Source organism: Magnolia sinica, chromosome 13, assembly GCF_029962835.1.
Source record: "Magnolia sinica isolate HGM2019 chromosome 13, MsV1, whole genome shotgun sequence".
Lineage (NCBI taxonomy): Eukaryota > Viridiplantae > Streptophyta > Magnoliopsida > Magnoliales > Magnoliaceae > Magnolia > Magnolia sinica.
The window spans coordinates 9321344-9465522 of NC_080585.1; the positions used below are offsets into that span (position 1 = coordinate 9321344).

General features: G+C 38.8%; 6 protein-coding genes across 9 annotated transcripts; 3 read left to right on the plus strand and 3 right to left on the minus strand.

Moving 5' to 3' along the window:
• Positions 1–1764: 1764 nt before the first annotated feature.
• Positions 1765–2540, minus strand: LOC131224033 (thioredoxin H2-like). The gene is made up of 3 exons (XM_058219613.1): positions 2344–2540; positions 2135–2257; positions 1765–2038 (listed from the first exon to the last, which is right to left on the minus strand). The coding sequence occupies exons 1-3, from the start codon at positions 2470–2472 to the stop codon at positions 1901–1903; spliced, it is 390 nt and encodes a 129-aa protein (XP_058075596.1). The 5' UTR covers positions 2473–2540; the 3' UTR covers positions 1765–1900.
• A 22594-nt stretch (positions 2541–25134) lies between these two features.
• Positions 25135–25882, minus strand: LOC131222722 (thioredoxin H2-like). The gene is made up of 3 exons (XM_058217886.1): positions 25702–25882; positions 25502–25624; positions 25135–25405 (listed from the first exon to the last, which is right to left on the minus strand). The coding sequence occupies exons 1-3, from the start codon at positions 25828–25830 to the stop codon at positions 25268–25270; spliced, it is 390 nt and encodes a 129-aa protein (XP_058073869.1). The 5' UTR covers positions 25831–25882; the 3' UTR covers positions 25135–25267.
• A 5209-nt stretch (positions 25883–31091) lies between these two features.
• LOC131222723 (AMP deaminase-like) lies at positions 31092–58319 on the minus strand. Of its 3 annotated transcripts, none has more exons than XR_009160168.1 (20): positions 57790–58318; positions 54898–55097; positions 53310–53517; positions 46717–46895; positions 46523–46574; positions 46225–46352; positions 45948–46127; positions 45696–45763; positions 45467–45609; positions 43690–43751; positions 43141–43254; positions 37584–37724; positions 34461–34613; positions 32918–32971; positions 32669–32779; positions 32383–32556; positions 32226–32306; positions 31819–31917; positions 31531–31732; positions 31092–31351 (listed from the first exon to the last, which is right to left on the minus strand). XR_009160168.1 is itself a non-coding variant. In XM_058217888.1 (20 exons), exons 1-19 carry the CDS (start codon positions 58256–58258, stop codon positions 31664–31666), a joined length of 2685 nt encoding a protein of 894 aa, XP_058073871.1. In that variant the 5' UTR covers positions 58259–58319; the 3' UTR covers positions 31092–31351; positions 31640–31663. The 3 variants fall into 3 exon arrangements, 2 of the variants coding, with proteins under 2 accessions (XP_058073871.1, XP_058073870.1); XM_058217888.1 differs by having other exon boundaries at positions 31640–31732; positions 57790–58319; XM_058217887.1 differs by having other exon boundaries at positions 31092–31732.
• Positions 58320–77164: 18845 nt separating this feature from the next.
• LOC131222724 (uncharacterized) lies at positions 77165–81719 on the plus strand. Of its 2 annotated transcripts, none has more exons than XM_058217889.1 (2): positions 77165–78598; positions 81284–81719. In XM_058217889.1, the coding sequence occupies exons 1-2, from the start codon at positions 77279–77281 to the stop codon at positions 81524–81526; spliced, it is 1563 nt and encodes a 520-aa protein (XP_058073872.1). In that variant the 5' UTR covers positions 77165–77278; the 3' UTR covers positions 81527–81719. The 2 variants fall into 2 exon arrangements, with proteins under 2 accessions (XP_058073872.1, XP_058073873.1); XM_058217890.1 differs by having other exon boundaries at positions 81287–81719.
• Positions 81720–104666: 22947 nt separating this feature from the next.
• LOC131222725 (protein NRT1/ PTR FAMILY 2.11-like) lies at positions 104667–114300 on the plus strand. The gene is made up of 4 exons (XM_058217891.1): positions 104667–104826; positions 104931–105148; positions 105557–106116; positions 112525–114300. The coding sequence occupies exons 1-4, from the start codon at positions 104736–104738 to the stop codon at positions 113414–113416; spliced, it is 1761 nt and encodes a 586-aa protein (XP_058073874.1). The 5' UTR covers positions 104667–104735; the 3' UTR covers positions 113417–114300.
• Positions 114301–128966: 14666 nt separating this feature from the next.
• Positions 128967–129456, plus strand: LOC131224040 (polcalcin Che a 3-like). Its single transcript, XM_058219619.1, has one exon. It carries the CDS (start codon positions 128996–128998, stop codon positions 129236–129238), a length of 243 nt encoding a protein of 80 aa, XP_058075602.1. The 5' UTR covers positions 128967–128995; the 3' UTR covers positions 129239–129456.
• Positions 129457–144179: the final 14723 nt, after the last annotated feature.

A 144179-nucleotide genomic window follows, 5' to 3' on the forward strand; every position in this document is an offset into this window, starting at 1 on the left:
ACAAAGGTTCACTTCTCTTGGAGAAATAATGGTACATTCAGAATCAGTACTAGTTTCAAAATAATATATTATTACAGTGATCATGGTTCCAAAACTCGCTAACTCGAACTCAACAGAGGCAACTTCCTTCTTGACTGTTTAATATGATCTCAACATTCCAAAAGAGTTTAAATGATTTTAGAGCAGAGTTTTTAATATACAATTGATTACATAACATTAGAATTGGGAATTGCGAAAAGCTTGAGAATTGAACAAGGATTTGGAAAGAATGGAATAAAGTAACCATGCTCAGAAACCATGGCTTTGGCCACAAAAAAAGAGGAGCTCATCTGATTTGTTTGCGGCTGTCGGTGTTTGTCATTGTCATTTAGCCTTTCACCTAGCAATTTGGGGTTTGGCTTTTGATTGATAGACTGGCCGAAGTTTTACAATCTGCGGCCCACGGGACTTAGGCTTGGTCCTTCACCCAGGCCATCCCTTGGAGCCATCATGAATCATTAACAGTAAAATCATATGCATAAGCGGGAATATGATTCTTTCCCCATATGGCCTTCCTTTTTCTCCTGAAAATGCAGGAGATGAAGATGGTATCTCTAAAAGCCCTCTCCCTTTTCTTTTCCAAATGCATCATGGAATGGCACAAAAGAGCATTTATCACTTTTCCAAATGCATCATGGAATGGCACAAAAGAGCATTTGTCAGAGTAGCTTTCTACTTGCAGAGGAACCGATGCTTTGTTCGGAAAAAGACTCCCACCATATTTGGATGACACTTTACATTTTAAGAAAAAGATAATCAACCGATTCCTCCATTCCTTTTTCACACAAGTGCTTGGAAATTGAAATTGCCTATGTTGGAGATGTCAATCCAAGTAAGGATACAGAAAGTGGTTTCTACACTTTCTTTTAAGAGAGCCAAACAGATGAATATGCCAGTAACCTAAAGAAAATGAAAATACCATATTTGAACCTCTCAAGAGAAAAGAGCAACCTAAAATGTCAAAGATTAAGCAAAATCAAATCATCAGCAAGGTTATCTATAGGGGGTTATTTGATAATCGGGCCACATACGACAGTTGACATGTACTCTGAGATTGTCATATGGCCTGCATTTAAGGGGAGTGTGTAATCGGTGGTAATTTGTGCATTTTGGTTGAGTGTATTTGATGTCAATTGAAATCCAATTCAATCAAATACACCAAAGGCTTCTTTTTTGAAATCACAACAAAATCATTGGATTCCATTTCACATGGATTAGAAATTACCATCGATTCACGAGTTGCAATACTCCCTCACTCATTCTATCCACTAATGCATTCAAAATACAAACTAGGAAACACATTCACATGGATTTTAATGGATTCCAAGTTCAGGCTATCAAACACAACTAGTAATTTCAATTCACATGAATTTCATGATAATTGTCTATACATATCAAATATACGCTTCCAAACAACCCTTAATTCAAATTGAACCAACTAAATTGTGAAACTCAAAAGTCCCACGATCAGCTAACTTGAACAATCCTTAACCTCTAATTCATGGACACTTGTTTGCTGAAACAAAGTGATTGAATTTTTGGGTTAGATTTTTTATTTTATTTTATATTATTATTATTATTATTATTATTATTTTAAAAGCGTGATTTTTGGGTCATGATAAGTCCAAATTTGGACAGTTTAATTTGAATTACTTGTATTCCACCTATGCGATGTCCAAGTAATTTCCAACCGCCCCCGCGTATCATCCATCACACTCTACCATGTGAGTATCAAAGTATTTCTCACAATCTAATAGCAATAATCTATGATAGATATAGTAGCAACATAGCATTACAGAAAACAGAGGAAGAAGAAAAGAAACCCTAATTCCTTTTTAAAAAAAAGAAAAAAAAAAGGCAATCAATCACTACCACTATATTTCTCAATCTTCTTCTTGAGCTCGTCCTTATTGGCGCCTACAAGCCTATCCACTTCCTGCCCTTTCTTCACAAGAACGAATGTCGGCATCGCCTCCACTTGCCAAACCTGTGCAACCTCCTACATTCACAATCCATCCATCCATCCATCATTCATACATGAATTAGGTACTGTAATCCAAACAACAAGAAAGAAGAGGGGATTCGTAAGCCGTACCTTGAGCTCATCAACGTCGATCTTGACGAAGACGACGTCGGTGAAACTGTTGGCCATTTCGTTCATGATCGGCTCCATAAACCGGCATGGCCCACACCACTTGGCCGTGAAATCAATCACCATCTAAGCATAAGATAAACTGTGAGAAGGAATTAAAGAGAGAGAGAGAGAGAGAGAGAGAGAGAGAGAGAGAGAGAGAGAGAGAGTACTAGTTGGTTGGAATCCTTTGAAGATTCGAGGTGGGACTTCCATGTGGCAGCTGAGTGGAAAGCGAGAACACGGGACGGCTCTGATGAAGAGCCATCATTGCTGTTGGATGAAGAGAAAAGGGCTCCCATTTTCTTCAATTTCAGCTCTCCAAGGGTTTAGAACGATCGTCGGGAGTAGAGAGGCGAGTTTCTTGGTTTTATATATATATAGAGATTAGAGAGAGGGAGAGAGGATGCCTTGCTTACACTGCCACAGCGAAATGGCTACTGGACGGTGCTCTGTGGGCACACCATGCTGTCATTTTTTAATCCACGCTGTCCATCCATTTTGGATCATTATTTTAAGGAGTCGGGATCCTCTGTTATCTGGTCAACAGGGATTTCCTGTTACCCTGGGGTCGTTTGGCACCTTGGATTGGAGGGGATTGGAGAGGATTAGAGGGGGTTTCAAATCCCCATAGTTGTTTTGGCAGCATAAAGCAACAGGGGATTGCAAATCCAGGGGGTTTCCAATCCCCTCTCTGAGGGGGTTTGTAATAGGTGAGAGCTTGGATTACACCTAAAATCATTTGAATAGTTGCAACACTATCATTCTACTGGGCACATGGCCCACTAACGATGATCAGCACCGTCCAAACATTGTTCATGTAGATCAGCACCATCCAAATATTATCCAGCACTGTCCAAACATTGTTCATATCAATCAACGATTAAAAATCGTTGGTTAGTCACTCAGACATGATCTTGTGCTTGCGGTCCATCTGAGACTTGGAATTTCATCACTTTTAAGCAAAACATATATTTTAGCGGGCTTATCACAACCATAGTGTCAAAAATTATATATCTCACTAATTAGGGATATTAAAGTTGATTTAGTAATTAAATTCAAACCCCCGTTAATATACCATGTATAGATATTTTTGAATTAAAGTTGATTCACACTCAAGGGTACCAAACACATCGAGAGGATTGCCAATCCAGGGGGTTTCCAATCCTGGGTTGCGAATCCAGGGGGTCCCAAATCCACACTCCCAAACAGGCCCAATGGTTTGGCGTCCGAAGCTTCTTTTTTTTTTTTTTGTAGTGAGTGGTGACGTGGACCAATGAGGATTAGGGTATCAGGAAACCTCTGTTGACCAGATAACAGAGGATCCGGACTCTATTTTAAGGTATGGAAGAAAAATGAGGCAGATCAAAATCTAAATTGACTCAGGAAAACACTAGTGATTGAATGGCGACCATTAAAAACTTCCTAGGTCCACTGTAATCTTTATTTTCCATCCAGACCGTTGATAACGTCACACAATCATGGATGAAGGGAAAACATAAATATTAGCTTGATCCGCAACTTCTGTGGCCCCAAGAAAGTTTTTAATGATGGCTCTCAATCATCACTGTTTCTTGTGGTGTGGTCCACTGAGAGTTGGATCTACCTCCCTTTCATAATCATGCACTAAAATGAACTGGAAAAATGGATGGACGGCGTGGATAAAATACATGCATCATGAGATTTAAGCGAGGGGTTTCCTGCGACAGGATGTGGCATAAAGTTCCGGCGCTCGGAAGGTGGGTGGGGTCCACCGTGATGTTTATGTAAAATCCATCCCGTCCATCCGTTTTCTGAGCTTATTTGAGTTACGGAAACAAAAAAAAAAATGAGGAGGATCCAGAACTCAAGTGGGCCACAGGAGATTCTTTCCTACTATTGAAATGTTCCTAGGGTCCACGTTGATGTTTACATGCTATCCAAACCGTTCATAAGGTCATCCCCAATAGGATGAACTGAAAACACAAAAAATATAGCCTGACACGAAACTCCTATAGCCCTACGACTGTCTCAATGGTGGTCGTTCAATCCCCACTGTTTCCTCTCATGTGGCCCACTTAGTTCTGGATCCTCCTCAGTCTTTGATCTCCTATCAGCTCGAAAAACGATGGACGGATTGGATTTCTCACAAACATCACGGTGGGCCAACCTAGCTTCCGAGAAGAGGAACTGCCTAGGAGAGGCTGTCCCATAATATCCGCATCCGGATTTAAGGGCGTGTTTGGGTGCAAGTTTTGGTGAGACCATCTCTTCTTTATTAGGAGCCTAACGTGGATGATAGCTTACATGGAATTTACACCTCATGTGTAAATTGACACAAGTGACACGTGGTAGGTGCTTGGCACACGTGTGAGCATCTTGGGACCTATTTAGATTGAAGATATATCAGACAAATGCAAGGGATAGCAAAAACATGACAGAGAGTAAGAGGTAAACTTAATTAACCTTATAGAGTAGGGAAATATACCTTTTACACTCAAATAGAGTATTTGAAATTTAAAATATGAGTGTTTGAGTGTTTGATTTCATTTTTATTATTATAAATAGAGATAAATAAATAATTATTATTTACCACTTGAAATACAGCCAGCCACTAGCCACCCATATAATGTTGACTTTTGATTTGGCTTGCCACTGATGCTAATATGAAACTTCTAAAATTTATGGGGCCCACCATTATGTGTATTTGATCCACATGTCCATCTATTTTAACAACTTATTTTACAGCATGACCTAAAATTGAAGTAGAACGAAAGCGTAAGCGGACCACACCACAAGAAATAGGGGGAGTTAAACGCCTAAAATTGAAAACTTTTTGTGGTGTACAGAAGTTTTTGATCAAGCTGATATTAGTGTCTTTCCCTTCAACCACATCTGTGTGATCATATGAACAAGTTGGATCACAGATACACATCAGTATGGGACCCATGGATGGTTTCACCTTCCAACGGTGGATGTTATTATTTCCCATGTTTCATGTGGTGTGGTCCACTTGAGCTTATAATCCGCCTCATTTTTAGGCTCATGCTCTAAAATGATGTGGTAAATTGGATAGACAATGTGAATAGTAAACATTTATTATGATGGGCCCATAGATTTCACTCAAAGACATTCTCATCCATTTTCAAAAACACGATTTCAAAAAATCAAGGCCTAGAAGACGCACTCTTTCCCAAACAGGGGTCACCATGTTGTGGTAAAGTAGAAAAACAAACCCCTGTAAAGAAAATAGTTATACTTTCCTGTAAATTAAAAAATAATAATAATAAATAAATAAATAAAGAAGAAGAAGAAGAAAACAAATGCAAACACTTTAGTGCAATATGTACTAATTCTTGGACATGTGCAAATGTCTTGTTAAGGCAAACTAGTTGCATCTTTCAATTTGCATTCCATCCAAATAATCTTTTAAACTTAGATGGCCGCGCAACATTGTGCTAAAGCGTGCATTGAATTAGAGATAAGTTATCCACACTTTTATTGTACATTTTTTTGAGTCAAATTTGAAACTTTTAATAATAATAATAATTAGAGTTGGCATCGAGTCGAGTCGGACTGAGTTAGGGCTGATTCGACTGGATCCAGTTTTGAAATAGGTTTGACCACACTCGATCCAACTCGATACCAAATCTAGCATGCTTGACTCAATCTGCATCCGGTCTGGCCTGGACTGATCCGGACTGAGTCTGATTCGATCAGAAGTACCGAGTCGAGTCGAGTTGGCACCGACTTGGATTGAGAGATGAAGGAGGGAGAGATTGAGAGAGTGGAGAGGAGAGAGAGGAGGAGGGTGATAGTTGTGGGTGATTGTCGGGCTTGGAAGATGAGGAAGATGAGGGAGGGAGAGAAAGATGTCAGGCTTGGAAGATGAGGAGGATGAGGAAGGAAGGGAGAGATTTTGGGATCGGGTCGGAGTAGAGTGCGGCAGGTAGGGTTAGAGAGTCGAGTGTAATTGGATCGAGTTTCAGGTCGAGTCACTAGGTAACTCAAACTCGACTTGGTTTGAATTTGGATTGGGCGAAGCCTACTTGGTTCGGACCGACTCACCCATTCAGTTCAGGTCGAGTCGAGTCAAATCGGAACGAGTCGAATGAGTCGAGTTAGCCAGATCGAGTCATCCGGTGCCCACCTCTAATAATAATATTAATTATCATTATCATTATTATTATTATTATTAAGTTCCCATGTCTATAAAAGGATTGGATAAACCAAGGATAAGTTGTTTATAGAACTCTGCAATTAAGCATGCAGTGGGGCCAGCATTCATTTCATGGGAAAGTATATTAAAATCAGGCGGCTCCAATAATAATAAAAAAAATCCATCCATAAGATGCTTCTTCTTTTCTCCTTTTTCTTTCTCTTTAAGCCATGGATGGGATCTTTTTTCATGGTAACCTGATTGGGTTAGCTTTTTTCATGGTAGCACAAGAAATGCATGTTGGATTTGATGGACGGTACGTATTGTTTGATTAGACTGTCCAAATACATCTGGTGGAGTGGAATTCATGGAATCAATACCCCACAGGCGTTATAGGATCCTCGATCCGGAGCACTACATAGTATAGGGTTGTACCTAGCTTTGACAAGTGGGCTCAATGGTTCATAAATCCAGGCCGTTGGTTTAGTGGGCATGAAGGCGGATGGGACACCCATATAAAATCTACTTGATAGGTTGCTCAAACCTTTTGATTTGTGTCCCCGCAAACATACGGTCCAAAAATAAAATAAAATACAACAATGGTCTACATTCAGGTGAAAAGAGTTCTATTATATTTTAATGTGCAAACCGTTTGGACCATTGCCCATCCACGGTGGGACACGACAGACCAACGGTGTAGATTAAGAAACTATGAACCCCACTTGTTAGAACGTAATGAAAGAGTTTGCAGTCAGAGAAGGCCTAATCAAAATAGGAGCGAATTGAGAAATTTGCGACTGTACGACCCATTTATGGCCCATTTAGGAAACGAAGCCCACCTCATCTTCCTTTGCGAGAATACGCCCGAGCTGTACGGAAGGCTTGCCAAAGGTCGAAAATGCCCCTGCTTGTTCCTTCAAGCGGATATGTGGCGCTCGAAGACAAGCACTGACACTCCTCGAACTCCCAGTTGTACGAACGGTTCAAAAGGTATCAGAGTTACATGGGCCCCACGGTTACGTATTTATTATATCCACAACGTTCATCCATAGTTCGAGATCATTTCGGAGCATTATCAAAAAAAAAAAAAAATCCTATCCAAAGATCAACTGGACCACACCACAAAGAGCAACAGGAAAATTGATTTTAACCGTTAAAAATTTTGTAGGGCCCACCGTAACATTTATTTTCCATCCAATATATTCATAATGTCACAAAGACCTGGATGAAGAGGAAAAAAAATTTTGTAATGGTCCAAAACTTCTGGGACCCCTAAAAGGGTTTCAATGGTAGACGTTCAATCTTCCACTGCCTTTTACAGTGTGGTCCACTTGATAGCTAAATTTGTCTTATTTTTCTTCCCAAGCATTAGTACGAGTTCGCCAAATAGATGGACGGTTTGGATATAACATATACCTCATAAAAGGACCCACAAAGGCGGTGGGGATTACAACAGGGAAAAAAAGAGCCAGTATCTTTGGCTACGAATTATAACCATAGCGATAACCGCAGCCAATGCTTTTTCAATATGTCCTCTACTATACATCGAAGGTCTTTTGATATATACTTCGATATATCGAATGTCTTTCGATTAATTGGAAAAGGTCCAAAACTGTCCAGCAACTTTGCATAAAAAATCCTGCAATTTTCGATTAATCGAAGTGTATTTGATATGTATCGAAGATATAGCTACAGATTATAGCTGTAGCCATAACTGTAGTCTGTAAAAATCTATGCAAATTTTTTTATTTTTTTAGTTTTTATTTTTTACATGGAGAACTTTATTCTACCTACAATTTTCTCTAATACATATTTATATAAATATGTATATATAAGCATATAAAAAAAAATTCTCTCTTTTTTTCATTTATTTCTCTATTCGTTCAACAAGAATATCTTATAAACCAAAATTAGTTACTTGATGTACCCTATATGATTTTGGGGAAGGAGAAGATACTTTAGCCAACTAACCTAGTTATTTTCTAAGATTCCATCAGGTCGATGGTCGAAAATCCATTTCATTCACTTTGCGGTCAATTTCAATCAGTTTGTGGTCATTTTCATGCATTTCACCGTCAATTCCCTCTACTTCACGGACAATTCCATGCATTTCACAGTCATCCCAAACTATTTCGTGTTGATTCACGGTCGTTTCGAGGCATTTCGTGGTCAATTCCCTTCACTTCACGATCATTTGCATGCATTTCGCGCTCAAATCGCTTCAAACCATGATCATTCCCATGCACTTCACGGTCATCCCAAACAATTCCGTGTTGATTCACGGTCGTTTCGAGGCATTTCGCGGTCAATTCCCTTCACTTCACGGTCAGTTGCATGCAACTGACCGCTGATCATGAATTGATGCGATTTGAGTGCGAAATGCATGCAAATGACCGTGAAGTGAAGAGAATTGACCGCGAAAAGCCTCAAAAGTGAATCAACACGAAATTGTTTGGGACGGCGTGAAATGCATGGGAATGATCATGGTTTGAAGCGATATTGCGAAATGCATCTGTTAGTGAAGTGAAGGGAATTGAAATGCCTCGAAATGAGTGAATCAACACGGAATTGTTTGCGACAACCGTGATTTGCATGGGAATGATCATGTTTTGAAGTGATTTGGGCGTTAAATGCATGCAAATGATCGTGAAGTGAAGGGAATTAACCGAAAACCGAAATGATAGTGAATCAACACGGAATTGTTTGGGACGGGAAATGCATGGGAATGATTATGGTTTGAAGCGAATTGATCGCGAAATGCATGCAAATGGCCGTGAAGTGAAGCGAATTGTGCGAAATGCCTCGAAACGATAGTGAATCAACACGGAATTGTTTGGGACGAGTAAAGTGCATGGGAATGATCATGGTTTGAAGCGATTTGTGCGAAATACATCTGTTGGCCGTGCGATGAAGGGAATTGGCCAGTGAAATGCCTCAAAGCAATAGTGAATCAACACGGAATTATTTGGAATGACAGGGAAATGCATGGGAATGATCATGGTTTGAAGCGAATTGCCCATGAAATGCATGCCAAGTGGGATGAAGGGAATTGACGCGAAATGCCTCGAAACGATAGTGAATCAACACGGAATTGTTTGGAATGATGCGAAATGCATGGGAATGATCATGGTTTGAAGCGAATTGGCGAAATGCATGTAAATGGCCGTGAAGTGAAGCGAATTGGCCAGCGAAATGCCTCGAAACGGCAGTGAATCAACACGGAATTGTTTGGGATAATGCGAAATGCATGGGAATGATCATGGTTTGAAGCGATTTGTGCGAAATGCATGCAAATGGCCAGTGGAGTGAAGGGAATTGACGCGAAATGCCTCGAAACAATAGTGAATCAACACGGAATTGTTTGGGACGGCAGTGAAGTGCATGGGAATGATCATGGTTTGAAGCGGTTTGCGAAATGCATGCAAATGGCCAGTGAAGTGAAGGGAATTGACGCGAAATGCCTCGAAACGTAGTGAATCAACACGGAATTGTTTGGGATGACGCGAAATGCATAGGAATGATCATGGTTTGAAGCGATTTGTGCGAAATGCATGCGAATGGCCAGTGAAGTGAAGGGAATTGACCGCGAAATGCCTCGAAACGACCGTGAATCAACACGGAATTGTTTGGAATGACCACGAAATGCATGGGAATGATCATGGTTTGAAGCGATTTGACCGCGAAATGCATGCAAATGACCATGAAGTGAAGGGTATTGACCGTAAAATGCCTCGAAACGACCGTGAATCAACACGGAATTGTTTGGAATGACCGCGAAATGCATGAGAATGATCATGGTTTGAACCGAATTGACCACGAAATGCATGTAAATGACCATGAAGTGAAGCGAATGGACCGTCGAAAGCAATTGTGAATCAACACGAATTGTTTGGGATGATAGTGAAATGCATGGGAATGATCATGGTTTGAAGCAAATTGACGAAGATGCATGCAATTGGCCGTGGAGTGAAGCGAATTGAAAGCTCGAAACGACCGTGAATCAACACGGAATTGTTTGGGATGACAGGGAAATGCATGGGAATGATCATGGTTTGAAGCGAATTGACCGTGAAATGCATGCAACTGACCGTGGAGTGAAGGGAATTGACCGCGAAATGCCTCGAAACGACCGTGAATCAACACGAAATTGTTTGGGATGACTGTGAAATGCATGGGAATGATCATGGTTTGAAGCAATTTGACCGCAAAATGCATGCAAATGACCATACAACTTAAGAGATTAGAAGAAGCACACTATGAACACAACATGGAAAACATGGAGTGTGTACCGACATGGTTGTGTACTAACAAGCTAACTTAAAAAAGTAAAATAAAAAATATATAAAAAAAAAATAAAAAAAACACATTAGAAAAAAAATAGAAAAATTGCACTAAAAAAGCAGTTCGACGCTGGACATTTTCTGACAATTTTCGATATATCGAAATCTAGTCGATATATCGATACCTCGATATATCGACATCTACTCGATTATATCGATAATACAATTTAAAAAGTATTTTGTCGCTGGACAGTGTGTGACTATTTTCGATCAATCGAATAATAGTCGATATATCGGTCGGTTGTAAGGATGACTTACTAATATTATCTCGACTAGATTTCGATATAATCGACAACTTACTCTACCATTAATCGATTAGGTTTCGATTATATCGAAGAGTTTCGATATATCGCGTTCTATTCGATATATCGAAGTGTAATTTTTCTATTTTTTTCTAATGTGTTTTTTTTTTTATTTTTTATTTTTTTTTTGTTTTACTTTTTTAGGTTAGCTTGTTAGTACACACCCATGTCGGTACACACTCCATGTTTTCCAAGTTGTGTTCATAGTGTGCTTCTTCTAGTCTCTTAAGTTGCATGGTCATTTGCATGCATTTCGCGATCAAATCGCTTTAAACCATGATCATTCCCATGCATTTCGCGGTCATCCCAAACAATTCCATGCTGATTCACGGTCATTTCGAGCAGCCAATACCCTTCACTTCACGGTCATTTGCATGCATTTCGCGGTCAATTCGCTTCAAACCATGATCATTTCCATATATTTTGCGGTCATCCCAAACAATTCCGTGTTGATTCACGGTCGTTTCGAGGCATTTCATGGTCAATACCCTTCACTTCACGGTCATTTGCATGCATTTCGCGGTCAATTCGCTTCAAACCATGATCATTTCCATGCATTTCACGGTCATTCCAAACAATTCCGTGTTGATTCACGGTTGTTTCGAGGCATTTCGCGGTCAATTCCCTTCACTAAACGGTCATTTGGATGCATTTCGCGGTCAAATCGCTTCAAACCATGATCATTCCCATGCATTTCACAGTCATCCCAAACAATTCCGTGTTGATTCATGGTCGTTTCGAGGCATTTCACGGTCAATACCCTTCACTTCACGGTCATTTGCATGCATTTCGCGGTCAATTCGCTTCAAACCATGATCATTTCCATGCATTTCGCGGTCATCCCAAACAATTCCGTGTTAATTCACGGTCGTTTCGAGGCATTTCGCGGTCAATACCCTTCACTTCACGGTCATTTGCATGCATTTCGCGGTCAATTCGCTTCAAACCATGATCATTTCCATGCATTTCACGGTCATTCCAAACAATTTCGTGTTTATTCACGGTCGTTTCGAGGCATTTCGCGGTCAATTCCATTCACTCCACGGTCAGTTGCATGCATTTCACGGTCAATTCGCTTTAAACCATGATCATTTCCATGCATTTCACAGTCATTCCAAACAATTCCGTGTTGATTCACTCTCGTTTATTCACTTTCAATTCCCTTCACTCCACGGTCATTTGCATGCATTTTCATCAATTCGCTTCAAACCATGATCATTCCCATGCATTTCGCGGTCATCCCAAACAATTCCGTGATGATTCACGCATTTCGCGGATTTTCAATACCCTTCACTTCACGGTCATTTGCATGCATTTAATTCGCTTCAAACCATGATCATTCCCATGCATTTCGGTCATCCCAAACAATTGTGTTGATTCACGGTCGTTGCATTTCTTTGTCAATTCCCTTCACTTCACGGTCATTTGCATGCATTTCGTCAATTCGCTTTAAACCATGATCATTCCCATGCACTTCACGGTCGTCCCAAACAATTCCGTGTTGATTCACTCGTTTCAAGGCATTTCGCTAATTCCCTTCACTCCATTGCATGCATTTCGCGGTCAATTCGCTTCAAACCATGATCATTTCCATGCATTTCACGGTCATTCCAAACAATTCCGTGTTTATTCACGGTCGTTTCGAGGCATTTTGTGGTCAATTCCCTTCACTCCACGGTCATTTGCATGCATTTCGCAGTCAATTCGCTTCAAACCATGATCATTTCCACGCATTTCGCGTCATTCCAAACAATTCCGTGTTGATTCACGGTCGTTTCGAGGCATTTCGCGGTCAATTCCCTTCACTTCATGGTCATTTGCATGCATTTCGCGGTCAATTCGCTTCAAACCATGATCATTCCCATGCATTTCGCGGTCATCCCAAACAATTTCGTGTTGATTCACGGTCGTTTCGAGGCATTTCACGGTCAATACCCTTCACTTCACGGTCATTTGCATGCATTTCGCGGTCAATTCGCTTCAAACCATGATCATTACCATACATTTCACGGTCATTCCAAACAATTCCGTGTTGATTCACGGTCGTTTCGAGGCATTTCGCGGTCAATTCCCTTCACTCCACGGTCAGTTGCATGCATTTCGCGGTCAATTCGCTTCAAACCATGATCATTTCCATGCATTTCACGGTCATTCCAAACAATTCCGTGTTGATTCACGGTCGTTTCGAGGCATTTCGCGGTCAATTCCCTTCACTTCACGGTCCTTTGCATGCATTTCGCGGTCAATTCGCTTCTAACCATGATTATTTCCATGCATTTCGCGGTCATTCCAAACAATTCCGTGTTGATTCACGGTCGTTTCGAGGCATTTTGCGGTCAATTCCCTTCACTCCACGGTCATTTGCATGCATTTTGCGGTCAATTCGCTTCAAACCATTATCATTCCCATGCATTTCGCGGTCATCCCAAATAATTCCGTGTTGATTCACGGTCGTTTCGAGGCATTTCACGGTCAATACCCTTCACTTCACGGTCATTTGCATGCATTTCGCGGTCAATTCGCTTCAAACCATGATCATTCCCATGCATTTCGCGGTCATCCCAAACAATTCCGTGTTGATTCACGGTCGTTTCGAGGCATTTCGCTGTCAATTGCCTTCACTTCACGGTCTTTTGCATGCATTTCGCGGTCAATTCGCTTCAAACCATGATCATTCCCATGCACTTCACGGTCGTCCCAAACAATTCCGTGTTGATTCACGGTCGTTTCGAGGCATTTCGCGGTCAATTCCCTTCACTCCACGGTCATTTGCATGCATTTCGCGGTCAAATCGTTTCAAACCATGATCATTCCCATGCATTTCGCGGTCATCCCAAACAATTCCGTGTTGATTCACGGTCGTTTTGAGGCATTTCGTAGTCTATTCGCTTCACTCCAAGGTCATTTACATGCATTTCGTAGTCAATTCGCTTCAAACCATGATCATTCTCATGCATTTCGCGGTCATTCCAAACAATTCCGTGTTGATTCATGGTCGTTTCGAGGCATTTCGCGGTCAATTCCCTTCACTCCACGTTCAGTTGCATGCATTTCGCGGTCAATTCACTTCAAACCATGATCATTTCCATGCATTTCACGGTCATTCCAAACAATTCCGTGTTTATTCACGGTCGTTTCGAGGCATTTCGCGGTCAATTCCCTTCACTCCACGGTCAGTTGCATGCATTTCGCGGTCAATTCGCTTCAAACCATGATCATTTCCATGCATTTCACGGTCATTCCAAACAATTCCGTGTTGATTCACGGTCGTTTCGAGGCATTTCGCAGTCAATTCCCTTCACTCCACGGTCATTTGCATGCATTTCGCGGTCAATTCGCTTCTAACCATGATCATTTCCATGCATTTCACGGTCATTCTAAACAATTCCGTGTTGATTCACGGTCGTTTCGAGGCATTTCGCGGTCAATTCCCTTCACTCCACGGTCATTTGCATGCATTTTGCGGTCAATTCGCTTCAAACCATGATCATTCCCATGCATTTTGCGGTCATCCCAAACAATTCCGAGTTGATTCACGGTATTTTCGAGGCATTTCGCGGTCAATACCCTTCACTTCACGGTCATTTGCATGCATTTCGCAGTCAATTCGCTTTAAACCATGATCATTCCCATGCATTTCGCGGTCATCTCAAACAATTCCGTGTTGATTCACGGTCGTTTCGAGGCATTTCGCTGTCAATTCCCTTCACTTCACGGTCATTTGCTTGCATTTCGCGGTCAATTCGCTTCAAACCATGATCATTCCCATGCACTTCACGGTCGTCCGAAACAATTCCGTGTTGATTCACAGTCGTTTCGAGGCATTTCGCGATTAATTCCCTTCACTCCACGGTCAGTTGCATGCATTTCGCGGTCAATTCGCTTCAAACCATGATCATTTCCATACATTTCACGGTCATTCCAAACAATTCCATGTTGATTCACGGTCGTTTCGAGGCATTTCGAGGTCAATTCCCTTCACTCCACGGTCATTTGCATGCATTTCGCAGTCAATTCGCTTCAAACCATGATCATTTCCATGCATTTCGCGGTCATTCCAAACAATTCCGTGTTGATTCACGGTCGTTTCGAGGCATTTCGCGGTCAATTCCCTTCACTCTACGGTCAGTTGCATGCATTTTGCGGTCAATTCGCTTTAAACCATGATCATTCCCATGCATTTCCCTGTCATCCCAAACAATTCCGTGTTGATTCACGGTCGTTTCGAGGCATTTCGTGGTCAATTTGCTTCACTCCACGGTCATTTACATGCATTTCGCAGTCAATTCGCTTCAAACCATGATCATTCCCATGCATTTCGCGGTCATTCCAAACAATTCCGTGTTGATTCACGGTTGTTTCGAGGCATTTCGCGGTCAATTCCCTTCACTCCACGATCAGTTGCATGCATTTCGCGGTACATTCGCTTCAAACCATGATCATTCCCATGCATTTCACAGTCATCCCAAACAATTCCGTGTTGATTCACGGTCGTTTCGAGGCATTTCGCGGTCAATACGCTTCACTTCACGGTCATTTGCATGCATTTCGCGGTCAATTTGCTTCAAACCATGATCATTTTCATGCATTTCGCGGTCATCCCAAACAATTCCGTGTTGATTCACAGTCGTTTCGAGGCATTTCGCGGTCAATACCCTTCAATCCACGGTCAGTTGCATGCATTTCGCGGTCAATTTGCTTCAAACCATGATCATTTTCATGCATTTCACGGTCATTCCAAACAATTCCGTGTTGATTCACGGTCGTTTCGAGGCATTTCGCGGTCAATTCCCTTCACTCCACGGTCAGTTGCATGCATTTCGCGGTCAATTCGCTTCAAACTATGATCATTTCCATGCATTTCACGGTCATTCCAAACAATTCCGTGTTGATTCACGGTCGTTTCGAGGCATTTCGCGGTCAATTCCCTTCACTCCACGGTCATTTGCATGCATTTCACGGTCAATTCACTTCAAACCATGATCATTCCCATGCATTTCCCTGTCATCCCAAACAATTCCGTGTTGATTCACGGTCGTTTCGAGGCATTTCGCGGTCAATTCCCTTCACTCCACGGTCAGTTGCATGCATTTCGCGGTCAATTCGCTTCAAACCATGATCATTCCCATGCATTTCACTGTCATCCCAAACAATTCCGTGTTGATTCACGGTCGTTTCGAGGCATTTCGCGGTCAATTCGCCTCACTTCACGGTCAGTTGCATGCATTTCGCGGTCAATTCGCTTCAAACCATGATCATTCCCATGCACTTCACGGTCGTCCCAAACAATTCCGTGTTGATTCACGGTCGTTTCGAGGCATTTCGCGGTCAATTCGCTTCACTCCACGGTCATTTACATGCATTTCGCGGTCAATTCGCTTCAAACCATGATCATTCCCATGCATTTCGCGGTCATTCCAAACAATTCCGTGTTGATTCACGGTCGTTTCGAGGCATTTCGCGGTCAATTCCCTTCACTCCACGGTCAGTTGCATGCATTTCGCGGTCAATTCGCTTCAAACCATGATCATTCCCATGCATTTCCCTGTCATCCCAAACAATTCCGTGTTGATTCACGGTCGTTTCGAGGCATTTCACGGTCAATTCCCTTCACTGCACGGTCAGTTGCATGCATTTCGCGGTCAAATCGCTTCAAACCATGATCATTCCCATGCACTTCACGGTCGTCCCAAACAATTCCGTGTTGATTCACGGTCGTTTCGAGGCATTTCGCAGTCAATTCGCTTCACTTCATGGTCATTTACATGCATTTCGCGATCAATTCGCTTCAAACCATGATAATTCCCATGCATTTCACGGTCGTCCCAAACAATTCCGTGTTGATTCACGGTCGTTTCGAGGCATTTTGTGGTTAATTCCCTTCACTTGACGATCATTTGCATGCATTTTACGGCCAAATCACTTCAAACCATGATCATTCCCAGTCGCAAATCACTGTTGTCGCAAACAATTCCGTGTTGATTCACGGTCATTTCGAGGCATTTCGCGGTCAATTCCCTTCACTTCACGGTCAGTTGCATGCATTTCGCGCTCAAATCGCTTCAAACCATGATCATTCCCATGCATTTCACGGTCGTCCCAAACAATTTCGTGTTGATTCACGGTCGTTTCGAGGCATTTCGCGGTCAATTCCCTTCACTTCACGGTCATTTGCATGCATTTCGCACTCAAATTGCATCAATTCATGATCAGCGGTCGGTTGCAATTGGCCGTGAAGTGAAGGAATTGAAAATGCCTCAAAACGACCGTGAATCAACACTAATTGTTTGGGATGACCGTGAAGTGCATGGGAATGATCATGGTTTGCAGTTGCCAAATGCATGCAAATGATCGTGAAGTGAAGGGAATTGACCGCGAAATGCCTTGAAACGACCGTGAATCAACACGAAATAGTTTGGGATGACCGTGAAATGCATGGAATTGTCCGTGAAGTGGAGGGAATTGACGGTGAAATGCATGGAAATGACCACGAACTGATTGAAAATGACCGCAAAGTGAATGAAATGGATTTTCGACCATCAACCTGATGGAATCTTAGAAAATAACTAGGTTAGTTAGCTAAAGTATCTTCTCCTACCCCAAAATCATATAGGGTACATCAAGTAACTAATTTTGGTTTATAAGATATTCTTGTTGAATGAATAGAGAAATAAATGAAAAAAAGAGAATTTTTTTTTATATGCTTATATATACATATTTATGTAAATATGTATTAGAGAAAATTGTAGGTAAAATAAAGTTATCCATGTAAAAAATAAAAACTAAAAAATAAAAAATAAAAAAATAAAAAAATTTGCATAGACTTTTACGAACTACAGTTATGGCTACAGCTATAATCTGTAGCTATATCTTCAATACATATCGAATACACTTTGATTAATCGAAAATTGCAGGATTTTTTATGTAAAGTTGCTGGACAGTTTTGGACCTTTTCCGATTAATCGAAAGACATTCGATATATCGAAGTATATATCGAAAGACCTTCGATGTATAGTAGAGGACATATTGAAAAAGCATTGGCTGCGGTTATCGCTACGGTTATAATCCATAGCTAAAGATACCGGCTCTTTTTTTTCCTGTTGTAATCCCCACTGCCTTTGTGGGTCCTTTTATGAGGTATATGTTATATCCAAACCGTCCATCTATTTGGCGAACTCGTACTAACGCTTGGGAAGAAAAATAACACAGATTTAGCTATCAAGTGGACCACACTGTAAAAGGCAGTGGAAGATTGAACGTCTACCATTGAAACCCTTTTAGGGGTCCCAAAAGTTTTGGACCATTACAAAATTTGTTTTTCCTCTTCATCCAGGTCTTTGTGACATTATGAATATATTGGATGGAAAATAAATGTTACGGTGGGCCCTACAAAATTTTTAACGGTTAAAATCAATTTTCCCGTTGCTCTTTGTGGTGTGGTCCAGTTGTTGCTCTTTGTGGTGTGGTCCAATTGATCTTTGGATAGGATTTTTTTTTTTTTGATAATGCTCCGAAATGATCTCGAACTATGGATGAACATATAACTCTGATATCTTTTGAACCGTTCGTACAACTGGGAGTTCAAGGAGTGTCAGCGCTTGTCTTCGAGCGCCACATATCCGCTTGGAGGAACAAGCAGGGGCATTTTCGACCTTTGGCAAGCCTTCCGTACAGTTCGGGCATATTCTCGCAAAGGAAGATGAGGTGGGCGTAGTTTCCTAAATGGGCCATAAATGGGTCGTACAGTCGCAAATTTCTCGGAGCGAATTCGGTCAGCTCGGGCTAACAGGGAGTTCGGCCAACCTTGCTGTATATGTTGTATATCCACATAGTTCGTCCATTTTTTCATGTCATTTTAGGCATGACTCAAACATAAAATAGGTCAAAATCTTAGGTGGACCACACAACAAGAAATAGTAGTGATTAACAAGTAAATCAAAATCTCAAGTGGATCACACAATAGGAAATAGTGGTGATTAACCATTATAAATTTCCCTTGGCCCATGGAAGTTTTGGATTAATCACCGATGTTCCTCATGGTGTGGTTCACCTGAGATTTCCTCATTTTTTAGCCCATGCCTTAAAATGAGCTGGAAAAACGTATTAATAGCATGGATATACATTGAGGTGGGCCCCACGTTCACGGCCTGACTAAACTGGGTGTTGGTCCTGATTTGAACCGAATCCGATCCCTTTAAGTCTAATCCATGAGATTCTTCAAGCACTACGTTGGATGGTACCTTTTTACGAAGTAAAGATGACTAAAAGCAAAATAATATGAAAACGTGCCAAGCTGTATGAATTGAGTGCACTAAAACATCTATCTGTGCATACCAAACTTCAACATGGAGATCAGGACCGTTACTTTCGTGGGCCATCATGTAGATGTTGCATTAGATCGAAAGGTGAGGGGATCAGACTGTACCATCCGTCAGATCAATGGTCTGAAAATGGAGGGTGAGAAAATTGATTGTAAGTTTTTCACCCACCACCCAACAATGGATGAGCCACCAAACCTATAGTCCTAGTTAAGACACACGTTTGCCACGTGTAGATGGTGTAGACACTTTCTTCAAAAATGCTGACGTGGGTGTCAAAATCGCAGTGAGTTAACCCACGCACTTTCGTAAAGAAACGAGACAAGAAATGGAAACGGTATTTCACAATCGGACGGTCCTAAACAAAAGCAAGCATCTCGGTCCATGCACGAGATGTGGCCGTTGCATGTGAAAGACGGTCTTACACGATCTCATAACCCGTTGCGAAAGTCAAAGATGGTTAAAGGTTTGCTGAACAGCTACAAAAGCCACCTCCATAAGACGTGTTAAGGAGTTATCCGCCCAAACTCTTTAGAATATCTAAATGCTTACTACTAAGAAAGTTGAGCTGAGCGAAAAAATTCAGCTATCAAACTGAATCAGTCAACCAACCACAGTGATAAAATTCATCGATGGACATCAACCATAAATACCGACTTCTACCTTGTATGTTGACCATGTGTATAATGACATACATATACTCGAGAATAAATTTCAATGCTAAAAGTGCGTCTTATAGATTTAGTCATATATGCAAACTGTTTAGAAAACTTATAAATACATCATTTTGTTTAAGGAGAAAAAAGTATGTATAAAGATTTTGATTTTAGCCATACTTATTTTAAATTCATCTATGTGACTTATGCATCGTAAAGTCCTTAATTATAACCGGTGCTCCCAATGTCATTTATTTTTCCATTAAACTGTTGGTACTCCAAATATCATTCATTTTTCCATTAAAGTGAAGGTATCCATTAGCTTACGAAATCAACTAAATTCAAACGATAGCATATGGATCTCAATTAAGAAGTTTGAATTAATCCTTTCTATTTTATTTAAAATTCATGTTTAAATTCAAATATTAATTAATTTAATTTTTTAAAAAGATGATTTACATCATAAAAGAGATTAGAAGAAAAACTTGCATGGCACCCACCCACTAATAATTGCCCATAAGTGACCCCACCGGCCACATCCAACAACATGCCTAAAAATAGCTACAGGTCGTTTGGAATTCGTTTTTAGGTGGGTTACAAGTTCAAGCTACACGTAAAGTGATTGGATTGCAAGTGCACGGATGGATTTGTCTGTTCATGCGTACCAGACACAGCTTCGTGTCCACACAACCTCGTCATGGAGGCCCACCATCGTACGGTTATAGTGCGAATCCACATGGAATTTTGGTACCACTCACTTTTACGTAACTTTTTTTTTTTTTTTTTTTCTATCAAATCGAAAGCGATATCATTTGTTTTGATTAACGGCCATTTGAAGAAAAGGTGCGTCGTTACATAAGTTTTATTAAGTACACACGCGTGTGCACTAGAGTTCATGTACATGCCCCACTTGTGCCAGTATGGCCGATAAGTGTGAGATCCAATCCGTCCATCAGGCTGATTTTCCCAAACTAGACCTGGTACGGTCAGTATGTGGGCCCCAATATTGGAAGGATGGGTTAAAAAACTTAAGGCAAGTTTTTGAGAGCTGTACATTTGTTTTGCAAAATGTGGCCCTTATGGCTAGTGGATCGAATTGATTCTTGGGCTACAATATAGTAGTTTTTTTTTATATAATTATGGACGGATTGGATCAAGGACCTATCTTGCTATGCTGGCCGATATGGCACGTGCATGAGTTTTATTCCACACGCGTGTGCGCTTAGCAAAGATCTATTTATAACCAACAATTGGTATTCAGCCAAGAAGACAGCAATTAGGGTTCTCAACGGGCGGGCCGTGGTCTGTAAAGCCCGGCCCATAGAGGAAAACATAGGCCCGATCATAGTCGGGGACTCTGATGGGCCAAACGAAATAGGCCCAAGCCCTTCGCCGCCGGAGCTCGAGTCCAATCACCTACCTGTGGATGATCTGGGCTGTTCATTGATGGGAGCCAGATTGTGTAGCATACTGAGTAAACTCTGTGGGGCCCACCGTGATGTATATATCTCATCCATGCCGTCCATCCATTTTATCTCCTCATTTTAGGGCACGGGTCCAAAATTGAAACATATCCAAAGTTGAAGTGGACCACACCACAGGATACAGTGGGAATTGAAAGCCACCATTGAAAACTTAAATAAACATCACCGTGGGCCCTATTAAGGTTTCAACGGCGGACGTCATTATCCCCACTGTTTCCTATGGTGCGGTCCACTTGAGCTTTGTATATACTTCAATTTTGGGCTTATTGTCTAAAATGAGCTGATAAAAGGTGTGGATAAGGCACATACATCACCGTGGCCTCACAAACTTTACTCATTACTCTATAGCACTGGAGCAGATTAGCTGTTACCCGAGTAACAATTTAGTGGGTGTTACCGTTAACGTATGGGGCCTACCTTGATAAATTTTTTGTATATCCATGCCGCCCATCTATTTTGTCAGCTCATTTTAGGATATTAAACCAAAATTTAAGCAGATTTAAGTGTCTGGTGGACCACACCACTGGAAAAAGTGGTGAATTACCATTAAAAACATTTCATAGACCACAAAAGTGTTGGATCACTCTGATATTTCTATTTTCTCTTCATCCGTTTCTGTTTGACCTTATCAATTTGTTGGATGACAAATAAACATTACGGATCTGCTTATGGTGCGCCCGGGATTTTTTTAATAGGGGATTTCAATAACCACTGTTTCCTGTTGTGTTCCGACCATGAGATTTGGATATGTTAGTTTTTGGGACCACCTACTAAAATGGTCTGGAAAAACGGATGGACTGCATTGACATATAACAAATCATCAAGGTTGGGCCCACAATAAGGGTAACACCTAATCTGCTCTTGGTTGAATCGAGTTTCGACTCGGCCACTAGTTGACCTCAGTTCGAAATTGACTCGGCTTGGTTCGGTCATCTGCTCGGGCCACTTCGAGCCGAGTTCAAGCATGTATGGCATTTTCTCAGCCGAGTTCAAGCATGTATGGCATTTTCTCAAACACATGGAGTGCACCTTCAATTTCCCACAATATGCAAAACAGCAGCAACAATTCGCTAGTAGGTAGCATCAAAATCAAGATACAAGTGTAGTTTTATCATGTAATATTTTTTTTTGTAATGATTTGTTTCATATCCATACCTTCCTCACTACCAACTAATCCTGCGGAGAATGTATGCTCCTAAAACAACACTTCGTTGAGTCATTTCATCAAACACTTGTGAACAACATCAATATCAAAATAACTGAGTCACCAAACTAGTTCGATTCGAGTTGAGGTTTGATCCGATTCGAGCTCGGACAAGCTCGAACTCGGCTCGAAAATTTTTCGAGCTTTAAAAATCAGCTCGACTCAGAATGAACTCATTTTCGAACCAAGTCGAATCGAGCTTTTTCGAGTCGAGTCAAGCGAGTTAACCGAGCTAACTCAGTTCGCGTACAGCTTGAAAATGCCGTTGAAACCCTAAATGGGCCAGGTCGTCAGGGCCTAAAATTCTCATACATGGACTGAACCTGGCCCGATTAATAGACAGGCTTAAATGTTAGGCCAGCCCTATCATCCAAGCCCATCACACAAAGAGAGACTTGTAAAACTTATTGTCTTGGTCTTATTTTATTTTCTCGGTCTTATTTCAAACTTGATAGGGAGAGGAAGAGACTAGTTTGTACTCTTATGACTGAATTTCTTGTCTTGGGTCTTCTTTCAAAGTGTATGGACTTGTTGGTGTCCACATCGCCTGTCTGGAATGTCTTTAGCCCAATGGGATTATCAAAACCGCCTAGTTACTGGTTTGCAAAATGGATGGACAAGATGGTCTGTAGAACATAAGTCCAATCATGAATGTTTTAGTACCATCCTGTTTATGTTAAATTTGCATAGCTGCAGAAGGGTGGACTGGACCCAATGGATGGTCCAAAACCTTTGTGCATGGGAAGGTTTCCATACTTTTGGACCACAAAGGTTCACTTCTCTTGGAGAAATAATGGTACATTCAGAATCAGTACTAGTTTCAAAATAATATATTATTACAGTGATCATGGTTCCAAAACTCGCTAACTCGAACTCAACAGAGGCAACTTCCTTCTTGACTGTTTAATATGATCTCAACATTCCAAAAGAGATTAAATGATTTTAGAGCAGAGTTTTTAATATACAATTGATTACATAACATTAGAATTGGGAATTGCGAAAAGCTTGAGAATTCAACAAGGATTTGGAAAGAATGGAATAAAGTAACCATGCTCTAAAACCATGGCTTTGGCCACAAAAAAAGAGGAGCTCATCTAATTTGTTTGCGGCTGTCGGTGTTTGTCATTGTCATTTAGCCTTTCACCTAGCAATTTGGGGTTTGGCTTTTGATTGATAGACTGGCCGAAGTTTTACAATCTGCGGCCCACGGGCCTTAAGCTTGGTCCTTCACCCAGGCCATCCCTTGGAGCCATCATGAATCATTAACAGTAAAATCATATGCATTAGGGGGAATATGATTCTTTCCCCATATGGCCTTCCTTTTTCTCCTGAAAATGCACGAGATGAAGATGGTATCTCTAAAAGCCCTCTCCCTTTTCTTTTCCAAATGCATCATGGAATGGCACAAAAGAGCATTTGTCACTTTTCCAAATGCATCATGGAATGGCACAAAAGAGCATTTGTCAGAGTAGCTTTCTACTTGCAGAGGAACCGATGCTTTGTTCGGAAAAAGACTCCCACCATATTTGGATGACACTTTACATTTTAAGAAAAGATAATCAACCGATTCCTCCATTCCTTTTTCACACAAGTGCTTGGAAATTGAAATTGCCTATGTTGGAGATGTCAATCCAAGTAAGGATACAGAAAGTGGTTTCTACACTTTCTTTTAAGAGAGCCAAACAGATGAATATGCCAGTAAACTAAAGAAAATGAAAATACCATATTTGAACCTCTCAAGAGAAAAGAGCAACCTAAAATGTCAAAGATTAAGCAAAATCAAATCATCAACAAGGTTATCTATAGGGGGTTATTTGATAATCGGGCCACATACGACAGTTGACATGTACTCTGAGATTGTCATATGGCCTGCATTTAAGGGGAGTGTGTAATCGGTGGTAATTTGTGCATTTTGGTTGAGTGTATTTGATGTCAATTGAAATCCAATTCAATCAAATACACCAAAAGCTTCTTTTTTGAAATCACAACAAAATCATTGGATTCCATTTCACATGGATTAGAAATTACCATCGATTCACGAGTTGCAATACTCCCTCACTCATTCTATCCACTAATGCATTCAAAATACAAACTAGGAAACACATTCACGTGGATTTTAATGGATTCCAAGTTCAGGCTATCAAACACAACTAGTAATTTCAATTCACATGAATTTCATGATAATTGTCTATACATATCAAATATACGCTTCCAAACAACCCTTAATTCAAATTGAACCAACTAAATTGTGAAACTCAAAAGTCCCAAGATCAGCTAACTTGAACAATCCTTAACCTCTAATTCATGGACACTTGTTTGCTGAAACAAAGTGATTGAATTTTTGGGTTAGATTTTTTATTTTATTTTATATTATTATTATTATTATTATTTTAAAAGCGTGATTTTTGGGTCATGATAAATCCAAATTTGGACAGTTTAATTTGAATTACTTATATTCCACCTATGCAATGTCCAAGTAATTTCCAACCGCCCGCGTTTCATCCATCACACTCTACCATGTAAGTATCAAAGTATTTCTCACAATCTAATAGCAATAATCCATGGTAGATATAGTAGCAACATAGCATTACAGAAAACAGAGGAAGAAGAAAAGAAACCCTAATTCCTTTAAAAAAAAAAAAAAAAAAAAGGCAATCAATCACTACCACTATATTTCTCAATCTTCTTCTTGAGCTCGTCCTTATTGGCGCCTACAAGCCTATCCACTTCCTGCCCTTTCTTCACAAGAACGAATGTCGGCATCGCCTCCACTTGCCAAACCTGTGCAACCTCCTACATTCACAATCCATCCATCCATCCATCATTCATACATGAATTAGGTACTGTAATCCAAACAACAAGAAAGAAGAGGGGATTCGTAAGCCGTACCTTGAGCTCATCAACGTCGATCTTGACGAAGACGACGTCGGTGAAACTGTTGGCCATTTCGTTCATGATCGGCTCCATAAACCGGCATGGCCCACACCACTTGGCCGTGAAATCAATCACCATCTAAGCATAAGATAAACTGTGAGAAGGAATTAGAGAGAGAGAGAGAGAGAGAGAGAAGAGAGAGAGAGAGAGAGTACTAGTTGGTTGGAATCCTTTGAAGATTCGAGGTGTGACTTCCATGTGTCAGCTGAGTGGAAAGCGAGAACACGAGACGGCTCCGATGAAGAGCCATCATTGCTGTTGGATGAAGAGAAAAAGACTCCCATTTTCTTCAATTTCAGCTCTCCAAGGGTTTACAACGATCGTCGGGAGTTGAGAGGCGAGTTTCTTGGTTTTATATATATATAGAGATTAGAGAGAGGGAGAGAGGATGCCTTGCTTACACTGCCACAGCGAAATGGCTACTCGACGGTGCTCTGTGGGCACACCATGATGTCATTTTTTAATCCACGCTGTCCATCCATTTTGGATCATTATTTTAAGGAGTCGGGATCCTCTGTTATCTGGTCAACAGGGATTTCCTGTTACCCTAAGGGGTCGTTCGGCACCTTGGATTTGAGGGGATTGGAGAGGATTAGGGGGGGTTTCAAATCCCCGTGGTTGTTTGGCAGCATAAAGCAACAGGGGATTGCCAATCCAGGGGTTTCCAATCCCCTCTTTGAGTGGGTTTATAATAGGTGAGAGCTTGGATTACACCTAAAATCATTTGAATAGTTGCAGGTATAAATGTATGTCAGTGTACACTATCATTCTACTGGGCACATGGCCCACTAACGATGATCAGCACCGTCCAAATATTATCCAGCACTGTCCAAACATTGTTCATATCAATCAATGATTAAAAATCGTTGGTTAGTCACTCAGACATGATCTTGTGCTTGCAGTCCATCTGAGACTTGGAATTTCATCACTTTTAAGCAAAACTTATATTTTAGCGGGCTTATCACAACCATAGTGTCAAAAATTATATATCTCACTAATTAGAGATATAAAAGTTGATTTAGTAATTAAATTCAAATCCCCGTGAATATACCATGTATAGGTATTTTTGAATTAAAGTTGATTCACACTCAAGGGAACCAAACACACCGAGAGGATTGCCAATCCAGGGGGTTTCTAATCCTGGGGTTGCGAATCCAGGGGGGTCCAAATCCACGCTCCCAAACAGGCCCAATGGTTTGGCGTCCCAAGCTTCTTTTTTTTAGTGAGTGGTGACGTGGACCAATGAGGATTAGGGTATCAGGAAACCTCTGCTAACCAGATGACAGAGGATCCGGACTCTAGTTTAAGGTATGGAAGAAAAATGAGGCAGATCAAAATCTAAATTGACTCAGGAAAACACTAGTGATTGAATGGCGACCATTAAAAACTTCCTAGGTCCACTGTAATGTTTATTTTCCATCCAGACCGTTGATAACGTCACACAGACATGGATGAAGGGAAAAAGTAAATATTAGCTTGATCAGCAACTTCTGTGGCCCCAAGAAAGTTTTTAATGATGGCTCTCAATCATCACTGTTTCTTGTGGTGTGGTCCACCTGAGAGTTGGATCTACCTCCCTTTCGGGACCATGTACTAAAATGAACTGGAAAAATGGATGGACGGCGTGGATAAAATACTCGCATCATGAGATTTAAGCGAGGGGTTTCCTGCCACAGGCTGTGGCATAAAGTTCCGGCGCTCGGAAGGTGGGTGGGGTCCACCGTGATGTTTATGTGAAATCCATCCCGTCCATCCGTTTTCTGAGCTTATTTTAGGTATATAAAAAAATGAGGAGGATCCAGAACTCAAGTGGGCCACACGAGATTCTTTCCTACTATTGAAATGTTCCTAGGGTCCATGTTGATGTTTACATGCTATCCAAACCGTTCGTAAGGTCATCCCCAATAGGATGAACTGAAAACACAAAAAATATAGCCTGACACGAAACTCCTATAGCCCTACGACTGTCTCAATGGTGGTCGTTCAATCCCCCACTGTTTCCTCTCATGTGGCCCACTTAGTTCTGGATCCTCCTCATTTTTTTGATCTCCTGTCAGCTCGAAAAACGATGGACGGATTGGATTTCTCACAAACATCACGGTGGGCCAACCTAGCTTCCGAGAAGAGGAACTGCCTAGGAGAGGCTGTCCCATAATATCCGCATCCGGATTTAAGGGCGTGTTTGGGTGCAAGTTTTGGTGAGACCATCTCTTCTTTATTGGGAGCCTAATTTGGATGATAGCTTACATGGAATTTACACCTCATGTGTAAATTGACACAAGTGACACGTGGTAGGTGCTTGGCACACATGTGAGCATCTTGGGACCTATTTAGATTGAAGATAAATCAGACAAATGCAAGGGATAGCAAAAACATGACAAAGAGTAAGAGGTAAACTTAATTAACCTTAGGGAAATATGACTTTTACACTCAAATAGAGTATTTGAAATTTAAAATATGAGTGTTTGAGTGTTTGATTTCATTTTTATTATTATAAATAGAGATAAATAAATAATTATTATTTACCACTTGAAATACAGCCAGCCATTTGCCACCCATATAATGTTGACTTTTGATTTGGCTTGCCACTGATGCTAATATGAAACTTCTAAAATTTATGGGGCCCACCATTATGTGTATTTGATCCACATGTCCATCTGTTTTAACAACTTATTTTACAGCATGACCTAAAATTGAAGTAGATCGAAAGCGTAAGCGGACCACACCACAAGAAATAGGGGGAGTTAAACGCCTACAATTGAAAACTTTTTGTGGTGTACAGAAGTTTTTGATCAAGCTGATATTAGTGTCTTTCCCTTCAACCACATCTGTGTGATCATATGAACAAGTTGGATCACAGATACACATCAGTATGGGACCCATGGATGGTTTCACCTTCCAACGGTGGATGTTATTATTCCCCATGTTTCATGTGGTGTGGTCTACTTGAGCTTATAATCCGCCTCATTTTTACGCTCATGCTCTAAAATGATGTGGTAAATTGGATAGACAACGTGAATAGTAAACATTCATTATGATGGGCCCATAGATTTCACTCAAAGACATTCTCATCCATTTTCAAAAACACGACTTCAAAAAATCAAGGCCTAGAAGACGCACTCTTTCCCTAACAGGGGTCATCATGTTGTGGTAAAATAGAAAAACAAACCCCTGTAAAGAAAATAGTTCTACTTTCCCGTAAATTAAAAAAAAAAAAAAAAAAAAAAAAAGAAAACAAATGCAAACACTTTAGTGCAATATGTACTAATTCTTGGACATGTGCAAATGTCTTGTCAAGGCAAACTAGTTGCATCTTTCAATTTGCATTCCATCCAAATAATCTTTTTAACTTAGATGGCCACGCAACATTGTGCTAAAGCGTGCATTGAATTAGAGATAAGTTATCCACACGTTTATTGTACATTTTTTTGAGTCAAATTTGAAACTTTTAATAATAATAATAATTAGAGTTGGCATCAAGTCGAGTCGGACCGAGTTAGGGCTGATTCGACTCGATCCGGTTTTGAAATAGGCCTGACCCAAACTCGATCCAACTTGATACTGAGTCTAGCATGCTTGACTCAATCTGCGTCCGGTCTGGCCTGGACTGATCCAGACCGAGTCTGATTCGGTCAGAAGTACCGAGTCGAGTCGAGTTGGCATCGACTCAGATTGAGAGATGAAGGAGGGAGAGACCGAGAGAGTGGAGAGGAGAGAGAGGAGGAGGAGGGTGATGGTGGGGGTGATTGTCGGGCTTGGAAGATGAGGAAAATGAGGGAGGGAGAGAAAGAGGTCAGGCTTGGAAGATGAGGAGGATGAGGAAGGGAGGGAGAGATTTTGGGATCAGGTCGGAGTAGGGTGCGGCATGTAGGCTTAGAGAGTCAGGTCGAGTTACTAGGTAACTCAAACTCGACTCAGTTTGAATTTGGATTGGGCGAAGCCTACTTGGTTTGGACCGACTCACCCATTCAGTTCGGGTCGAGTCGAGTCAGATCGGAACGAGTCGAATGAGTCAAGTTAGCCAGATCGAGTCATCCGGTGCCCACCTCTAATAATAATATTAATTATTATTATTATTATTAAGTTCCGATGTCTATAAAAGGATTGGATAAACCAAAGATAAGTTGTTTATAGAACTCTGCAATTAAGCATGCATAATGCCAGGGTAGTACAATGCCATTGCCAGGCTGTACTAGGATTGATTCAGACTCTATGGAGTTTCAGTAGAGGTTACGGGCTCGAACATCCCTTGCGGCGCGAGTTCGCCAGTGTGTGGGATGGGTACGTGGGGGTGTGAGAACTTTGATTCCTCTTTGATACTCTGGCAGAACACCGGCTCATCCTCTATGATACTCTGGCATAACGTGCTGATTGACACGAATGCACTCCATTCTGGCAGAACGTGCTGATTGACGCGCATGCACTAAGAGGCTGTAAACACACTACAAAACCGTCCTCATCCTGGATTAGGTTACAGACCAAAACTCACACTGATTTGAATTTCTAACTGGGTGATTGGTGGACAATCTAATGGACGGTTAAATGAAAGGGAGTCAACAGTCTGGATTCAACATACAAATTTCCATTTTATCTAGTAGAATTTCTTGATTGATCTGATTTTACCACAATGTACTACCTACAGCGGGCCTAACAAACAACCTGGACGGATTAGTTTGATTAATGGCATAACTCTTGTACATTTTTTTTTTTCTGAGCAAATGCACACCTTCCATCACTCTCTTGCGACCATCAAATAACTGCCATCTACATAATATCGTAGAATGTTCAATCCGGACAAGTGGGTCCAATGCTCAGCAACCAGACGATCGCACCCTGGTCTGGTGGGGCACGACCCCAACAATCTCCTTGACTGGAAGGTACTGGTAAGAGATCCAGACCATTGCACCATGTGTTTATATAAGAAACTGCCCATCAGATAAAACATCCTGATCACAAGATGAGCCTCCATCAAACAAACCAACGGCCCAACCATACCTATCTTGGGGCCAACGATCATCCATTTCCCCAATTTCTTCCATACGTGCAGATAGCGCTATCCGGTACCCACAACGGAAGCCAACCATTCATGCCGACATCTACAGACCAGTGAGGCAAGCTCATTGCCCAATCTTGCAATGAAGGCCCAACGAGCACATTGATCCGATCTTGCTGAAGTACCCCACCCTATCTGACTGTCGTTATACTTCGTAGCTCACAGCGGGTCTTGGATACCCCACAGCCTGTCCCAACACTGGCCAAACCACACCGATTTGGCCGTCCCTTTCATCCCTCTTCAAATACCACCTCCGTTGGAAGTGGCAAGCACGAGGGGGAGGGGGAGGGGGAGGGGGAGGGTGAGGGTGAGGGGAAGGACGGCCATAGGTCCACACTCAATGGTCCAGAATCACAACTGTAAGGCAGTTAGGACAACCCAATCCACGCCATCTTTGGGCTATAGCCCAACTACCTGGTTCTGATCCGTGTTGATGCCTCAAGAACATGGATAATGAATATTGACAACATTCTAGCAATGAACTTGTAGAAATGCAGATTTATTAGAACATGTTGATTCATTCATCAAATACACCATCGTTGTTGTGCCTAACAAGCAAGCCTGAGAAAGGCAGAGATGGTTTCCGTTTAGTATACTACATTTTACAAGAGGGATGGTTAACATTAATCCCATGGAACCCAATAACAGAACTGCTGGGAAGTCGCTTCGTATAATAACACCGTTTCAGCTTTAACAACACAACGGATGGATTTAAATCCCGCATCTCATCATGATATCAATCATTCTCCATCCTGCATGCAGATTAAGTAAGAATGAAAATAGAAAAATGGCAGATCCAGGTTCTTTTGCGTCTCTTGACAATACCAAACTGTCGTTGCAAAATTGGCCTTTTTCCTGTTAGTAAAGAAAATGCTATATATTCATCTCTACTGTCGGTGTGTGTGCTTCTAATGCTTTCTTGTTATATTACCCTCTGTGATTGCATGGAGACCACCAGGTAGTAATAGATATCTTGGTGGGGTGGGCTAACCCAGCTCATGTAGAATCTGATCGTAAGCATCGAAGAGAGGCATGCCAACCTCAATTTCCTTGTGACGGTTTGTTCAAGGATCTATTTCTTCAGGGAACAGAGATTTTCCAGAATATGTGTATCGCATCTCCTCCTTCCATGCCTGCAAAAGCTACAAATCATCAAATGAGGCCGAATGCATCTCAATGCATATCCAAAACCACGTTAGCATATGCTGTCAGACGTCACCTCATGTCGGAAGGTGATTCGCAATTGGGGTATGTTTGTCTTGTGAACATCATTCCCTTCTGGCCCCCTCTTGAAATATTTGTTACCAATCCAATGTAACTGCAATCACAACCACCAAACTGGATTGTACAGACTTGACAAATATCTATGGAATAAATATAAATTTTCGCATTATGTAAAAATAATGCTTAAAAAACTCAGACATTCTCCCACATCAGCTGTGGACCCCAAAGTTAAATTGATGATATTTGAGACCAAGTTCTTTGTTTTTTGGACCCGATTGAAAACTTTGAAGATAATGCATTGCATTTCAAACTAATTCTTGCTTAGCATGGGAACACGATTAAAAGAAACTAAAAATCAATCAAAAGAAAGCAAAGAAGTAAACATTTTTCAAGATTTCACACCTTTGCTGCATGGGAAAATCCAGATTGATGAGCTGAATTTCTTGCTATCTCACAGAGATCACAAGCAGTGAGCTTCCATACCTGAAAAAGTATCACTCTTTAAGTGACCCGACCTTGGATGTTTGGACAAAATGCCAGGAATTGAAATCAAATAGACCTGTGCGGCAACACTATATTCCTCCACGAGTGGTTCTTTGGTCAAATGGATTTGCAGAGGATCGTCTGTTGAGAGAGAAACATCAAGGCCACGTTGAAAGAACATAGGGAATGGGTTGCGATGATAATCCAGAAACAAGGAGTTGTTGCTCAATGGAGACATTGCCAATCCAATCTGAGAAATAAACGTAATAGATAAGCATTAATCACTTTCACAGAAAATGGGAATGGTGATTCAAATAACAGAACTATAAAACAGAGCTTATTAACATTTTTAGGATAATCACCTGTGCAAGGTAATATAGGTACTGTAAAACGGGCGATTTCCTAAGATTATTCCCATGAGCTATATTATGGGATACAAGGAAAGCGGCAGCCAAATGGTCAATGTCACCAGCCTGCCAAAAACAGATTCAGTAATACACACACACGCACACGCATACGCGCGCACACACACACACACACACAAAAACATGATACCAAGAACCATCTCTAAATCCAATGCGAAACATTTGTAAAGTATAAAGGAGAACTACCTCCCCACAATGTGGCCGGAATTTGATTGTGGGCATTCCTTTGGATTCACGAAGCTGCAAAAGAAAATGCACAGGATAACAATAAAATGAAGTGCCAACCAGCTCATTTTCTAAGTGTTTCTTTCTAAACTATGATCTGCATAACATGATCCCATTTTCTTTGGGTTCAAAATGGATAAGTTTTACTTGTATCGAAGTTCTCTAACAGAATTGTGTGATCAGTTTATCTGTGAGCTACAGTATGCAGTTTTGCAAAAATCTTTCTGCACGAGTTGCAGAGAGGCAGGCAATCTTTTGCTCGCAATTAGCTTTCAGTGAGCTGTAACCTTTGGATTTTAGAAGGATGTTGGAAGTGATTTCGAACATAGGGAATGGTTGGATGTCTCTGCGTGCTTAGTAACCAATGGTTCATATTTTACCTGCTCAAGGGGCATTTCTACCATTAATTTTATTTTTATTTTTTTCAAGTAGCCCGCACGTGTGTACCTGACCCCACCCCCTCACATGCAAATAGGGTCAAAGAGATTGAAAGTAACCACATAAATTGAATCCCACATACAGGATTTGAAGCATAAAGATGACACACAAAAAGATAAATATGTAGAGTCGCTCCACAAAAAGCCAATGGTTTCTAGGGCATAACACCTCTCGAAGAAAATCACATCAAATTCAAAGAAAAATAGTTTTTGTTTCGGAAAGTCATAATCATGTTCATATTCATAACCTACTAGCCTATTTGTAGACTAAAGTACATAGGTTCCAAAGTGAAACTCAAACTATTCCTAATTGGTGCAAACACACTCCTAACCATATCCAACAGTTGCCAACAAACTGTTTCCTAATATAAAATAAAATAACAACTCATTCTAAAACTCCAAACTATACTAGAACTCAAAGCATGAGACTAACACAGTATATTGTAGTGTCACTGTGTTACTTCAGCATACTGTGTACGGTAGACACACTGTAGCACGCAGTGAGAAACCTTTCTCTACAGGATCTGATTGCATCAATTCCCCCTGGAAATCAAGATCAATCCATGTCCACATGGCACATTTACGGTCCTCAGCTTCAGTGGCAGTAGGTGGTGAAGGCCTGTGCATCAGATGGGCTCTTGTGTGGGATGGCATTGTAGATGACACTTCTTCCATCGGTTCGGTGCTCTCCATATTTTTTTCATCGCCCTCCACTTCTGCTTTGGCAGTGGAGTTGATTGCCTCAGTTGATGGCTCATTCTCACGCTCTGGATCAGCCTCCTAACTTTGTCCCATCATCTTGACACACCCTTGATCAGCCTCATAACTTTGTTGCATTGTCTCTCTCAGTACAAGCCTCAATCATAGTTGGGATATGATTAACACGTCCAACTACTCTCTCTCTCCATCATATATTCATGATATATAAGCCAAATTAAATTGTTGTACTAATTTTATCCTTTAAGCAAATTATCTCGAGGCCACATTTTAATAACAACACATTTTGGAACACTAAAGAAAATTTAGTGAGATTTGCATTTGAAAATCAAGAAACAGATAATGCAAACCTTATTGAGTGTATACAAGTTTGCATAGCAGTAATATGCGTAATATGAGTATGCAGGATTGAATTCATTAGTCCATTCAGCCGGCTTGGGCATGTGCTTTGTTGGACGCCTCTCAGGTTTACTTTCATCATCTACCATGTCAAAGCCTACCACCTGCACAAAAACTGAGCCATTTAGAACTATAAATTCAAACAAAATGAGAAATAGCAAGAAAGATTAGCGGCGTGCATAAGAAAAACCAACAGCAAGCACTTTAAGCCTTTCTTCCAAAGACATCTACAACTGATTAAATCAGCTCAAAGAAAAATATGAAAAAAAAAAAAAAAAGAAGATATGCATGATACAAATCATTCACTATAATTCATAGACAACAGTTGTAGGAGCTAGCATTCTCATTTTTCTCTCACTTTGCTCATCTTCAAAATTTTAACAGACAAGTAACAATGGCCATCTCAAAGAAATTATAAGGAATGCTGTTATGCCCGTCCTCAGCTTACATGAGAACTGGCATAGAGATTAGCTACACGTGCACAATGTTTTTTAAGGTGCAGTCAAATGTGTGGGGATTAAGTTCTTTTTTCTTTTTGGAAGGTTGTGGGGATGCAAGTTAAAAGCTCATAAACAGTGGAAAGTTGTGGAAACTGATGCATGGGCAGATGAAGTGAAAAACCAGAATTCATTTCCCAATTACAGCATTCCATTTATACGTTTTTAAGATAAATCTCTCCAAGCCTTCAACTGCTAAGTAATAGTAGGGCATGAATTCTGAAAATGTTTTTTTATCCCATGGAGGTCCCATTCATTTTACTGTGATCAAGTGACTTCTTGGGAGGCATGGGCAATCAAAGGTGGGCCCCACATGTTGGACAACAATATCAATAATCAGACCTTTTCTAAAATAATAAAAGATGGACCTTCTATTTCCTAGCCATTGATTGGATGGTTAGCACATCATGTTAGAGTGTTTTTTGGGAGGTATGGGCAATCAAAAGCAGGTCCCAAATGAAGTGCATAGATTGATCCCTTTTTTTTTTTGTATAAAAATGGATTGTCCATTTCCTTGTCGTGGATAAGATGATTAGAGATGATCTAACCAAAATGACTTTTTGGAAGGCATGGTAATCAATGGTGGGCACAACATGGTGGATGGTCCACTTTATTTTCATAGCCATTGGGTGGTTGATTATAATCATCTAATTGAAGTTGCTTTTGAGAGGCATGTGAAATCAAAGGTGGGCTCCACATGCTCAACCATCTAGATCAATGATTGCACCCTCTAATAGAATCAATATGGACAATGCTCGAATGGTTTAGAATCATCTAATCAAAGTGTTTTTACAGAAAGGGAAAGTCAAAGGTGAGAAGCATGATAGATGGTCTAGAATCAATAATCAAAGATGTTTCAATATGATCAATTAGGATCGACCACTTTTTTAGCAATTTATCAGCGGTTTTGTGTGGCCCAAAATCCAGGCCGGCCTATGCATAATTTGGTCCACTAACTAAATGGCTTAGATCTCCCACATATGTTTGCTACCTGCAAAATAGATGTCTTTAAATAAAAAGAAAAAAGAAGAAAAAAACTTTTGCTAGTATTTCGTCAGTGCTAACCAAACCTATTTCAGACATTTTCTAGAATTCCTAGAGTCCCGATCAAATAGAATTTAACTATTACGGAAAACATTTACCCTTCCGTGGGTTCTCAAGAAAGATAAACACCAAGGGATAGAATTTCCCAACCAATTTTGTCAAAATCGTTATCATATAACAAATTGTAAGAAGAGTTGAATCATATAGAATGGCAAATCGTATCATAAAGCATAAGAATTTTTATGATTTTTCTTAAAAATTGAAAAGAAACCCAGCAAAATACAAATAAATCAGGAAAAAGTAGCTCATCCATCATCCATTTCCCATCAACATGCGCCAAGTAATAGCACCATACCATGATAGTGTTGGGGGATTCTCGTCACTCTATTTTTGTTGTTCAAGATATTTACCTTAAAAATATACAAGAATCCTTTAATAATTTATGTTCTTTTTGCCTTTCTTAAGCATATAATCACGTTGGAAAAGAGGCATTTGATCCTATAGACTGGCGAAAAAAGATATTTTGACTTCTAACCATCATTACCACAATACATATAGGTCAACATGATCGCAACCATCTTAAATAATAATTAAAAATAAATAAAATCTAAGTCAGTCATGCACATGGTATTAAAAAACGGTTATGTTACAACCATAATGGATGTTATGTAATTGTAATGGTGGTGACTGTTATGCAATATAGGGCCGTACCGCCAAATTTGAAATAAATAAATAAAAGAGCCCAAAATGGACCGATACGGGGCCAATAGATACATTTTTTTTTTTTGTTTCCATTACAAGGCCGTAACAGCCGTAAGGTTGGCCATTATGGCCACTGTTATCATTATTGAATACTATATCGATTTGGTGTTTCGACCAATTAAGAAGTAAGAAATCATAAGAAAATGCAAAATAATTCAACTTCGAAGAGAATATCTATCATGTCATCTCTTATAAAGAACAAAATAAAGTAATTGACCTCTTCTAAACGATTCTTAAAGCCCCCACCAATCTAAAAACATAAAATTAAAGTCAAATAAATCTTAAAATTGAAAAGTACAAGTATAATTTGAATTGTAAATTGGGATCTTAATCATAATTGATAGGATTCAAATGATAGAATTGTAGGATTCATTCAAAAAGTGATTCAAGGTGGGATTCAAATCATTTTGCTTAAGATTCGACTCAAATAGTAAATCGTAACTCATACAATTTTGACAATATTGTTCCCAACAACCAAACATGCCCTTAGTATGCAACTTTTGGAACCAGAGTTGCCTCTCATGAAAGAGCTTACTCTCCAATTAAAAAAGCAATAAAGGATTTCCAAATGAGCACCATTTTTATGTATACAATACAGCCAGTGTATGAATTATGTAGAACAAAGATGTGCATCTCTAGTCAAAATAAATACATGCACACTTATCCAAATCAGCATGAATCAACAATTAATTATCCAAGCAACATTCAGAAAGAAATTACAAATTCAAGAAAGAAAACAACATTCAGGAAAAAATTTGCAGAAGAATCAACCTGATTTAGGAACACATGTAACTGAGGATGCGAACTTGGATCAATTGTAGCTTCAAAAAGTGGAATAAACACATTATCCAACATGCTTTGGAAGGATGTAACAATTCCCATTCCCCTGTACACATTGTATAACCGTGGTAGCTGAAAGCACAGTAGTAAACATAAGAAGTGAGTTAGTTTGCTAAAACTAATTGACAAAGACTAACTCATAGCCTTATTAAAAATTAAAATAAATAAATAAAAATTTAAAAAAAAAAAAAAACAATCAAAAGACAAGAAGATCAAAGACACTGTTAAAGCCGATGCCCACATATAAGTACTAAAAGCACAGGGGGGCACAGCCATAACATTTTCAAGGCCTAAAATTAACTTGAACTATAGATTCATCAAAAGATTGTGAGAGACAAATTAATTTCAGTTTAAAAAATAAACATATGAGAGTCATGACTTTTTAAAATAAAGTGCAGCATTAGTGTTTATTTTCCATTAGGTTCAGGAGCCAAAACGGTAACATTACAGCTTATCTCAGATACTGATATCTCACAAAAGTAAAGTTTAACTAAAATCAGTAATAATGCATAGAATACTGTGAAAAAGAAACAAATCCAGGAAATAACTGACCGTTCTTCCTCAAGGCAAGAGGTTTTACCAATCAATAAACAAATAATAATAGCAAGCTAATATATTTTAATATAGCACAACAACCATTCATTCTAACATGGTCATAGCGTGTGGAGAACGTAGAAGCAAAACTTCATTTATCGTGAGGGGATGATGGCTCAATCATAAAGCAAGCATCTTGGGATATCTCAGACTTCTCCAGAACTGTTCTTTCACCCTTCAAAGACATTCAAATGCAGAAGCTGGGATGAAGATTATTAAAAAGCTAGAAGGACATATAATATTATCAAAACATGTGCACATAAATCTTAATGAAATATCTCATGCACGGACAACTTGAATCCTGAAGTCAGTACAGAGGTAGATACTATTGTTAAAGGCCCTTTTGACTTCAAGTGAAGGTTTCTTGTGCAAAATTTGGAAAGGAATGTTGAGAATGAAGCGAGACTTCAAAGTGAATCAGGCTGCAAGCATGGCAAATGATATGATGGCTATCCCCCAGAGCAAGGTATTCAATAACAGTAAGAGTGACCGTAATGAGTACCATAACTACCATTACAATTACGGGCCATTTTTCATAACAGCTATTATGGCCCTGTAACGTGTAATGGTTGCCACCGTTACTATTACATAACCGTTTTTTAATACCTTGACCCAAATTAGTTCTACTATACCACAAAAATGCATTTACCATTTCTTATAAAGCTTTTCGAGTACAAATGTCATTAGTTTTCTGATTTAAATTTATTTTGGTTTAGTGAAAAAAAAAATTTGTTTTCACTTGGCTGAACAAAGTCTAGAGAGTGATAAAGTATTTCATGAAATAGGGTTTATTGCAGGCCTTTTTCCACAATATGCATTTTGAGCCCTTCAAAGGAGTTCCACACTATCCTTGATTTTTCTTTATTAAAGATGATGGCACCAACTCCTCAAACCTTTGACTTAGAGGTTGAGATGCCATTACATGGACCAGCCTTGCAAAGAGGAATGGTCATTCTATCCAGTGTTTTAAATATCGACGATATTGGCCGATATCCCACGATATATCTTGTATCCTACCTATGCGATACAAACACACAAGTAGTGGGATATATCCCACATGTTCGATCCGGTGAACATTTTTTATTTTCGATTTTTTTTTCTATAAATCATGTTAAATCAGTGTTAAATTGTTACAAATCCATAATTTTTCATGTTTTGCATAAAAAATCATGTATTGGGAGCTTCGATTTCGAAATTTGGAGGAGGACCGAGTTGCGGAAATTTTAAGAAAAAAAAAAAAATCAAAATCAAAATCAAACATGTATGTAACCTAATCTGGTGATTCTTCTTTTGCTTTTGAATGTATTGCTTGTGTTTCCACATGCCTTCTTACATTTATAAATTACATGAATATACTTTGAATATACTTACATCAATTCAGTTAGACAACACATAGATTAGAACCCCATACAAAGAAAACCTATTATGTGCACTTGTTTTTTGTAATGTTTTGATTTGTAAGTGTGTATTGATATCTTTTTTAACAACCACTAAAATTTCATTGAAAAATTCGACCAATTTCCAATGTTTCTAACAAAAGCGATACATTACGCGATACAGCCAATATATCCCATGCAATAACCGATACGTATCCGTATCCCAAGGGTGAGATACGTAACACAATCCCAATATTTCGAACACTGGTTCTATCCTCATTCTAAGCACCAAGTATAAAAAATCATCCAAATCCACAACTTAGGTGGGCCACACCAAGGGGAACAATAGGGATAGGATGCAAACCATAGGTTTGTGTGTGGAGTCACAAATTGTTTGGAGTATCCCCAATACTATTGATAATATCCCTAATATTATTTGTATCTTCAGCTCAAGATACTGATAACACTGATAGTATCAGAAATTTCAGGTATTGGCGATATACCACTTAGTATACTAAGCCAATATTTTCGACTATGTAAATTCTAGGTGTGTATCTCCAATGTATCAATGATATTTCAATAATATCGCCAATGTATCTCCAATGTATCAATATTTCCAAAAATCTAATTACAAAATAATAATAATAATAATAATAATAATAATAATAATAATAATAATAATAAAAAATTCCATTTCACTTTTTTTTATGGGTGTGCATGGTTGTATGATGAAATGCATGTTTGTTAGTGTGTATATGTATGCATGTATGAATGGATGGATGGATGGTTAGTTGGGATGGATGGATGGATAGTTGGATGGTCAGTTGCTTAGGTGGATGGATGGATATGTATGTGTCTGTTTGTTTGTTTGTTTGTTTGTTTGTTTGTGTGGGTGTGTAGGCACGCATAGATGGATCCACCATTTTCCCCAATGTTTTCCCGAGTCAATGATACATGCTTTTAGGCCCCATTAAAGAAAACTTATTATTTGGTTCCAAAATATGCAAATATCCGTCTTTTCGCTATTATTTGATTATTAAATATGCAAATATGTGTATTTTAGCATCTCTTGAATATCATTGAAAAATTCCACCACTTTCCCCATGTTTCTTTAATGTTTTTCCTGAGTTAGAGTAACATATTTTTAGAACCCCCATTAAAAAGAAACTTATTTTCTATGCATCTTTTTTGCAATGATTTGATTCCTAAATATACAAGTGTATTTTAGCATCTCCTGAAGTTTCATTGAGAAATTCCACCATTTCCTCGTGTTTCTCCAATGTTTCCTCAATCGGCAATACATTTTCCAAGTATCAACAATAATATCGGCGATATTCATACATGTTTCTGTATCAATACCAATACTACGGACACTAGGGTCCCCCTAGGGTTTACCTTTTATTAAACCCGTTAATCAAGTGTAACTCTACGGGATGAAGTGAAAATACAAAAATCAACCTAATCCAAAACTCGGGTTGGCCACACCACGTGAACTTGGAGACTTCTGAGAGGTGTGACCTGTAGGAAGTTTTTATTAGTATGATCTTTTGTATGTATGGTTCAAACAAGGGTTCCCACCTGATGGATGGAGTGGATTTAGATATACAACATGGTGGTGCCACGGATCTTGAGTGAGGCATTGCTAACGATTTTGTTCCTTTTGACAAGATTCAATTGGATGGTTATTACAAGCAAGTTATTTGATGGCAAAGTATGACACTTGATACACAGGCACTCATAAATTGAATGAGTAGCATACATCAACTCAAATTAAACCAACTAAATTGTGGAACCCAATGTCATAGAAACATTGTCCAAAAAATCGAACGGAACCATTTTAACCCCTGATTTGTGGACACTTGTTGGGTGAAATATGAACGTTGGATAATTTTCATTTTTAACCGTCCAACAAATGTCCACCAATCCCACAATAAGATAGTCAAATAAGCGCAATTTTTGGGTCATGGTGCATCTAAATTGTAAGTTTGAATTTCTTGTATGCCTTGTTGCAATTTCTAAGTGCCTGTGATCCATCACAATATCGGCATATCCGTGTTCTTCACATCACAGGCATAGAAAGAGAAAGGAGAGAATAAGGGCATGTTTGATTTTCTAAATCCTCAGTAAATACCTGGTAAGTAAAAATCCTCAGTAAATACCTGGTAAGTAAGCAATTATTACATTTTCACCGTGTTTGAAAATACAATAGTATTTCTGCTTTGAAAACTGGTTCCAAAAGGATTGGCTTAAATTTGTGGGCCCTATATATGACATATCTGCGCCGTCCATCCTTTTTACCAGAACGTTTTGAGGCAGGTGCTGAAAAATGAGGCAGATCCAACACTCAAGTGGCCCCAAGAAGTTTTTAACGATAGGTGTTCGGTAAATAGTGGTCCCGAGAAGTTTTTAATGATAGGTGTTCGGTAAACAGTGGCTCCAAGAAGTTTTTAACGATAGGTGTTGGGTAAACAGTGGCCGCAGGAAGTTTTTAATGATAAGTGTTCAGTTCCCTTTTTATCTATGGTGTGGTCCACTTGAGTTTTGGAACTGCCTTGTTTTTTGGCTCATGCCCTAAATTCAGCTGGCATAACGAATGGACGGTGTGGATAAGCCACATACATCACGGTGGGCCCCACATATTTTGTACCTCCTCGGTTTGTGTTCAAATAATATTCTGTCAAATCAAGCATTGGGAACGATGCAGTAATTACTTGAGGAAATAATCATTACCCATTTACAAGGTATTTGGAAAATCAAACAGGCCCTAAAAGAGAAACAGGAGGAGCTTAGGTACATCAAGTCCACAAACATATGGAGCCCCACCCATCTAAAAGTAGTCACATGTGCCAATATTGTGCACGTGTGCAACGTTCAATAAGAAGAAACCGGATGACCTCAGAAAAGAAGAAGAAGGTGAAGAAGAGGAGGAGGAGGAGGAGGAGGTGGTGGTTTTAAAAGGTTTATATATATATATCTATATATATATATATATATATATATATATATATATATATATATATATATATATATATATATATATATATATCTCCGCCTCAAGACTTACGGAAGTATTTACGGGGCCCATCCATGCAATCCACAGACCATCCGCTGGGCCCTGCAATCAATATTCGATGTAAAAAAATAAATCCAGATTGTTTGTTGGTGAAGTTTGTAATGTTTGTAATTTGTTCGTGCTGGGTATTTTCATTATTTTATAAATATGAGCATTTACGTCATTATCTAACGCTTGTTAATGAAGTTCTGAAAAACTAACAGAATGTGGGTATTTTTCCATAACTATAAATTAATCATGTAGTTATTTGCAAAGCCAATTTTTTATGTGGGTATTTGCAAATACTCTATTATTGAAGTGGGAATGTGCAAAAACCCTTAGAAAAATTATTAGTTACTTAAAATAAACAACCCAAACATACCAGGTTGCGAGGAAGGATACATCAACTAGTCAAACTGCACATCACTGGATAAAATATCAATACAAGAAATAAAGATTAACCAACCTGAATTAACCAAACTGCATTTTCGCTATAAATTCTATTGTTAACAAACCAACTTGCCAACTGGTCCCATTCACTTTGTTTCCTTCCATAGATGGATACTCTATACTCAGCCATCTGGAGCATCAGAAATGATAAAGATTAGGTGTGTGGAGCCCCTTAATAAATCAAATGCACAACAATTCTTGAATACAAGTCAAAGTGACACATTAACACTATCTTTGTCATTGGAAAATGCCTGACAACTATTTAGGATAAGAAAATGAATTGTGCATGGAAAAATCAAGCCATAAATATTATTTTACGGAAGAGAGACTCCATTGCTGTTGGAATTCATTCATTTTACCATATTTGTGGTTTTGATAATTGAAATTGTTGGATGTAATTTCCACCAGCAAACATGCATGTTGATTAAGGTTGCCATACAAACATTATGCAACAATACGACAAAAGATGGATCATGTTGAGCCTGGTGCACATGTCACAACACTTAAAAAAGAAAGGAACTAAGAAAGGAAACAATATAAGTCTGAACTGGTGAAATGATCACACCTGGTATTTGCTTGCTTCAAGATCAGATAAAACTTGCTTTGTCAGCTCCCCCAAAAAACGGCCTGAAATGTTCATTAAAAAATAAAACTAGATGAATATTTTAAATCCAAGAAAAAGTTCTTTAACATGAACACATGCAGGCATTCATACATATGCATGTATGTAGATTATGTATATATAAGGGACAGGAATTTGATTCATATATTTGAAAGAGAAAAACTTTGGTAGTGTTATAGATGCTATGCAGGCACATCAAAATTACTTGTAAATTGCATACACAGAATACACGTAATTCAAATGAAACCGTCCAAATTCTGCGCAACAGTTTCGATGTATAATGAACCAAAAGCTAAGCTTATTTGATTATCTGACGACCAGATTCATGGACATTTATTGGATGGTTAAAAATGAAAACTATCCGATGGTCTACTTCCACAAACTGTGTCCATGAATCAGAGGTTAGGATTGTTCAACCAATCTGATTTTTGGAATGTAAGTTAGTGACAGTTGGTTACACAATTCAGTTGGTTAAATTCTAGTTAACATATGCAATGTACCATTTTTAAGTGCCTGCATATCAAGCTTCATATGCATCTAGACATTCAAATAATTCCCATATTTGAAATTGTGGAGCTGTAAGTTAATAACAGCACAAAAAACAAAGACAAAAGTTTCTATAAATAAATGTCAAGAGGTAATGATGCAGGACAGTGCTTTTCTACCCTAGGATGATAATAAAAATCAGATTCTAGTTGATGTGAGAAAGAACAATTAAACTTCAGAAACTACATGCAAATCCAAATAATAACAAATAGAAATTATGCTAAATCCTAGGCTAATACATGCACAGCGTTAGGAACTAATAAGAGATTAGAGAATTAGGTCCCAAACTCCCAATAGAGTTGAGAAACTCCGCATTAATATAGGGTTAGGCCATATATCAAAGGGACTCACTAGTTCCTTAAAGGAATTAGGTGTAGGTTAAAGTATAGATTGAAATAGGTTTAGGGATTTGAAGGAAATGAGGGAAAACTTAAATTAAGGTTAGGGATTTTGGGTTTTAAAGGGAATTTGGGGATTTAGGGTTAAGGTTTTCGATTATTATTATTATTTGGGGGGCAGGGGGAGGGGATTAGGGTTCTAGGGTTAGGGATTTGGGGGGTTTTGGCCTAAGAGGGATGGGGAAACAAAGGGGAACAAGGGGATTCAATGGGGCAGCCGCACGTGGCTGGTTGTGCATGTGCACGTGCACAAGTGTGCATGCATGGGAATGGGTGAAGGAGATGGGTGCGTGGGTTAGTGGGGAATGTTTAGTTAGACTATCTAAAAGTCAATGGTCCACTCAGCATGTGGGCCTTAGGTCAGTTCTGATCATGAACCCTATATAGCATAGTGTCTATAGCATGGACGGTTCCAATCATGAACCCTATTTTCCATGCAAACCATGATTTCATGTTAATATCATGTATACTAGTCATAAATCATATGTATGCATATTGCATACAAGGTCAGGTACAGGTTGACTGAGGCCTCAACCCAAGCCCAACACAAGCTAAAGTTCAGGTTGGGCCAATTGGGTTCAGGTTGACCCAACCCAAGTTGCACCATTAAGTCATTGCAGAAAATAATAATTAGCAAAAGATGGAAACAACAATCAGAGTGTGCTGAAGCTTTTGCCATCCATTCCTATTCTCAGTATTGCATCTTTTTTCATATAAAAAGGGTGAGCCATATATCAAGAGTGCAAACATCAAAATATCATTTCATTGCCCCAAACCTTGGATAAGATTGTCGTGCTTTAAAAAAATTTCTCTCAGCCTGCTCTGTCCACAAGGATTATACTTAAGATTGAATTTGTCAAACCGATGGAATGTATTCTTATCCGCATGCACATCCAATAAATCAACATTGAGGTCAGATCTGCCAAAATCAATGCACAGAACGAAGAAGAACGTTATTCCTAATAGAGAAAAAGCATTGGCTAATGGAACAACTGTGTAGCATACCCTGTCAAGTCCAAACTCTCAAAAACATCCTTCAGAGTAAGATATATTCCATCCCGGAATATCACAATCTGCAAGATGAAATCAACATACCATATGCTATAGCAGCAGCATCAAATTAGACATGAAGACAACTATTTCAAGAATTAAGTGCTAACAAGATGTACTTGAGCCGATCGATCAAGGTAGTCACTGTTATTACTTAAGCAACAATTCAAGCTGATTAAATAACTACAAAAGAAAGAGATATCATACCTCATCGGGCTCTTCCTTTAGTTTTGACTTTATGAAAGAGAGAAGATGCTTCTGATTCATACATGCTGAGTGATGCACATGTGTATCAACCTTTCTAACATTGTAGAAATCACGATGAGGTGCACTCTTCTGAGCTAAAAATTCCCCATCTGCATTAACTAACAAATGGAGACGGAACTTCTGCACCATGTCCAGGTACAGGTATAATGTATCAACGTAAATAAAAAATAGTTTCTGTAGATAATGGAAATATAAACCTTGAATTTGAAAAATCCACCTCCTCAAGAAGTCGCAGTCGATGATGGCATGTAGAACGGACATTTCCTAGAGCTATAATTCTCAATATGTGATGCATATCAGTGAAGAATGTTGTTGAGCTTGCAGTTGGGAAAAGATCTTCAGTTGCTGAAAGAACATTCATTGCAAGCTAAATAATTTTAATCATTGAATTTTTCTTTGCATCACTGAAAATTAAAGCATAATGAGAGAAGCAGCCAAAAAGAGTTTCATGGTATCGAGAAACTAATAGTGTGGCATGGTGAAATTGGTAAAGGAAAAGAAATTGCAATGCTTACAGTCTTTGCTGGCATAAACATGTACAACCCCATCCTCCATCTGAAAATAATGCTGTTTTCAAGAAGAAGAAAAGAAACAACATCAAATAATCGTTCAACCTGTTTTCAACGAATGGCTTAAAACTGCTCGGAAATATACAATGGGTTCATACCCAGAGACAAGGCTAAGTTCCTAGCAAATGAATAACACTCACCACAGTTGGTTCGACAGGGTCAAAACAGAACGGATCACGGTTTACTGCAGGAATACTCGATTCTGTTGTCGTTTCCTTCATCCATGGGGCAACATTTTCTCTAAAGACATACTTTTCCCGCAGTGCTAAACATTCTCGAATCATTGCACATACTTCTTCCTCTTCTCTGCTTGGTGCCTCTAGGACAATTTCAGAAATTTTGACATTAAGAGGAATGTGCTTCAGAAACATCCATTGGTAAGGAAACAGTTTTACCAAATTAGATGATGACGAAGATTGATCAAAGATATACATTGTGGTTATGAAATGAACCAAGCCCAAGGTTGGAGATGGATATGTGAACCTAAACACCGACGGCTCCTCCAGAGGAAATTCAAGCCACGTGGAGTATCTTTGGTTCACTTCATCCAAAACCAAACTTTCTACTATTTTCAGTCACATTTTCAGGGAATGCAATTTGGTAGCTTATGCCCTTGCAAAATGTGGAAGTGCGAGTAACTAAAATGAATTTTATCTCTATTGATGACCTCCCCAAGTTGATAAACGGATTATTGTTTTGGACAAAGCTGGGGTAGTGAATTTGACAGTGCATCGATGTATTGCTTTCTAACCTTTTGTTGTGGGCTGCGGTTTTTTGTGTGTGTGTGTGTGTGTGTGTGTGTGTTAGGGGTGGGGATGGGATGGGGAGGGACAAAGATTGATCGCGAGAAGTAATGTGCTTGGTTAAAGTTCGCACTGGTAACTTTTCTAACAGTAGGTGAATAATCAAAAGCTAAGGAACCTAAAAAAAACCATATCAAGAATGTGGAAAAGAAAGCAGCAAATCATTGTGCACATGACCTGTGTAATAAGTGAGAATGTCAAAGTGCACAATCACATAGAAATTAGGAGAAAGAGCAAGAAATGTGATTCCATCCATCATAAACACAATTAACCAATGTAAAACTAACCTTGAGTAGGGATGGATAATGGCGAACAAGGTGACGAGGGAGCTAAAGGAGCGAAAGGACAATGGATTCCGGCTCGGTCAAAAGGGACACTCTAAAGCCAGGAGCAAGGATGGAAGAGGATCCAGAGTGCTATCGGAGTCTCCCATGTTGTACATTGAGAGCTTTTTGGAAGAATGATCAGAACTGAACTTTCAGAGGGTGTTCGGAAGAATATGGAAGGTGAAGGAAGTAGCCATTCCCTAGATTAGGGGATCGGCGACAATACGAGGGTTCGCCTCCATGAGAATGGAGAAGATGGAGGAGGTAGAGCAAGCAGTCACAGTGTTGAACAGCAAACAATTTGGCAACAAAAGATTATCCGTGCAAAAATGAAAATATGGCCCTGAGGTGGTGAATCGAGTATCACATGAGAAAGAGGTAAGGAGAGGGAATGGAGGTTGAGAATTAGGGATGGAAGACAGCAGGGTACCCCCAGGAATGTAGAAAGCAAGGCAAGGGGTGTTGTAGATCCTTTTGTGATGTGGTAGCAGAGAAGTCACCAAAGCAAGAGGGGGGGGTGGTTTACCTGGGGAAAGGAAGATGAGCCTGGAAGGAAATGGTGGCCCAATGGTCCTGAGGTGAAGATGCACCAGAAAGCGCATGGAAAGTCCTTTAATGGAGTTTGGTGATGGTGATAAAGGCTGGTTCCTCAATCTTAGAACTGGGAGTGGCTAGCACATAATTGAGGATTAGAGGAAGATAGAATCCTCAAACCTCTCAGAGACACAGAGATGTGGATCTCGCACCGGCCAAATGCGAACTTAGATTGTATCATCCTCACCAGTAATCTATTCAAGAACAGGCCGGTATTATCTATATGTAAATGGGTTGAAAGATAGGTGTTTGGTTGGGAGGATGTATGGTTTCAGGTATGGGAGCTTCCATTGGAGTTATGGATTCAGAATGTTCGTGGTGGTGGGATCCTGCATTGGGAAAATTATAGCCATCGACCCCGATACGGAAGGCTATAAGGAGCTTCAATTTGCCAGAGTTTGTACCATGAAGAACAAACAAACTGCAGCTCCGGAGCGAATCCCCATTGTGGTGGACAAAGACAAGATATTTGTGCGTGTGGTGCAAGAAGTGAGGGGAGGAGAGCGACTCCAATAGGTAGAAGGTAGGAAGGTTGGTGACGAAGCAGAGCAGGAGGTCGGGAGTAGAGACGAAGTGGAGAAGGATGAAGGAGCACAAATTAGGTGGTTCTGCAATCCACCAGAAGAGGTTCTGATTACTTGTAAAGAAGAGATTGGTGTGCAGGTTGTAGGTGGAGAGGTATTGAAGGCAGCCACGCATTCAGACAGTTGTCTGTTTCAATGAAGCAAGTTAGGCACACGAGTCATCTTCAGTTCGTGCAGAAAAACCCAGCAGCAGCTAGGTGAGGTAAACTCTTTTAAGTTTTGTCATGTGTGAGAGGCACTCCCTTTCATAAGTAGAGGTCAGCGACTCTAAGTTCTACCCTTAAGCATGTGGGCGTGGAGAAAAGCAGCAGTGAGAAGGAGGAAGGATCAAAGCATACTCTTGAGCTTGCTTCCCTTTTCCTTTGCCCAATCCAGGTGGTTGTCAGTTCCAAGAGTAGGATCTTACTAAGGTTAGTATTTTACCCTCAGATGGGGGAGATGGTAGCGGTGTGCCATGTGAAGAGGGAATGGAAGAGCAAGCTTTAGTCGTGGTGGCCCAAGGAAGAGGGTCAACCTAGAGGGGAAGGTGATCAAAGCTCTGCATTTGCGGAAGTTGCAGACCAAAAGTGAGTTTATGTTGGAGGCATTCAATATTCCACTTCTACAAGTGGCCAACGACACTGCAGAGGAGATTGGAGGGATCGGCAACCGGTTAATTGTCTGCAAAAATACCTCATCAGCAATGGGGGAAGCGGGGCATATCTCAATGGCTCTCAACATCTAATAGATTAAGGAGGCCATTGGACATGTTGGCAATATGGTTGGAGTTTCCTTCTAAGACTGCAAGCAGCATTTCATTGCCTTCTTTCAGTTTGCGGAAGAGAGGGGAATTCAAAAATCACAGGCTTCTCAACAGACACGGGTTCATAAATCTCCCAAGGGGAGGAGAATTGGTGGGCCTTGTGTCCTCTATAAACTATGGAGCCAAATCAAAGATCTCTATAAGCTCTACAAGGCTCAACTAGTTACTCAGGAAATTGAACTTTAATTGATAGACTAAAGGACTGTAGACTCTTTATGGGGAGGAAGAAAGAAGGATTGGGTGGCTCTAGATGCAATAGGAACTGCAAGAGGAATAGTGATTATCTAGGACACTAGAGTTTGGGACATGGTGGAGAGGTTAATTTTCAGTTCCAGTGCTTCTTAAGGATCTAGTGACGAGGTTTAAATCAGTGTTCATAGCAGTATATGAACGAAATCAACCAGTCCAACATTCTCAGTCCTGCGCAAAGCTGGATTCTACTTGCAATGGGTGGCAGTTCCCATGGTGCTTGGGGAGAGATTTTAATGTTGTTAGATTCACTTTAAGAAGCTTAGTGGAAGCCGCATAATGCGTAGTGTAAGGGGTTTCTCGGATTGGGTCTATAAAAATGAGCTAGTGGACATTCCAATGGGAAATGTAAATTCCACATGGACAAATGGGCAAAAAAGGGTCGTAAATCCAAGTTAAATTGGTTTTTGGTTTCCTCTTATTGAGTGGAGAAGTTTCCTCATGCAGAAGAGGGGCCTCCCAAGGCCCATATCTGACCATTGTTCGATAGCTTTGGAAATGAAGGAGGACGATTGGGGACCGAGGCCGTTTCGGGTTGGATTGAGGTGGTTAGAAGTGGAAGGATTATCAAATTTGATGAAGAAATGGTGGAGCTCCTTTCTGGAAGAAATATCAACATATGGAAGAAAGACGCTCTAGGGGAGCAGGAGATGAGTCAGAAAATATTCTTTTGGACATTGGGGAGTTGTCAGAGGAAGAAAAATTCACGAGGCTCAAGCTCACCTTATAATATAAGAATCGTTTAAAGGAACATGAGATAAAGTGGAGGCAGTGATCTAGAGCAACGTGGCTCAAAGGAGAACACAGAATTTTTTTCATAGCATTGCTAGTGCCTGACCAGGACTACTAAGGTTCATAGTGTGATGGTGGGATGGGGTTACGGTAGAGGAAAAATCTCAGGTCTGTGGCGCCACAATACAATTTTACAAGAATCTTCTTATTGGTGAGACTCATGAGAGGTTAAGTGTGCTCGCTGCTCAATAACTTGCCTTTTAATAAAATCTCTGAAACAGAGGCTGAGTATTTAGAAAAGTCAATTTCCGAGGACGCCAAAGCAGTTGTGGATGCTTTGGACAGAGACAAGGCTCCGAGGCGAAATGGATTCCCCATGGTTTTTTTAGGTGTTCAGGAGCTAGTGAATGGCGACCTGACAAAATTCATTGCAAAGTTCTTTGAGAGAGATCACTTATCACCAGAGTTTGGTGCACCTTCATATTTGTCATGTTGAAAAAAATAAATGTGTTGAATGCTTAGGAGATTTCATGTCTATAAGGCTTATAGCAGACCCTTACAAAATCTTAGCAAAAATCATGGCATCCGAATTTTGAGTGGTTTTAGCGAATGTCATATCCAAAGTTCAGTGTGCATCTGCTGCCAAAAGACAAATTTCGGACGACATATTAATTGCTTACAAATGCATTGATTCACGCCATAAGGGAAAAGAGGGCATTATATGCAAGCTTGATATTTAGAAAGCATATGACCATGTGGATTGAGATTTTCTCGATCATGTGTCAGGATGGTTGGGATGTGAGCAAAGATGGAAGAGGTAGACACATGAATGTATCCGGTCCGCCAAGTTCTCAGTTTTGGTAAACGAGTCTCCTAAAGGTTTCTTTAATGCTTCCAAAGGTGTCCAACAAAGGAATCTGCTTTCTCCCTTCTTATTTGTGGTTGTAGTGTAAGCGCTTAACAAAATGTTGGAAAGAGGGATATTTGTGGGTCTCATTAGTATGTTCAGGGTGGATAATGCAAAGTTTTAAATTTCTCATGTCCAGTTTGCAAATGACACCATTCTATTTTGTGACAAAAAAAAAAAAAAACTAAGGTGGATAATTTGAGGAAATAGTTAGATGTTTTGAAATGATATCGAGCTTGAAAGTAAACATTCTAAAGAGCAAGATGTTGAGTGTTGGCATCTCAAAGGAGGTGGCGAGGTTAATGGAGGTGCATGGGTGTCGCACCGGTTCCCTTCCTCGTATCTTGGCCTTCCTTTATGTGTCGGTAAAACCGTGAAGTATCTTTGAGACAAGATGATTAAAAATTTTGGAAGAACAAGGTGGAAAAGTCAGCACCTTTCATTGGGTTGAAGATTAATGTTAATAAAAGCAGCCATGTTGAATATGCCGCTATATTTTATGCATTTGTTTAGGTTTATGAAGGCTATATTGGATAGATTGGAGAGACTAAGATGCGACTTCTTATGGCAAGGTACAGAAGAAAAGCAAAAGTTTCATTTGTTGAAGTGGAAAGATGTGTGTAAGTCAAATGTGGGATGCAAGTATAAGGGAGTAGATGTCAATGAATTTAGCTTTGCTGGGTAAACCGTTATAGAGATTCGGTACGAAAGAAGATAGTTTATGGAGAGAGGTGAATGCTAGAAAGTATTGCGTTGAGGGGGTGGTGGATAGAAGATTCATCCTTATATAGGGCATCAATGTCGTGGAAGGCGATTGCTAGGGTGATGACCAAGTTTAAGGAGGGGATCGGCACACATGAACACATGGGACAGCTAATCATCGATCCAGATAATCCACTCATTTGTTCCACTAGGGGCAACCCGTGGTGTAAAATTCACACCTATCGAATGATCTTGGCCTTAAAATTGTGGACCATTTTGTTACAACCATCAGTTTTTTTATGAGGCATAGATCGGACGGTAAGCAATATCAAACCAAGGTGCGTTGTTACAATCATAAGCAGTCAATGGTGGGGACTTATTGATAAATGCTTCAAAATGATGATTGAACCTATTTTGTTTCTCAGCTTGATCTCGTTTGTCCATTTTTGGTGCTACTAATCATATGGTTAGGATCATCTAATCGGTGTAATTTTGCACCACGTGTTGCCCCCACTAGTCTAAATGAATGGATGCTTAAGGTTGACGATTGGCCGTCCAATACAAGCTTTGACAAAATGAGAAATGAGAGGAGTGGAAGTGACAGGAAGAAAAGATGATTTTTCTGCATCCATTCTCCTAAAGTGAGTATGGACACCTTTCAAAAGAGTAGAAACGGGGGAAGTGGAATACCACATCACAAATATGAATAAAACATGCTAACCACAGGTTCAAGTACTATAAGCTGGTACATAGCAGTCAAATATAGAAAAATTACTTGTTTTTATTTTATATTTATTTAGATGATAAAGCGAAACAAAAGAACTGTGATAATGGGTGGCTACCCAACGTGTGAGATGTGAATGATTTTGTTAACCCTGCACTAAATCTACAACAGAGCTATGTACATTTATCGACTAAAGTACTGGCAGCTATTAAAATTTATGCTCTTTTGAGTTTGATAGATACTACAAATACAAAAGGACATGAGATGACATCGTCAAAAAACTCATTCATGGTTAGGAATTTGAGAATACCATGGGGCGTAGTTTCCAGAGGAATAAGAATGTCCTTGGGATTTTTCCTCGAAATATGAACTGAAGCTGGATCCACTGCTACGTTACCATGAAGATTTTCAGTTCCATGTGATCTGCTTGGTGCTCCATATTTCTGACCTTGACTAGAAATACAATCTGCCGCTCCAAACAAAACAATTGACGAATCTTGAACATTTGTATCTACATCCTGCCACAAAAAATTAAAAATAATAATAATAATTAATAATAAGCTTATCACTTTTCTAGTGACCTCTAACATGGGCCTGTTGTATCAACAAGGTATTTTCCAGGACATGTATGCAAAAGATTCCCTTTCTTTGGGATTGTCACGTCGGATGCAGATCTCTGCCTGAAAGCAATGTGCCAACTGCCAACAAGTAACAAATCCCAGTAGAGGTTGATCTCAGGTGGTCAGCAGATCTTAAAACTTTTGCCAAGCAATCATGATAATAAGATGGGGCAAGGCTATGACTATGGCAATCATATCTCAACAGATACATGTGTCCGCAGTCCTAGAAACAATGGGGCAGCTTCTTACATCGGAGAACTTAATTTATCTCTCCCTCCCTCCCTCCCTTTCTTTCGTTGAAAAATCAAATGGGAGGCTATTAATTTGTTTTGGGGGATTTTCAGAAACAGCCACCCTTTAATGGATTTATTAGACAGAACCACCCAAAAAGTTTGGGGTTAGATTTCGGAACCTACATTTTTCATGCCAACTTTATTTTACCACTTTATGTCAGATTGAAATCACGACCATCAGCCTTTTCGAAAATGACAAAAATACCCATAATCAGCTGTAACCATTCATGTCTTCCAGACACCATCCAATCACCTTACTGGTTGACTAGAGGTTTGCAATGATCGATATACCTATTTTGGGTCGATCCGCCTGATGAACGGCTCAGATTTGAAGGTATTTCAGTCATTCTCCGTGGAGGAGTATTTCCATTGCTTCCAATACTAGGGCTGTTTTCGTCATTTTAGAAAAAGGCTGACAGTTGTTACTTCAATATGACAGAAAGTGGTAAAATAAAGAGAGCGTAAAAGATGTAGGTGCGTTAATCTAACCCCAAATTCTTTTGAGTGTTTCCGTCTAGTTCACCCATAAAGAGGGTGGTTCTTTCTAAAAATCCCTTTTATTTTTTGTATATGTTATTTATGTGGTTCAATGCACTTTTTTAATGGTTCCCTTTTGTAAGCTATACTAATACTCTAATATATGCACTAATACAATGATGTGTGTGCATGTCAACATTGACATATACTATATGGATGCATGGGTGAGACGGATTGAGGTTTACCATGTCTTACACCACTAGGGCTGTCAACTGGCCGGGCGTATTCAATATTTTGATTTTGCCTGGCCCCAGCCTTGCCTATTGTCAGCCCTATACACCACATGTCCTTCTGAATACAATTGTTCATTTCTATGTTCCACCAAACACAAGTTTAAATAAACATTCAAAATGCACACAAACACAGTATCACATGAAAACAACAACTGAAAGTCAAGTTGCTCAAGTATGAAGAAAGTTACCACACTTCCACATACACGGATGCTCACCGTGTCAACTAGAACAGAGTTCCCATAATCATTATCGTAGCTGAAATTTGCATCATCTTCATTTGCAAGTTCAATGTCTTCATCATCAGAAACCTCTACACTTTCAAATCCGCTAACACCTGGAGATTTGGGAGTTGATGGTCTGCCGAAGGAGGTCAACCTTATACCAGAAGCAGAATGGTTCAGAGATTGATTGCTTCCTGAAAAGAGAGAGAGAGAGAGAGAGAGAGAGAGAGAGAGAGAGAGAGAGAGAGAGAGAGTGGAAAATACTCTTTGTCAGGCTACAAACAAATATTGCAGACTGAATAAAGAGGAAATAGAAGAAATGCTCTGCCAGAAATAGTTTGTATGAAGAGAGAGAGAGAGAGAGAGAGAGAGAGAGAGAATGAAAAATACCCTTTGTCATGCTACAAGACATGCAGCACAACTCTACAATCTAAAGAATATGTCAGAGTGCATTGGTCTGGAAAGCAACACTATAATAACAAGTAATTTGACATCCTTGGCTTACAGTGCTCATATATACTCTTGCCATGTGGTGGCAGGTTAGTTGGGTCATCCACACATGTTGTTTGATGCTAGAAAGAAAGAGGTTTATAACAGTGAGCTCATGTTACTTAATGTTACAAGGTAATAGCTTCTATAACATTAGGCTTTAAAAAATAAATTGTAATGGCTCATTTGGACAATTTTGGTCATTCGATGACTTTCATTTACATATAATAGCACGTGACTCTAGACTAATAAATTCCATTAAATCAACTTCCAGATTTAACTTAGCACACACACCTAATCTGCAGGTGATATTTCTTCCCTTGAATATCAAATGAAATGTTCATGTTGTATGAACAATTAACCATTTTTCATACAGGTTTTATTCAAGAGACACGCACTCCCCTTTCATACAATGGGATGCTTGTATGGTAATTGGACCATGGTATGCCAAAACAATTATGTAACGGCCATCATGTAATGGCCTATTTAGGAGCTTGTATTTGGAATGCATTGGAATCCAAATCACAATTACACTGGAATCAAGGTAATTCCAAATCCTTAGTTGTGTTTGGCAAGAATGCACTGGAATCGAAAACTTCCGTATGGAAGCTTGTATTTGGAACAAATTGGAATTCTTTAGTATATTCATAGGACCTGAATTTGATTAACTAAATCAGTTTTAAAATCCAAAATTAATATACATATGTGATATTTGACAGAATGATTGTAATAAACCCATTGAAATATACATTTCGACCAAAAATGAGGAAATTCCGACATCTAGTTGGCCACAAACGAGGGACTCGCCAACGTTTTTTAACCATCCATTTAGATGGCCAATGTTTCGACAATTCGGAGCACTCTATTGATGTGATTTTGGTGTCGTAGCCAATCATTGGATCCTTTTGGAGTATCATCTGCATGCCACATGTACAACGGATTAGTAGCCTTGCAACACCTTTGTTACACATGCGACTCTCCTGCCTTTAAAAGCGAGCATAAAAAGGCATTTCAATCGGATTACACCCAAATCACAGCAAAAAAGTGAGATTTCAAACACACCAAAAATGTGTATTTCAAATACCTCTGATCCCATTTACCTCCAATACTTGGATGCCAAACGCAAAAAGGTGACTATTAGATTTGAAATACATCCAAATACTCTCAAATCCAGGCTACCTAACAACCCCTAATGGTAATGGTGGTAACCGTTAAGCGTTATGGGGCTGAAAGGGCCATTACAGAAAAAAATGCCCCATGACCCCTAACGGCCCGTAACAAGGCCGATATAGTTCTTTTTTCTTTTTCAAAAAAAAAAAAAAAAAAAGTTGTAACGACAGTCATGGCCATATTGTAATGGTAATGGTGGTGGCCATTAATGCTCCGATGGCCTCCCCATGAAGGGCTAAAGCTTGTAAATCTCAGCGATTGGTTGCACTATTCAGGAATCACATCAGTGGCCTAGAAAGGATGGAGAGTAAAAACATGAGTGAAAAAAAGAAGAAGAAGAAGAAGAAGAAGAAGCACAGGTCAACATTTATTGGATCGATTGAATGGCTAGAGCTGTGAAATCACCACGACTTTTCAGCAATGATCCGTCTACATGGTGGCCTGCCAGATCACTGGTCCAGATTGCCCGATTGGAGAATAAAAATATCCAATTCATAGTTGGAGGACTTGCACACGCCAACCAAAGCTTATCCTGAAAGATTGTTCAGGCGATGCCCCGTCAAATTGTAAGTTGTAAAAGTTGTAAATACATTACACCTGAAAATCTTTTGAGGTGTAAGTGTTTACAGTCTTTCCTCTCTGGCTTTAAGCTGCAAAGTGTTTATAGGATGCTGCCAGCTGCAAGCAGAGAGACGTTGGAAAGATGATGGAGGAGACTGCTAGCTACAAGCCTCTCTTGAAGATTTCAAGAAAAAAGAAGACTGTTGGGTCTGTAATCTGAAACACGGCAAAATGCCAGGATTCTAAAAGCCCCTGTAAAGTGTTTACAGCATGTAAAGTAAACCTTTTACAACTGAAGAATTTTACAGGCATCCAAACGACCTCTACACGCCCGCGCCCCCCCCACCCCCCCCCCCCCAAGTTTAAACACAGGAACAATCCTATGGGAAGCGTCCAAACAGAAGTCCCCTGTGGATGAATCTATCACTGTCAATAGACAAATCGTGCAGAATCAACTTCACACATGAAATAACTAACCTTGATCCAACAGTGATAAGATTCAGCTACAGCGAACTTTCCTTTGGTGCTTGGCAGGAAGATCATTTCCCAATTAAAACCGCAAAACAGAACCCAAAACAGAACCAGAACATGATACAGAATCCTCTCCAACCATGATTGCTCGAAACCCCAAACAGGAAAGGAGTAAAAAAAATAACACCGACGTACTCTCCCTTTGAGTAGTCCGAAGCAGCGGCAGCCCAGGTGGGAATGAGTCAGGCCTGCCGAAAGAATAAGCTTGAGAACTCCGATTCGGCGCTCCGCCAAGCTTCTCCTCCGCATCCATCGAGCGCCGCTGCAACAGGGCATTGGGCAAAGAAGACGAAATCCTGTAAGAACCCGACCGAGCTTCTTCATCGCCGCCGCCGCCATCGTCATCGGTGTCAGTTGCAACAGTCGAACCTCCCAAGAGGCTCCGTTCGGACGGTCTGGATTCGACGTCCTCGTCATCTTCATCGTCATCGTCCGCGTGGAAAGCGCGTGGGGAGCGGGAGGGTCCCGTGCGGAGGAGGATGATGCGGTCGAGGATCTGATTGACGCTGCGTTTGTGAATGTAGAAAGCGGATATGAACATGACAGAGGCTCCAACGAGGGCTGCCATGGCCAGATGCAGAGAAGAAGCCGAAGAGGAATCCATTACTGTGCCTTCACTCTGCGTTGGGAAGAGTTCGTGTGCTCGCTTTGGTTTTATAGGTTTGGAGCTTAGTCTCATGTGATAGGTTAGCCTCATGGTTATTAAAAAGGGACGCGGATTGCGTCCTCCTACCGTCCGGGCAGGGCTCTGTGGGGCCACCGTGATGTAAGTGTTTTATCCACGCCGTTCAATGCTTTTTTCGGATAATTTTAAAATGTAAAACAAAAAATGAGGCAGGTCCAAGGCTTAAGTGCACCACAAAGTGCGGATTGAACGTCCACCATTAAAAACTTCTTGAGAGCCGGAGAAGTTCCGGATCAAGCTGATATTTGTGTTTTCACTTCATCCACGTCTACATGACCTTATGAATGCGTTGTATGCTAAAAAAAAAAAAAAAAAAAAACATCACGTTGGCCATTAGAAAGGTTTCAATGGTGGGTGTTATTATCAGTGCAGCTTCCTTTTGTGTGGTCCACTTAACCCCCGTCGCTGCCCCATTTTTTGTTTCATAGCTTAAAATTATCTGACAAAAGTGTTGAACGTAGTGAATAAATTACTTACATCACAGTGGCCCTACAGAGCCCTGTCTGGATGGATTACCATATGGGGGTAGGACGCAATACGCGTCCGTATTAAAGGTAAAACTCTACGACTAAAATGTATATCATACATGCTGGAACACAAAAATTAATACGAATGTAATGTGTGGGGCCCACTAATAATGTGTAAGTTACAATGAATAATGGCATCATGTGGTCCCCTTGATGTTATCTAGAGTTGTACATGAGTCTAGGCATGTAGCTAACCCTAGCTTGAACTCGACTTAGCTCGATCCTGGAGCCTGTCTTGCTACCTCAGCTTAGTTTGATCAGCAATTCAAGCCAATTTGAGCTGAGTTCAAGCATGTTCGACATTTTCTCAAATAGATAGAATGCATCTTTAATTTCTCAGATAATGTAAAACAGTAACAATATTTTATAGGCATTTCATCAAACACCTAGAGAGTAACATCAAAATCAAACACCAAGGTGAGCAGCATCAAGATTAAACAGACGACGTATCCATTCCTTCCTCGCCAACACTTTGTTAAGTCATTTCATCAAACACTCAGCGAGCAACATTCATATCAAAAATAACTGACTCACAGGCTAATTTGATCCAAGTCAATTCAAGTTGAGGTTCAATTCGAGTCAAGTCGAGCACGAGCAACCTCAAACTCAGCTCGTAATTTTTTTCAAGTTCCAAAAACAAACTCGACATGGTCCAAATTTAATTTTAAGCCGAGGTGAGTCGAGCTTTTTCGAGTCGAATCGAGTAAGTTGACTAAAGCTAACTCAACTCATGTACAAGACAAATGTAATCACATGGCGTGAAAAAAAAAAAAAAAACTTGATTGATCATCAAATGTACCACATAAGAGAGAAAGTGATGTAGAGCAGGTCACAGACACTTTCATGTCAAAGATGGATCAGAGAAGGCCCGATCAGAGGCAAAAGTCATCAAGACCGTCAGAATCTTAAAACATGCATATCTCGCAAACTGGAATGAGTTACTCGACGTACCATATATGATTTTATGGTAGGACGAGCTACTTTAGCCAGCCAACCAAATTTGCGAGATTGGCCACCATATCAACGGCCAAATTCTATGTTGAATTCCGTTTTTACTATTTATAGTAAGTTTTAGTTTGATTATAACTCTTCATCTGTTGGGCTTTAGGAGTTGTGTAAAACATGAAAAGTGTTTAAAATAATCAGGAGAATAGAGTGGTTAAGCCACATAGGACATTTACTATTAAAGTAAAATTACTATTTATAGTAAGTTATGAATTTTATGGAGTTTTAGCTATAGTTTACCTTTGATTTCTCTCTCATTGCTTGGTATCCCTATTTAAAAAGTTGTGAACTTATTTATTTCAATCAACCAACCAATCAATCAATTTCGAATTTATTAGAATTATTTCTATTTTCTTGCTCTCTTTCGTCATGAATTCGAGAAGTCTTCGTGAGGAGTCCAGAGAAGCTTCGTGAATTCGGAGTAGTTATCCTTAAGGAGGACGGTGATCGACCTCATCGCGTTCATCCCTGTGTCAGAAAGATAAGACATTCACAATTAAAACTTTTTGATTGCATTCTGAGCCGATAATAGATGAATGACATACAATTAAGTATATGCATGTTTTAATGCTCTCTTACGTGGTAAAAAAATAATAATAAATTTTATATGATTTATATTATAAAAAAATTTTAAATTAGCTAAATAAATAATCTATTTACCTCTAAATAGAATTCTACTTAAAAGTAACGTCAAATAACCACTTGCTTTAAAAGCCCGAGCTATTAGAAGATAATGTATCAATGTGTATCAAAATACTTTAACATATATTAAGTAATCATCATATTATTGCCTACCTTTATCACTGAATTGACATTCTGCATATCTAACCTATCAGCACAAGAAAAAAGGCCCATGACAAAAATGGGTTTGTCAATGCGAGCATGATATGTGCATGTACATACACAAATCTCACTAGAGCTTCCCAATAATGAGAAATGGTACTATGAGGTAAATCTCACTAGAGCTTCCCGATAATTCGAGCTTTGTGGGTTCCACTGCAATCTTTGTCGAATGTACACATCATGCATTCGATTGGTCCCAAAGAAGTTAAAGTTAATATCTGATCTTTGTTGAACGTACACATCATGCATTCGATTGGTCACGAAGAGATTAAAGTTATAGGATATCCTAAAGAATATCAAACTAATAACTCAAGTGGGTCACACCATTTGAAATGTGTGAAATCATGGCTAAAACATCTATAAGCTCTTGGTAGGCCTACTTGAGTTTTTGACATGGCTCAAAACTCAGTGTGACCTCTCATCCAAGTAGGACATAGGATGTTTGACCTACGCGCTAGTGGGCTGTGTAAACGATTAGGAAGGTTTCAATGGTTGGGCATCCACTCTCAACTACTGTTTGGTGTAGCCCACTTAAGTCATGGATTGGCCTGACTTTTAGGCTTATGGCCCACCATAGAAGGGTGCATTTGATTAAGAAGATGAATGTCTAACATAAATCACAGTTGGAGCCATACAATGTGACATCTTGGTACATTTTCTCCGCGTATGTAAGCTGAGTATATTATCAGAAGAAAGATAGAGATGGTCGGATATTCATATATCTGGCCATAGTTCTAATTTTTTTTATTTTTTTTAAAAGACTACAACACTAGATAAAATTAGAAAAATGCATGAAATAATATTGTAAAAGTTTTGCAATATATAAATATCTAATAATTACTAAAAAGTTTTGCAATTTCTATTACTTAACATCTCCAGGTCAACCACCATGGCTATATATATATATATATATATATATATATATATATATATATATATATATATATATATATATATATATATATATATATAAATGTTACCATGAGGTCGAGCTATTTGTCGAACATCTACCCCATTAGTCAGATGCACCATTCTATGGTGGGCCACGAACTTAAAAATCAAGTCAATCCATGACTTGAGTGGGCCACATCACATACAACAGTTGAGAGGGGTTACCCTCCCATTAAAACATTCATAAACATCTACTGGGCCCATTGAGCTGTGGTTCACAAATCTAGCCCATCCACTATGTGTGTTACACTTGGATGAGGGGTCAGACAAAGTTTCAAATGCATCAAAAACTCAGGTGACCCCAGCCAAGTGCTTTTATATGCTTTAATCATATCATCGCATGGTTTTAGATGATATGGCCCACCTAAGTTCTGTATACGGCTAATTTTTGAAATATTCCATAGCCTAAATGGAACCCATCAAATGGACGGTGTTGATTTTGGACACACATCACGGCGGAGCCCACAGCTCGACCTCATAGTACCATTTCCTATATATATATATATATATATATATATAGTGTGCGTGTGTTAAAAATATTATTAATAGGGTAAAATATAAAAATACCCTCTTGTAAAAATTGTAATGGGAGACGCATATGACAGTATCTTACAGGCTTCCAAGTTGGGTAATCGGATAAAATCAAGCCTGTAAGGTCGGATATTTAATTTTAAAAACAGTCCACCATCCAAAAATGATTTTGATTTTTTAAGGTCGGGTATGTTGGTAATAGGATACGCTAATATTCGCAGTCAGCCGTAACCCCTGATACAACGCTTGTATTTGGTCTTTTCTCTAATGAATACAGTGGTGACTGTTTGAACGTATGCATGCCATGGTTGTAAGTCAATCTAGACCGTCAAATTCGAAGAAGCGCAACTCTACTTATAATATGACAGCATACATCTTATTCTGCCCTTGAAATATGGATGGTCCAGATCTCCTCAGATGATTCCACGCGTAAAGACGATGAGTCACCGGCATTCTCAAATTGGTGGCAGACTCGCATCTCAAGCGCCGCTTGAAGAGCGGAAGTGTCCGCGGCCCGTGAGTAAACCACTGGGACAGAAAGTACCTCTCTTCGAGTAGACGTTGTATAGTAAAGGGATTTGCGCGATTAGAGATCTGAAGTTGAACCGACGGCATTCATGGCAAAGTGGCAACATGTAAGATATCTGATCCGTTGAAGATGGTGTAATTCATTTATAAAAATAAGGAGTGCTAAACTACTTATTTTGATCACGCACCATCAGAAATCTCATTCAAATCATCCTTCTTTGTTGTACTATTTTGGATCAAATGATTATTGAATTGGCATGATATAAGGTGAAAATAACTAACACGATGTTATATACCTATTCAGTGGTTTGGATCTTTAACAGTATGTTTTCGTGGGAGTTATACCGCGATTGATTATTTCAATTCTACTTCCGCGATTAACACAGTATTTACCGCGCGTCATGCATGCGGGAGCGGATTAGGGGCCGTCCTTGATTAAGTACATTATCCTAAAACCTAGGCAAATCCAAATCTTCTAGGTGCATACGTGTACAAGATCCAATCCACTCATCAGACAGGCCTCACCGAGTGGGACACCTATGTCATATAAATCATTCTGATCTGAATGTGAGGTGGGCTATAAATGTAACAAAATAATTGGACGGTTAAGGTCAATTAACCAACGGTCTTAATTCCACTTGCCTAAGTGGCACATTCGATGACGATATCATCCTGTAATGAGTCTAGTACGCTTCAGCTGCCTGATGAGTGGCTGAAATTGTGCACGCTTCTAACATTACCACGTGAGAGGCGAGCTCTTAAATAGTGTACTCGCTCAGGCATACGGCTACTATTGCTGGTGTTACCGGGAGCTGATTGGATACCGAACGCTTCAGTAGCAGTAGCCAAAATGGGAAGCGGATTGCGTACTGAGTAACTCAGTACCAATAGCGTACTGAGTAAACCCTGTGGGGTCCACCGTTATTTATTTATTTTATCCACTCCGTTAATCGATATTAACAGATAATTTTAGGGATAAAAGGAATATATATAAAGCTCAAGTGGACCACCCCACAGGAAACAGTGTGATTGAGCCTCTACCATTGAAAAATTCTTGGAGGCCAAAGAAGTTTTGGATCAAGCTGATGTTTGTGGTTTCTCTTCATGCATATCTTTGTGATCTTATGAACAAGTTGGATGACAAATAAACAATACTGTAGGCCCTAGGAAGATTTCAACGGTAGAAATCATTATTCCACACTGTTTCTCGTGGCATGGTCCACTTGAGCTTTGGATTTACTTCAATTTTGGGATCAACCCTTAAAATTAGTAGGAAAAATAGATGGATGGTGTGGATAAACCACATGCATTCACAGTGGGCCCAACTGAGTTTACTCAGTACGATAAAAGCGTACTGAGTAACTCAGTACGCAATCCGATTTCGCCAAAATGCTACTGAAGTGACGTGGCAAAATGGTAGCGGTGCATGCCAATGGACTATTTCCTTTTAATAAATGCTCTTCCAACGGAGATCCGTTAGTGTAAATGATCTTTCAATTTTTTCGTTTAGGCATTGAACGCACTCGGCCACGCACTGATAATTGTTTATTTTAAAAAAAATGCAGACGTAATTATTTATTTTAAGAAAAAAAAGGATGTGGATTTCTTTTAGAGGAAGTTCCTGCGTCCTAGGTGGGGCCTATTGTGATGTTTGTGAGAATTCCTACTCATTCATCTGTTTTTTGAGTTCAATTCAAGAAGAATGAACCGTTTTCGGAGCTAAGTGGGCCAAAAAAGTGATTATTGAACGTAAATAGTTGAAATATTCATGGGCCACAGAAGTTGCGAGTCATGCTAATATTTTTGATTTTAGTTCATCCCAGTAAAAATGAAGTTACTAACAGTACGGATAGCTTGTAAACATCATTGTCAAACCCAGATAGATTTTAACAGTAGAAATTTCACTAACCACATTTCCCTTTAGTACGTCCCACTTTAGCTTTGCATACGGTTCATTTTTGGCATCATATCTTAAAATGAACTCAAAAAATGAATGAAAGGGAATGATTTCTTACGAACATCACAGTGGGCCCCACCTGGGTTCCTAGGATCTTCCGCCTCCAGAAAAAAGAACGTGGAGTTTACCTGGCCAAGGGAAGGAGATTGCGTACTGAGTAAACTCTGTGGGGTCTATTGTGATTTATTAATTTTATCCAGTCTGTCCATCCATTTTATAAGATAATTTTAGAGCTTTCACTCAAAACCTAAGCATTCAAAAGGCTAAAATCGACCACACCAAAGGAAACGGTGTGAATTGAATTTATACCATTGAAAAATTCTTGGGGGCCATAAAAGTTTTGGATCAAGATTATATTTTTTTTTTATACCTTCATCCACGTTTTTTGATCATTTGAACAGTTTGGATGAAAAATAAACATCACTGTGGGGCCTGGAAATGTTTCAACGGTGGAAATCATTATTTCTACTGTTTCCTGTGATATGGTCGACTTGAGATTTTTATAAGCTTCAAATTTGAGCTCAACACCTAAAATTAGATGAAAAAATAGATGGAAGGTGTGGATAAATCACATAAATTCATAGTGGGCCCAACTGAATTTTCTTAGTATAACCTTCCGATTTCATGGCCGAGTGGGTGCACGGCGGAAACGCAGAAAGATCCTTTGACGGATCTAACGAAGCAGCATTTATACCCAGGGAACGTGTCAATGGTATCTAACCAATGGCGTTTTGCTACAGTTTTGGCGACTGAAGCGATCAGTATCCAATCCGCTCCCCTTGTTACCTGCGTAACAAGGGAAGCGGATTGGCTAGGGTACCTCACACATATAGCTTATGTATTGATGCCTGTAAATTTTGTGGGTATGATTCGGAGGTATGTGTTATATCAAAGTTGTCCATTCATTTGGCGAGCTTGTCTTAAGGCTTGAGAGGAAAATTAAGCTACATCTAGCTATCAAGTAGACAACACTGCAAAAAGATGTGGAGGATTGAACGACTACATTGAAACCCTTTTGGGGTCATAGAAGTTTGGGATAAATATGAAATTTGTTTTTCCTCTTCGTTCATGTCTTTTTGACCTAATGAACAGAATGGTTGGAAAATAAACTTTATGATGGGCCCTACGAATTGTTTAACGGTGAAATCATTATCTCCGCTGCTATTTGTGGTGTGGTCCGGATGATCTTTGGATATGATTCATTTTTTGGATAGTTCTCTAAAATGATCTCTAAAAATAAATGACTGGTATAAATATAATAAATATATCACTGTAGGGCCTATGTAACTTTGATCTCTTTTGAACAGTTTCATACACCTCGAAGCTCGAGGAGCATCAGTGCTCGTTTATGCACAACACGTACTTATAACAGCTATATAGCCAGTGCGAGGTCCAGCTGTTGTGCTTATAACAGCTATATAGCCGGTGTGAGGTCCAGCAGCCAATCCGCTTCCCGTAACAAGTTAGTGGGTGTTACTTGAACGAGGGTCTTGAATGCATTGTATATTCACGCCGTCCATCGTTTTTTTCTTTTCTCATTTTAGAGCTGACCTCAAAAATTAAGTAGATCCAAATCTCAAGTGGACCACACCATAGAAAGCAGTGGCTACAATGATTTACACCATTGAAACCTTCTAGGGCCCACCATGAGGCTTGTTTGCCATCCATCCCATTCATAATATCAAATCGAAATGGATGAAGGGAAAATACAAAGATCAACTTGATCCAAGGCTTTTGTTGCCCATAAAAAGATTTTAATGGTGAGTCACTAATTTTTTTAGTAGTGTGGCCCACCTAGGATTTAGGTCTGCTTAACTTTTGGCATCCTGCCATAAAATGAGCTGGTAAAATAGATGGATAGAGTGAAGTTTCACATTTGGAACTTCCAAACTGACATGCACAATTCTCTGCCAAACGGGTGATGGTGGGTTGGAGATGATACAAATAGACTATTCAGTACTGAGAAATTTTCCTATGTAAATTTTACTTTTAACTGAGCAGACTCCTTAAAACTCTAACACTTTACTTTCAATTTCTAAACTTGTGCGGTGTGGATAGACTTTTTTTAGACAAAAACATCCTTATTTTCTAGGTTATATTCATTTCTTTCAATTATATCCAAAAACTTATATTTTCTTCGTTTTTCTTTCATGAAATCTTCAGTTGAATCTCCACTTATTATCATTTTATATCTGTAATTTTTCTCAGGGTTTTGTTCATTGCTTCAAACCGGTCGTATTGATAAACTTGAAATCTTACAAGTTTTGTCTAAAAAGATTTTTTGCAATCTTAAGATTGTATTTTGAAATCGTGTTTCACTTCATCACGCTTCTTCTTCCTTTTGAACTCGTGTTTCACTGAAATGGCAGCTGTGGGAGGTACAAGCGAAGAATGAATGTGTTTTCATAGTGAAATTGACTGGTGAAAATTGACCTATTACTCGATCAAAATCATCTAGTACTCGGTCAAATTCACCTGGTTCACGGTCGTCGTGACTTACCATCCATTTTATGGTCGACCATGGACTTCACATTCAGGTTCTCCTGTAGGCTTACACAGTCGACCATGACTCTTTGGACATCACGGTCGACCGTGCATTATCACGGTCGACCATACTCGGTCAAATTCACCCAGTACTCGGTGAAATTCACCTAGTACATCGTCGACCATGGATTATTTATTTTCTCATGTGAGTATTTGAGGTGTTATGGTTTATTTGATTCCAAAGATATTATTTATTTATATTTATATTTTAGTTAAAAAAGCCTTGTTCACATGCTCATGTATTGATAATTGTAGGTTTCACATGAGCCCCAAGACATATTTAGAGGTTAGTTTTGTTGGGTTTCATGAGAAATGTTTAAATAATCATGAATTATGAGTGTATAAAACTATAAGCATGTGATAACCTAATGTGAAATTGCGACTGCATGGTAGTGGATGTTTGCTTGACCTATACTTGTTAGGATTCACATTTGTTAAGCTAGGAGAGGTTCCAGGCCCAAATTTTGAGCTGTAAGTGTCGGGCCTAACATGCCAGGTGTCTTCAAATGGTCCAGGCCCATTGCATGTTTGGTTAAGCAACTTAGTTTAACTTGGTCTTTGGTATTTGAAAGCTTTAGTACCTTCCTTGAAATTGAGAACAATTATTTATGGGCAACATCTTTCATGGACAAAGAAACATCCTCCTAGTTAGGATGTTAAGTCTATGCAACATTACATACTCGAGTGATTCATGGATTGCACATATTGCAACCTGGAAAAGTGCACTTATAACATTGTTTGTTCCTTACCATATCCATTTTCTCTCTATTCGACATGCAAGTTCCAGATTACTACTCTTTTATTAGATAGGCATTTTTCTAGTTGTGAATCATGAAACTTGTATTAAATGTTGTACCAGTTAGCCAAGTGTGGACCTGAAATAGTCATTGGTATGTTGTCTTATGTGGAAAGTTATGAAGATAGGAAAAATAACGTCTCAAAGCAAATGAAGTTTTCCATTGGCTTAGTCTAGTCATTAGAAACCCTACTTGAATATGCTAATGTAGATTAAATATAACTTATTAGGCTCTTCGTTCTTCAGTCTACATATTTTTCTAAGGTTGTAGTTCGAGTCTTAAAATTGGATTCCAAGATTCATCAAATATTGGTAAAAATTCACCGAGTACAGGTGTTGATATAGTTTTCAATTGTTGTTAAGTACGTGAAATTTGACAGTACAACAGAATTTGCCAAGCACAGGTGTTGAGACGGTTTCTGACCGTCGTAAATTCAACGATACCTGATTTGTATGTATAGGTAGGTCCTAGTGTTGAGGTAGTTTTTGACCATTGTAAATTAACCTAGTACGTGAAAATTGACAGTGCAGGTAAATTTTCATGGAGTACAGATTTTGAGAATGTTATTGACTGTCATAAATTCACCGAACATGAAAATTGAATTGCGTAAATTCATCGAGCATGAAAATTGAAGTGAATTGAGTATAGGTGTTTAGATGGTTTTTGACCTTCATAAATTCACAATACAATTACAAAAAAATTCGCCCGGTACAGGTGTTGGGACGGTTTTTGATCGTGGTAACTTTTGACTATTTGATAATTGATCGAGTACAACTTTTGGGATGGTTTTCTACCATCTTAAATTCACAGCGTGAATATTGACTATGTCAAAATTCATGTGCAGGTCTTGAGATTGGTTTTCACCGTCGTGAATTCACGGATTACAATTTTTGAGATGATTAATTACTGTCCTAAATTCACAGTAAAAATACACAATGCAGGTGTTGAGTTGGTTTTTGACTGTCGAAATTCATCAAGTACGCGAACAAAGCGAGTACAGATGTTTAGATAGTTATCAACCAACTATTTTAAAATTGGAGTACAACTGTTGGGACTGTTTTCAACCGTCGTAAATTCACCATGAATATTAATGGCAGTTATTGAGATGGTTTTCAATAGTTGTAAATTCACTGATTACAATGAACATGTTGTCGACCATCCTAAATGAACTGAAAATACACAATGTAGGTGTTGAGACGGTTTTTGACCATCTAAATTCATTGAGTATGTGAACAAAGACCGAGTACAGTTGTTTAGATAGTTTTGACTGCTGTAAATTCAGCGAGAGAATTGATTTCATGTAAAAAAGTCGAGTACAGGTTTTGAGTCGATGTTAGACGGTCATAAATTTCTAGAGCAAAAATTTAGATAGCAGATGTTGAGACAATTTTCAACCGCCAAAATACACCAAGCATAGGGTTAAAGACGATTGTGGACGTTCGTAAAATCAATGAATTAAATGACTGAAAAATCAACTACAGGTTTTGGGACGGGTCTAGATCGTCGTTAATTCTCAATGATAGAAATTTGACCTGTTTGGAGATGGTTTATGACTGTCGTGAATTTATCAAGTACATGTTTTGAGACAAATTTTGACCGTTGTAAATTCAACGAGTGCTTGAAAATTGACCAATTATAGGTGTTGACTGTTTTCAACCTTCAAAAATTCACCATGTTTGAAAATTCACCAAGTATAGGTGTTGAGGATGTTTTCAACTGTCGTAAATTAATTGAGTACATGAAAACTAACCGAGTGTAGGTGAAAATTCACAGTATAGGTTTTGAGGCAGTTTTCGACAGTCGAGATTCGCTGTGTGAAAATTGACCCAAAACAGCTGTTGAGACGGTTTTAGACCGTCGTAAATGTACTGCGTAACAAATTCAGCTAATAGGTATTGAGACGGCTTTCCACTGTCGTAAATTCAACTAGTACAAGTGTTGAGACGGTTTTCGACCGTCCAAATTTACCATGTGCGTAGAAGTTCACAATGTAGGTTGAGACGCTTTTAGACCGTCGTAAATTTACCAAATACGTAAAAATTGATTGCGATGATAAGTCAATTAATGGATTCTATGAATTCAATGCAAGAATTATCTTCTTGAGGATCCTAGAGTTAAGAGGAGCTAGAGATGATGAGAGAGAAATGCCAATGAAGGTCTTAAGCTTTGAGAAATAATTAAAATTTTAACTAATATGGAAGTTTCATCGACTCAATAAACCACCCTTGGGGAAAATAGCCTGCTAAAAAAGCTAGTAAAGTCAAAAGTAGAGTGGTTATAAAAAATATATGACTATCCTTTCACAAAAAAAAAAAGATGCTTGGTGTTTTATTTTCTCACATCTCAATCAAACTTGAACCACATTCAACTCCATACATTTCCAATATACCTGTGAGGTAAATTCACGATTCCTTTTTTTTTTTTTTTTTTTTAAAGAAAAATTTAAATCTTGTATCCATCTATTATAGTTTTCATCACCTTATTGATCTACCCATAGTCATAAAATCTGTGAAGTAAAGCCATGAATATATTTCATTTATTCACTGCATGTTTATTTTTGCCCACCCGAAGGCACTTGATTCTATGATAGTAGGGCCGGATAATTCTTCATTTTGCCTACCCAACCCCTCATGAATTATGTGGAGCACGACCAGATATATAATGTTGAATTTTCATTAAATCATTAAAAAAACTATAAAATCTTGTAAAGTGGAGACCAATAATTGTGCAGTCCAAAGGTGTCTAACCCACTATTCTTCTTTCATCGAGACCTTTACTCAAAATCTATAGTTACAGCTTAACTACATGAGTCACTTAAGATGAGGAATCTCGTGATTCCCCAACCTTTGAGCAGTTTTATGGTTTGTAGCCTACCATATATTTTAGCTTCATCTAGCTAATGGTGACTCTAAAAATCAAATATATTTTTATGTTTGAGTCAATACCACACCCCCATCTATGCAAATAAATAGGAAAGTTGTTGGGCGTGCACTTTGTGGGTGGCATTCATAAGAAGATCCAAATATATTTGGGTTGGGTCATGTTGGGTTGAAAGGACTTCGTGTTAGGCACCTTGGGTTGGAATCTAGGTTGGTTGCGGATTGAGTCCTTTTTAAGGTTGGCTTCACTTAGGGTGATCCTCAACCCAACCCAACCCAACCCACTTGAGTTGCACCCCTACCTTTACATGTGATAGGGTGATCTTGCCTTGAAAAGTCCATGTTTCAAAATCACATCAATTGCACGAGCATAGGCATCACCTCACTTCGATTCCCAGTCTACAACGAGAAAACTAAATGTATGGTTCCAAACAATAAACGACCATTCAGATGCTTGCAAAACCCTATCCGCCTAAACTTTTTGCATAGGTAATGAGTTTCACATGTAAACTGTTTCATTTTGTCATATCTAGTTAATGGGTAAAATGTTTATAATTTTTATGTTTTGGGAATGGTAAAACCCTCTCTTGAGGATTAGACCTATCGCTTTAAGTCTTTATTGTTTGCATTCCCTACCGGCCAAATTTCAATATTAATGGATTCATATTATCAACCTTCAGTATGAGAGGATAATCTTCAAGCTCAAGCACCCTTCTATAGGTTCTTCTTCCATTAGATTCATGTCCGCCATTGTGATTCAGTAGGGTTGTTAATGGGCCGGGCTAGCCTGTCAGGCTTCTGGGTGGCTCACCTGACCACTGTTTTTCATGTTTTGGTCCACTTGATAATTGGATATACCTCATTTTTGTACTAATGTCCTAAAATGATCCCAAAAAACGGATGAACGGCGTGGATGCACAATAAATATATCAAGATGGGCCCCACTGTAACCCCACAATGAGGGCCGCACCGTCTTGGGTGAGGCCGGAGTCTCACCTAATCCGACGCGGATTTCCTGCGAAAGCCTTTCGCAGGAAGTTCCTGCGCAAGGATGCTGGGTGGGGCCCACCGACATGTTTTTGACAAATCCAATCCGTCCATCCGTTTTTCGAGATCATTTAAGGACTGGAGATAAAAAATTAGGTGTATATAGACTAAAGTGGGACACACGAGAGGAAATAGTGATCATTCAGTGAGCAGCGTTGAAGCATTCTTATGCCCAAAAAATTATTGTATCAGTCTATATTTTTGGTTTTTTCACTTAATCCCATTAACAATGACCTTATAAACAGCAGTTTAGATAACATATAAGCATCAAGGTAGAGACTGGGAAGATTTCAACGGTAGAAATTTCTTTCCCTAATTTTCCCTCTCGTGTGACCCACTTGAGTTTTTTATCTGCCTCATTTTTTGTCACACCCTCTAAAATGAGATCTCAAAACGGATGGATGGAACGGATTTCTCACATACATTGTAGTGGGCCCCACCCAGATCCTTGCGCAGGAACTTCCTGCGAAAGGCTTTCGCAGGAAATCCGCGTCCCACCTAATCCGCTCTCGGCCAATGGATGCCGCTTACCCTATTTGTACACGTTACCCTATTTCTAGGCATTTTTCACTGAAGCGGATTGCGAACTGAGCAACTCAGTACGCTTTTGCCTACTGAGTGAATTTGGGGCCAAAGTGATGTATCTATCTTATCCATTTCGTCCATCCATTTTAACAGCTCATTTTGATGATCACAGAAGTTTTCGATCAAGCTGTTATTTTTGTTTTCCCTTCATCCACGTCTTTGTGACCTTATCAATGGGATGGATGGAAAATAAACATTACTATCAGCCCTGAAAAATTTTCAATGGTGTACGTCAATATTGCTGCTGTTCTGTGTGGCGTGATCCCCTTGAGCTTTTGATATGTTTAAACTTTGGGTTAATGCCGTAAGTTGAGATGGAAAAACGTATGGACGGTGTAGATAAGACATACATCCATGGTGGCCCCGCATAGTTCACTTAGCGAGTCTAGATCCTTGTTGCTGGAAACCTAGATTTTTCATTTCCTGCATTTTCATCCGCTTTGTCAACAGACACTACTGCGTTAGATGCAGCTTACAACAGCGCTGATGTGGCCAATAAAAAAAAAAATGTAAGAACTCGAAAATTTCTGTTTCGAGTGGCATAAAATCTGAATTCTCACTCAGCAATCCACTTCATTTAAAAAAAATAATAATAAAAAATCTTTAAGCGGGTATTGGTATCTGCTTACTTGATTTGTTTAAGTTATCTTTTTAATTGTGGTTTGCTTAGTGCATGTGCATGTGTAATAAAGCTCACGGACACGCCACATGTGATAACTTAGCACATGCGTGCAAGATCCAATCCATCCATCAGGTTAGTCTAACCTTCTACATGTTTTTCCAATTATAAATCTGGTCCACTCAGCATGTGACCTCTCTTATTGGAAACAGGTGGATGGGTCAGGAAACTTCGGCTAAGTTTTTTAAAGTTGCAGTTTGTTTTGAAAATTGTGGCCCATCCAACCAATGGACCAAATTAATTCTTGTACTAGGGCATCAATACAGTGGTGCAATTTTAACAAATGGATTAGATCATATAGATATTATCCATGCTAGTACATGTGTGGCGTGCGTGCAAGCTTTTTGTACATTCATGTGGGCTTATCAAAACTTTTTATAATTTATCCAATTAATAATATTTTTTAATTAAAATATAAAATATTAATATCTACTGTCCAACGAGTCTAATCCATTTTGTAGCCATCCCTTTTCTAACCCAGGATGGTAAGAGATCCTAATAGAAGTGATTCTTTATAATCATGAGCAATCCATGATGGAAAATCAAATGGATACACTGAATTGTTGGTTAGTTTTATTTTTTACAAGTGACCTAGACTGTCCATATCAGAGGCCATTGATCAGATGCTTAAGATCATCAGATTAGTGTGATATTTGCATGATAGCCCAAGAAATGTGTACACGCCCTAATGAACAATCTAGATTAATCAATTAGACTATTTTAAGTGTCCGAATGAAATTAAGAGCACTGGAGCCCCCTTCTTTAACTAAATGCTACATTATTCTCAAAGCACTATAAGTTATAGTGCTGCTAGCTGCATTTGAACTGTCAGACAGTCCAATCAAGCATCCTAAACCTTCCATTAAGTTTTGACCACATCTTATTGGGTAGTATGCAAGAATCACTGGGTTGGATGATCCAACCATCCCTTACCAGACCTTTTCTACATCAATCTTTTTTTGACGCCATAGATGGGATTTTACAATTGTCTGAGTGATCTAGAGTCACAAGCAACTCATGATGATGGGGCCTAACAGATAAATCGAATTGTTGATTAGACATACTTCTATGTAAACAATCTTGACCGTCCATATTAAAGACCATTGCTCAAATGGTTAATATATGTCAAATCAGCATAATGCTTTCATGGTAGCCCATGAAATGTGAGCTCTACCCAACCTTAGTTTCTGGATCATTAGATTTCATTGTCTAAGTTATCCAATTCGACAACGAGAAGTGTAAGTTAGTGCTGAGGGCACTCAAACATTTCTCTTTTAGTTTTAAATTAGGTATTAGTTGAATATCAAATTACATGACTATCACGTCGGCATTAATTTATATCCAAGAGCAGTACATATAAATATTATCTAAAGAAATTAGTAAGGCCGTCAATGGGTTGGGCCAGTCCGTCGGGCTTAAGAACCGGGCATCTGTTGGAACATTGGGCTCAAGGATTAGGCCTAGGCCTAAAATCTATGCCTGTCTAATATTTGAGCTTGGGCTTGAGCCTTGTTTAAAAGCTCATCTGCAGCCTACTTAGAATCTGGCCTGACCCAACTCATTTTAAAATTTAAAGTTATTTTCATGTATCATACATGGTGGGGCACACTTAATGATCAACCTAGATCTTACACAAAAGTGTGTTGCCGAGCTCATGTGATGGATAATTATTATGGGAATAAGCTTGGACTTTTATTTTTGCCCATCATGGGCTTGAGCTTATGTTTTACCTTGTTAGCTGGACTTAAATAAAACTTAGCCAAGCTTATTCACAACCCTAAAAGTTAAATATAAGTTAAGCTTATTCACAACCCTAAAAGTTAAATATAAGTTGGATACTAACATCTCATACTCAAGTGAGATATTTTATGTGTATTGTAATATTAATTTATGTTTGATACAGTGTATTAATACAATTAAAATAATTTGATTGGACAACCTACTTCTGCTATAAATTTTTACTAAAAAAGTAGGTTTGAAAGCTATTCATGCATTACATATTCGGCATAAATTTATAGCACGTGGCTCAATAAAATCCAACTATATGAGGTAACAACCGATCGGATCCACTGAATCCACGTCTACTATGTCCGACCCGTTTACAGGCCGAGTCGCTCGAACCTCATGCACGGTCGCATCGAAATCGATATTGCAAGCTGTCCTCGCGCGATGCGGCTACCATTTTCAGAACGCGTGGGGAGAATCTCCTTTTCCCTTTCGGAGAACCTCGTCCGGCCTGCTCAGAAATTCGGAATAGGATCTAGACAGGTAAACGCTCAAGTATATTGTGAAAGTTCAGTCGTCTCGCTTGTGAGAAAGAAGCACATATGTCAGAGATCTGATCCACTCTTTCGGCGATTCCAGAAATTTATAAGTTTATTTGAAAGAAATAGACCCTATGATCATCAGGTGGGCCATAGATAAACAAGATAAATGAACGGCAGAGGTGAAATGACCCATGGTACAAATTATTTTTACACATGTTGGATCTTAATTTCCCTATATTAGATGGATAGAATATATAAAGGGATGATTGAGTTCCAAGCCGGTCAGATCTTACACACGTATGCTCGTTTCCACGTGCGAGGCGAGTGCACTTAGCATGCCGCGATTCGAATTACCTCCAAGTCATCGAAAGTAAAAGCAAGGACACGTGCTAAAGCAATGGCAGTCCATCACTTAAAAGACAAAATTTTAATACTCTGGCGGGGTTTGGTTATTCATACTCATGCACTGAAAACATCCACATCATAGGATTAACTTAAGATGGTCGGCACCAAAAAATCTCACCGAAGTAGTCCAGGAGATGTAGTAGACGGTCAGATGACAAATAATCAACGGTCCCAATCAACAAACAAAATATCTATTATACTAGAGGTTAAAATTGCTCAATCAATCTCAACACAAGAACATGATATATCTACACTTCGACCATTTGGACAATTTAATTTGAGTTGATGCACAAAATACAATATGCGTTAAAAATTCGAGTGCATGAGTATGAACCATCACATTCCATCAGAGCATCAAATAGCTTTTCTTTCCAAAATTCTAATGCCACGCTTCCAAGTTCCAACTCGGTAGCAGCTCAAAGGGGTTTGCTCGTATACATCTAGATGCATTGCACTACGATACGTCTCGGGACAATCTTTGAATCTAGGTCACATTCAAATGATCCAAACCGTTTATATGACAGGTTTCACTTTCTGTGGTGGTAAAAAATTAAATAAAATCTATTATTTATATGATTTTGTCCTTTGGTGTTTTGGATTTTTTTAAAAATATTTTGAACACGAACGCTCACAAAAACGTTTCTGTGATCAATGGTTTGAAATATCCAATCTGATAGATTTCCTGGATATCCTCCATCCAAGGAGGGCCCTATTAAATAAACGGATATTTTTCATCTAAAAAACCCCAAATACTACGGATAGCGTCCCGATGTACCTTTTTATAATACGTCCGGATGTATTCGAGCGAACTTCCAGCTAAAATGAATCCCAAAAACACGAGCTTTGCTATCCCCACACGCACCTCTTCGCACGCGTCATTACTCGCAGAACACGTGCCGTCCTGGCAAATTAATTGAAAATATACCTAGTGAATAAGATGGCCCACACTTTAAATAAGATCATACCCATAATTTAGAGGACATGACTCCTCAGGTGGGCCTCACATAAAAGTCGATTGTTGACTATCTGCGTTTGAATTAACATCGTCCATTCCTTTTGTATAAGAGAAGTATACTGGATGAGTGGACCACCATAAATTTCAAATATCGTTACAAAACAGATGGGTTACACCTTCTAAACCACTCAGATCTTATACAAGATTCCCATTTTAGCAAATCCACTGCGTGTGAAAAATTCTTATTGAGAGGGTGCGTGTAGAGCAAACTAACCTCCGTAAACAGAATAACAGAACCAAGGATCCAACTGTCGAAATCCCATCATTGTTCTGCAACATTCAGCCGCTGTAGTACAGAGAGAAAACAACCACAACGAAACAGGCAATAGAACACCCACAACGATTTCTCTCCCTCTCTGCTTCTGCTGCAAGCATATAAATGTCTGCTCTGATGCGGTCTCTCCGCAGCTCAGTTGGAAGCAAAAGCAGTAATGACAGGAGAAATCTAGACCTTCCAAATTCCTATGATCAAGAAGAATCAATCACAGCGCTCCGATCGTCCTGGATTCGACGGTTGCGCTTGAAACTCCCACCTCTACAGGCCCAACCACCCTCCGCCGCCCAAGACGGCGGCACTTCTCCGACTCCGGCAGTCGCTGCTGCCGTAGTGCCCTCCTCCGACTGCACCACTGGGTCTGGCGGCGGCGACAGCAACCCTCCGATCTTTGAGGGCCACCGCAACACCATCTCCACCGTCGAGTCACACACCCCTGCCTCGATCTCGAATCTCCGATCCGCTTTCTTCTTCCGCCGCCTCCTCGATTTCCACAGCGAAAGATCAGGCCTTGAAGAAGAAAATCCAAGCTTCTCGTTCTCCTCGACCGGCTTCGGCCCGTTTCAGGTCAGGACCAGAAGGAGTCTCGTCCAAGCAGCTTCGGCCGCGGGGCCTTCTTCCCCTCCGTCGTGGGCCAGACTCACTCCGGCCAGTTCCGATCGTTTAAGCCATCGATTTTTAGATTGTAAGGAAGCTGCAGGTTCCATTTCTCAATCTTCTGACCACCTGCAGCTGCAAGACGTAGAGCCAGATTTCAATGGAATAGGGAATTTTGGTTTCAATGGCCAAGATTCTCTGGCGGACCTTGATAAGTTCAATTATGCGAATTATGGCATCCGCATTCCTTTCTCGCGGAACAAGGAGGAAGAAGAAGGGGTGGATGAGCGATTCGGCCGGAGTAATTGCTTTCCCAGAGAGCAGAATTTCGTTGATGATGGCTGCCGATCGAGCTCGTTCCAGCAGAGGAGGGTGGCGGCCGATGATCATCATCGCAGCAGCTCCCGCCTCTCACCGTTCTTTCAGTTCCAGCCCTCGCCGGTCCCAATACAAGACATGACGAAAAAGCGTGAGTACTTGAGAGAAAGCAGGATGAATCCTTTCCTCCAATCAGCCCGGGACGGATGGCTCTTTGGTGGACCACTGGGAGATGCCAACAAGAAGTTCATAGACTCCGACCCCACTTCTTCCCGCAATCTGAACCGTCCAAGACCCCTGGGTGATGACAAGGCATACAAATTGCCACTCGTCGCACATGACTTGATATATGATGCACCAGATCAAAGGATGTATGAACAGCGCCACTCTGCGGATCCATTGCATTGCTCTTCTTCAATTCATGGAATCAAATACATTTCAAGAAGCAGAGGCAGCACTGCATACCACGACAGCGGTATTGATGATTCTGCTGCTTGCAGAACCATTTTGGTATGCATCCTCCCTCCCCTTGTGTTCTTCGCCATTTTCTACCCAAATTCTTTATTTTTTGTAATCTTTGTTTGCGGAATTGAACTTACACCAATGTCTGTTTGTAATTGACAATGTTCTATTGCACTAATTAACATGGTCACACACAAAATAGGTAGTTCTTTTCTGCCCTCCTTGCATCTTCATTGATGCTATCTCTGATATCATACCCCACCTTTCCGTCTTCTTGGCTATTAGGCATGGCTTCTTTGGGAAAGAAATTCTATTTTTATTTCTATTTTATTCCAGCTAACTTGGAGGATTTTCGAGAGTACATATCCTCGTAATTTCTATGAAATATATACACTATGCCGTTCGAAAAAAAGAAGAGTTGTGGGTAGATTTTCGGACTGTATGCACCTGATACTCAAGTATGCGAGGTAACTATCTGTATGTATTACATGATTGTGGCTGCGTTTGGATGCTTGATTTGTGAAATTTCAGTTCAATAAGGTGGAAATGATCATAGTGGAGGCTTCCTAATAGTAAATCAGATTGATCAAGGACAACTTAAAACAGATGGGATCACAATGAGGACTTGGTAGTCGTCACGATTTAAGATTGCCCCACCTCCATATTTGGTCACTTCGTCTCTGTTTTTAGTTGAATGATTGCAATTCAGTCCAGCTGAGTATTCAAATGCATCCTCAGATTTAAATCTCCAATTAATTAGGGGAATTGTTATCATTTACTATTGAGGTAGAGCGGGCCGCAGACCTATACGTGGCCCAAATGGACCGAAAAAAGCCTGAATGAAAGTGGATGTAATCCATCAGATCTGGGCCTAGTCTCATGTGGGGCATGATGTAACTGGGCCCAGGCACATCTGAAGCAGAGAAATTCATTCTGGATTGAGAAAAAATGCCGTTTAAAGCGTAAACTGTAAATCAACCATAACTTTTGATCTGGAATGAGTTACGGGATGCACGACCTATGAATTTCGACTAAAATTTCATTATAGGGCCCACCAACACTATAAGCGTTTCATGTAGTTCTGTTTCACGAGAAAATGACTCCTTCCTACTCAAGTCTCTCGTCTTTTTTTTTTGAAAACTTGCTATTTTTAGTAAGTTTTAGATCGGATGTAACTTTTTATTCTTAGAGTTTTAGTATTTGGTGTCTTCTTAGGTTTTGCTTCTTATCATGCCAGGAATCATACTACGTAGTTAGATCAGAATTTTCTATATTTAATAAGTTTTACTATTTTAGGAAAATTTCAGTTTATTTGTATTAGGACTCTTCATTAGGGTTTCATTTTATTATTTAAATCTTAATCTTGGTTGAGAGGGAGATTTCAATAAAGTACTTCGAATTTTCTTAACTCTTGTGGATTCAAGAGCCATTATGCCTTGTGGATTAAAGGTCTTATTCACTTGAGGAAAACAATGATCTTTCTCTTTATCCCTTCACGCTCTTCCCTGCATCAACTATTTATCTCAATCCCGACCCAGCTTGACCTTCAGATCAGTGCTCTAACTGAATGAACTTCACATTTCTTGTGTTGAAGTATGTATACGATCTTTAAAAAAAACAATATATGTATCAGACTATTGGCATTGAAGGCTGACAGAGTGGATTCTTCATAAAACAGGCAAATGAACACCATCGTGCTCAAAATTTTCACAAAATATACAGAATATGAAATCAAAATTTCGATATAGCACAACCTATGTTGCCTCAAGGGGAACTACGATGAAAGATGGAATATGCAGATAGCTAGATAACTATATGTTCTCTCATACAACACTTCAACCCTATTCTACTAATTTATACTAACAAATGGTTAGAAATCTCCATCGTCTTTGAAAGTCATTTTTTGAACAATGGAATCAAGGGAATAAAATCAAATCATTTTTTGAACAACGGAATCAATGAAATAAGTTAAGTGCCGGAATCAAAGTCAACTCTATATCATTCCTGATTATTTTATCTCATTCATAGAGATTAGACCCAATTCCGAATATCACCATAGATGTTATTCACCTGCCAACACTCTCCCACAGCTTACCCTCTAGAAATGTTAATTAAGAGCTGTAACATTACATTTGAATTCACTAACAAATCAAAATTTGAAAGTTTAATTCGATCAAGAGAATGGCCAAATTGTAATAATTATTTCCTAGTATTCGTAATGAGGAAGTAACCCTTGAACTGCAGTTACATTCGATTCGAGTCCAACTTGAAAGGACTGTAATTGGAATTTGGGGCCTTTTCCTCTTTTTATGAACTCAGAAAGTAACTGCAGTTTGGGCATCCCCATTTTATTCTACTAACCATTGCAATTCAATTTAGTTGTTCATTCAGATGAAGCATTAACTTGAGAAAGATGTCCTTGGCGGGCTCCCGAATCCTTTTGTTACTCAAAATGGTCATTCGCTTCTTTTCGTTGGTTTGAGTCGAACAGTTAGCCTCCCCAACTTACATGTTTCTGGTAAATTATCAGAATTGGTTGTTGCTTTTCCAAGTCTGGCTATTGCAATTTTCATGAGTTTTCTTTTTCTTCTAATGATTCTGTTTATTAGACATCTATCTAATGTTTTTTTTCCCCTTTACCTTCCCTACATATGCAGCCTCAATGAATGCATGCATGTTTCATACCTTATTTTCGCCGTCTTTCCGGTACTAATCTCTAGTGTTCGTCTTCAGCAGGACCCTCCTCTCATGCATCACAACATTGTACGACGGCAAGCCAAGAGACAAGTTCCTGCTTGTCCACATGAGCCAGAAGAACCCTATTCATTCTGGAACATGGAGAGGATTAAAAGACCTAATGATGTATCGTCTAGCCTCCTGGAGTTTCCTTTGAGTAGAAGCAGTAGTCGGAAAAGGTACACTGACATTGATGAGTTTGTCTCTACGAAGTTTAGGAAGCTGGGTGCCGCAGATTAGTAGCTGGGTAAGGACATGTCTACATATCTGCGGCTTATGAAATGTATGCTTAGATACACCGTCAAATTGTAAAATCATTCCTTGGCATTCAGCTCGATGGTTTGCTATCCAAACTGCAATTGGAGGGTCACTTATCATGAATATGGAATTTTTATCGCGTCATCTTAACTAAAATTGGATGTTCGCAATTCAATTCACTTGTATATGCAAATGCAGCCTAAAATGCATTGGTAGTGAGTCACTAGGGGGCATTTGGATCTTAAGTTACTTAAGATAAGCTACTTATGCTTCAAGTAGCTTATCTTGGTTTCTACTTATTAAGCTGAAGTGAACTCCAGTCAAATTTTCGAACCGATGGTAGATTATTGTCAGTGGGTTCTGTTGCCGTCAATACTTCATACTCATTGCACTGTATTCGGCAGTGGATGAAAGTTTGAAATTTGTACGATTACAAAATATCTGGTACCTACGCAGTGCAAGATCGGGACCGTTCATTTGGTACATTTCAACGTGAAAATCATCTGGGCTAGAAAGATTGTACAATACGCAAACATAATATGTCCTATCCAAACATTGATCTGTATAAAGTATTGTATATTATGTCAAACAATACCTCCTATCCAAACATTGATTAGTATCTGATTGATTTGGATGTATTCTAAAAACTGTCCAATGTATACATGAATAGTACCCAAATACAGCATTTGGATCTTAAGTTACTTAAGATAAGCTACTTATGCTTCAAGTAGCTTATCTTGGTTTCTACTTATTAAGCTGAAGTGATTAAGTAACTTTAAGTAAAAAAGCTACTTTTAATTGATCTTAAACCAAACTTACTTATCTCAAATAAGTTACACATCTCTACCATTGTAAGTAGAAAAAGTAACTTATTTGTGGTATCCAAACGGGCCCAAAGTATGAGAGAGTAATGGGCAAACATAATGAAGGAGAGAAGACGCATATCAATAGAAATGATTTTGGCAGTTTGGCCGTCGGAATCGGACATGGTATTCAGGAAAAATCCCTTTACATTCTCTATGCATGTTTGGGAAATGATACATGTTTTGCATTTGAAGGAGAGCAGTGACGGAGTGGAAAGCCCCCTCGAGAGACTAATGTTAGGGCTGCAACTTGGGTTTAGGTCAATCCGAACCCGACTGACCCAACCTGTGTTCAAGTCGGGTTCTCAAGGTCCTTGGGTTGGGTTCGGGTTGAAAAGCGCCAAACCGATTTGAATTTAGTTGGGTTTGGGTCGAGCAAATTCAGGTAGGTTAGAATAATGACATGTAATTGGTTCAGGTTGGGTTGGTTCGAGCATAGAGGACTCCGGGTTGGGTTAAGGTTGGGAACCTTGTGTTGGAATACAGGTTGGGTTGTGGGTTAGGCTTGGGTTGACCCTCGTCTGGGTCCAACTAGCCCAAATTGTACCCCTAACTACCATGACTTGAGTTCTGTTCAGGTGGGTATTGGCATATGGAGGTCAGATGAGGTTCGGAGATTGGTTCTTTCCTGCCAAACTTCAGGAAAGCATCACTCTCCCAAGCCTAACCAAATCCAAACTGCCTATAAAAACTCCTCTACAACATATTTGGGATCAGGGAAATCAGACTCCATGAACTTTATATTCATGGATTTGCATGTGATTTGGATTTGGCCAATTCCAAATTCCACTATTTGAAAATCAAGTGACAAATCCATGGATTTGGGAGCATTTATTGAATAACTTTTATTTCTCTTAAGCAAGTTTCTCATTTATAGATTTGCAAAATCAGACACAGTCAAGTTGGCAATCTTTTGAAAGTTGGTGGGCCCTTGTGTGAAAGGGGTCTGGCGGGGCTACCTGAAACCCTGACGGAACTTGGTGTTATCAACTGGACTGATCCCTTTAGCACCTGCTTTCCGGGACAGGATTGCCTGTGACCTTGACCACTAGTAGTTCCTGTGGTCGGAAGCTAGGTGGGGTCCACTTTGAGAAATACACTCCGCCCATCCATTTTTCGAGCTCATGTTAGGACATGAGCCCAAAAATGAGGCAGCTCCAAAACTCAAGTGGGCCAAAAAGTGGGCATCAAATGTCCACTATGGAAACAATCATGAGGTCACGGAGGTTTTGGATCAGCCTAATATTTTTGTGTTTCAGATCATACCAGTGGCAATGACCTTAGGAAGACTTTGGATGGTATATAACCATCACAGTAGACCTTGGTTATGTTTAAATGGTGGATGTTCAATCCTCAAATTTTCCTATTGTGTGGTTCAGTTGAGTTTTGGATCTACCTCATTTTTCGGCTAATTTCCTAACATGAGTTGACAAAATGAATGGAGAAGATGAATTTCTTACAAACATAATGGTGGGTCTACCTAGCTTCCGATCATAAGAAGTTCCTGCGCTGGGTTGCAGGCAGGCAATCAGCGTCCGCTCTCGAAGATAACAAGAATGAATTCATCTCTAGGAAGGGTAAAATCATAATTTCAAAAGGATTTTTAACCAAGTCAAAACGGTCTTTTCTTTTCGACTGTATATTGAAATGCTGGGCCCTTGTTTGAAAATAAGGGAAGGGTAGGTCTTTATTTGAAATTCCACCAAAAGACAAGCTCTTATATATATATATATATATATATATATATATATTATTATTATTATTAGAACAAGAGTTGAAAGTAAATATCTGATCAGCAGGAAGATGAATTTTTATTTTTAAATTTAGAAACTTAAGTTGAAATTTTTCACAAAGATGGTTTGAGCACACAGTGGGTTGCTTGGGCATTTTTAGCCACTTTATTAGGCCTACTTTGTGCGTTCTCATCTTCCCAAGCTGCCTAAAAAGTTTTTTTTATTTTGGTACTTGGTTCGGATTTATTATTCCATAATTCTCGTGTTTTGGGAGGCTAGATCCTAAGGTTTTATGCCACGCCCCCCAACATCTATGTCATAGTATAATTAGGGAGTGAGGTAGGGTCTAGTAATGAGTTTAACTCATTAATATGTAAGGATTGGCTTAATGTTGGTTGGGTGTGTCTGAAGCATATATAGCTCTACATATGGTATCATGAACAGAAATCTTACGATTGGGTAGATTATAATTTAGATGATAAATATGTAATTTAGATGATAAATATGTGTTGCTATGTGGTAATAATTTTTTTTTTTTTTACTATTGTGTAATCACCTCAGTCCAAAAGAGATGGAAATAATTGTTGCAAGAAATATTATCTCATCGCAAATAAAATGATTTTGTATGTGAAAAGATATATAACTATTCTAAAGAGGCACATAAGTGTTTATCTAAGAAGGATACTGTCCTTATATAAATTCTATACAACCTAGATATTATAGTGTAGAGATACAATAACATTTTATTATTATTATTATTTTTAAAATTTTATATTAAGCCATAGCCTGAGTATTCTTATTTCTTTGCTCTTTCACTTGTTCTTTTGAAAATGTTTTTGCGAAGAATATTAGAGTCAACCTCTAACAATCTGTTAATCACTTAGAGGTGTAAATCTTCATGCTAAATTACGGATATGTGAGTTCATCCTATTATGAAAACGTTGACCATCTCCATTCTCTTACACTTACTAGAATATCCAGAAAAGGACAATAAATCTGTCTTGAGATATTATCAATTCAAGCTCGCAAAATTTATATATTCATTTCAAATGTTAATCTTTATTTTCTTCATTTTCTCCATTTAGCACTACTTTTCTCTAATATGGCGTGCACCTCAAAAATTCGAGCAGAAATGGTTGGGATGAGAAGTATAACACAGATCACCAACATAATTTCGACAACGTTTTGGGGCGCACTTAGCTGCGCTAGTGGACTGAATTGTGATCTTCCAACTAAATCAAAAGGGCCATGTTTTAAACCTAGACCGCATGTGATCCGTTTTCGTGGATGGGTGGGTCCAAACTAGCCCAACCCATGATGAGTAAAGGTTTGATTGCTGGGTCTGTGTTGTTGGGCCAGATGAACCGCTTCAACCAGATGGTCGATTTAGTCAGTTCAAACAGTTTCCTTCCGAAAATGGGTTCTTATTGATCCGATCCATTTGGCGGCCTGGTTTGATCCAGTCCGTTGCATGTCTTGAAACACCCATGAAAAATAAATACGATCCCCCCCCCAAAAAAAAAAAAAAAAAAAAAAAAAACAATGTTTCCTGGTATTCATAGGGAGTAAAAGGGTGGCAACTAGCCTGGCCTGGTCTAGCCAAGGTCTGAGTCCAGCCCATCTGGGCTCCATTGGGTTTCATTTTAATGCCTTGGGATTGGAGGTAGACCTATGGTTAAAGACTCGGTGACTCAGACCAACTTGTGGGTGGCTCGGGAAGGTGATTCACGGTATCAAACCTGATCTGTCTGATTGAGTCCGAGTCGATTTGGGCCAGTTCCATTAGATTCGTCTGAGCCTTAAAACCATGAGTGGGCCTGACATTTAGGCTCATAGATAAGTGGAGCCCAATCTCGGTTTGCATTGAGGCGTGAAAGTAAACATGACCCTACCCAACTTATGTAAAATTGGTGAGCTGAATGTTTGTCTTGAGTGGTCTGGGCTGACCCAGCGAATGGTTGGGTTGGGATTTAACTCAGTCCATCGAGGTGTGTGTTGGACTTGGACATGCTTTGGCTGAGCCCAGCCCGGCTTGGTTACAGCCTAAGTGAGGAATTAGTCCTCTAATAGCAGCTGTTTTGGTTTATAGTGCACCCAAAATGCCATGCACTAAGGATGAAAATTAAGGAGATTGCAACTTGATTAATGGACAAAGGGCTCATTTGGCATATCTACTCTAACATAATAAGTGCCTTCCAAATAAGAACTATTCTAATAAGCTCTTTTTATTATGTGCTTGTTTTAAATAAGCTTATTTGGTAAATCACGTTTTCAAAATCATAAAAAGCTCTTATTTGAAATAAGCAAGTTTGGTAACATGTTCAAATAAGAGTTTTTATTATTATTTTATTATTATATATATATATATATATATATATATATATAAATTAATTAATTAATTTTTTAAATTTTTTTAAGGGGTAGTTGATATCATTTTTAAATATTACAACAACTGCATTATAAGAGCAATTTAGACGATTGTTTTGGTTGACCTTTGATGTGGACCGTTCATTATATGGGCCCCACCTTGATGTAGGTCATCCATCATGTGTGGCCCACCGTCAATGCTAATTGTCCTTTATGTGAGGCCCCTTAATGTCCACTACTCATGATGTGGAATCCACATTTGATGTGTCACTGCGGGCCCTACCTTCAAAGTGGGTTGTCCATCATGTGGGGCTCACTTTTGATGTCCATCATCCGTCATGTGGGGCACACCTTAAATGTGGATCATCCATCATGTTGGGCCACTTTGGATATGAGCCGTCTATCATGACCTTGGATGTGGACCATCCATTACATGAGGCCCACTTGATGTAGACAATCCATGAGGGGCCACACTTTGATCTGGGCCATCCATCATGTGAGGCCCACTCCATCCATTATATGGGCCACCTTGATGTGGACCATTTATTATGTGGGGCCCCACCTTCAATATGGGTCGTTCATCATGTGAGCTCACCTTTGATGTCAATCGTCCATCACGTGGGCCCACCTTTGATGTCCATCATTCATCATGTGGATCCCACCTTTGATGTGGATTGTCCATCAAGTGGGCCCACTTTTAGGCCACACTTTGATGTGGGCCATCCATCATGTGGGGCCCACCTTTGATGTGAAACGTGCATTATGTGGAGCATTCATCATATGGAGGCACCTTCAATATGGGTTGTTCATCATGTTGGGCCACCTTTGACATCCACCATCCATCATGTGGGTCCCACCTTTGTTATGGAACATCCATCATGTGGGGCCCACTTGATATAGGCAGTCCATCATGTGGGGCCACATTTTTATGTGGGCCATCCATCATGTGGGACCCCACCTTTGATCTTCACCATCAATTATGTGGGTCCCACCTTTGTTGTGGACCATCCATCATGTGGGACCCAACCTTCAACATGCGTTGTTCATCATATGGGCCCACCTTTGATTTCAACCTTCCATCATCTGGTCCCACCTTCAATGCCCACCATCCATCATATGGGTCCCACCTTTGATGTGGGTCATTAATCAGGTGGGGTCCACCTTTGATATGATTGTGCATTATGTGGGCCCACCTTGATATGAACCATTCATTATGTGGAGCCCCACCTTTAATATAGGTTCATCATGTGGACCCACTGTAGAGAGAGAAGATAAGAGGGCAAGATGGGAATTACTTAGAAAGTTTAATGACAAATTTGTTTAAAATTTAACAAAAACGTCTACCTGCTTAAGCTAAATAAACTCTTAAAGAAAAAGTGACATCCCATCACTTATTTTTTAAAAAACTTTTTTAATAGTTTTTAATAGAATAAGCTCCAAAATTAGAGCTTTACCAAATAGTCTATTTCTAAAATAAAAGCTATTAAAAAAAAAGAAAAAAAAAGAAGCAAATAAACTCTTATCAGTAGAGATGTCAAATGCCCTCGAAGATCCATTGGTTAGAGAAAAAAATTAAAATTAAGCCCAATTCTAATTTTAGTTGGTCCCATAGAAGTGGTGATTCTCATTCTCAATTGCCTGGCCCGGGCCCAGCTCATTGACAACCCCAATCAAGATTGGGGCTAGCTTCCTTGAAATTCTGCTGAGTGATAAGATTAGAGCTGTCTATGGCCCAAGCCCAGGCCTAGAAAACTTAAAATTTTGAATATAGCTGAGGCAATGCTCAGCCCTGAGGAACAAAAGGTAGGAAGGTTGGCTTGATTGAACTTGGGTATTTAATGTTGAAGCTAGGGCTGCAACGGGTGGGGCCTGGTTTGGTTCCGGCCCGGATTTTGAACTAATTGGGCTGGCCTGTAAGGATCCATTCAAATATATATATATATTGACTTGGCCCGTTTTATTTATTTATTTAAGATATGGGTTTTCAACAGTGAGCAATGCACGCCGAAGCCGAAGCCCCCTAGGTGGACGGTCCAGATCCACAATATCCCATGCCATGTACATGGTGGAGGGAGATCCCAGTCATATTATATGACTGCCTTGGCCTTTTTGTAGATTAGAAAATTGCTGAATTTGGTAGGAAATCCAGATATTCATTGGTGAATTTCACAGAGCAAGTAGGCTTACTCAAGCTGACGCCGAATTTGCCCAACCAAATGATTATCCATTGCCGTTCATTTAAAAGGTCCTACCATGATGAACCATAAATGGGCCACATGTCAAAAATTCTAGGACCTGGTGCATAGCCTGCTGAGCGTATTTCAGATCTTGCTACACACGAGTGATTTAACAATGAAGTGGATGGTCAATAACTTACTTGGAAATTAGAAGGTCTGGATTGCTATATGAAGTGGCCCAAAAGACAGCTGAAAATCCTCTCAGTCACGTGAAGAGACACTGACACATATACATAGCTCAAATGGTAGATAACCTCGTTTCAACAATAAGGTCCCAATAAAAAAAAAAAAGAAAAAAAAAAAGAAAGAAAGAAGAAGAAGAAGATTTGAACCATTCATTAAATTATATAACCAAAGAGTAGGCCATGTGCAAAAATCACAGTTATCTATGGCTCATAAACATCCAATCAATAACATGAAAATGGATGATCAACCTCAAACGATGAAACAAGATAGGTCCAATTATCATATTGAAACATTTATTCAATAGATATCACTTTTTACTGTTTATAATTTCAAAGTATCACTTTGATTTGATAATTCTAATCAAGTAGCGATAATTCTTAATTATAATATTTACTTTAGGGGTGTACATCGAGCCGAACCGAGTCGAGCTGGCCTCAGCTTGACTCGGCTCGGTCACCAGGCAGACCTAGCTCAAACTCGGCTTGGCTCGGTGACCGAGCCAACATCTCCGACTCGACTCGACTTGGTCAGTAGATCAGACCAGTTCAAGCCAAGTTCGAGCTGGGTCGGGCAGGTCGACTGGACCATAATTGTTTTTTGGACAACATGTAGAAGGTTGGATCAACCTAATGGATGGATTGGATCTCGCATCCATGTGCCAGGCTGGCACAGTATATGAGCTTTATTGCACTTGTGTGTGCACTTAGCAGAGCTATGAAGAAACAGCCAATCAAGAACTCCTCAGATCATCCATTTTTGTCATGAAAAAAAAGGCCCCTCGAATCCTAGGGTTAGGATTGTCCAGTTCATCTGGAATTTGGTTTTAACCAGGTTTTCCCTGGGCAAATATGCTTGTGTATATATATAGTGCACACATACAACATGAATGAATGCATAACTACATAAAAATTCCCTTACCAATTGAAACCATTTATGGTAGATGGCCGTCAGATTTCATCTCCTCCACTCTCGTAGATCAAACACGTTCATCCCAAATGCCCATGTGCAAGCGTTGACATCAAATGTCTTTGAGATAGTTGGATCCAAAAAGTCAAGAAACTTATCGGGCGGGACGACTGGACGAGTAGAGAGAGGGGGGGAGAGAGAGAGAGATTCCTCATTTGAATTTCACAACCAACCAAACTTTTATTATATGCATGTTTACCTTTTGCTTTTCTGTTGGGAACAGAGGAAGAATGGCTCGGATTCTGCTAGGTTATTATTATTATTATTATTTTATTTTTGAACCAGGACCATTGACTGTGTTCTCCTTAGCCATTAGACCTACCTATCGAACCGAGTATTATTATTATTATTATTTTATTTTTTAACTTTTTATTTTTACGTAAACGAGTCGATCCGAGTTGAACCGGGCTCAGCCCGGCACGACCGAGTCGAGTCGAGCTAGGGCCGGCTCGAACTCATTTTTGAGTCAAGATATCGACTTGACTTGGATCGAACTCACTTCAAACCGAGCCGATTCGAGCTTTTTCGAGACGAGTCGAGCAAGTTAACCAAGCTAGCTTGGTTCTTGTACACCCTAAGGAGGTTTCAACGGCAGCCATTTTCTTAACCTCCTTTTCCTATGGTGTGGCCCGCTTGAGTTTTCCACTGCCGAGGACCGTGGAGAACACCTGATGGACGGAGTGGATTTCAGCTACACAACATGTTGGGCCCCAAATGGCTTGGGTTATGCAACCCACGGGCAAAATCCTGCAGTTTGTATTGCGGCTGATTCCATCCATGGACATAATTTCTAGTTGGTGGGGCTCACCACCTTTTCCCTCGTGCGTTAGCAGTGGGGGAGTGGAGTAAGCGAGACCTTGGATCCATTGAGGTGGGTGGGACCCCTGACCGTGGGGCTCACAGCGATGTACATGACTTAAATACACACCGTCCAAACATTTTGAAAGCTTATTTTAGGGCATGATCTTAAAAATAAAGCAGATCCAAATCTTATGTAGACCATACTACAAGAAATAGTAGTGATTGAATCCCCACCATTAAGAACTTCATGAGGACCACCGGATGTTTATTTGTATCCAACCTGTTGATAAGGTCACAAAGATTTGGATGAAGTGACCACACAAATATCAACTTGATCCAAAACTCTTGTGGCCCACCAGATGTTTTAAATAATCTTAAACGTTGTGGATTTAATCACATATATCACAGTGGGCCCCACAGTAAAGGGTCCCACCCACCATCCAGGGTCTCACCTAATCCGCACCCGTAAAACGAGCAGCAAGGCAGCAGAGGGTCAGCTGAGTTGATAGCAGATGAGCAGAGATAGAGAACTCCACTTAAACGAGTCAGCTGAGTTGACTCGTTCTTACATACTGAGTCGCATCCAAGTCAACCCAACCTGATCTGGTCATGTCCGAAACCGAGTCCACTCGCCTAAGTCACCATTAACAAAGACTAACATTATTCATATTAATGATAAATTCCATATTTTTAATTAAAACCAGACGATCGTAGCATGTGCATAGCATTCTACTTGCCTCTGCAGTCACCCATTTGGTCAATCTAACCCTCGGTTATCAATTGTTTTGTTTTTTTTGGTTTTTTTTTGGTTTTTTTTTTTTTTTCCTGCCGTGGCTTACTTGGTGATTGGATTCACTAGATTTTCAAGTAGAGAAAAAAAGTTGGATTTGTATTCTAGCTATTAATTAATAATGAATGGGGTGCCTTGGAAAGTCTGCAAGATTGAAAAGATACTGATTTTCTAACTAATGACATAATATAAAATACTTTTAAAAAGGGTCTGTACTCAAAGGAATGATGCAAAGGATTCAAAATATTTCACCCTAGTTGAACGGACTCGGATTGCGTGGTGTATCACAGAGCATAAGAATGGGTAATGAGTATTGCTGGAAAAGCTTGGTGGGACTTACAGTGATGTATATGTTTTATCCACACCGTTCATCCATTTTTACAACTAATTTTAGCCCGTAATGTCAAAAATGAGATAGAACCAAATCTTTGGTGGAACACACCACGGGAAACAGTCTTGAGTAAACGGTCACCATTAAAAACTTCCAAAGGCTAATGTAATTTTTACTTGCCATCGAACCTGTTGATTAGATCAAAATGACCTAGATGAAGGTAAAACAAAAATACCAGTTTGATCCAAAGCTTATAAGTTTTCAATGGTGGGCGTTCAATCACTATTTTTTCCTATGATGTGGTCCACCTGAGATATGGATATACCTCGTTTTTGGTATAGTGCCTTATAATGATCTGGAAAAATGGATGGACGGCGTAGATAAAACAAATACATCATGGTGGAGTCCACAGAGCTTTTCCAGCAGCATACAGTATCTACGATAACCGCCGCGTGCTGCGCTACGCGGTCGGAGTCCAAAGTAAAACACGTGGAGTTTAACGTATACGCAAGCTTGTGGTCCGACACCGACTGTGGTTTCGATGTTATTCTGTGATAGTTTACCACTACTTTAGCGTGTTTGTGGCTCATCATTAAACACATGGCATAGTTATACGGAAATCCAGACTGTCCAAATTGGTTATTGCTCGTGATTGAAGCATAACCCAAAAAATCGCACCTTCTATGGTAGTAACCATCTACTATACCGTTGAAATTTGACGAACTCGGTTCTAGTTTCAACCATCCATCCGATGGTCACCAATTGAATGGTCCTGATTTCTTGATCGGAGTTTGTGGGCCCATAACTGGGATGGTCTTATAGCCGCAGAAGAATCACCACCATTTTGGACTACCATCCACCACCTGGGCAGTAGACTCAGTGCTAAGATTCCATTTTCCTCAGGCCATGTCTATAATTCCACGTTGGGATGTTTGAGCTTGGCATACGTTTCCGACCTTTCTTGCGTGTATCTTCAGCGTACAATGGATGACTAGAGAGCTTTGCAGAGTACACGCGCCCCTCTACAGACAGTGACACGTGTCTATTTGACATGCACGTGTGGTCAAACTGATGGCCAGGATAATTTGTACCCCAAAGCAGCGGCCACCTGATGGACGGTTCCGTTATCTTATAAAGTGCCCCCCTGTAAAATGCGTTTAACATTTTTCTAGCCGTTCATTTGTTTTTATATTCGGTGAAATGGCCTCTTTTTTATTTGGTAGGATCTAAACGGTGTCATTCACCTGATGGAAAGCTCAGATCTCAAGCACGAGTCCCATTATGATACATAAGCCCGCGTGTGGATTTATACGGCTCCCACCCGCGAGTGGAAGTAGTACACCTCATGATAACACGTGATGATTCCGGCCTTTGAACGGCACGTAAGTTTTAAAATCCAAAAGAAGAAGAAAAATAGGTATCTACGTTTTCAGTGATGAGCCATGGCTTGGTAATCAAGACCATTGATTTGATGTATTCAACCGTGCATGGACCATGGTGCAAAAATCTCCTGGAAAGGATAAGCTTCACCATGAGAAATAAAAAACAGCGCACATCCACCTAAAACGGAAGTGCCAACGTAGGACGCTGGCATTTTCCAATCTGGGAGATTTTTGGGTCATGGTCCATCTGCAGCGGTGTACGGAACACCAATGGTCTGGATTTCAGAACTACTGGCCTCACATGTCAAAAATGAAATCGAGCGTATACTCGTATAACTCAATCCTAATCTTTCTTGTGGTGTGGGCCACTTAGATTTTTATTTTCAAAATTTTAGGGAACATGCCCTAAAATAAGTTGAAATGACGGATGAACGGCTAAGATATATGACGCATACAAATAGGTGGGCCCCACGGTCAGGGCCGCACTGCCCTCGGATCCGACGTCGCAGCCAATCGGCGCTCCTGAAAATACGTGCGGACTTTTTTTATATAGTAAAATCAGGTTCACCAAATGATGTAGACGTAGATTTTTTTGACATCCACCACGTGATTTCTGCACGTGGGGTCTCATGAAGTCTTCGGCAGAGAAGTCTTCAGCAGAGCCCGATTTCCTGTGAAAGCCTTTCGCAGGAAGTTCCAGCGCAAGGATGCTGTGTGGGGCCCACCGAGATGTATGTGAGAAATCCACCCCGTCCATCCGTTTTGCGATCTCATTTTAGTAAATCATGTTAAAATTAATATGCATCTAACTCTCAAATGGGTCACACAAGATGGAAACAGTGGGAATTCAGTAAGCACCGTTGAATCATTCTTATGGCCATAAAAGTTTTGTATCAGGCTATCCTTTTTGTGTTTTCACTTCATCCCATTCGGAATGACCTTGTAAACGGTTTGGATATCATATAAAAATCAAAGTGGAGCCCAGGAAGGTTTTAATGGTAGTAATTTCTTTTCCCAAATTTCCCTCTCGTGTGACCCACTTGAGTTCTATATCCAAATAATTTTTCCTCCAACGTCCTAAAATGAGGTCGTAAAACGGATGGACAAAATGGATTTCTAACACACATTGCAGTGGGCCCCATCTAGTATCCTTGCGCCGAAAGCCTTTACTGCAAATCCGCGTCCGACGACCGCATGACGTCATCGAGCCCGCACTGTACGAACGCCGGAAAGGAGATAAAAGTTACGTGGGCCCACAATGATGTATTTATTATATCCACACCGTCTATCCATTTGGAGAGATCATTTTAGAGGTGGAGCCTAAAAACGAGTCATAACCAAATATCAAGTAGACCACACCACATAGCACAGGGACGATGATTCCCACCGTTAAAGAGTTAGTAGTGCCATCATGACGTTTATTTTTCATCCAATCTGTTCATGAGGTCACACATACATGGATGAAGCGATAAAAAAAATATCATATTGATCCAATGGTTCTGTGACCCCACGAAGGTTTCAATGATAGACGTTCAATATCCCACTTCTTTCATCAGTGTGGGCCACTTGATCTTTGTATCTGCCTTATTTTTGTGTTCAAGAGTTGAAAATATATCTAAAAATGGACAGATGGTTTGGATATAACACTTACATCATGGTGGGACCCACAGAACTTTGTTACGTCAACACACCACCGAGTTCGGATATACATCATGGTGTGGTACACCAGCCAATCCGCTTCCGTATATACGGATATTTTTTTCTGACAAGTGGGACCGCCCATAGTTTTGTAACGTAGAATCCATAGACTCTGGACCATTGACCTTGGATGGAAGATGATCCAAAAATCTCCTCGATGGGATAATCACGACCTTTTGATTTGGTGGCCTACAATTAGACAGTAAGAAATAATAACAGCAATGGCTCACACTCAGCTGGAAAACGTCCCATTATTGGGCGGCTAGTATATTCCAGTTTGGGAGATTTCAAGCTTATGGTCCATCCATGATGGGAAAAATGACTTCAATGGTCTGGATTAACGAACAATGGGCTGCACTTGTAAGAATTAAAAACCGGCGTATGGTGTGCAAAGACGCGTGTTTATTTGCAGAGCTTTGCTAAGCCCACGCGCGTGTACAATTCAGCTATTGCACACGCTGCTGCATTATGCCACGCAGACAAATGAAATATCCAAGCCATCCATCAGGTGGATGAAGTTGGTCCATTCAGTGGTCCTGCCATGATATAAGAAATAAGTTGACGGGCAGAAAACCTCGGCTCATTTTTCAGAACCGCACATTTGTTTAATTAACTGTGACCCACTTGAATACTGGACCGACATGATTCTTGGGTCACTGAATCTGTATTCCTTTTGATGGATGGCTTGGATTGTACTTGTACTCCAAGCTGGCATATGTGTGGCCTGTGCATTAGCTAATTATCCACACGTGTGAACATAGAAAAGCTCTATCAGGGGAGATTCTCTTCGAGTTGGAAACAAGCAACTTTTTGTTCAGGGTTCATGCACGACCCATCCAACGCGTAGGTGTTTCAGTTTGACTAAAACTTCAAACTCTAGAATGCGATTGATACTCAGGCGCTAAGAAATTGTACACGTGTCATAAACAAAACGTGTAAACTGTTTAATTGGTGGAACCCAACTTAGATGGATCATGGAGAAAAGATTGCACTAATTTTTATCAATTACCTACTAGATTGATGGAACATTGATTGGACGGTTGAACAAGTGTCCACACTCAGCAACTAGGATTGTTCAAGCAATCTGATTTTAGGATTGGCAATTGCAATTTCTGAGTCCTGCATATCAACCATCAAACTGAAAGATAGACGGTGAAGATGAAATGGGCTCAATAGCTCCATGGGTTAGTGGTGGAGACACTGTATTTCAACGATAAAACGAGGGATCGAATGCCGATATGGCGAGGGTGGGTGTACAAAACAAGAAAGAAATGGGCTCAGTAGAGAGAACTGACGGTTAGTATCATAAGTTTGATGTGATTTTGAACAGGGTTCGACTGATAGATCGGGTGAACCTCCAACGGTCGGATCATCCATGCACGTAGGCGTCAATAGGTCCATACATCGGTGAATCGAATTCTTATAGATTAATTTATGGTTATGTATAAAAAATAAGCTATATCCCAGTCTCAAGTGGACCACATTACACGAAACAGATTTGAATGAACTTCGACTGTTAAAAACTTTTTGGGGGCCATAAAAGTATTGGATCAAGTTGATATTTGTTTTATCCCTTGATCTGGGTCTTTATGACCTAATCAACGGATTGGAGTCAAATAAACAGTACAGCGAGCCTTAGGAGGATTTAAATGATGGATATCCAAACACTATTGTTTTCCTGTGGTGTGATCCACTTGAGATTTATATCCCTCCCATTTTTGGGATAAAGACATAAAATGATATTTAAAAATGGATGAAAGGAATGGATGAAGCACATACATCATGGTGGGGCCCACAGAGCACCGACCACCAGCTCCGGGGCTGGTGTCAGGGGGAGTAGCCAATTTGATGTGATTTTGAACAGGGTTCGACTGATAGATCGGGTGAACCTCCAACGGTCGGATCATCCATGCACGTAGGCGTCAATAGGTCCATACATCGGTGAATCGAATTCTTATGTTTGTAGATCTCGGACCACTGAAGTGAAATCATATTCTGCCGGCTGGGCCACGTGGGTCAGTGTCAGATAATCTTTCGAAGTGGGCCCCACCATGGGTGGTCCATCGGGAAACGGATTGGCTGGTTTACCCGGTGTAGTGCGAATAACAGCGCTGACGCTCCTCGAGCTCGAGTTGTACAAACGGTTCAAAAGAGATCAAAGTTACAATATCCCGAAATGTATTTATTTTATCCACACCATTAATTTATTTGGTGAGATCAGTTCAGAGCATTAACTCAAAAATAAGTTATATATAAAGCTCAAGTATACCACACCACAAATAGCAATGGGACAATGATTCTCACCGTAAAAACATTCCTATGGCCCGCTGTTACGTTTATTTTCCATCCAATCTGTTCATAAGGTCAGAAAGACCTGGATGAAGAGGAAAAATAAATATAATATTGATCCAAAACTTCTCTGGCCCACAAAAGGGTTTCAATGGTAGATGTTCAATCTCCCACTGCTTGTTGTAGTGTGGTCCACTTGATCTTTGGATCTGTCTTATTTTTTGTCTCAAATCTTTATAAGGTTTCTCCAAAGGGACGAACGGTTTGGATATAACACATACCTCATGATGGGACCCACAAAACTTGGTGACGTCAACACATAAGCAGGTCGGTGGTGTGCGGTACACCAGCCAATCCGCTTCCAGTCCATCGACGGTCTCTGTTGTTTTCTTCATTATCATTGAAAGCTACACTGAAACGTAAACCGTTCGCTTTTGGGAACCTTTATTTTTTAAAATTATTATTGTAATTGACATCTGATCATCTACGTCGGTTGTATAGTAGCTTAACATGCGGCCCATCTGTTCCTCCAACGTGTTATGTGTAGGACATCTGAGCCATTAAAAATTTGGGACCCGCCATGAAGATACGTAGTCTCGAAAATCATGAGAATCCGCCGCATTTGAGCCACACCCGTACGCTGATTGAGAACAACAGGTGTCAATTAATTTGAATGTAATGACCTGCTTGATGAGCTAACCTTCCTCATCTTTTTTGCCCTGGCGATCATCATGGTGTGGCCCACCATTTTCACCGCTCCGATATCCCATCCCATTGGCGGGAAAGATCGGGCTGCATGCTGAGTCAGCGTCTGTTTTAGTTCTTATCTTTTATCGTCATCACCACAGATGAAGTTCCTGCGCAAGGTTGCTGGGTGGGGCCCACCACCATGTTTCTGAGAAATATACTCCGTTTATCCGTTTTGTGAGCTCATTTTAGTATAAAAGATAAAAAATGAGGTGGATACAAGACTCAAGTAGGCCACACGAGAGTAAACAGTGGAGATTCGGTGAGAACCGTTGAAACATTCTTATGACCATAAAAGCTTTGTTTCAGGCTATTTTATTTTGTATTTTCACTTCATCCTTGTGGTAATGACCTTATAAACGGTTTGGATGGCATATAAACATCAAGGTGGACCCCAAGAAGGTTTCAACGGTAGGCATTTCTTTTCCCAATTTTCCCTCTGGTGTGGTCCACTTTAGTTTTGGATCCAACTCATTTTTGGTCACTTGACCTAAAATTAGCTCCCCAAATGGATGAACGGAATATATTTCCCAGAAACATGGTGGTGCTCCCCACCCAGCATCCTTGCGCAGGAACTTCCTGCGAAAGGCTTTCGCAGGAAATCCGCGTCCTAGGGGAAAAGGGGAAGATTGGCTACTCCCCCTGCCACTAGCCCGGTGGCTGGTGGTCTATGCTATGTGACCCCCACCATGATGTATGTGTTTCAACCGTTTTTACCGATCATTTTAGGGCTGGATACCATAAAAGAGAGGGATATAAATATAAGGTGGGCCACACCACAGGAAAACAATAGTGATTGGATATCCACCATTAAAATACTCCTATGGTCCGCTGTACTGTTTATTTGACATCCAATCTATTGATTAGGTCATACATACCTAGATGAAGGTAAAAAACAAAGATTAGCTTGATCCAAAAAGTTTTTAATGGTCTACGCATTCAACACTGTTTTCCGTAATGTAGTCTACTCAAGATTGGGATATATCTCATTTTTGGTCTCATACCCTAAAATAATCTAAAAGAATAGATGAACGACATGGATGAAACACACATATCATGGTGGGGCCCACAGAGCATCAACCAGTAGGCAATGGCCATCACCTCTCTCGATCTCTAAGATGACTCAATTGAAAGAGGACACCCCATGGAAGACCTCATATTCATCCCGCTCGACAACTTTGACTCAACCCGACTTGAATGATGCGGATCAAGTCATCCCTGACACCACCGTTACGAGAAGAAGTCATGAGCCTCCTTTGACAATATGCCGACGTGTTCGCATGCTTTCATTAGAAATGCCCAGCATCAGTAAAAAGGTTATGGTCCATGGGTTAAATATTGACTCCGACTATTAACTAATCCGATAGAAGCGAAGAGCATTCGAGCTCGAGCGGTATGCCGTAATCGGAGAAGAAGTAAAAAAACTCCTCAAGGCCGACTTCATCGAGAAAATTTACTATCCAGACCAAGCTTTTTTGGGCATGGGCAAGGCCCAACTCATGGGGCTCATATTGATGTATGTGTATAATCCACGCTGCCCATTCTTTTTGTCATGTCATTTTAGGGCTAGGGCCCAAATATCAACCTGGTCCAGAGCTCGTGTGGGCCACATAATAGAAAATAATGGTGACAGTGACACACACTGTTGAAACTTTTCAGGTTTACTGTGATGTTTGTTAGAAGTGGACACTGCTCAAGTCAGGACTTTTTGAGTCCACGATGAGCTGACTAGCAAGATAGACGGAACAGATCATCCCATTGTGGGTCTCAACTCTGATTATTTAAAAATAATCAATTTATTAATTACATCAACCGATAACCACGACCCTTATTACATTACAACTACAACCCTTACCACATTACAACCATGACCCTTACCATGTTATATGGGTATGTGTCGTGGTTGTTGTGTTATATGAGTATGGGTCGTGGTTGTCATGTTATATGAGTCGTTGTTGTAATGTGGTGATGATCGAGGTTGTTATGTTACATGCAATCCAAACTGTTCATAAAGTGGCCTAAATGCTCATAAACTTCTTACCATGAAAATAAACTAAAAGAATAAAAATATTTGCCTAATCTAAAGCTTATGAAGCCTTATATGAATTTTCATTATTTTCTGTTGTGTGCCCCACTTGAGCTTTGGATCTATATTCATTTTTGAGCTCATGGCATAAAATGATTTGACAAAACTTGTGAGCGGTATGAATTTCTAACAAACACTATGGTGGGCCCCACAGTATTTACCCATCCCAATCCCCCTGTACCTTTTATTTTTGTTTGCAATTGTTAGTACACCCACTGTTAATTCACACTTCAGTGTTAGCAACCCCCACTAAGGAATTGATACTAAGATCTCATTGTTGAAACGAGGTATCTTTCACTCAGTCTACTACTTGAGCTATGGATCTGGGTGTAAATTCCTCCCGTACATGTCCCATGCTGGTCTCAATATAAAAAGATGCTGGGGGTAATTTAATCCCAACTTTAAAAAAGAGTTGTTGGGAGGCTATACAGGACATTTGTTTAATCCTTCTGATACTCGGCCATTTGGAAATACCATGGTGCTTATTTGGTCAAAATTCCTTTAATTTTCCTTATACAGGTGGACGGTACCACCGACGTCGGAAACACACACCGGCCTTCCATTGGCGGACGACCACATGGCGACATTTCCATTCAAAGGACGCGGGATTTGGGCCCACATAGCATTTTAGTTTTTTAGGCCAGTGGTGCAAGGTAGCAAACTTCTACAAAGAGACGTGTCTTAGGTCGGGCCCACACTCTCATCGGATCCTCTACGCACTGCCCATATCTCTTTCGTGCTTCTTTCTCCTTGCTGGAACAGAACAACAGGCAATCTAGAACACCAATCATGTGTTACGAGAATGCGGATTAGGTGGTGCGTCAATGTGTTGTGTGCTGTGGGGCCCAACGTGATGTATATGTTTTATATCCACGCCGTTCATCTGTTTTGCCCCATCATTTTAGGGGGAGCAGATTAGGTGAAACCCCTAACTGTGGGGCTGATTGTGATATATGTGACTACATCCACACCGTCCATCTGCATTGAAATCTCCTTTTAGGTATGATCTTTAAAATGAAGCAGTTCCAAATCCCAGATGGAGCATAGTACAATAAACAGTGGTGATTGACCATTAAAAACTTCTTGTGAGCAACAAAAGCATCATGTTGATATTTGTGTGGCTTCTTCGTCTAGGTGTTTGTGACCTTACAACTGGTTGGATGGAAAATAAACATTCCAGTGGAATCCATGAAAATTTTAATGGTGAGGATTCAATCACACTGTTTCTTGTGGTGTGGTCCACCTAATATTTAAGTCAGCTTTGTTTTTGTGATCATGCCTTAAAATGAGCTTTCAAAATGATTGGACAGTATGGATTTTAGGCACATACATCACCGTAAGCCCCACAGTCAAGGGTCCCCCCCACCTCAGTGGATCCAGGGTCTCACTTAATTCGCTCCAAAAATGAAGCAGATATGAAGCTTAAGTGGACCACGACACCGGAAATAGTGGTGATTAAAGATCTGAAGCTTAAGTGGACCACGACATCGGAAATAGTGGTGATTAAACACCAATAAAAACTTCTTGAGGGCTGATATTTTTGTTTTTCCTTCATCAAGTCTGAGTGACCTTATGAACCTGTTGGATGACAAATTAAAGTTATGATGGATCTAGAAGGGGCGATTATCTTATTTTAAAAAGTTCACTATTTTAAAAGTTTACATAAAATAAAAAATAATAACATGTAGTGGGCTAGCATGGCAATGTAGGTCATATCAATCTCTTCTTATAACGAGAGACATGTTTAATAATAATAATAATTAAAGTTCTAGTCAGTTGGTAGCTTAATGATGAGAGCCAACTTAATTAACTTCGTTATGAGAGTACTTGTTAAGCTAAAGATTTGTTTATTGCTAAATGTTATGGCTTAAATTCTAAACTATATATTTACCCAACTCGTTTGGACGGGCATTCGCCTCAAAGTGTAGTGGTCAATGATTTATGGGTCAACTAAGTATATGATTATATATATAAACGGTTGGATTTTTTCTATAACGACCTAGAGATTGCATATAATATATAGTGTATGGTAGATGGAAGGTGTGAATATTGAAGAGTCTCACTTACAATGGTGCCATTATTGTGAGGTGATCATGTACCTATAGAGGGACCATTACCTTGGACATGTGGGTTTATTACTTTCATGTGATCAATGGACCACCCTACTTTAGGAGCCCAGGTCGTACAAGTTGGGGCTTGCCTATGAATGATCTATATCTCATGCAAGTGTTCCCACCATAGCGCGTGTGGTCAACCAGGTTTGGATCTAGGTAATGGAGGATTAATAATTAATTAGGTTAAGTATAGGTCTATGAACTCAAGACTTAAGAAATCAAGTGTGTCCCAACTCGAGCATTGGTAGGCCCCATAATTTCCCATTCTTTTACTCTTTTCAATAATTCCAAGGGTGGTAACGGACTCTATTAGTCCCATGGGTATAGCTAAATGGGTATTGTGCAGGTTTCAGTATTGATTCAAGCCCTTAACGATTAGGCTCGCTGTGGGTTTATGATGTAAAGTGGGCTGCAAATGCATTCTTAGTGTTGTTAGACCAAAAGAAGTTTGAATGAAAGTAGTAGTATGTCAAAATCGAGCCTAATCCTATGTATGACATGATGTAATTGGGTTTCATATATGTATAGTTAGAAGAGATTCATTTCAAATATGTAAAAATTGTCCCTTGAAGTGTTGAATGTAAAACTATTGTAATTTTTGATACATGTATGATCATTAATTAAATGGACAACTTTTCGATCTTCACGTGACATTGCATCTAGGGTCAATTGACGTGCCATGCTAGTTGAATTCATCCGTTTTACAAATATGTACATCTTTGGTGTCAAAATTGGGATTTTAAGAAAATTTTACTACTTTCAAAATTTTTCGTTTTCATCATATTTTTCTATTTTGCAATTTTATGAATTTTGCATTTTTAGAAGTTGCTTGTAATAATGTTAGGAATGCTCTAATAGAGTCTTATTAAACATTTTTTTATTTGTTTGTAAATTTAGCCTTTTAAAGAGATTTGACTCTCTTGGGTGAATTTTATTCGAATTAAGATTTTGGATCTTCCATGCGTGTGACGTAATCGAGCAATCCAAGAATTCATTGTATAAATTCAATGTCTTGATTACTTGAGAAAGATGGTAATCTTCTTCTTGTTTTTCACATTTTTTCTTGCATTAGTATATCCCTGTCCACACCCTAACACTAAACAATGTTGTTATAATGCTCCTGTGCTCTTAGAGCTCTGTAAGTTATAGTGCTGGTTGCAATGAGACACTTAAGTCTAATCCATTGACCTATTGTTAATTGGGTCCAGAAAATATTTCATTGGCTAGCATGCAACTATATGCAAATCCAGCAAATGCAACCATTTGATCAATGGCCTTTAATACAGACAATCAAGATCATTACGGAAAAATCAGTCCAATTAACAAATTCCATCAGTTTGTTAGGGTCCGTCATAAATTGCTTATAATTCTAATAATCACTTTTGTTAGGCTGTCATAACCATCCCATCCATGGATAGGAAAAGAGATGGAAATAGCTAGAAAAACATGCTAAATTAAGGATGGATTAGATCATTTGATCAGCATGATTTTTCATGTATCTCAAGAAATGTGTTGTGGACTTGGACAGTAACGATCACCCTATTAGACTCTCCAAGTAAACAATGCATGCAACTAAGAGCACTGTTACTTATAAGCAAATACGCACTATATGCATGTGTAGAAAGAGAGATAGGTTCTCCAGTAGGAGACCAGTTGTGTGATCTTGACTGGGGTTGGGCTTTTGTGGGTCCCATCATAATGTTTATGTGAAATCTGCTCCGACTACTAGGTGCATCACCCCATGCTAGGCGCAGGGTCAATATAGGTGACTCACCCAGTAGTCATCCAGTTGATTTCACATAAACATCAAGGTGGGGCCCACTCAAGCCACTCACTTGGGCATCTGCCCACCCCAATGGCAGTGAAAAATCTAGCTGAAGGTACTCTAGTGATGATTAATCAGATTAGTTAGGTAATTTATTGAAAACTATTTTGGAAAATGTGCCTGAATGTAAAATCCGTATTGGTGGGTAGTTTCTTGTAAAACTCTATATTTAGTAGGTAGTTTCTTGTACAACTCTCTGATACTAATTAGGTATTGTAGCCCATGTCACTTTTTGGTAAGAACTGAAATAATCCTGGAACCAACCATCATTCTCTGTAATTCATCACTGTGAAACAGATGAACTCATTTTTTGTGCATCTACCAAACAGGCCCTTAGTCGGTTCGGCCGACAGCACCAACGCGGTAACTATGCTTTCAAACACGGCTGCATTTGTCAGATTAGCTGATGGATACCTAACAGTGGTAAATGGTATTTTGTAATTGTGAAATGGGGATGAGCACCGCCACCAAACAAGACATGATAAGCCACTGACACTGATGGCGAGGTCGGTCGATGTCTGTATTAGGCCAATTACATTTGTGTGGCTGATTATTCCGCCGCTCTACTAAAGGGAAGACCACGGTTCTACTCTTGCTGATGTACTAATTTTCAACTCGCCAGAATCAATCAATATAATTTCAGATATAAAACAAAATTTGTGTGGACCACGTGCGATCATCCTCACTTATTTAATACAATCTCTCTATTAATTTCTCTCTCACACACACACTTCAGTGGTGTATATATAAGGTGGAAAGAGGCGAGTAAGAATAAAATGCAAGCAAGTATGGAGAAACCAGAGAAATTAGAGGCAATCCAAGATAAGAAGAAGCATAGAGGATGGAAAGCTATGCCATATATCATAGGTATGTATGGATGTTTCAATTAAATGGCCACTTTCTCTATGTAACTTTTTTTTGTTTTTTTCAGACCCTTTTGATTTCTAAGAAGATGTACCAAAAAATTGTAGGAAATGAGACATTTGAGAAGCTTGGGACTATTGGAACCACCTCCAACCTCATGATCTATCTCACTACAATCTTCAACATGAAGCGCGTATCGGCTGCTCTACTAATCAATATCTGGTCTGGTACTACAAACCTGGCGCCATTATTCGGGGCGTTTCTTTCTGATTCTTACTTCGGTCGCTTCAAGACGCTGGGATTTGCATCGATCGCGTCTCTTATGGTAGTGCTAATCACCAATTATTGTGATTGTCTTACTTTCATTGATTCAAAAATTCCATTGATAGAGTGGAAACATTAGAATTAATAATTTTCTCGTTCCAATGTAAATTTTGAAAATTTTTCGAGCATCTGTTTGGATGGGGAATCCTGTATAATTGAGATTAAGTGTAATCCTGATTTTGGTGTGCCTCAAGTGCTCGATGTCGGATTCACTGCACTAAAGCTGCATTTTTTAGTTTTTTTATAAATAATTGCAGCTTTAGTGCAGCGAATCAAAGAAATGAAGTATACCGAAATCATGATTTCATAGAATCCCCCAACCAAACGGACCTAAGTTTCTTATTGTGTTTGTGTAATTAGTATTTTATAAAGGTTATGCTCAAATAGATCATGTGTGCTTTGTATGAAGGGTATGCTCCTTGTCATGCTAACGGCGGCGATCGCCAAATTGCATCCCCCACACTGTGGGACTCATGATGCTGGATCTTGTGTGGGGCCCACACCATTGCAAATGGCTTTCCTACTATTTGGTCTTGGATTTCTAGTCGTCGGCGCCGGCGGAATTAGGCCATGTAACCTAGCCTTCGGAGCTGATCAATTCGATCAGTCGACGGAGTCCGGTAGGCGGGGTGTCAACAGCTTCTTCAACTGGTACTTCTTCACCTTCACGTTCGCGATGATGGTTTCACTGACTGTAATCATCTACGTTCAAGATAAAGTGAGCTGGGCCTTGGGCTTTGGGATCCCTACATTTCTAATGTTCCTATCATGTGTGTTCTTCTTCATCGGTTCGAGCGTCTATGTTAAGATAAAGCCCGAAGGAAGCCCATTTGTTAGCATAATACAGGTTTTAACGGCTGCGATTAGGAAACGTGGATTAAAGCGACCGGATGGCTTACCACACTCTCTCTTCAATCCTGTCCACAAAAATTCTATCAACACCATGCTTCCATACACGGATCAATTCAGGTAATCCGTTCATCTACTATTGAAAGTTTATATAGAAAAGGTGATTATCTTGTTGTTTAGGAAGTTGCTATTCGCACTCAACTTGTTGATTGATACACCCTTTGTTCCTATCTAGAGATGTGCTGGCTCAAATGTCAAGCTGGTCTTCTCAACCGGTTGTATGCAATACTAGAAATAAGCTAATGGGCTCAAAAAAAAAAAAAAAACCTGGTCAAGTTATTCTCAACCTTTCAATTGTTATATAAACTATGACCCACTTGATGAGTGAACAAGCTTTTGCTTTTTAGGCCACATCATCCACATAGTAGGGATGGACATGAGTTAACAAGCTTTTGCTTTTTAGGCCACATCATCGACATGGTAAGGATGGACAGGTTAAAGTTCACACCCTTGTGCCAAAAGGCTACTATTTCCACCTTCATCACCCATAGGCCATGCAACCCCATTATATATATATATATATATATATATATATATAGAGAGAGAGAGAGAGAGAGAGAGAGAGAGAGAGAGAGAGAGAGAGAGAGAGAGAGAGAGAGAGAGAGAGTGTCTTCCTCACCTACACACCAACGCAAGTGTGCACCTTTGCACACGTGTCATGTGCGTCTAATCCGAACAATTCATGTGATCATGAGGAATCCCATGAAACCTCAAACGACAAATTTTCACCTTGATCTAAAATTCTAGTGGGCCATAGCAAAGAGAAATGCAACTCCAGGGAGGAAACTGCTTTCATTTTTCATGGCTAACCAAAGTTTTAGATCAAAGTAGAAATTGGGCCATGAGGTGCTGCTTCACATAGACCGTTCAAATTTTGGAGGAAAATCACATGTGATGGGTTCTCAAAAAAGTTCGCACGAGTTCCATGTGAACTAGTGTGCGTGTGTGTGTAATGCGATGAGGTTGAGTTGTGTAGGCACCATGATGTGTGTAATACTATGAGGTTCCGTGTAATACTATGAGGTCGACCTCATGGGATAAAGTTCCCATGAGGTTGAGCTGTGTAGGCACCACGATGTGTGTCGCACATCTACCCCATTAGTTAGATGCACCATTCCTTGATGAGCTGTAGGCTTAGAAATCAAGTCAATCCATGACTTGGATGGACCACACCACATACAACAGTTGAAAGGGATTACCCTCTCATTAAAACATTCATAATTATTTATTGGGCCGACATAGATGTGGTTCACAAATTCAGCCCATCCATTGTATGTGTCCCACTTGGATGAGGGGTTAGAACAAGTTTCAATTGCATCCAAAACTTAAGTCAGCTCTGCCAAGTGCTTTTATATGTTCTAGGCATGTCTTAACATGGTTTCAGAAGATATGGTTCACATGACTGTGTACAGTTGATTTTTGGAATATCTTATAAACTAAAGGAAACCCATCAAATGAATGGTATTGACGTTGGACACCCATCATGGTGGGACCCACGCATCTCGACCACCCACGCATCTCGACCCTATATATATATAGTGTTCGAAATACAATATACTATGGTAAATGTTCTCTCTTTCTCATGCAAGTCCCTCGGTCTCCTCCACAGCTTTAACTGTGTGATATTCTACCATCATTTTATTATAATCTATTATAATGGCCCATTATTATATGGATCCGGAAAGGACCTTCAGTATCATCTAAAAAACTGATTCTTTGGAATCAAATGCAATCCATTATTAAAATAATGGAATAATCGCACAATGATCGATGGACTGAAGTAATGGAATAATCGTACAATGATGGATGGACTTTTCCTTGTTTGATCTGGATTATCCATTTTTAATGCTATTGGCTAGATGGTTGAGATCATCCACTTTCGGTATTTTTGTACCATGGATTGTCAATGATAACACAGACGAACGTGCAGTTTGGTCGGCCTTTTCGGTATTCGTCATGTGGTCCAGGTTCATACACGTGAGAGTGGGACTGCTCATCCCTCTTCACGCGCAGACAAACTAATGGCGGAACGGTGGATGATACGGATCAGGAAAAAGATAACAGAAAGAAAAACGTTACATTTGATTTTGAGGAGGTGGGGTCCACACATCTTACTTTAGGATGCAGAAATCACATAAATTCAACGGGTCATTCTGATTTCTTCTGGCAGCACAGAAGAAAAACAAGGAAGTCACGTGAAAAAAAGGAAGCGGACTGCGTAGTGAAAAAAGTAAACTCCGTGAGGTCCACCCTGATTTATGTATTTTATCTGCTCCGTTCATCCATTTTCCCACATAATTTTAAGCTTTAGCCCAAAAATGAAACATATAAAATGTTCAAATGGAACACACCACAGGAAACAGTTGAATTGATCTTCAACCACTTAAAATTTATTAGAGGCCATGGAAGTTTTGGATCAAGCTAATATTTGTGTTTTCCATTCATCCATGTCTTAATGATATTGTGAACAGGTTAAATGACAAATAAACATCACTGTGGTGCCTAGAAAGGTTTTAACGGTGGAAATCATTATCCCCACTGTTTCCTATGGTATGATCCACTTGATCTTTGTATATGCAATCAATTTTGGGCGCAACCCTTTAAATTAGATGGAAAAGGGGATGGACGGTGTGGATAGACACATATATTCAAGGTGGGCCCAACTCAGTTTACTCAACACGATAAGAGCTACTGAGTAACTCAGTACGCAATCCGATTTCGTAAAAACATGCTGAATCGCAACGAAGGAGCGGTGACCTTTTTAACGGACGCTGAATTGCGTGGTGACCCCAACAGCACGTAGCTACGTAGTGTCAGGAGACTCTGCGGTGCCTATCCGCCCATGTATGTATTTTATCCGCCCCTTCCATCCTTTCTGCCATCTGAATTTAGGCGTAAGCTCAAAATAGAACCATATCCAAAGCTCTAGTGGACCACACCATGGAAACAGTGGGGATAACGAATTTCCTTTGAGGGCCGCATAAGTTTAGGATTAAGTTGAAATTTGTGTTTTCCCTTCACCAAGGTCTATGACCTTATGAACAGATTGGATGAAAAATAAATATCATAGTCGACTCTTAGGAAGGTTTCAATGGTGAATGTCATTATCCCATTGTTTCTTGTGGTGTGGTCCACTTTAGAGCCTTGGATGTGCTTTAATTTTTAGGTTATGCTTTAAAATGAACTGGAAAACAGATAAATGGCCTGGATAAAGGACATTGTTTGGCTGTGACCCCAAAACCAGCCACAATGCATGTGTTTTATACACCCTTAGTCCATCCATTTTTTCATTTCATCTTAGGGCATGAAAAAAGAAAGAAAGAAAAAGAGATAAACCCAAAGTTCAAGTGGACCCACTATGGTATATGGTGGGGATAATGAAGTACACCACTGAATCTTTCCTAGGGCCCACAATAATGCTTATTTTTCATCCACCTTGTTCATAAGCTCACACACCTAAATGAAGAAAAATCACAAATATCAATTTAATCTAAAAGCTTCTGTGGCTCCAAAGAAGTTTTCAACAGTAAGACATCAATTCTCACTGATTCTTCTGATTTGGTTCACTTGAAATTTGGATCTACTTCATTTATGGGCTCGTTCCCTAAAATGAGCTGGAAAAATGAATTGGCGTGGATAAAAAACATTCATCATGGTGGGGCCTGTAGAGCTATGAAACCAGATACATGGCTAGTGGTGGGGTCATTAGCCAAACCGCATCCGTGGATAAAACACATAAAACAGTCCTGACACCACTTAGCTACGTGGTGATGGGTGACCACGCAATCCGGGTTCCGTTTGGTTGCACCAGATATCATGAAATTTCCCGATTAATAATAATGCAAAATATCACGAAATTTTATGGGTATTCCGTGCAACCAAACGCAACCTAGCTAGCATCCGATCTTGCAAACCTTTTCTTTCATGTGGTTTCCATACAAAAGGTGAGCCACACCATATCACCTGACACGAAATACAATTGGGTGGGCCATATCACCTGATATCAGGCATTGATGATGTGTCCTGGCGTATGTGTCAATCTTCCTGATTTTCATCTCACATAATCATCATGGTGTGACCCACTTCTTGTACGGATAAGATAATCAACCTATATGACACTTTGGTGGGAAAGAAAAGGCTGCAGCATAACTTATGATACAGCCACTGTATTGAATCATATCTCATTTTACTTTAGTTTGGATAATTGGATTATACTGTATGAAGTATTTTGTGCAGCTATCATTCCTTTTCTTTTTGCATCATATCATGAGAAACGATCCAACACTATTAGTTATGATGCTCCCATCTGCAGCAGGACATTTTCAAACCCCAAATCAAATCCATCGGGACCGTCCATACTGGCACTCACTTTATTAGTCACGATGCCAAAATCATGCTGGTTGGATGATCCCATCCATCCAAAAAGCTGGTTTTCCAGTTTATACTTTGTAGCTAGCCATCCCTTTTTCCAGGCCATACATAAGATCTAGATGTGTAGGTTTGCTTCAACAAATTGATTTTTTAAAGCATGAGTAAATATATGATGGGCTCCACCAAACAGATTGTACAAATTTCTGAATAGGCCTGTTTAATTTTCTTGAAGGATCCTGACCGTCCATTTTATAGGCCATTGATCAGCACAGGTTAGAATCATACAATTATTCTGGTTTTACCATGCCATAAGTGTATGGTCAGGAAATGGAATATTGTCCAAGCATGTTATCTCCACGTGCCACTTCCCATGGAAGCACTACAACTTGCAGCGCTTTGACAGCAATAAATCATTTTTCTGTTGATGAAATTATTAGTATATGTGTACATTCATGTGGACACACATGCAAAGATCCTGTCATGTCATATTATATTATATTATATTATATCCTATCCTATCCTATCATATATCAGCCAGAATTAGCTTATTCAGAGGGATTATGCATGGCCCACTTTCTGTGATTGTAGCATACAACTAGTTTAAAAGGCTCACTTCACCGTAATATTTGAATGTCTAGAAAATTAGGCTAATCTAACTATCATGTTAGCCACCACACGAATTTGGAGATTTTGGTTGGGGTTTCATTATTTTTTATAGTGTGGTCCACATAATAATTGGATAAGCTTGATTTTTTGAGCATCCCGCCATCATGGTGGGTTCACTTGATCTGCAGGTTGGATGCAGTAACCTTGCTCTAGGAAGACTTGTAGAGGAACCGGCCTCATATCATATGTTAATAAAGAGCCATGCAAGAATATTCCCGGCGCATTGCAATATATATGATAAGTCAGAGAATAGCTGTTCAGACGATGGGCCTCACTGGCCCTCAGGGATTAAAAATAAAATTTCAACGTTGAAATATTTCAGCCTTTTAATTATAAAAAGTCAACTGATCAAGGGATTAAAATATTCTAATGTAAGATTTTTTTTTTTTTTTTGGCTCTCTCATGGAAGGTGAATCCCATCATAATGTAAACGGTTTCGATCACTCGAACATGACCCAATGTCTACTTCACAGCTTTGTTGGTTAGATTAACTCATAATGCAATATGTGGGGTCCACCATGATGTGTTCATGACATCTAATCCACCCATCATGTGCGCCCACAGCTCATGAACTCAACTGGTTGACTTGACACGATCTGTCAAGACTCAGCTGACTTGGTGTGACTCACCAAGGCTCGATAATGTCATGTTCTAGGTGATATCTTGTAACATTTCATGATGTAGAGTGGGTTACAGATACTTTCATGGCAAAGATAGACCACAAATGGCCTGATCGGAGGTGGAAGTGTGATCAGGACCGTTAGAACCTTAAAACAGTTATATTTCACAAATCAAAATGAGTTTTTTGACGTATCATATATGATTTTGGGGTAGGAGAAGCTACTTTAGCCAACAAATTCTGCTATATCGGGTTGCCTACACTGGATTTGCGAGATTCCATGAAATCGAAGGTTAAAAGTTTATTTTATTTTTACTATAAATAGTAAGTTTTAATAATTTGATCATCACTTTTGATAGTCTGAATTTTAGGAGTCGTGAAAAGGGCTTAGAAAAATTAAGAGAAAAACATGGTTAGGTCAAATTGCACACTTCCAATTTTTTTGCCGAAAACCATAAAGTCCAGTAGGAATCATGGTTGTCTATAAATAGTAAGTTTACTATTTATAATAAGTCACATTTTTAGGGAGTTTAAGTCTAAAACTTCTTCCTTCGTTCACTATTTAAAGGATTATAATTTCAATTTTATTATCAATCAATTTATTTTAACTTATTTATGTTTTCATTCACCGTGGAGTCAATAAATCTCTTCGAGGAGTCCAGAGAAACTCCGTGGATTTGGAGTGGTCATCTGTGATCGACCTCATCTTTCTTTGTGTCATTTAATGAACTTGAAAATACAAGTCCTGCTAAAATACAAGCACCAACTTAATCACTGAAATTGAAATTACTAACTTATAACTGTGATAATAGGTTCCTTGACAAAGCTGCAATCTTGACCGTCGAAGATAAGATCAACGCCGATGGATCGGCCGCTGATCAGTGGAGGCTTTGCAGCATCCAACAAGTGGAAGAGCTGAAATGCCTATTGAGAGTGATTCCCGTATGGAGCTCTGGTATTCTATTCTTCATCCCAATCGTCCAAAATTCAACATACGTAGTCGTCCAAGCCCAACAATCCGATCGCCACCTTGGCTCATACGAGATCTCAGCCGCTTCGTTCACTATCTTCGCCATGATTACAATGACGATTTGGATACCCATCTACGATCGCATCTTGGTCCCATTCATCCGACGGCTGACAGGCAAGGAAGGCGGGATCACATTACTCCAGAGGATGGGTGCTGGTGTTTTTCTCTCCATATTCTCGATGCTAGTCTCTGGCCTGGTGGAACGTCACCGTCGGTACATCGCCCTTCATCATCCGACGCTTGGAACTGCATCTGGTGGTGGTGCGATCTCATCTATGTCAGCTCTTTGGTTGGTCCCACAGCTTGGTATTGCTGGCCTATCAGAGGCGTTCAGCGCAATCGGGCAAGTGGAGTTTTACTACAAGCAGTTCCCAGAGAATATGAGGAGTGTTGCTGGGTCCCTCCTCTTCATCGGTATGGCGTGTTCTAATTATTTGAGCAGTTTGATGGTTGCGATTGTCCATCAGACTACGAATCGAGGTGGGGCCCACAACTGGTTGCCTGAGGATCTCAATAATGGGAGATTGGAGTACTTCTATTTCCTCATTGCTGGCTTAGGGATTGTGAATTTTGGGTATTTCCTTGCATGCTCTCGTTGGTATAGATACAAGGATACGGATGGGCCCAGTGAGATTGCCATGGAATCCAACGGTTCAAAAGCTCACCCAGTTTGAGTTTAAATCTAGGAAAAGGAGGGCTTGGAACTACACCAACTAGACCTAATCAAAGCATGTATACTTATCACTTTTTAAGTGGGCCGGCCCACCTTGGAAAGCATACTCATGTCTTCATTTCTGACAAATAAGGCTCATGTTTCGGTAATCCAGACCGTAGATCTCTCGTGTGATAACGTGGATATACTGTAACCCAAAAATCTCCTCTGTTGGACTACTCCACCTTTCAATTTGTAGCATACAGGTAAACAACGGTCAACATTCAACTAAACAAAAGCCCTAACGTTGGTTGCTGGGATAATCCAATCTTGATATTTTGGGGACATGTTCCGTCCATCCTTCAACAGAACAGACCAATGGTTTGGATTACTGAATCATGAGCCTCAGTTGTTAGAATCAAAGCACATCAGGTGGGACATGGTTCCTCTCTTAGTCAAAGGTTATAATGCTTTGGTAACAGGAAGAAAAAGAGCTTGAATTATACAAAGCTTTGTACGTGTGCCTTTTCATGGTTTAGGTGCATCCAAGTGCATTTAAGTGTGGTCTAAGTTCATCCAAGTGCATTTGAGTGTGGTCTAAGTGGGTCTAAGTGAATGAAAGTATGTTGAACACACTTACAAATGCACTTAGACTGCACTCAGATGCACTTAGTTGTACTTGAACATACTTATACCTACTTAGATATATATGCATTGTATATGAACAAAGCTTTGTAATCGATCTAGGATGAAAATGAAGGAAGACATACATCAAGAGAAAATATCCATGATCTTGAGAGGTTCTATCAATTCACTTGTAGTCCTAAGTTGAAACACTCCATGTTTGTCCTTGAATGTAGTTTATGTGTGCCAAAATAATTAAAGGAAATCAAGTGTCTTTCATCATGGTATGGTCATGAATCTACGTACATGATTAAGTCTACTATTATTTTAAGACCATGAGGGGCATGGCATGCGCAACACACGTGAGAGAGAGGGTTGTAGCTATATTAAGAGAGAAAGGAAGAAGGGTTTCAAAGGTGGGTGGGCCATGCCAATTTCTTCCAATGCTATGGCGCATTGGAGCTTTAGATTTGCCTCTTTAAGTTCACATCCTAACACTAACACACTTAACAAATGTAAAATGAGAATGTTACATAATAAGCAGAATGGCTTTCACATAGGCCTTCTTAATTGAAACGATGTTAGCCACCCCCACTAGGGATCGATACCAAGACCTCAGTGTTGAAATGAGGTATCTTGAGGTCTTGAAATGAGGTATCTTTCACTCAGTCTACCACTCAGTCTATCCTTAATTATCTTGCTTTTATATGTGTGTTGCATATAAAGAAGAAGAGAAGTGAGAGCAAGCCACTCTTATAAATTAATTGAAAAGATGAAAATACCCCTCGAATGAAGGGCTAATCACACACAAAAAAAGAAAAAGAAAGAAAAAAACCTTATGGTAGCAATTCTACCTTCATGATAAATCAAAGCCCCCAATGTTGTACAATGACTCCATTAAATGCAATAAGAATGTGGTAAATGGGAGATCTGGCGTAGAATCTTGAGACTAAAGACACCTGCTTAGAGATGGATTAATGGAGAGAACGACATGCGGATTGCTTTTTTTATTTTTATTTTTATTTAAAGCACTTGCGCACTTTTGATTAGGGGGTGGCAATAGCCCCAGCCCAATAAGAAGATGATAGAATAACACAGCAATCTCAAATGCGTGCATGATTGTAGCATCCGTCAGGTGTATCCCATAATGTAAATGCCATAACTAAGAAATCATGCTACTTTACAAATTGAATTTCTCGTAGTCGTCCATATGCTTCCAAAATGTGGCCCCACGTTTTGACCTGGGTGCAACATGGACTAGATTTCACGTCTGTAGACAGGGTCAATCCATCGTCACTGGACGAAATTTAAGGGACAGGCCCAGCCATGGCCTTATAATCATAGACTGCGTGGCCCATTGTCGTCCCTACTTTAATTTGGGTGGGCCACGGTGAGTCTCAAGTGGTAGTGCATGCCATATGGACTCATGTTAACTCGCATGCATGCACGCTCTCAAGTGAAACTAAAAAGAAGTGTGTCCTTGCATGCATGCACGTTCTCAAGTGGAACGAAAGGAGATTGCAGCAACCTTTTTCAAACGCTTTTCCCGCTTGGAAAAGAAAAAGAAAGACGAAGCAGCTTTTCTTATGCATTAAAGAAGGAGAGGAAGTGCTTGTTTGGGAAAACAACGGCGGCTATATATCTTTCAAAGGATGCTTTCAAAAGCTTTAGCAAAGCTCTTTTAAACTATTTATTAAAAACCATCTTTATATATATATATATATATATATAGTCAATAAACTTCTTGCCGCTAATCATGCATACAGTTTAACCTTTTTATTTTTGTATGATAAAAAGGACTCCAATATCCTACTTCTACTATTCCCGACTCCCTGCTGAAGCTAGCTCTTGGCATGAACATCTTGCAATAGGAAGATTGGTGGGGTCCACCCTAATGTTCATGGGAATTTCACCCATCTATTATGCTTCCACAAAACAAAAGTGACATCTGAAATATCAAGGATCAAGTTTATACTTACTTCTAAATCGGCGGCCACATGCCTTCTAGAACATAAACACATGACGTGGATAGCGAGGTGAAACTACCACCAAGGACTTCCATGGTCTCAAGATTCCATCGGGCAGGCCCACCATGATGTATGTGTTTCATCCACACCACCATCCATCGACTCATTTTAAGTCATAAAGCCCAAGATTATAGAATATCCACAGTTCAAGCTAACCACTCCATTGAAAAAAGTGAGGAATAAGACTCCACCTTTGAAACCTTCCTGGGGCCCACAGATGTTAATATGCCATCCAACTTGTTCATCAGGTCACACGGACCTAGATGAAAAGAAAAAACAAACATCAGCTTGATCCAAAACTTTTGCGACCCCTAAAAAGATTTCCACGGTGGGAGTTCAATGCCATGTGTCCTAGGTTGTGGTGAATTTGAGCATTGGATACTTATCAATTTTGGACTCATGCCCTAAAATGAGCTGGCAAAATGGATGGATGGTGTGGATAATCATACCGCCCCCACAAAGTCTGGACACCACTAAGGCCCATGTCACCACACAATCCGCATCTAGAACTGTGATAACCAGTCAAGGAAGTGTCCGTATGTTTCCTTATGTGAAGCTCACTTGAGTTTTAGATCTAATTCATTTTTGGGCTCATCCTTTAAGACGATCAGGAAAAACAGATGGAAAGAATGGATTTCTCAAAAACATGACGGTGAGCCCTACAATTGTCTCAATACTCACCGTTTCCTTTTATGCGGCCTACTTGAGTTGTGGACCTGACTCTTTTTTGGATCCACTACCTAAAATTATCTGGTGAAATTAGTGAATGGGGCAGATTTATGGGCCGCACAAAATTTTCAAGGGAGATATTCTATGTGGGTGTTCAATACCCCGGCCACTGTTTTGTGCTTGTGGCCAGTACTTGAGCTTTGGATCTGCTTTATTTTTGGGGCCACGCCCTTAAAGGATATGGCGAAAGTGGTGAACGGGATAGATTTGTCACATACATCATGGTGGGGCCCATAAGTTTTTCAAGAGAAATTTAACAGTGGGCATCTGATATCCGCTATCATACAATGCGACCCACTTGAATTGTAGATCTACTTCATTTTTGAACCATCTCATAAAATGATCTAGCTTATAAAGTGGTGAACATGATAGATTTGTCGTATCGCAGTGGGCCCCACAAAATTTTCAAAGAGATTTTACCACGTGCCTTTAAAACCCACAGTTTCATACTTGTGGCCCACTTGAGTTTAGGATCTGTCTCATTTTTGGGCCATGCCCTAAAAGGATATGGCGAAAGTGGTGGATATGGTCACGAGGGCCACAACTTTTTCAAGGGAGAGATTCAATGGTGGGCGTTCAATACCTACTGTTTCATGCCACGTGGCCAACTAATTAAGTCATGGTTCTGTTTCAATTTTGGGCTCACACCTTAAAATGATCTGGGCAAAGTAGTGGATAGAGTAGATTTGTCACAAATATCATAGTGGGCCTTATGAGTTTTCGAGGGACAGATTCAACGTGGGTGTTCATACCCACTTTTTGGTGCCATGTGGACTGCTGAGTTGTGGATCTGCCTCATTTTTTGGACCATGCCCTAAAATGATATGGCAAAAGTGATGGGAGGGGTTGATTTGTCACAAACATCATGGTGGTGCCACTAGTTTTATTTTATTTTATTTTGTGGGAGAGTTTCAATGGTGGTCGTTCAATAGCCACTGTTTGGTGACATGTGGCCGACTTGAGTCTCGGATCTGTTTCCATTTGGGGTTCATGCCCTAAAATGATATGATGGAAGTGGTGGGTGGGATGATTTTATCACAAATATTAAGGAGGGCCCCACAAGTTTTTTGAAGGGGAGAGGTATTCAATGTTGATGGTCATTCAATATCCAGTGTTTCGTGCCAAGTGGGTCACTCCAGTTTTGGATCTGCTTTATTTTCTAATCATGTCTTAGCATTTTTTTAAGCCCATGTCTTAAAATAATATGGAGAAACTGGTGGACAGGGTGTCACAGTAGTCCCATGAATTCTATGGGGAGAGAAATTCGCCAGTGGGTGTCCATGCATGTGTTTTATCCATGGAGCAGTTGGCTCAACTATGTGGGGTCCACCAGGATGCATGAGTTATATTGGCACCATGTTTTGCCAGCTCAATTTAGGGGCATGAGCCCCAAAATGAAGTAGATCTAAAGTTCAAGTGGACCATGACCACAAGGAAAATAGTGGGGATAATGATGCTGAATAACGTCAGCATTCCGTTTCTAGGGTCCACCATGATGCATGAAAATCCTATTTGAGTAGATTTTTTATCATTTGAAATCCTTTTTGTTGTGAGTTTTGATTCAAATATGATCTACTCATTTTCTTTGTTATTATTATTATTATTATTTTTTGTGCAAACCAATATGGAATATAGAACTAAGAAAACGGCTCGCAAGAATCGCGCCGGTTCATCGTCTAGATTAACCCCTCTTGGTGTGCAGAGCCTACGGTTGTCAGAGGATGATCAGGATTATGTTCGGAATTTTCGCACAAGAGACATAATCATTGAAAAATCTGTCAACTTAGACCACGTTGCTAGGTTTACTCTTGTTCCTATTCTCTTAGAGGTTGGATAAAAACACATCTTGAGTTGGGGTGGAACGGCTTACCGTTCCATCGTGCAAGGCATGTATGCATCCATTTGTAATGTCTCACTTGAGAATTTGACATTCTTAGTTAAATTTGTGGAAGAGACATTCACAATAACGCCGCACGTTATTTCGGTATTGATGGACATAGTTGTTGCGGAAGATGGAATACAAATTGCCACATTGTCAGAGAAGATGTCGAACTCTAAAAAACAAGCCATCACTCATAAATTATGTCATTTTAATGCTGAATGACGATTATGTAATGTCCTTCCTGCTAACTAAATGCTTCCAAAATACCGCTTATTACATCAGATTTTTACGTCCAACGTTTATCCTCAAGCCGGGAATAAGACTGATCTTACTCCATGCTTAGAGTATTTCACTTTGTTATATCTGGTATGTATGTCTGTCGGCCTTCCTTAATTTGTTACATCATCATTCGGTTTCGCTTGCATCCCAAATACGGTTCGATTCCCTTTACTCATCTCATGACTTGTCTTGTATTCCACTACAATGTTCAAATTCCAACATATGAGGCACTAGAATTCGAACTCCCATTTAACAACTCCAAAATATGATGAACCTCAAACCTCTTCTTTAACAAAATGAAGAAGAAGAGGAAGTATAGTCAACTACAAACACCACCATGGAAGATATTTTTAATGAGTTGGACGATTCAAATGATCTAACTAATTTCGACTACCATCCTTTTCAGTTTGATGAGAGACTTACAACACTAGAGGAGAAAGTGGAGTCCTTGCATGTATCACAGGCTTCATTGTCATAAACACAAAAGTCTACAATGAAGTATATGAAGAAGTACTACCATCATATCCCCTGGAGTTTGAGACAAAATGATCCGTCGATGCTTGCTCCTTCCTCTAAGTTGGATTGAGCTAGATTACCTTTATTTTTCAAACTTATACTGGTTATGTACTAAACTTTATTTTGCGTTTGTCTTGGTACATTAGATGCTTTTATTGACACTTGCTTACCCTTAAAATTTAACATATTTCATATGCTTACCTTTATGATTTCATATGGTTGAAAATTTCATATGCTTATCATTATTCTCTTTCTACATGCTCTTTTTATTTATCTTATTCTTCCTTTGTCAACTTGTGACAAAAAGGGGGAGAGATATGCTAGTATAGGGGAGAAATGATACCAATGTTATGCTATTAATATATAATGTATGGGGGAAAGAATGTAGGAGAGTATGTATGGAATGACTGACATGGATGAATGCTATGTGTATGAAATGTATGAATGTTATGTGTATGGAATGCTATATGTCTATTTCCCAGGAGGAGTGCCAGTTAAGCATCATCAGTTAATAAGCTGACGATTACAAGAAGACTTGGACTTCACAAGACTTTAGATTACAAGAGTTCAGACTTTAAAAAATGTATGTGCATATTTGTAATGTTAAAATATTTTTTTATAAAATTAACAAAGGGGGAGATTGTAAGTGCTAAAATATTGAGCACACATAAGTTGTCAAATTTCGTAAAGACAAAACCACTTTAAAGTAGATCTTCAAGATCGGTCTATGTTCAAGAGAAGATCAAACCCAAGATCAGTTTATGTTCAAGAGAAGATCAAGCTTCAGATCGTTCTATAATCAAGAGAAGATTAAGCTCAAGATTGGCTAATGTTCAAGAAAAGATCGAACTCAAATTCAAGATAAAATCTGAGATTAAGTTCAAGTTAAAGAAGAATCAAATATTTGATATATCTCAGGTGGTATAAAACCCTAGAAAGACCTCAGGACTAGGTGCTTTCCAAATTGTTTAAATATGAGTTTTTTTTAAAAAAATTTATTTTTTCTTGAATTCGGTTAGCCTAACTTTTGGTTCAACCATCCTAAGCCTCTTCGGCTAGCCCAACTTGAAGCCCGAAGCAATAACAATTTTTTGTTGCAAATTTGGCTAGCCCGAGTTTTTGTTCGGCTATCTCGAGCTTGAAATTCTCGTAACCTGAGAAAGTTCGGGTCAAATTCCAACAACATCATCTTTTGAAATTTGGGGGAATTCGGCCAGCCAAAGGTCAAATTTTGCTAAACAAATTGTGTTGTTCGACTAACCGAACTTTGGATAATTCTTATCCCGTGTAATCTGAAATCTATTGAACCGAATCCGCTGAATTTACGTTAGTCGAAGCCTGACTCGAGTTAGCCAAAGTTCTAACTTCTTTACTTATAAATTGAGTTTTTCTCTCATTCTAAATTACACAAATTAATTATCAGAATCCTTCTATAAGAGAGAAAGAAGCTCAAGTTATTAGCAAGCTATTAGACAATATTTATAATTTAATTTAAATAGCTTTTTCAATTCTCTTTTATATCATATGTTTCAAATTTAATGTAAGAGAGTAAACTATACTCTTCTTTTGATATATAAGAGAATTGATTTAAGTAGCTTTTAAATTTAACTTAATTAAAATCAATAGAACCCTAGACCTTGTCTATCTAATTGAACACGGAACAATTCACATTCAAGAAAGAAGTTCTTTTGCTATAAGTTTCTGCTACATCTTTTACGGTGAAGATAAGTATACCTTCTGAACTCTTTTAAGTTTTTCTAAGATAGCCTGTTAAAATCTCAGTTAATGTTTTGTCTGAGATACCCTGCTAAAATGTCAGTTTGGGTTTTTATTGTGATAGCTCATGAAAATCATAAGAATTGTATAAGGTTATTAAGGTGACCCTGAGAAAACCTTTTCATAGTGAAAGCTAAAATTATGAGGAAATTAATTTTAGGAGTGGAGTAGGTGTGGCTATTTTTAAAGCACAGAACCACTATAATTCTTTGTATCATGTGGTGAATGCTTTATTTCTATTTTTGATGGATTGAATGTATTTAATTTCAATTGTGTGATGATTGTTGTAATACTTTAATTTACTCTTTCAAGTTTGAGATTTTGATTTTAAAGAAATTCGTGAAATAAAGTTTCCTGCCTAAAATTTTAGGTGAAGGTTGTTTTACGAATTATTTGGAATCAAGGTTTCAATACTCTAACAATTGATATATTTGTTTTATGTACATATTTAACACTTTTTTCGATTATTTAACATCTCCTTTTCAATTACACAACTTATTTAGTTAGGAATTAAACTAGGGTCTCGTCTATTATATTCGTCTAGGTTATTTTATTTTGAAATACTAGTTAAGGAAAACTTATCATAAGATGTCACGTAGATTGAAGACTTGCCTCGTTAATCATTACTTCTCAGCCCGACAAAACCTGAATTTCAATGAAGCTCTTTACTGAGTCGACTTAATTCACATTGCTAATGAAAATTCTACAACTATTTAAGTTGGAATTAAAATTTGAAATAAAACATACAATCTCCTACATATTATAAGAGGGAAAAAAAAGACGAACTAACTCACCTCTAGCATTGTAGAGGCCTGACTTAAATCTGGACCCAGCTGGTGACTCAGTGAGTCCCACGCAATGCATATCATTCTCCTCCATAAACCAGTTTCTCTCTCTCTCTCTCTCTCTCTCTCTCTCTCTCTCTTTGTTGTTAAACGACTAATGATGGGAAGCTTTTATATACGATTATAGAGAGTGTTTCTTTTTTATTTATTTATTATTATTTATTTATTTTTATTTTTTTACGTGAAGAGGAATTGACTCAAGTTATATGGCGTGTGGAAATCTCCTACGCACACAGCGTGTGTGAATAGGTTGGGATGTTTGGTCATTTATGTCTAATCATGGCTTCCTATTTTATTGATCATGATTTGCTAGTCATATGGGCCACACTATGATTAGTTAGGATTTGAAAATAGTGGCTGGACAGTTCTCCACGACTGTCATTTCTTGGCGAGGAAGGTGGACTACGTCAATGGAAGATTTACATTGACACAGTTTCTCTACAATCCGTCTTTGGTGGATGGCTTAAATCGATCAGATGGAGCTCGTGGATACTATAGATCAAAAGTTTAGCAACCTTCAATTGGTAGGTTTTGCGAAAGAACTTCCGCACAATGCGTCTTGTTTATGGGAAAATTGGTGGAATGTCGTTTCTTTCTCGTATCTCTCATCCCCTTTTCTTGTTGGAAAGGGTCAGAATTCTCTCTCTTGAGGTTTGAACAGCTCAAATCAAAGGAAATTTTCATAACTGGGAGTTCTCTCTCTTGATCCCATTTTTATCACCCGCAGTCGCAGTGGGCAAAGCTTCTTTCTTTTAGGTCTGATTTTTACAATCAGGTAGGGTCCCCTATGATGGGTTTTTGGAAATCCACTTTGTTCAACAATTTTAGGTCGGTCATAATGGTCATGAGCTCGAAAGTGATGCAAATCCAACTTTTGGGCCACAAGACTAAATGCGGAGTTGATCTGATGCTTAAGTAAGTTTATCTTGAAAATTCTCATACTAGGTGTTAAAATGGACTTGACCTTAATTAACGGTCCACACTTAATGATCAGGGCTCAATTTTGAATTGATTACATAGAGATGATAGACAAATGGTTGGACAAAATTTGGTGGTTGATTGATGGTGAGAAACGACCTAAATATGAAATTTCACCTACTACGCTAAAAGGAACTAGCTTCAACATTAACAATGTAGTATTATAGATCATGATATAAATTTTGTAAGATTTCATAGTTATATGAGGACAAAGTGTGGTTCAAATTGGAGTTACAATGGACGGCGGGAAGTGGTTAAATCGGAAGATCCAAATTTATAAAGAGTTCGTAAGCTTAAAAGGGTAACTTCGCGCCTAAGAAAAAACTTACCCAAGTGGGTTTTTTACATTTCACACTCAGTTTATATGATGGGCAATCTAAATCGTTCATATGAAGGAAAATATCCTAGCACACCTATGAGCTTTCATCACTCAATAGACAATAAAATCAATTATCAAAGGGCTGATTTGTCAATTAGGCCACTTTTATAATAATCTAAGGATTGAAATTCGACGTGTATCATTAATTTATGATATATAAAAATGGGACAAAATTTCACATCAAACGGATCATGAAAACTCTTTGATCTAGAATTCAAAGGTATAGGTTAATAACATTTTCATAATTATTGTTGATCTGAAAATTTTAAAAATTCTAATAGTTCTACATGATTATAAGAACGTTTTTAAGCAATTCTTACAAAAAATATTTATATCTAAGTCATTATGACTAAAGAGTTATTTACCAAATTAATTGAGGAAAGGTACATATATCAACTAACATATTGGATGGTCAGATGACATGTTAAAAACAGTAAAACTTGATGGTTAGTACTCTAAATATGTATGTAGGTGGAGGTACGGTCAATTTCATAAACAGATGAACACAAAAAAGGTTTTTGAATTGATAAAGATGTAAAACATGTATACTATTAGATGATTAAGTGACGTGTTCACATGTGTAAGTTTCTCAGATTGTAGTTCTGATAGTGGATTAAGCATTTTTATATGTGACGAACAAGATGAATGGATCATAATCTCGATTCGATACGTATACGAGCGGATGTAAAGATCAAGTAATTAGTTTATTATAATCGGGTGGTCTAAACTTAAAGTGAGCAATCAAATATCTTTACCTAGTGCTGAATAGTTGAAGAAATGGTCAGTTGTAATGAACAAGTGAGAATACTTGGATATATGATGATCATATCTTAAAATCAGCTGTTAGATGACTTGATATATGTAAGAAGATTATTCCGAACGATCAGATTTAGGTTGAAGAACAGATGTTAGGTTAGGATAGGCTAATTTGATGACATACACATGTATATATTAAATTAAATTTTATGGTAACACTCGAAAACTTTCAATACTCGGGTATTGAAAAGATCGGGGTGTTATAGTTGAAAATGATATAAGAACATGTGTCGAAACGGGGTTTGACTCTTGTTTCGGTAACGATAGTTACCATTGTCATGTTGTGATGAGTCAGTCGAGGACGATTATCGGGGTATCACCACGTGTAGGTAATTCATACTACATTAATAAGGGGTTGCATGTAGCTTTCACCTTTTTTCAAAAGGTGGAGTGACGTGGGGGGTGATGTTCATCTCTATTGTAATCATTTCTGATGAGAATCAATCATAGCAAGTTACTGGTTATTTGGATGAATCCGCATAGTGTATTTGAAGATATGCAGAGATGTGCGAATATGTTTTTTTTGGTAATACAGCTAAACACATCAAGTAATGCCACATTATTATTTAAGCGGCTGATGTAAGAACAATTGTAAAGAAGCAGTTATAAGACAATGACAAATGAAGAAATAGAGAAAGTCACGAAGTACCGATCGATTATAGCAGCTATCAGAACATGAGAAAGATCTATATGGTCAGATTAAGGTTATTAATAGTAAAAAAATTTAGCAAAGCAAATCATCTCATACCAACCCAATTATAACCAAACATTATCTTTCAATTACATTTCAATTACATTCTATAGTATAGTCATTTACTTCTTGTCAAGTAAATTACATTTCTTAGTGTAATCGTTTATTTTCATCTTACCATTTACATTTCGTAGTGTAAACCATAGCATTAAACAAGTAGCTAATAATCTTAGCTGTAATTTGAGTCTATACTTACGTACTGGATTCAGTTTTGCATTAGAGAGGTATTTTGCAGCTATTCTTCACGACCGACTGTAAAAATTCACATCTTATTTCTTTTTATCTTTATTGAAAAGTCCTTTCGTATGTAAGCTAAAAGTGCAACACATCATTAAAGGACGAATCCTATCATATAAATATCACTTAATCTTGTTTATACATTGAGTGACTGCTTGAATAACGAATGATATTATCATATTTCTATCATATGTTGGATATCTACCCATCTCGGAGCTTGGGGCAATAGTTGTTAGGTTTGACTTTAACTAAAAAGTTAATTATGGCACGCACGCATTTAAAAGTCGAAAACCAGCAGCAATAACATCTACTTTGAATATTTCATAGTTACCTGTGTAAAATGCATAACAACCAACTCATATATACACATCATGCTCATGGCCCCTGTTTCTCCTGTTAAATGTGTAAGACATGCAAGCAATTCAGAAAGTAGGCCCGTCACCAAGATAAACTGATACGAAATACCGGTTTGATTAACATCAGGGCAGGCCACACCTCTGAAAGAAACAGACAGCCAATAGTTTGATCACCCAATACACAAGCACGACTAGTCTGATGAACAATTCAAACTGATTTTCACTCGGGTCTTCTAGGTGAAAGCCAGATATCCTAATCATAGTAAACGACAATGGAACCAAAACTTATTATTTTACATTCTACTACACTTTTTAATATATTTACTAACTATAATACATATTAACAAATACTTTTAATATATTGATATATATACTTTATTTATACTAATTATAATAACATTATATTTTGCTTACATTTATATTAATGCAACTTATAAATATGTCTATTAAAAGCATTATGAATAGTAATAATAATTTACTATTTAAAACATAGATAAAAAATCTTACTACTAATATTAACAATAATTCTAAATATCGTATATAATTATAATATTAATGTTTATTATTTACAATTAATGTTCATAATACTTATATATATATATATATATATATATATATATATATATATATATATATATATATATATATATATATAAAACTATAAATTTGTGTGAGTTTTGCATTTTCTGTAAAATTGTGGTGACTCGTTCATATATATTATTAATATTTTTCATTATAGCATGTATATATATATATATATATATATATATATATATATATATATATATATATAATGATATATATTATATTTTAATAATATTATCTTATATTATATTAAATACATTTCTTTCTTTCTTCTTTTTTTTTTAAAATACATCATGCCCACATCTCACGTCCAGAGCCTGAACAGTCTAGATACAGAGCACTATATCGGGGTGATCCCCACCTCCAGACCATCGGATGGTGTGGATATCCAGCACGTGTGGGCCCCACACGGATGAATGGTTGGGTATACATCATACCTCATGATCAGGACCCTCCAAAACCTGCTGGCATCACTCCTTTAAACAGTATGATGAATAATTAGGATTAATATTAGAAGTTATTATTTTTTATAAAGGAATAACAGTATAAAAAAAAATTAAGTATTTTTATATAATAAAAATTAATAATAAAATGGTATAATATTTAATAAATTATTATAATAGATAAATTATTTTAAAATAATTAATATACTAATAATAGAATAGATATATATTAAAATTTATAATAGTTAAATATATATTTTTATAAATACGTATTAAGTAAAATAATGAATAATTTTATTTAATTATTTTTTATTATCACTAATAATGTATTATATTTAATATAAGATATTTATAAATAGTGTTAATTCAATCACATAATAAATAATTAAATAATAATATAATAACAATAAAAATATTATGTTCATTAAAAAATTGATATTAAGCATAATAAGATTATATGTTAAAGTGATTAATTTACCGATATATTATATAAAGTAGTGATATATATTTAATTGAAATTAGTTTGAATTTAGCTTATGCAATTTTTGTATGATATATATATATATTAAATAATTTATTATATTATGTAATGTTATTGCAAAAATGATATTAGTATTTGTTTATTTTAATATGTATGTATATATGATACATGTAATTACAAAATTTTCATCAAAGATTAAATATAAATCATAAAATGGGCTCCTCTTATCTAAAAATTATGTGTATCCAAATTATATAATAGTGTATGTATTATATATATTACATATTTTAAATAAAAATTTTGTACTTAAATAAGATTAAATATTAGATTGAAAAAGGTTGGATTTAAACATTGATATGATGTTTAATAATTTTAATTAAATATTATATGTTTAGATTTAAATTATATAAAAAATATTATTTATTGTTTATTATAATATTTATATATATTGAAATGTTTATTAAATTAATGTTTACATATTGTTAATTATAAATAAATAAGTGTAGATTTATATAATAAGTTTTGTTTATCAAGTATTAATAGCATAGTATCAAATAATGTGTTTGAATAAATATTATATATATAATTTTGCCTGTAATATGAAACAATAGTGAATATAAATATATATCAAAAATGTAATTATAGCATTATCATAAAATATAATATATTTTTCTTGTATTATATGATACAGTATAATCGTATAAACTGGACCAGTAATCAATTTACATATATAACAATACAACATAATACTTATAATTAACATTAACTAATGTATACTTATATATTTTATAATTCACATGACTTAATCATATATGTAACTATATTCAAAACATCAATATAAACCATATCTCACATTATTTATATTACATATTATACATGTATATGAAACATATATATACACTTTAACATTATGTATATAAACACGAATTTCATTTTCCAACCCCCATTCCAATCTCTCTTTCAAAAGGAAAGATGTTTCATAGTCTATGTGTATATTACACTTTATATACAAGCACTTAAAAAAGTAAATGTCTCATATATTAACTCAAATTAAATCAACTAAATAACTCAAAAAGTCAGATTGGTTGAACAATGTTAACATTACATTTTTTTTTTTTTACTATTTTTAAAAAAATTAAAAGCATTTAATATTAATAAAATATGTTATATATATATATATATATATGTTAAAATATGTGTATAAAATTAAAATAATATTAATATTTAAATAATTAATCATTAAATATATGATTATGTTTATAAAGTATTGTAATTTTATATGATGTGTTTATATATATATTTATTATTATATTTATGTAATATGTTATATATAATATACAATTAATTGTAAATGAATAATAACATATTAAATAAATATAATAATAAATATATATATATATATATATATATATATATATAAATATATCATATAAAATTACAATATTTTATAAACATAATCATATATTTAATGATTAATTATTTAAACATTAATATTATTTTAATTTTATATACATATTTAAACATTTATTTAAGTTAATATATATATATAATAAAATATATTATTATTAATATTAAATACTCACTTAATATTATTTAAAATATATGTTTCTACTTATTTATAAATAGTAACTAATCATCAAGATTATTCTCACCATTGGACGGCTCTGATGTCTCATGCATATGAAACATTGGCTGAAAAAGATGTTCGCCGTATTCTATTCCATTGAGATCCGCTCAAAATTCCTGGTCTAAAGGACTCATATTACCAAGTACCATCCCACCCTTTTGACCCGGTACCCCTTTTTTAAGAGGCCTCTCTTTCTTTCCCAAAATTCATATCCCAAAACAACCCGAGTTATATATACGTCGGATCCGAACTTAATTACAACAGCTAATCATGACCACAGAAGCTGATAGAGAGCGAATTTTCAAACGCTTTGATACCAACAGCGATGGAAAGATTTCATCAGCCGAGTTGGGTGAAGCATTACGTACCCTTGGAACAGCTTCTCCTGATGAGATCAAACGCTTGATGGCTGAGATCGACACTGATGGCGATGGATTCATTGATTTCAAGGAGTTCACTGATTTCTGTCATGCCAATGGTGGCATTATGAAGGATATCGGAAAAGTGTTATGAAAGTTCCTACTTTTTTTAGTTACATTTTTATAAGTCTGTATTACCGTTCTTCTCTAATAGATATATCCAATGCTGTAGAGATGTGAGTTTTTATTGGTAATCTTACCAAGGGTTAAATGACACCATTCTCCTACTACCGAAGTTAAATCGCAGTCCACCAGCTGGGCCATATTGATCAGTGTAAGATCTAATTCGAGAGGTAGGGCCCACCGTGGATAGGCAATAGCGAATTTCTTATCTTTTTCCTTAAAAAAATCTGATTGTAAGCATTTGAACATAGGCTTGACTGTTAGCCATTGGTCATTCTGTTATTTTGTCTATCCATTCCCTGTTTGAATTGGAAGGTTCTAAAGCAAAGTAATCAAAAAGTATAATTATTGCAATTTCATTTACCTGTTGTATAAGATCAGTGACTTCGGTACGTACCTATTTTAATGGTTCTGCTCGTCGATAAACATGAATGTAGTTCCCATTTGGCTTGGTAGGGCCATCTGTAACCCAAATGCTTATTGTACAGACTTTGAATTTTGACCAAAACACGATCTTCAACCCCTTACTTGATGGCCCAAACTGACCCACTTAAAATTCTTCAAAACTAAAACCAACTCAATTCGTTCCCCAATCGACTAAACTCAGGTTTAAGATTGGAATATAACTAAAAGGTACTACCACACCTAATTAATGAATGTATTCATATCTATACTTATCTTTTATTATTATACTTTGAGTAGTGATTTTGGTTGAGTTTAATAATCTAGTACAACCCATTGAACCCCTATATGGGCGGCTAGTGTCCGGTAGGATTCAACCAAGTTTATCCCATCTGGAAGCAGATTGCTAGGTGTGTTGATGTTAAGTTTTGTGATACCCACCTTGATTTTGTTATATCTAGACCGTCTGTCCATTTGGTGAGATCATTTTAGGACTTCGGCCCAAAAATTACATCGATCCAAAGGTAGTGGAACACACCACGAAAAGTTGTGAGGATTGAAAATTTACCATGAAAAACTTTCTGGGGTCACGAAAGTTTTTAATAGATATGAAATTGTTTTTATTTTTATTTATTTATTTTTATTTTTATAAATCCTTCGTACGGATCCATGTGACCTTTTAAACAGCTTGGATGGCAAATGAACATCATAGTGGGCCCTAGGAAGGCTTCAACTTCTTTCTTTTGTATGCTTCTCCTCATCTTTAGAACTGTTTCATTTTTGTGTTCAAGTCCTAAAACGATCTCGCTAAAAGAATGAGTGGTTAAGATATAACACATATATCATGGTGGCTCCAACACACTAGTGAGACACACCACGCACTTCGCTTCCATCCCATATATGCTATATCTGACGCGAGTAGTTTTTGGACACTTTACGACCCATTATTATGAGGACCTATTTAGCATAAGTCAGGAGGATAGCCCAAAGGTAAGATGACGCAAAGGAGGACATGAGGTCGAGCACCATCTTGCTCAAGAAGATAACTATTTTGAATCCACGGAACTTCTTTGGACTTCTCACAGAGACTTCTCAAATCTACGAGAAAAAAAGCAAGAAAATAAAAATAATTTCTAATAAATTTGAATTTGATTGATCAATGAAAAAAAAAAACAAGTTCACAACCCTTTAAATAGGGACACCAAGCAATGGGAAAGAAACCAGAATTAAACTACGACTAAAACAAGTGCTCGGATCTCGGCGAGGATGAGCCAGATTCCTAGCAGTTCTCATTTATTTTCTTTCCTATATGTGGAGTTATCTTGTTCTCTCTATGTCCTAGGCCACAGCTAGCTATTCTCTCTCCTCCATGTGTAATGTGCATGTTATACCCTAGTTTACTTAAAGGTGGGCTAGTTAACCAGCACGCCATCCCAACACATCGCCATCCTATACAACCTCCAATTAGTATACTACAAAACAAAGATGGACCTAGACTACAAATTCACTTTACTAAGATTACTGGACGGGGCAGTTTACAAATAAAAAATGTTCACGGAACCTTGCATATGGAATTTCAAGTACAATACCTTGGGTTAAAATGTAAGTTTTGTAGAAGATCCAACCTCAAAGGTTAGCTACACCACAAAGGACACCCAGGGCAAAAGACATGGCTAATCCATTCATTAGGTCAACTACACGAAGCAGATGGGCTACGCCACAAAGATCACCTAGGGTAAAAAGATGACTAATCCACTCATTGGCTCAGCTACACGTAGCAAATAGGCTAGACCACCTGGGGTAAAAAGATGGCCGCTGCACTCATTAGGTGAGCTTTACCAGTATATTGAGTCAAAGGATCAATTATCCATTGATTTCAACGGTGCAGCCCTCCCTGTTAACTAGACCATCCTAGTTTTCTTCCCAAGTGGAAGTATGTATGTGAAAGTTTCAATAAAACACTATATGTGAAAAATCTTTGTTCTATCAACCAATTAATGTTGTTTATTAATGTGTGCATATTATTATTGTTGTTGTCATCCAAGATAACAACAACAACTATAATTGTTATAATTGTTATTATTCTTGTTATTGTTTTTATTCTTATTTTCATCGTCTTTAGTAGCTAAGTATGGCAGATGTAAGGCAAGTAGAGAGAGGATGGACAAGAGAAATCAGGGAGAGAGGATCAAGCCTACAGCTTCGACATAGAAAAGAGGGCTTGTATACTACTCTTGGTGCGTGATGCTCAATATACAAGCATTTGAAAAGAAATACATAGAATATATTAACTCAAATTAAACAATCTAAAATTTGGAACCCATTGCCACTAAGAGTTTGAACATTGTATTATTCGACACCTACTTTTTGAAATAAGATCATTAGATATTTATGCAAGGTTTGAATGCTTCAAATACCTTTATGTCGTACGATGACAACTTCAATGACATGTGGATTAGATGTTAGGAAGGTTAGCACAACAACCTCCATATTCAAGATGGATTTTCCTTCAAGGAAAATCAATTGTGCATTTTATAAACTTCGTTGCAAGACTGTATCATCCAAGAGCTACATGGAGGTAGCCTCGACAGTTAGCTAGACTGAGACAAGTCAATAGATCTCTTGAAGGAGCGTTACTATGGGCAATAGCTGAAGAGTGATGTTGGATAGGTGGTACAACAATGTCATACGTGTCAGACATCCAAGGGGTGGTAACAAAACACTGGCTTATACACTCCATTACTTGTTCCTGATGTTCCTTGGAAAGATTTGTCCATGGATTTTGTGCTAGGCCTTCCACGGACCTAGTGTGGAATGGACTCAATATGTGTTATGGTTAACATATTCTTCAAGATGGCACATTTCATACTATGCAAGAAGATTCTCGACCTTATGCATATTGCAAATCTATTCTTCCAAGATATTATTTGCCTACATAAGGTCTTTAAATCCCTTACTTCCGATCATGACACAAAGTTCCTCAATCACTTTTAGAGAATTTTATAGAGGCAATTTGACATCCAACTTCAGTTCAATAGTGCGTATCGCCCATAAAAAGATGGACAAACTGAAGTGGTAAACCGTACACTTAGAAACCTCATTCAGTGCATTTATGAAGATAAGAAGCAGTGCAATTTGCCCTTGGCTCAGGCGAAATTTGTATTCAATAATATTCTGAACCATTCCACCAGCAAGTCTCCATTTGAAATTGTCTATGGACGTGTAACACCCCGGGTTTTCAGGGGCCGTGTAGGAACTCGGCTCCCGAATTTTCAAGTGTCACGGGTGCCCTAATGAGCTTCAAATTTTAATTACATTTGGATGATCTCATAAACAATGAAGAGTTTAGTAAAGCATAAAGCATAAGTACATCATAAAGCAGTATTAAGTGCCACTAAAAATAAAAATATCCAAATCACAAATCTCAAATTATCTAAATAGGGAACTAGTCCCACCCATACATGACCCAAAGTGACTAGATCCCTGACCCCTACCCCACGGAAGCCTGAACTCAGACAAAAAGGATCCGTCGAAAGTCTAGGAGCAGGGAAGCTTCTCTTCCTTATCCATGCTCACCCCGTTCGGCTCGTCGAGCTCCACATCACCTGTATCTAATGGAATGTTTGGTTGGTGTCTTAAAACACCGTCCCAGAGTGGGAGTGAGTAGCTAACTCAGTGGGTGCCATTAACCATAAGTTACATCAAATAACAATTTCATGATGAATTTAATAAAAAACATACATTCACAAATCTCTCACTAATCTTCGTTAATACTAATGCATGGATTATGATATGATGCATGGCCTCACCGACGACACTCCCTCAAGCGACTTTGTCTTACGATTGAGCATGACCAACACTCCCTCATTGCGACCTTAACTGTCGAGTTGCCAAATAACTAATACAATGCGAATGTGAACATGTTAGCCGAGTTTTTAGTTAGGTCCGTTCATCCAGCAGATTGGAAAAACTGGTGTACCCCGACGATATCAATGCCCTTATCCCTTTTTGCGAGACGGTGACCCCTCAACGTGTGAGGCCAAGGTCCCACGATCCTTGATCCCATCGGGTTCCTCACCCCCGAATGCAAGCACGTGAGGAGTGCTAAAAAGTGGGATCGCTCGCGGACCACTACGGGGAGGCTCGTCACCCCAGCGTAGGCCGATAGCTCAGACACAGTGTCCCATTCCACCATACCAGGCTCACGAGGCTGTGGATCAATTTCTAGCCGTTATCAGTGGGCTCCAGTAGGCGATGGGTGTTCCAGGTTCTAAACAGGCGTAAGCAAACATAGTTAACAAACATGGTTGGTCAGTTGGTGGACTACATCGTCCTAGTTTAGGCGAGCACAAAACGCACGACATCGAGTACAAGCAACCCATGTAGTCCTCCACTGTCGTCCATTCGTGTCCGCCTACACCAGTCAGTCTGATCATAGGGTGGCCCAACTAATGGGACTACCCTTATAAATCTCAGATTCCTGACCAACCCAGAGGGTGGGCTATATTTAATAATATTCTAAGCAGTCAAGAATTTATCTTCAAGTACAGAAGGAATAAAACGTACAACACATCCAAACATGAGATTTTAGGATATTAACATGCATATGACTACTCTTAATAACATAAATTAGAAGTGTGCGAGTGGTGTTGAACTACCTAAGAAGCAAAGATCACACATTATACATAGTACGGGAAATTACAATCAAGCATACAACATAGAAGAATGTGCAAAGATATTAGATGTTAGAATGTACACACAATACGAATCTCATGCCCAAACAATTTGAGAATAACAATCAAGTAATCCATTTATCATTTCATGCATGTTGGGTGTACTCATCATATGAATTCCTAATTTAGAGTTTTTCCTTAGATTTCATATGTTCATCAATCTAACATCCACAATAATTAAATTTAACCTAAAATTGATACTTGGTCACCTAAGGATAATGGTCCGCACCTTTATAATGATTCGCCTGACTCAAAGTGCTCCTACAATTATGGTTATAGGAAAAATTCACCAAAGCCTAAATAATTATACGAACCATTGTAATGATTAGGAAACCTAACCCAAAATACTATATTATAAAGTATAATCTATTTCTTACCTCCAATTACCGCTGAGAGAACTCCACAAAGAATCCATGAGTAGCAAGGTGGCTATAGAGGGGGATGTGAGGGTGAAGGTACACATATCATCATACTTCTAAGCTCTCCCTTTCTCTTTCTCCTCTTTTTCTTCTCTTTCTCTCTTTCTCTCTTTCTTTCTTCTAAGGTAAATTCGTATGAGGAGAGGAGTGCCCAAATGAAACCCTTATATAGGCCCAGATTTGGTGTAAATGGCCCCAATGGCTAGATTTTTACTATACTAGCCCTATGGGAGGGTCTTTTTAACCTCTAAGGCCACTATGAAACATACATATTGATATACACCATAGGATAGTTAGCTCTAACAATGATCTATGTATGGATATGATCGGCTCGCCATTTGGATGCGCCGATCGACAGATATTTCCCTGCTCATTTGGATGCGCCGATCGACAGATATGATTAGATGGTTGATCGGGGCCGCGGCTAGACGAATATGAACATGGAAATATCCTTACTTTGCGTGTGAAGTTTGATTGTAAACAGACGGTCCGAAATTCTCAACTTTACATAAGAGTGGACGATCTAATTTACTTAAGTTTCAGCTTCTTCCTTTAGGGTATTTGTACTTCTCATGCACTCATCATTCGGCTCAAGTTAAGCGGTTCTGGACAGTACTCAGGTCCAACTCCTGCGATGGACGTCGAGCCTAGTAAGACGGACATTATTCTATAGTTTTGGAACTAGTGGCCCACTAACGAGCGGTCTAGAGCTTGTTTGAAAAATCGGGGCATTTATGGAATGAATTAGGTATTGAGATTTCTCGTGAGCAATGATTAAAGTTTAGATTAATTATGTTCATAGTGTAGCCTATTTATAACTAGTGAAAGTGGAGATTTGGTTATGATTACTCTAAACCGTCGGTTTTAGGCTAAAAGAGTAACGGGGTTGATTCGGTCTAGTAGTCAAAATCCGGGCATTATCTGACTCGGCTTTGGTTAGATATTTAATTTAGTTATGATTGTCTTGATTAGTTAGTGACGGGTCGGTTAGATTTGGGCCCTATGTGAGTAAATTATTGGGCTAAACTTGATGTTCAAGTGATCGGGCGGATTCATTGGCTTCCTATGGTTGATTAATCGGACTTGTGCGGTTCTTTACTGGTATCACCCGTGTATAAACTAACATTGAGTGCTAATGGTCAGTATGTGATAATATAAGTTAATTACATTAAAAAAATTCAAGAATTCTTTTTTGAAAATTCAAAATAGTGAAAATCCAGGACGTTACAGGACGAGTGCCCCAATGTCCCCTTGATTTGGTTCCTTTACCTAAGCTCCCGGGCATAAGCATTGCTAAAGAATATATGGTGAACCGAATCATGGGCATTCACACTGATATCCAGGCCAAGCAAGCTTTCAATGACAAATAAAATGAGTTGTTTAATAAACATCGGCGCTCGAAGGTGTTCGAGGTACGCTACAACGTGATGGTTTATTTGCGAAAAGAAAATTTTTTTATTGGGACATATAATAAGCTGAAGAACAAGAAGATTGGATTAGTACCTATTATCCGTAAGATCAATGACAACACTTATGTTGTTGATCTTCATGAAGCCATGAAAATGTTACGCATGTTTAATATAGCAGATTTGTATGAATATAATGAAATAATGCCAGAAGATAACTCGAGAACAAGCTCTTTTGAAGTGGAGGAGACTTATGTAGAACGGGTCATGGATTCGTTCATGACTACGATTGACCAAAGAAAAGAAGCCAAGAAGGATCAACAACATTCAACATAGTTTGACTGGTCAATCAAATGGGTCGACAGGTCGAAACTCCATAAAAAAATTCTAGAATTGTTGCTAGATGATTTCTATCAGTTTCAATAGGTCGACAAATCTTGTCGACATGTCGAAATACTATTCGTAGGTCGATAGTTCAGGTCAACAAGACGAAATTTACAGAATTTCTAGTTTTAGTATTTAGACTGTTTTTGAGCAGTTTCGACTGATGGATTGGACTGGTCGACAAATGCGAGAATTTATGCATTTTTCAGAATTTATTTCCTTATTCGATTGGGACTATTTTATTATATTCTTAGGGTTTGTTTAGGGTTATTTAAGGAGGTTAAACATGTTTTTATTAGATATTCAATCAATAAAAATTCTTAAAAACTTCTTATTTCTTTTGTAGATTCGAGAAGGCTCTCTTATGTTTTCAAGAGTGCTTTATAAATTCAAGGTATTTATCGATTGAGGAAGACGGCGAACAACCTCGTCACATCCTCCCATGCATAAATTTACAAGACGCTTTGTTATATGGATTGTTTGAAGCAGTTCCAATCATAGAAACAAATAGGATTGCTGAACCACGTGGCCTGCAGCCGTCAATGTTCGTTCAGTTAGTTTTAGCTAGGGTGGTACATGGATGGACCGTGTTAGTACTTGGATAAGCTATAAACAATTTACAGATTATCAAAACACCATAACCTTTTTATTTGTAAACATATTACAACTTAAAGCCAAATAAGATGGGCTGTAAATACCCCACAACTTTGCACCTGTTATCGGATTACAGCTTAAAGATTTTATGGGAATCCAAACAACTGTAATTCAATAACCTTTTATCGGATTACAGGTTAAAGATTTTATGGGAATCCAAACAATCCATTAGGACCGTCTAATCCGCAGAAACTTTGAAACTCCGTCTGCAGGGTGAGCTCTAATCACTGTAAACCTGGAACGATGATTGGTTCAAATTGAGAGGTCTCTGGTGCGACCGATCTTTTCATTTACCAAATGAAACAAATAATGGAAAAACAGATGGAAAGAATGGATTTCTCAAAAACATGATGGCGAGCCCCACAATTATCTCAATACCCACTGTTTCCTTTTGTGCCGCCTACTTGAGTTGTGGACCTGACTCTTTTTTGGGTCCACTCCTTAAAATTATCTGGTGAAATTAGTGAATAGAGTAGATTTATGGGCCGCACAAATTTTTCAAGGGAGAGTTTCTATGTGGGTGTTCAATACCCCACTGGTTTGTGCTTGTGGCTAGTACTTGAGCTTTGGATCTGCTTTATTTTTGGGTCCACGCCCTTAAAGGATATGGCGAAAGTGGTGAACGGGATAGATTTGTCACATACATCATGGTGGGCCCCATAAGTTTTTCAAGAGAAATTTAACGGTGGGCATCTGATATCCGCTATCATACAATGCGACCCACCTGAATTGTAGATCTACTTCATTTTGGAACCATCTCATAAAATGATCTAGCTAAAGTGGTGAACGGGATAGATTTGTCATAAACATCACAGTGGGCCCCACAAAATTTTCAAAAAGATTTTACCACAGGCCTTTAAAACCCACTGTTTTATACTTGTGGCCTCTTGAGTTTAGGATCAGTCTCATTTTTGGGCCATGCCCTAGAAGGATATGGCGAAAGGGGTGGATATGGTCATGAGATTCAATGGTGGGCGTTTGATAACCACTGTTTCATTCCATGTGGCCAACTTAAGTCATGGATCTGGTTCAATTTTGGGCCCACACTTTAAAATGATCTGGGCAAAGTAGTGGATAGAGTAGATTTGTCACAAATATCATAGTGGGCCCTATGAGTTTTCAAGGGAGAGATTCAACCGTGGGTGTTCATATCCAATTTTTGGTGCCATGTGGACCGCAGAGTTGTGGATCTACCTCATTTTTGAGACCATGCCTTAAAAACGATATGGCAAAAGTGATGGATGGGGTTGATTTGTCACAAACATCATGGTGGTGCCATTAGTTTTTTTTTATGGGAGAGAGTTTCAACAGTGGTCGTTCAATACCCACTGTTTGGTGACGTGTGGCCCACTTGAGTTTCAGATTTGTTTCCATTTGAGGTTCATACCCTAAAATTATATGGTGGAAGTGGTGGATGGGATGAATTTGTCACAAACATTAAAGAGGGCCCCACAAGTTTTTCAAGGGATAGAGATATTCAATGATGATGGTCATTCAATATCCACTGTTTCATGTCATATGGGTCACCGGAGTTCAGTATCTGCGTTAGTTTTTAGCCCATGTCTTAAAATAATATGGAGAAAGTGGTGGACAGAGTGTCACAATTGCCCCGTGAGTTTTTCAGAAAGTGGTGGAGAGAGCGTCACAATAGCCAGTGGGTGTTCATGCATATGTGTTTTATCCATGGAGCAGGTGGTCGCTCAACTATGTGAGGTCCACCATGATGCATGAGTTTTATCTGTCACTGTGTTTTGCCATAGGGGCATAAGCCCCAAAATGAGGTAGCTCTAAAGTTTAACTGGATCAGGACCACAAGGAAAACAACAGGGATAGAGACGCTGATTGTCAACCATCCTTTTCTAGGGTCCACCGTAATGCATGTGTTTTATTCATACGCCATTCATTTGTTTTTTGGTCTGATTTTAGGACATGGCCCCAAAAAGGCAAATCCAAAGACCAAGTGGACAACACCACACGAAACAGTGGGGACACCGATGCATACGGATGAAACCTTCCTAAGGTACACCATGCTGGAAACAATTGGGTTAGTGATGCCCATCCTACATATTTATTTGCCATCTAACATGTTCATAAGGTCACGTGGGCTTGGATGAAGAATAAACACAAATTCATGCCCAAACCAAAACTTAGCTTGTTAGTACACACACTCCGTGTTAGCCACCCCCAATAGGGATCGATACCAAGACCTAAGTATTGAAACGAGGTATCTCCACTCAGTCTGCCAGTTGAGCTATGGATCTGGGTGTACGGGGCCTCAAGAATTTATCAAGCATTCAATATCAACTATTTCATGTCATGTGGTCCACTAACAATGCCTTTGTGACATCAACTCCATTCATCAAATTCAGGAGCTCGTGGAGGTACAGGAGCCTAAAAATAAGGCAGATTTGACCCAATATTTTAAACCGTTTGTTTTCAATTCCACTATTTCCTTTGTTGTGGCCTACTAAGTTATGGATCTGTGTAATTTTTCCCTAAAAGTTCTTTGATGAGCACTCACAAAAGGATGGATAGAGTGGATGCCACATTGACACTGCAATGGGCCCCACCAAACTCATACATTAGGATCACACCAAACAGTGGCTATGCAAGAATGCCATGCACTGCTTTTGGCTGCAATTGGGTCCCATGTTAGATGAGATAAAATCGTCCTAAAGGGTAATAATTGATTAGCGCACCGTCAAAGTCAACGTAGGCGGCTAAATGTTCATGTGTTAAAAAGGCACACAGTGCTATAAAAATTGTTTGTAAGTTTATAAAAATAGTTTATTAGTAGGAGGTTTTCAGTCCATAAACAAAAAAGCATGCAGTAATATGAAAAAATGCCAAAATAAACACCTTATTTGTCAGGCATACTGGAACAAACATTTTTTTTTTATATAATAAAAAATTTTAATTTTTAATTTTTTAAATGCATTTTATTTGAAAATTCTCTTTAAGACAAGCTTGAATTTTTTTTAGTTTTATTTTTTACACATGCACCCAACACACACACCCATACATGTCATAGTGGAATTTCACTGCCTATGTGTTTCCAACCCAAGACCTCGTGGTCCAGCACTGAGGTAAGTGGTCACCACCATTGTAAAATTGCACAAATAGTAGAAGATTTTAGTAAAAATGAATCAATTTAGAAGGAAAATACTTTTAAAAAAGGAAGGATTTATAAAAACCAAAGAATAATCTTAACCCACTATTCCACTACTTAATAATTACTTATGCATATATAAATTTTAATCACTGTAACTAAAGATTCTTACTTTAAGCCCACATATGTGTGGGCACGTATACATTATTTTTCATTCCATTTTATTGCATCCAAATCATATTAAACTCGAACTTTTCATTTTCTGTATTTTTGTCATCTCTATTTTTATTGAATTTTTACCATCCCTTTAATGATCAAGATTAAATTAAAATTGAATATTTCCTTTGGCTGTGTCAGATATATCTGATGTTTGGTGCAGCCAAATGCATATCATTTAAGATGCAACCATTAAACATTTAAGATACAATAATGAGAAATATACATCATTATCTTATCGCATGGTAAAATGGGGCCCACCATGATGCATGCATCACATCACCCTCTCATACATGTTTAGCCCAGGCTCAATCGCAAAACTCATGTAGGCCACAATAGATGGAGCAATTGTAAGTAGATACCCACTCAATAAAACTTTCCACTTTGCTTATGACGCCCACTATAGCGTGTATATGCCATTAAGTCCATTAACCATATGCACTCCACTAGTTTGAAGGGACCTATAAAACATTATGATATTTAAAAACTCATGCTGGCCACCACATCTATTAGTCATGATTTTATATTTTTGCGAGGCCAAACATGGAAAACATGATGGATGCAATAGATTTCATGCACACATCAATTTAAGGCTACAAAGCTAGACAATTCCGAAACTTGTTAACGCTATGTGATTAAATTCCTAGTCTTCATGCATATAATTGAGGGTGATTTGGGTGGGTGGCACATTACCACTCGTTCGTCATCTTAAAGCTACAAAAGAGAAATGATTGAGATATTCCCAAATCCTCTGGTGGTAGAACCGGACTACCTTGCTTTTTGAATGCTCGGGCATATTGGCTAGAAATTAATGTAGTCGTTGAACTTTTGTCAAGCAAGTATATTGAAAAGTCCTTTTCAAACTATTAATTGGCGATTTGTCAAGCAATTATATTGATAAGTCCTTTTCAAACTCTTAATTGGCCAAAAAACAAAAAAAAAACAAAAAGAATCGTAAGTCAATTCCTAGCATGTGTGATAAGGTTCCATTAGTAGACTTCCAGAAAGTTACTAGTACAACCCAATTCATTACGTTTGGATGACATTAGGGGTCCTCTCGAACCATGGATTTGGAGAATTTGAGGGGATTTGAAGGGGTTTCAAATCCCCTAGTTGTTTGGCACCCTAAAGTAATTAGGGGTTTTTAATCCATCAAACATAGGGTTTGAAATGCAAGGTGAAAGCTTGAATTAAATCTAAAATCTTTTCATGAGTTGCATACGTAACATGTGTCACTAGACTATAATTTATCAGACACCTGACCCACTAAGGATATACTAAAATAATTAGATCGTCAATTGCATCACTATAATTACTTTAATACGATGATCAACACCGTCCAAACATTGTCCATGTAAATCAACGGTTAAAATTTGTTGACTAGTCACTCGGACATGATCTTTTGCTTGTGGCCCATCCGAGACTTGGAATTTCATCATTTTTAGGCAAAGTATATATTTCAACGGGCTTAGTACAACCAATTGTCAAACATTACATACGTTCACTAATGAGAGATATTAAAGTTGATTTAGTAATTAAATTCAAACTCTTATAAATACACTATGCATAACTACTCTTGGATTAAAGTTGATTCTAAATCTAGAGTACCAAACACACTAAGAAGATTTCAAATACAGGGGGTTCCAAATCCACGCTCTCAAATGGAAAGCAAAGTGAATGATAGAAATTAGGCTTATAGCATTTGCACAATGAATGTGAGGAGAGAGAACATAGGTGCGGTGAGGGTTATGCATCATGTGACCTATGGTAAAGATTAAAAGAATACTTTTTGTTGGTAAAATCTAAGCTGTTAATTAACTTTTTACGGTAAAATTTGAATTGAAGGCTAAACAACAATTGAGTTTTTTAAAACATCTTTTAATGTTCTTTAAACATTTTACTTTCAACTTCTCATAAAGATTAATTGTAAAAGTAAATTTGTTAATGACTTCCATTTTATGTGTTTATATGTGTTTATATATATATAAAAGGCATATTGAGTGATTATTGACTTTCAATTACTATAATTCAATTCTTAATCATGTTAAGATTATTTGTAGTGCGCATCGATCGGGACCATGATATTATTTCCCCAATATTATTTTCCCAATCAACCTGCCAGCCGATTGACGGTCAGGATGATTTATGATGTACATTGAAGTGGGATGAAATGTTCCTAACAAATTTGGGCTCTTTTTCAAAATAGTTATCTACTATGGACTGGACTATGACTGCTTATCCGCATGCGAATGGCTTGATATTACCTGAGGTATATGTGGACGTCAATCAGAACTGTCCAAATCATGGACACTATGGTGGATGACACGATAAAAATGAGGAATGTTATCCATTAAATCAAATCACAATTCCAAGATTAGATTAGTTGAACAATCCAAATCTCTTACTAGTGGACTCTTGTTTGTGAAAATCAGATAAATGATTTTCTTTTTTTAATTTTTAACTGTCCGATAAATTCCTACCAACCTGGCAGTCATACAATTGAATATATATATAAAATTCATGACACATCTGGTTATGATAATTTGGACGGTCTAATTTGACCAATTGAATGCCACATGTACAATTCTAAGTAATTTTTAAGCGCCTGTGTATCATCGTGCATACTCTGCCAGAGTATTAAAGTTCTGGGAAAAAAGAAGAAAATCAGAGTCAGTGCCCCAATTCAAGTTGTTCACTAACATGACGAATTCTTCCAATCAACCTGACCTGGATACATGCCCCATGTTAAATATGGGGCCCACCACTTGGCTGGTTGGGATAAAGGGATATGTATGCCACGTGTGAAGTGTCTGAGTACGTGTGTATGGGACCGTAACACTAGGCCAGAGTATCCAAGTTATGCATCCGATGTAATAGTCATTAATTTCTCCCCAACCCAAGGGCCACACCGTGTGAATGTGATCTTTCAATCTGTGCAGGTATACTGCAAATCAATCGAGTGGCTGTTGAAAGAAGATGTAAAGAGAATGGACAGCCATAATGAGAAAGGAACAAAATCTCCCGATCGTGGTCGTTATTACAAGATCAGAATCGATAGGTAGTGATCGAATGAAATCTTGCCCAGGTGGGCCACACTTGCTATGAAAGAAGGTGCCCAAATAACTTACAGTCAAGCACTACAAGACGAGCTGAATCACGCTCAAAGTCACAAAAGACAACGTCCCAAGCTGTCAATAGACCAAACGCCGGTCCATGCAATACCATGCCAACTTCTACATACTACAATATACATACTACAATAGCTACCTTGCTGTCCTTTACTAGAGGATCCGTGCCCACTTGTACAAGTGCCAATGCGTCGGGTCGGCACAAGGGTCAACTCACCGGACCCACGTCTGAAGTGGGCTTGGCTAAACTAATTGGGTAGTGTGCCTGACTTGGGTTAGAAAATTTGGTCCATTTAAGTAAAATGAGTTGGGTTTGGGTTGAACTCTAACTTAAGCTGTTTAAGAAAATCGTACTTATTAAATCATCAATGTGGGCCATACCATATAAAACAATGAACAACCATCCAAAAATCTCCAAATTCATGGTGGGACTAACATGCATTTTAGTTGGGTCAGCTTGA

Bases quoted from the DNA above. Each gene is read 5' to 3' on its own strand.
- LOC131222722 (XM_058217886.1), bottom strand. From the start codon at position 25,830: ATGGGAGTCTTTTTCTCTTCATCCAACAGCAATGATGGCTCTTCATCG. The intron at 25,625-25,701 runs GTACTCTCTCTC...TCTTATGCTTAG, and splicing joins CAAAGGATTCCAACCAACTA to ATGGTGATTGATTTCACGGC. The intron at 25,406-25,501 runs GTACGGCTTACG...TTGTGAATGTAG, and splicing joins TCGACGTTGATGAGCTCAAG to GAGGTTGCACAGGTTTGGCA.
- LOC131222723 (XM_058217888.1), bottom strand. From the start codon at position 58,258: ATGGATTCCTCTTCGGCTTCTTCTCTGCATCTGGCCATGGCAGCCCTC. The intron at 46,896-53,309 runs GTATTCTCAAAT...AAATTGTCCTAG, and splicing joins TCTGGAAACTACGCCCCATG to AGGCACCAAGCAGAGAAGAG. The intron at 46,128-46,224 runs GTGGATTTTTCA...GACATGGTGCAG, and splicing joins GACTGCGACTTCTTGAGGAG to AAGTTCCGTCTCCATTTGTT.
- LOC131224040 (XM_058219619.1), top strand. From the start codon at position 128,996: ATGACCACAGAAGCTGATAGAGAGCGAATTTTCAAACGCTTTGATACC.
- LOC131224033 (XM_058219613.1), bottom strand. From the start codon at position 2,472: ATGGGAGCCCTTTTCTCTTCATCCAACAGCAATGATGGCTCTTCATCA. The intron at 2,258-2,343 runs GTACTCTCTCTC...TCTTATGCTTAG, and splicing joins CAAAGGATTCCAACCAACTA to ATGGTGATTGATTTCACGGC. The intron at 2,039-2,134 runs GTACGGCTTACG...TTGTGAATGTAG, and splicing joins TCGACGTTGATGAGCTCAAG to GAGGTTGCACAGGTTTGGCA.
- LOC131222724 (XM_058217889.1), top strand. From the start codon at position 77,279: ATGTCTGCTCTGATGCGGTCTCTCCGCAGCTCAGTTGGAAGCAAAAGC. The intron at 78,599-81,283 runs GTATGCATCCTC...GTTCGTCTTCAG, and splicing joins CTGCTTGCAGAACCATTTTG to CAGGACCCTCCTCTCATGCA.
- LOC131222725 (XM_058217891.1), top strand. From the start codon at position 104,736: ATGCAAGCAAGTATGGAGAAACCAGAGAAATTAGAGGCAATCCAAGAT. The intron at 104,827-104,930 runs GTATGTATGGAT...AAAAAATTGTAG, and splicing joins AGCTATGCCATATATCATAG to GAAATGAGACATTTGAGAAG. The intron at 105,149-105,556 runs GTAGTGCTAATC...CTTTGTATGAAG, and splicing joins CATCGATCGCGTCTCTTATG to GGTATGCTCCTTGTCATGCT.